Raw genomic sequence first — 122122 nt, 5'->3', positions numbered from 1 at the left:
TTTTAGATGCCCGCTATTTGAACGTCGGTCCTATAAGTATTAGTTATCTCTCTCTAATGCTTATTGTTAGTGATAGGAGCCCCTGTAGCCTCTCTCTAAGAAACAGAAGTATGTTCAACTACGAAATGCCATCAAAATAAATCGGACTTAAAAAAATATTTTTGTACAAAAATCTTTTTTTTTCAATATCTTCTGTTATTTCAATCCCAATCATGCTTATTGGAATCAACGGCGGCTATTTTCCAGCAATCTGCCGGGTATGTTTTAATTCGCTTTACTTTTTGATCACGTTTTTTCGTTTTACATAAGTCGCGATTTTCACGTTGGACTCCTTACCTCACTCACTGTTCAACTGAATGGATTCTAAATTCTTTCATGCATTGAATTACGCAATGTAGTGAATATGGTCAACGTCAAAAGAGCAGAATCAAAAGAAACGGGATAAATCGTTAATACCCGGTCATTAAGTCAGTGCATTAGGCTATCAAAGTTAATTAGAGCGATTGCTAGCTGGTATTTGTATAAAGCTTAATACCGTTCAGTTTAAAAGCTGAAGTAAGTATAGGTCTGGAATCTAACTAAAACTGCACACTGAATTAGAACAATTTTTGAATTTTAGTCAATTTCAATCTTTCATTTTTCTGTTTCAATCCCGATGTGCGTCTAGCGCGTCAACGGCAGCTATTTTCCTGCAATCTGCCGGCTATGTTTTTGTTTTTTCCTTAAACATCAAACATTCAGCGCTTTATTGTCTTCAGGTTTCGATTATACTTTTTTACATTCGATGGGGTTAGAAATTTAAGTGGGGGCCCGGAATACCTCCTATGTTCCTCGTCAGCTATAGCAATCATGTAAATGGAACTTTCAGCTATAAATCTGTGGTTTTCATCAGAGAAAATAGTTATGTTTTTTTTCAGTTAAATAGTTTTGGCCTCGGTAATAGTCCTTAACAAATATTTTCCCGAAGTTCTATAGCCCCATTTTGCATGATCTATATGCGGCCCTATCATTGTAGTAATATATGTTCTTTGATCACTTTGATTATAATGATTGCCTTTTTTGTAGCTTGAGAGAAAAGTTGGGTGAACTGTACGCTGACTTCGAAAGTGTGCAAAGCCTGTATGTCCAAAGAATTGCAATTTTAACCACACAATTGACGCAATTCTTCTTTTTGGGCGATGTTGACGAGGCACTGGTTGATCTTGACAGAGCGAAGGATGTGTGCAGGTGCGTAGTAGAGCTCTTCTGACTTGTTTTTCAGCAGCTCGTGCAATTTGTTTTGAAGAGCCTCTGAATATGTATTTAGAGGCTCTTGAAAATGAATTTAGTCTGTTGATGTTCTTAGGAGCATTTCGAAATCTATTGGAACTTTATTAATAAGGTACCTGAAATTTATCTATTTATTTATTGTATTGAACGAGTGTTCAAGTCACCGTGAACGAATTTAATATACACAATGGATATATTTTTGGAATTTTCAGAAATAAGATTTAATTACAAGATTACTCTCCGCACTTTTGTTGTATGTAAATATGCTATGTTACAGGAATGACGACTATGGACATGATGTGGAGAGTGTTGAGATTCTTGTGAGTGAATTCAGAGGAAGGGAGAAGGAGATGAAGGGCCTGGAAGAGAAATGCGAGGAACTACTTGAAACTGTAAGTCATAAAAATTTCAGGTGTATTTTAGGTTGCTTGTCTTGCTAGGAGGTGCTGTTATTCTTGAACTAATTTTGCTGAATTTTTTGGCGAGCATAAACAATCTCGGCATATTTCTCCTACGCGAGTTTTGAGTTTCTACATGCATGGCAAATAATTTTAGGGTGCCTCTCTGGCGTCCGAGCCTGGCACGTTGCCTGAATTAAACGCAAAGAGCAACGACCTCAGAGTGTCAGTTTACGAACTGAAGACTCTTCGGGAAGCCAGAGTCGCGGCACTGGATGGAGCACGGCTAGTCCACAAATTAGATCGAGATATTGATGACTGTAAAGATATCATTCAAGACAAACAAGTTGAGTTGTCCAGTGAACATGATATTGACGATTTTGAGTCTCTGCAACTGATGTACGACAAACAGGAAGATCTTGAAAAGGAGATCCAGAATTTGGATTCCCGTGTGAACAGTCTTGCAGAGGAAGGGAATAAGCTGGTGGAAAAATTTGGGAATGGTGATCATGTTGATGGAAAAATTGTGGACTTGAAGAATGAGTGGACACGATTGCAAGCTATGTCCGGAATGCAGAATGACAAGCTGAAGAGATTGGAGAGCGTGAAGGAGTTCTATGACATGTTTGCAGACGTCATGTAAGTGGGAACTTTTCGACCAGTTATCAACTGTTGTTGGCTTTCTTACGTTCTGGTCACGTTATCCTTAAACTTTCAATCTTCTAACTTTTTAAAAAATTTTGAATGAAGATATGACTTCGCTTTTTAAGTTTTTACAATGAAAATGTTTAGTAATAAGTTTGGAAGAATTTGAAAATTTTATTTTTGTTGAAAAAAATTTAACAATTTATGAATGGTCTTCTTTTTATGCATATCTTGACGTTTTTCCTTGCAAACAAACCAAAAAATTAACTTTTAATTTAAATGTTTTGTTACGCTTTCCTTCAAATACTTGTCTATTGTAATTTAACGCTGTAGAAACGTTTCATTTGTGATCATTTCAGGCAGTGGATAAATGAGACAATTACAACCATGAACAGCGATGACCTACCAAGAGATGTTCCTGGAGCAACTTTGAAAGTCAAACAGCACGATCTCTTGAAACACAATATCCGCTCCAAAGACTCGGAGGTTCGCTTTCTTCGAAATCTTATTCTCGAAGTAATAACTTTGCATTAAATGTTAACTAAAGGGAACCAACTGTCATTGGAATGTAATCCGAACAACGGTAGCGTCGTTTTCAATCCAGAAGTGATGTGATTTAGCAACTTTCGCTGAAACTTTGTGATTTGTGAAAGCTGGTTTAGTGGATTTAGAGAAACATCTTATTGCTGTGACTGAAGTTCTTCATCTTAAATGACGATATGTCAGAGACCACAGTCTATCTATAAGCTGTGATTTTGCTCTTAGGTTAAAGCGCTATGGGCCAAAGGCCAGCAACTGATCGAAACTGGAGTAAGCGTCCAAGAGGACATACACGAGAAACGATGCAGGGTCCAAGATGGTTACAAGGTAGTGGAGAGTACCTGGGCACAGAGAAGTGATCTCTACAAGATCAATCTAGACCTCCAGGAGTTCCTGGCGGATGTGGAGAATCTGGACGCCTGGATTCAGCAGAAGACTCCCGAAGTGACCAGCAAGAACTGCGGGGTATGTTGGACTGATTCAGTTCTGATTTAGATGTACAACAAGGTACTCTTCTGAATCCGGTCGAGTCCTGACAACTACAGTTGTCAGGACTCGACCGGATTCAGAAGAGTACCTTGAAACGGAATCACTGGAGCTCCTAGAAAGATTTTTGACCCCCATCAATAATTTATTGCTTTAATACTAGAGAACAATCAATAGTGTCTGTTCGGCACAAAGATATTAAACTTTGAACGTTTTGCGACTGGACGGTTTGGAAAAGAGTAAAAAACTGTCTAAACTGTGCAGCTTATTATTTTAAGCGTTGCTATACCAAAGTTTTATGTAGGTTTCTTTGAACTTCGTTCGGAGGTGGCGTCGTTGAATCAGATTAAGTTAAATTACTTAATTTTGTTCGAATTTAATTAGATATTGAATTAATGCTATTCTCATCTTGTTTCAGAATGATCTAATTGAGGTTGAAGATCTCCTCAAGAAGCAACAGGAATTGGAGGAGCTGATTGATTCCCAGAAGGAGAAAATTGAAGCCATCAACAGGAAAACAAAGGTTGGTTGGTTATATTGGAATAATACAAGCAACCAAATATTGTTTGAGAAAATAGTAAATAACAGATGACGTTTGTTCGGATTTCAAATTTCGAGTCACTGTCCTTAATTGTTCGTCACTGTCCCATTTAATGCCATTTTCGCTTCACAAATCCGATACTCCCCCGTCCACTCTCCTCCAACGTGGGGATTTGGATCACCCATCTCGTCCAGCTCTCCCAGAAACCTAGCCCTAACCCCTGACATTCCCGTCCCTCCTCCTCCTCCAACCTGGCGATTTGATTCCCCTTTCGTCCAGCTCTCCCACAACCCTACCCCCTCCCCCGCAATCGCTTGACCCCCCCCCCCCCCATCGCTCAACCACCCCCACTCCGCTCACACCCCTCCTAATGCGCACATCCCTTAACCCCAGCTGGCCACTACTGACCTCTGAACGGTCATTTGAGAGCAATTCACCCGACGTTATTCGGTTATGTTGAAATATTTCGCAGTGGTACTAAAGTGCAAAGTTTAATCTACCGTATAAAAAAAATTCGTAACGTTTGTGGAATTGCGTAATGACTAATAGCCGCTTCATCCTGGCTATTTTTTTTTTCATTTGCCGTTTCAGTTGACTATTTTTGCACTCCTATTTATATTTTATACGTCACACAAAAATTCGTTTCGCTTTTTCTAATTGTGCCGGTTTTTCAACATAAACGGTAAAAAGAGATAAAGCGCGGTGAATTGTATTAAGCGACTGAGCAGTTCTTTTAGAGCCTTGCGCCGTTCTAGTCTCGAAGTATGCTATTCATCGATACTGTTTTGAGTAAATATAAATTCACGGTATGACGGGCAGTTCTATACTCTAAAAGTATGACCCCTCAGTCATCCCACCACTCACGCACTCTTATCCCTCGTTCACCCTCCTCCATCTGGTGGTTTGGTTCCCAATGGATTTCTTAGTTCGTCCTCAAAGTTTTTGGTACGTATTATATGACGTCAAAATTACTTCAAATCTGCTTTTTGTTCATTCCTTCATCAAATTTGACTGAATTGTGTGTTTGTGGTCATTCTGTCCCCTTGCTGGAGCGAGTTTTTTGTTCGTTCGGTCGATTAACGTTTGGTAACGAATTACTTACCTCGCTCTCAAAAAATGATTTTCCTCTTTTTCAAAATAAGTGTTTTCCTTAATTACATTGTCACTGAGATAAAGCCAAAAAGATAAAGACAACAGCAATAGCTCTTAACAGATTCTTAATGGCAGCTGTGAGTTTTTGCCAAATATTGTAACCAGATCTATTGAGGTAATGATTAAAGGTTGAATGAATGAACGAAAGCGCTTCGACTTGCTTCCGGAGTTTTTCCAGCTGTTTTTTTTCTATTTGGTTATCAAGATATTTCGATTTGTTTTTTTTTGTTGATTTGGTTGTATTTTCCTATCTGGTTGTCAACATCTATTTGGTTGTTACGATTATTTGAACACGGTCACTTCAATTCTGCTTTTGGTTCATTGGTTCCTGCAATTTTGACAGAATTGCGTGCATGACCTCATTTTCCCCTGTCATTCGAGAGAGTTGTTCATTTGCGTTTTTAAGTTTTTGTCAAACATGATTTACCTCACTTTCAAGATGACTTTTCCTACTTCAATGCAAGGCTATAATTTTCAATTAGAGAAATAGTTTTGTGTCTGTTTTTTAAATTATCTTTTGAGACTGCAGAGCTGCAAAACAATTGCAGCTACCTTTTGACAATTTGTCTGTTATATCATAAATTGTCTTTCTTTGCTGGATTCAATCGCTAAGGGGATCTTGAGAATCGGTCGCAGTTTTTTTTCTTTATCTCCTTTTTCTATATGAAAATGAGCGAAATTTCTCAATTTCAGTCGGCAGAAGGTTGTTTTTGTTAAAATATGTGACCAGTTGCTGGAAAAGCTGAGGTCTGTCAGATTTTTTATTGCAAAAATTCTTTAGAATATGATAAATTTTTTTTCGAGGAGGGCTGTTTACTTCAGAAAAAATCGGAAATTTTTGCTTAAGATTCTTCGCTACCCAAAACAGTGCTCGGATGTCGCTAAGTAGGCCTAGAGGATTTATGAGCTGAAATTTTGAACAAAAAAGTTATGTAATTTTTGTACTGATTTTTAACGAAATTATACCTCAATTTTGTTCAAAAAGTAAGGCACCTAATTAACGCTGAACTTAATTTACCAGTTATGATATCATCAGTGTTGCAGAATGTTTTGCTAGTGCAAACCTTAAGAATCAATTGCAGGTGTTTTTCGGCAATCTTTGGGGTATGTTATAAGTCTCCTATTTCCTAATTGTTATTTATATGAGCTAATTTTCAAAAGAGGTTGTGTAATTTTTTTGTGAAGACAATGAAAATTGCCTTCTTCAAAGCGAAAACGACAAGTTTGCACAAGAATATAGAAAACGGAGAAAATATTAGCTTTCATTTCGTATTTTGTTATTGACTCGAGCCAGAAAAAATGAAGTTAAAAATATTTAAGAAATGAGTCTCTGCTCGATTTTTGCCATTGTTACGATTATTTTCTCTTTTAATTTTCTAAATTTATTAGTGGTAGCAGAGCCTTTTTGAATAACAAATTGTTTTTTTCGTTCGTTTTCCCCTGTTTTTTGACACTTCTATTTTTGAAAAAAATGGTGCTAGGAGCGATTTCATCGGCTCCTCCTATTTGTGCTTGCCTGAGACATCTTTACCTGCAGGACATCTTCATCTGGCTATCTTTTCTACTTTTTGAGGAGGATTCAATTGGGTTCAATGTTTTACTGTATTCAATGCTCTCACGGCTCATTACAGTTTTTTGAAAAATACGTTGATTTTCTGCTTCTTTTTGCACCCACGAAAATGCAAAGGTTTAAAGTTACATATTTATAAGTGTATTTCTTTTTTCACAGATTCTCTTAATATGGATTGGTTTCAATGTTGTGAAGTTTTCCTGCATTTCGTATTGCTTTGCAGTTAATTGCATCACCAGATGAGAATTCACCTTTTTAAAGTCGAGATGAAAATTAAAGTCCAGGGTTCATGAACATGAAGCATCTTCCCACTGTATTGTTGAAACTTAAAAACGCACTGTTACAAATACTTAGCCACAACATTTAACCTATGTTTGGTACGCGGCGTGGAGCATTTCTAATTGTGCGAGTTGCTCGCAAATCTTTTTATTAGAGCTTTTGAAAAACCTGATGAAACTTCAGTTATTTGATTTTGGGGGAAGAGAAAATATTTCGTCGAATCAAAGAAAATTTAGGATTTTTTTTAAAAAACTCATTTTAAATCTTTATCAGCTTTCGCTGCGATTGTTGGTACCGACATTTCGTCTGATTGTGTTTTTTCGTTTGGCCGTTTGAGTTTGATTCTCAGGAATGAGATAGAGATAAAGCCCGTAGAGCTGAGTAGTGTATTTAGAGCCCTAAGGTTTTTTGTCTCTAAAATGCGATTCACGGAAACTGTTGAGTCGACATAAATTCGTAATGTAAATGGCGGTTCTAAGAGTTCATTAGTAATTGCGCAGTGGTATATTTCAGCTGGAAAGTGGCTTGGCCGATTGGAAAGAGCGGGAAGAGGAAAGGGCAAGAGACGAACAACAACGAAAGCTTCAAGCATCGCTACGTAAGCGAGAGACAACTCGACTTACAGACGAACGTCATCGGCGTAATCGAGAACAACGTCGCCGAACTCAAGAAATTACTTTTTCGCCTGAAAAGTTGGCACCGAAACCTCTGAATGCGGAGATAGATACGGTAAATGGCGTAACTAAGTTTTTGTCTTTTTTCTTGTTGAATCTACATTTTCAATTTTTTTTAACTCAAGATTGACATCATTCATGCGATTGAGATCATACATCTGCATGTCAAACAATATTTTGTAATTATAGTAGATATAAACTCTGTTACCCTTATAAAAAAGTGTTTCAGAAGTTGACTTTATTTTAAGTAATAAAATCACCTTTAACTGAACAAAACAAAAATATTACAGGATCTGAAGCAGCCTGCAGTAACATCAGCACTTGCACCGAAGCCAGCATCATTCAACGCAAACTATGACAAAAAGACCATAAGCCCATTTTTGACCGACTATACATTGAGCGTAGATGTCGCTCAGCCTCTGCAAAGTAGTCTCGGAGTAGGATTAGAATCGGGTACATCTGGCAAAGAGGACGCTGATAACAAGGAATCAACTGAGGTCACCTCGACTGTGATTCAAGTTCCGAAGGCGCCTATAATTCGACAAGGTTATTTAAGTCAAATTTGATGTTCTAGTTGCTCTCAAATGATTAACCAACCACACGTATCCTCTATTTGTACCAATTTTTGCCTTAAGTGAATTTAAAAAGGGTGTTGTTTTTTTTTGCTATAACGGGTTTATTTTTGCAGTGCCTGGTAACAGCTGTATTTTTTGGAGTGGCATCTGTTGGCTGTTCTCAAATTTTCTTGGATAAATTTAGTTCGCTAAAATGCAGAAATTATTTTCTTGCTGTAACTAATCCTTGTTGCTGATTTTTTGGAGAAAAATTGAGTTGCCGTCCTTTTTCATAAGGCTTTTCATTTAAGGGCTGCGATTAAGGGTTACGTCTTCTGTTAACCGTCCAAGATCTGTAAGCAGAAATGGTAAGGATATCTCCAAATTTATGTTGTTGCGACATTTTCATCGAGTCAACCCCAAACTCAGTATCATCGTAGTCCTTCTCAATATCCATCCTCAATTCTCAATCAACCTCTTGTTATCGTTTTTACCAACTGCTGTCGTGCCGGGACTAAACCTGGGTCAGTTTTGAACGCGATAGAAAACTTGTCTTTAAATGTCTTTGAAACTGTTTAAACAGTTACTCTGACGGTATACAACCATATATAATTCAGATTCTTCAACTTGTAGAGGTTTGTATTAATTTTAATTGCTATACATCTTTTTATCAATTTGATTGAGACAATCCAAATGTTAAGATACATTATTTTGTTCATTCACGCTTATGAAATTGAAACGCTGTTTACGAGGAAAATAAAACGGAAACTTGTTAATTTTAGCATCGTCGCTTAGTCGTCAAAATAACCGGCTAGCGAACAATTCTGGTGGTTCCAGCGGGACTACTAGCCCACGACCTTCGGCATCGACTGGCGATTCCGGAACTGCAGGATTGTCCAATCCAGCTGCTAGTGTATCTCCAGGTGCTGGTAAAGCATCGGTTGCATTTTCACCAACTCTTTCGCCTCAACGAAGATCTCAAACCTCTGGATTTCCTTCTCAGCAATTGGAGGTAAGCTGGGAGCTGACGTTTTTGGTGCTGCTAAATGGTTTGAGAAATTAGGGATCTTTTATTGTTGAGCGGCTCGTTATGGACCGCGTGCTATTACATAGTAAATCATAGTAAAATTGTGGTAATTCAGCTGGTGCGCTTCAGTGTAAATAATAGAAAACCACAGCTGAGGAGTGGTATTAATGGCAAGCATCCGAAATTTGGACTTGTTTTGAGAAAGTGAAAGTTTTTATGAGCAAGCTGTTGGACGTGCACTTATCGGATTCTCTAAACCTGAAGTATTGAACGTGTTCTTGAAGAGTCATACTATTGGTTGAAATGTTTACAAAAATGGTTCTATCTTTTAAATGATGAAATTTTTGCAAACATCTAGAATGACGTTGCAATGTATTCAGGATGAGCTTACTCTCAGTGAGAGTATAAACCATGAGCTGAAATTACGCTCAAGTTATCACGAGATGTCTCCATTTCGTGTGTCTTACTATGACAACAACGATTCTAACGGACCAAACAGCGAGGTAAAGGCGATTAGTTAGATTAATCATGTGTTGTCCTTCATGAAGTGCTCGCTTGTTAGTGCGTTTAAGATTTGTAACATCTGTCATTGGGGCTATAGTAGAAACATGTTTGGTCAATTGGTGAAAGTGGGAAATTTTCTGTTTGCTATGATATTAGAACACAGTTTATGAAACGTTGTTGAATTAATTCAATTATTTAATTTCAGTTAATTTCTTTCAATACTTTCCGGAAAATTCTAAGCAATTAAATTACTCGAATTAAGAGGTGGTTTAAAAGCAGTTCAAGCTTTGAGGGAAATGACCAATAATTTTTTTGTTCCAATAGAGCTGAATTTATAGCTATGCCTGTTTATAAAGTGATAGAAATTATCGTCATCAATTTGGCGCTTCCCTTCACTTGACGGAAGTTAGACATTATTAGGTTGGAGTAACTACCATGTGTTTGATGCAATTGTTTCCTCTCATATGTCGGGTTTCTTATTTATATTGAAAATTTGATCATTCAGTTCTAACTATTAGTTTGAAATGACATTTGATCACTAATCAAAGTTAGTTGAAAACATCCGATTCTGTTGTACGAAATCATGTTTGGCGTTCTTTTCTTCTCTAGAAAATTTATACAGGGTAAAAAAGAAACAGAGAAACAAATTCTAACATCTTAATGGTTTTTGATAGCTGCAATAGGAATAGCTGATTGGAGCTATTATTTTCTTTCCCTTGGTAGCGCCCAGCGGGCATTAAGTGCTCTTAGAGCCTTTCAGTTCACTAGTCTCCAAGTACGCTATTCACAGAAACTGTTTTGGAGACTTATACTTATGGCGTGATGGGCGGTTCATAGCGTTCTTAGAAGTTAAATACACCCCCCCCACTTTTGCCGCCCGGTGCACACCCCTTCCCTCGCCCCCGTGTCTAGCTACTGACGAAGCCAACCGCTCGCCGGTCTTTTGAGAGGAATTCGCTCGACGGTAGTCGGTTATGTTTACTTATTTTTAATAGCCGCCCTCATCTTCTCAGCCGGCTATTATAGCGCTCCTATTTTTTTTTTTACTTCGTCGAATAAAAAAATGTTTCGCTTTACCTCATTTTGCCGCCTTTTCAACATTTTGCGTGAAATCTTTTTGACTTCTGTAGGCTAGTTTCTCTCTTCTCTCATTCTGCTAAAATTGAATTTGAACATCAGTTGCTAAGCAAAGCAATTCAAAATGAACAGAGTCGGTATAAAAAATTGAAGTCAGAAATAGAAACGGGATAAACCCATAAAGCCCAATTTTAGATGCCCGCTATTTGAACGTCGTTCCTATAAGTCTTAGTTACCACCTCTAATGCTTATTGGTGTTGATAATAGCCCCTGTAGCCTCTCTCTAAGAAACAGAAGTATGTTCAACTACGAAATGCCATCAAAATAAATCGGACTTAAAAAATATTTTTGTACAAAAATCTTTTTTTTTCAATATATTCTGTTATTTCAATCCCAATCATGCTTATTGGAATCAACGGCGGCTATTTTCCGGCAATCTGCCGGGTATGTTTTTCTGAATATTTTTTAATAGCCGCGATGCGATAGCGGCTATTATTGGTTTTTTTGGCATCGTGGTTTTTTTTACAATTCAAGGAATTTGAATTGTATTGATGCGCTGTCTTTTTTTAAAGATCTGTTCATACTTTTTTCGGTTTTTTTCACGTCAGCTAGTGTTTTTCATTACTTTTTCTCAAAAATGTTGACTGAATTTTGCAAGTGTTTATTATACTTTTTGATGTCTTATCATTTAATCTCATTGGGGACAGGTCTCTGATGCTGCTAATAGAGGTTAAGTTTATCGATTTAATCGTTTTTGTTGAAAGCTAATGCTTTCTATGACTTTAACACTAATTGTGTTCAATAATGATTATCGAATTTTGTTTTTGTGTTCTCTTTTCAACTTTGTCGTCCTAACTCTTCGTCGCATTATTGACAAGTCTTATTGGTTGCTAACAAGCCTTCAATTAACGCAAGTCATTTCGGTTTGTAGATATTGTTTTTTGAGACGTATACGCTTGTTCGTTTTTAAAAGAAATCTTAGTGATTTTTTTAAATTTCGCTAGTATTTGTTTTTATTGCTGTCTTATTACTTAATATCATTGATGACAGGTCTGAACGGTGGTCATTGAGGACTCAATTAGTTGATGTAGTTTTATCTTTCAGTGGTTTTTGCGTTTTGTGACTTTTATACTATGTGTTTTCAAAAAGTTTCAGCAAGTTTTTTACCAATGTTTCGTTATTTTTGTTTTATCATTTAATATTATTAGTGAGAGGAATCATCGAAATTTAATGACAGGTTGCTATTTAGAAGTAGAGGATTATAGTTGGTAATTTGAGTTCATAGCAGTTGCTATTTGATGTTGATCCTGTGTTTTCAAGAAATAAAAGTTGAATTTTTAGTCTTGCTTGTTTTTGTTCGTGTTGATTATTGCTTAGTCGCATTACTTACAGCTCTCATTTGCCTTTTAAAGTGGATTAATTGATTGTCCGGTCATGAATATTTTGCAATTCTTTGAATTGTATTTCAGGACTTGTCCTGCTATATTTTAAATTTGTCTTCTCCATCGATTATTCTTTCTGCCTGTCTTGGAATTGACTTTTTGAATTTCTTCAGTGACTTCTGGTGCTTTGCAGTTAAAATTTGAGCGCGTGACGTCATTTCTGCTTTTAGGTCAATTGCGTTATTTACCTCACTCGAAAAAAATTACTCCTGAACTCACTTATGGAACTTTAAATTTTATGAACATTTACTAGTTAAAGATCAATAGTGTGCATCGAAGTAGTGTTAAATTTATATGCCCTAATTCGTGAGTGTTAGTCTTGAGTTTTTAATTTGAATTGTCAACTTCAAAAATGCTCGTTTAGGGTTTTTTCTTTATAGAGCGTATGTGTCTCATAAAAATGACAGTCCAAGTTTAACCCAAAAAGTCTTGTGGTCTATTAAAGGACTGGTTGTCGATCTGTCCATCTTATTTCTTTAGTTGTTTCATTTCTTTGAAGGCCACAAGCTTCTATCGCGGCTATTTTCCGGCAATCTGCCGGCTATGTTTTTGACAGTGGTACATATAGCTAGCCGTTTTCAACTTTTTCCCCTCCATTTGGCCCATTTTTCTCTTTGTAAACAATTTTTTGTAGTAATATTTGACCTAAGCTTTATTATTAGGGAACCCTTCCGATTTGTTTTCAGTTTCTGCGTTTACAGAGTTTTTGAGAGCCCAACAGTTTTTGTCAATTTCAACTTAGTTTTCCCGTTTTCATTAATCGCTGTAATTTAAAATTGGTATCGAATTTGTTGAATCTTGAATTGCTTTATTCAGTTATTGACTTGAGGTGGAGGTGTTCTTTTATTATAAATTCGTGCATATACTATCAATTTTGTTTATTTTATTTCTCAGGAATATAAATGCTCTATGCATTTGGTGAACCGCAAAAGCTAACTAAAGACCTTAGCTTAATTTTGTCGATGCATTTTTTGGTCATTTTTACAATGTGAATGTCACATCGATATTTTAGTTTCTGGCACATTGTTTCTACCAAATATCTTCGATAAACTTTAGCCTGATTCATCAGTTTTGAAATTATATCCGCCTGGATTGTTTAAAAACTCTCTGTTCATTTCATTAGATATTATGCAGTTTAAGAATCTACTGGACTTTTTGGTACAACTGTTTTACCTTTTTTTGAAGTGTCTCGGGCTTGTTTTGACGTTGCATAGCTTTTGTGTTTCAATCTGTTTCTTTTGTCTTTTCCTGATGAATTTGAAATTATTGATTGATTGAATTCAGTCCGTCTTAGATTTTTCAACTCGAGAACTGTCTGTAAAGTTTTTAAGATGTCATGATTTTTTTAAAAAATTAAAGTCATGTTCATCTCAGCTGATTTTCTGTTTTTTAATCTGCGCTATGCTTTCTCGAAGGATCTTTTGAGTCTCGGAGTGAATATTATTGATTTCCTTTGCTGGAACCTAACAATTAGCCCGGTGAGTTTTTGTGAAATGTTTTAGTTTTTGTCCCTGTTAATTTTTTCAACTTTACTAAATATGTACATTCAAAATTTCAAATTTTTGTTGTAAGTTTTCTCTTTGAATTCACGAGGAATATTTTGTTTCCTGAAAATTTGGTTTGCAAACAATTTTTGCGTGTATTCTGAATTACAGCTTTTCTTTCATTTTTTGCCTGCTTTGATTATGTCAAAATAATTTTGGTTTCATTAAGGTTTATATTGGTTTTCAAATTCAGTTTTTTCTTGACTCTTTTTGTTTGACTCGTTTCATGTGCCTGACTTATTTGTTTAATAGCCGCCCTCATCTATTCAGCCGGCTATTATAGCGCTCCTATTTTTTTTTTTTTTTACTTCGTCGAATAAAAAAATGTTTCGCTTTACCTCATTTTGCCGCCTTTTCAACATTTTGCGTGAAATCTTTTTGACTTCTCTAGGCTAGTTTCTCTCTTCTCTCATTCTGCTAAAAGTGATTTTGAACATCAGTTGCGCAGCAAAGCAATTCAAAATGAACAGGGTCAGTATAAAAAATTGAAGTCAGAAGTAGAAACGGGATAAACCCATAAAGCCCAATTTTAGATGCCCGCTATTTGAACGTCGTTCCTATAAGTCTTATTTACCATCTCTAATGCTTATTGTTATTGATAGGAGCCCCTGTAGCCTCTCTCTAAGAAACAGAAGTATGTTCAACTACGAAATGCCTTCAAAATAAATCGGACTTAAAAAAATGTTTTTGTACAAAAATCTTTCTTTTTCAATATCTTCTGTTATTTCAATCCCAATCATGCTTATTGGAATCAACGGCGGCTATTTTCCGGCAATCTGCCGGGTATGTTTTTGAATTTCCGCCCTGCTTATCTCTTTTAGTCTAAGATATTAGTCTCGGGGCTCAGAAGTATATCGGATGTCAAGTCTTTCGTTTTGGTAGCTTAATTTGTGTTTGCTTAATTTGCATCTAATATTGTCAAGTTTTGGCTGTTTTGGTTAATTGTATTTTTAAACCTTCATTATGGATAATAGAATTTTTTAAGTGAGCTCATAGCCGGATTGACTGATTAGTTTTCTGATTATACACCATCTACTTAATTCTCTAATTGACCTCTAGCACTTTAGATTACTCGAGAGCCTTTCAAGATCAACAAAGAAAGGGTTGCTATAATGATAAGGCATCGCGACCGAAATAAATTTGGCAAACTTTTTCAGATTTTTTCTAAATGGGTTTTTAATTGCCGCCGTCAGCCTCTCAACGGCTATTATTTAGGCGGTCTCCCTTTTTAAAAAATTCGCATTACTTTTTGATCACGTTTTTCGTTTTACATAAGTCACGATTTTCACGTTTGACTTCTGACTTGCTTCACTCACTGTTTCAACTCAATGGATTTTAAATTCTTTCACGCATTCAATTATACAATGTAGTGTTTACGTTCAAAGTCAAAAGATCAAAATTAAAAGAGACGGGATTAACCGATAAAGCCCGGTCATTAAGTCATTGATAATTAGGTTATTAATAGCCGCCCTCATGTTCTCAGCCGGCTATTATAGCGCTCCTATTTTTTACAATTCAAAGAATTTGAATTGTATTGGGGCGCTGTCTTTTTTTTTAAGATCTGTTCACACATTTTCATGATTTTTGAAGTCAAATTGGAGTAGTGATTTTGGTCGCGCTGAAACAGGAAATGGAGCGAAAAAGCGAGTGGTTTTACGGCGTGAAATTTTTTCGCTCTAATTTTAAAGTAGAGTGAGAAAATGGTGTTTGAACAAAAATTCGCTTTCTCGCTAGTGGTTTTTTGTTCACATGCGGCAATTTCACTTTGATTTTTATTGTTTTTTCGATTTTTTTGGATCGGGCTTTTTCTAAATGGTTTTCCCTATCTATTAATAGCTCATTCTAGGCCTAGTTTTTTGTGTGAACCAAATTTTCATTTCTCGCTAGTTGTGTTTTGTTCACATGCGGCATTTTGACACCGATTTTTTGTTTTTTTTTTTAATTTTTTATCTGATTTGTTTTAGAAATGGTTTTCACAATTCACTCATAGTCCGTTATAAGTCTTTTTTTGTTAAGTCAATGAAAATTCTTTGAATTGTACATCAGGACTTGTCCTGCTATGTTTTTTTTACTTCGTCGAATAAAAAAATGTTTCGCTTTACCTCATTTTGCCGCTTTTTCAACATTTTGCGTGAAGTCTTTTTGTCTTCTCTAGGCTAGTTTCTCTCTTCTCTCATTCTGCTTAAAATGATTTTGAACATCAGTTGCTCAGCAAAGCAATTCCAGAATGAACAGAGTCAGTATAAAAAATTGAAGTCAGAAATAGAAACGGGATAAAGCCCAATTTTAGATGGCCGCTATTTGAACGTCGTTCCTATAAGTCTTAGTTACCATCTCTAATGCTTATTGGTATTGATAGTAGCCCCTGTAGCCTCTCTCTAAGAAACAGAAGTACGTTATGTTCAACTACGAAATGCCATCAAAATAAATCGGACTTAAAAAATGTTTTTGTACAAAAATCTTTTTTTTTTCAATATCTTCTATTCTTTCAATCCCAATCATCCTTATTGGAATCAACGGCGGCTATTTTCCGGCAATCTGCCGGGTATGTTTTTAATTGCTCTCGAACGATTGAAGCAATTATTGCTGACAATTTGGTCTTTTTATGCAAAATTTTTGCTTGCCGGTTTTAAGTTTTTGCTCTGACTTCTCAAGTAACTTTTGCACGTTTTTCAATCCTTCATTTTTAAGTGATCGTAATTGCTCTCATTGTTTGTCGCTAATATAAAGCGATTGTGAGATGTTGAGGATCAAAGCCGTTGTTGCTGAGTGGTTAAGATGGGAGACTGCTATCTTGCAGGTTGAGGGTTCGAATCCCTATCAGTTTGTAGTTTTGCACCCTTAAAATATTGTTAAATAAGTTAAATTCGCTAGTTCATTTTCTCCCCTCCGCCAGCTGTTCAAGAACAATATATCCTGCGTTTGTCGGTTTGTGTTTGTTCCACTAAAATATGAATAACGAGATCAATGCTCAGTTCATTTGGGTTTTATTCATCATTTTTGATAATTTGTTAATTTTGAGTGTGAAGTTCCGATGCTTCCAGTGAGTTCCAGATTTCTTCCTGCTAAGTTTTCGTTTTTTGTCGTGAAGGTTTTTTGTACGACCATATGACGTCAAGCTCATTTCAGATGCAGGGTAGTTTCAGAAATGACGCTGTTTTGCAAGTAATTTTAAAACATCACAGCAAAGTTAATACATGGAAAACCTTTTTCTTCCTTAGGTTCTGAGGTCTTTTTTCGGTGTTTTGAGGCTGTGTTCTGCAAAGCTACCGCATCTATTTTCCGGCAATCTGTGGGTTTTTATCATTGCTGCAAAGATATGAGCTGAGCTTAGCTTTATTAGAGAAGGAAATTGATTTTCAATAGGTTTTCCCATTTTTTTAGCTGCGAAGCGATTAGCTGAGCGTAGCTTTTAGTTTGCTTTCAAATGAAGTTTGTAGGGATTATATTAGTCATGTGGTCTTTTGTATGCAATTTTTCACTTGACCGATTTTTCTTCTGACCCATTTGACTTTTCGTCCGCAAAAAGAGAGATAAACATGTAACACCCGGAGGGCATTAACTTCAAATCGCCAAAACTGTTTTAAGGAGAGAATATCATAGTGTGAAGGGCGGTTCTTATTGTTGAAAGTTTCAGCCCCTTCCTTGGTCCACCTTCCTCTAAAACCAAGGCGATCATAAAATAGTCTCTGACAAGTTCATGAGAGCCGAGTTGATAATGCTGCAGCGATTACGCTGGAGGTCAGGAGTTCGAACCCCTTCTTGGAGGGAATATTTTGTGCACACATAAAATATTATCCTGGTTACAGCCCCTTCTGATTTTGAGTTTCCCCGCTTGTCATTTGAGTTAAATTTGTCCGACGCTAGTCGGTTTGTTTGTTTGTTGAAGAAAGTTTTGTACCATTAAGTCGGAACCCCTCCTTGGTGAGACATTTTTTGCACCCATGAAAAATCATCTAGGTTAATTTATCTGAATTAAATTCCCCCGTGAATGCAATGTGTTAACTTTGATGAAATTGTTGTCTGCAGGATTTTTTGTTTCTCAATTCGGACTTCAGGCAGATTTGAATGCCTGGCTTCAGGCAGATTTCAATAATCTAAATGTCTAAAATTGCTGTTACGGAATCACAAATTGTATTTTAAGTTTGTCAAATTTTTTCGATGCATCTGGCATAGGGCTCTGTTGTCCTCTTTTCTCTAGAAATTCTGTTTGCGATCTAAATTGCAGCTGCTTCATCGTATGTTGTTTGCAGCTTCTCTTCTTTCCGCGAATATCACAAGTAAGTACTCACTGGACAATTCGACACGTTCAAAAGTTTAGAAAAACATAAAGTAAAACTTGAAAAATAGTAGAGATAAATTTGCATACTAGGATCACGTTTTTAGCTTGAAACTTGATTTCGTCTCAACTAAAGAAGGGTTGTCTGTTTAATTGCCCATCAAAGTGAAGTGCAGGAGTAAAGCATTGGAACATTGCAATTAGAAATGAACGCTTGAATTTTTAGAATGTAGATCACTGGACCAATTGGAGCTGATATACAATATATACTATTCCGCTTTTTTGTATTGTTTGGAAGAAACTATTTCACCGCAAGCTAGTTCTAAGAAGTTATTTGCTGGTCAATTTATATAGGGAATGGTGTTCTTTCCACGTGTGTCGTCTCACTGCAATCACGGAAAACTAGAAGTAGCCACGGAACTTGTAAGATAGTCACTTGTTCAATATGACACAATGCACAACATGGAACACTGATTAACGTCAATTTAATGTAAACTAAAAACCTAAAAAAAAATTGGTGATTCAACTCCTAATCTATCAAAAGCATCTGAGACGCTTTGAAATCTTTCGTTAATGTTGTGTGTTCTCGATATTGAGATTTTCTTTTGTTACATAGTTGGCCCCGCTAAATTGCGCTTGCAACTGATAATTTTTGCCTCATAAGTTATTAGGAGTTGATGAACTTATGGATCGAATTAGTAGAAAATTGTTTTAAAAGTTAGATGTCCAAAATTGCGTGGAAATTGTTCAGTTGTAATGGCTAAGCTGAGGCTCCGGTTTAGATTTTTTCATTATTGACTAACAAGAAATGTTCAGTTCCGTGATTTTAATGGGCACCACGGATGTCCAAAACAAAAACAAATAATAACATTTGGTTATTTACGATAATGCATTCTTTTTTTCATATAGTTTTCGTTCAAAACAGGTTGGCTCCAACTTTGGCTTTGTGTCAGCGGGCTTCACTTGGTTTGATTAAGGCTTGATAAAGATACGCGTTGTTGATACTGCTTCGAAATCTATTGCCAGCAGCTGCGTCTTTCTTATTATAGCCCCCAGCTTCATGGGGGCTATAATTTTGTGGGTGCTATAATTGGAAAGACACCAGCAACTTTGGTTCTATCATATATCGAACTCGAACATTCGTTTGGTTTAGGGGCAAGCGAAACTTGAACAAACTCAGCAATCGGTGAAACAGACGTTTGCAACACACAGGATGAAGAATATAGAGGCTTCGTCAGCCCCTACAGCTTCCGTCATTTCGGACATCAATGAACCTGAAACTTATGGAACTTTGAATGGGAGTGATGCTACATTGAGAAATAGAGATTTGGATACGATGCAGGTCAACAGAACTCCATCCGTCAATTCGGTTCGTTTTCAATCTTTTTGAACTTCAAATTGCGAAATTTAGTAAAAATACGCATATTGACGAGTTTAGAAGGCGAAGTACGAAATCCAGACTAATTTTTTCAACTAAAAGTCTGTAGTTATGCGGTGTTTTAAGTGGTCCGATGAAAAAAATAAATGATAATAAAGGAGTTCAATTCTGATTCTTCATTTCAATTGGTCGTTTCACACGAGAGTAGAAATATTCACAGGAGACTTAATTTGCATTTAGTTAATGCTATTTCGTCATAGCTGTTTGGCTGGCTTTGAGCTCTATTGGCGTGTTTCCTAAATGCGAACACCAGGAAATTCTAAAAAAATAAAGAACAACAGGTGGTCATTTTCATGCGTGGAAATTGTTCAGTTGTAATGGCTAAGCTGAGGCTCCGGTTTAGATTTTTTCATTATTGACTAACAAGAAATGTTCAGTTCCGTGATTTTAATGGGCACCGTAAACATTGGTTTATTCCAGGGCAACAGCTACGCCAGCATCAACTCTTCAGCGTGGGCGGCAGCACAGCACCCACCTTCAGCTGTCAACACTACTAATCAACCCTCATTCACAGGAGTGATAGAGAGAAAGGCTGTCATGCAAACGAGTGGAAGAAAAGCCACTATGCGAAACTGGAAAACATTCTACACTGTCGTCATATCACACTCGGTCAAATTTTACAAAGACGAGCAAGCTTTTAGAAACGTACGAGTTCGTTCCCTTTTTAGCTGCGTTGGTTTGCCGAACTATCAAGTTGATATCGCTATTGACTAGCACGTTGTTCTTTCAAGTTGTTGACGTCTATGCAGAGGTTCTATTTAATAATAGCTGGGACTACTTTAAAAATAGCGAGGTCTGTAGTGGCCTCAAAATTGTTTTTGCTCTCGGATCTTTTCGATTTTGCGTTCTGTTAGAATCTGATAAAACTGAACCTCCGCCGATGTTTTGAGTCACTCCTTTTTAACATTTTACTTTTTATTAAACATAGCTTAACGAGCATAGAAACTTAGGTTTATAATTGCTGTCTAGCAGTTACAAATTTTTTGTTTTCAGAGGATCTGTTATAAGCGAAGTTTGCAGTAACTGCATGATTTTTGTATCCCAATGGTAAAACTCTACAACATTTTGCCTCCCAAATCTTGGGATGTTTGTTTTAGGGTGAAACATGTAGCAGCTTATTGCCTCTCGAAAATGCAATATGCGAAGAAGCATTTGACTACCACAAGAAGAAGCACACTCTTCGATTAATCACCAAAGATGGCGGCGAGTACCTTTTTGACTGCAAAAACGAGTCGAACGCCCGCAGCCTGATGCAAGCTATGAATGAAGAAGCAGATAAAATTTCGGCTATGAGGTCGAACTATAACAATCCGCCTTCAACTTCGGGAGTGACGTCATCCTATGGATCAGCTGGTCGAACGGGCGTTACTCCGCCTAGGCCCCCACCTGATAATTTGGGTCCGATTTCGCCGTCGGGGCCTACTTCTGGGAACTTGAGTGTTCCTTTGCCTGAATCACCTACGCCTTCTCAAAGTAAGCTAATGTATGATTACTATTGTGATGATTTTCGCGCGGATTTTCATTTTTAAGAATTTCATAGGAAGTTTTGAGCTAACTATGTCATCATAATTTCTGATTTTTATGAATATCGACAAAAAGTAATTTTAAAATTCAATTTCTGATCCACTGCTAAATTTTGCAAATGATCAAAATAATGAATTAAAAATTCGACAAATAGTTGTTTTCCAATTGTACCAGGCCAGTTTTGGAAAATCATCCTTGTCAAACTCAGTTTCATTAATTTGTCTTCATTTGCACATTAACCATAACTGTTTGCTTGATCACCAGAAGTCACTATGAAGGCATGGCTAAAACGGCGATAGTTTCACCAACTCACTCAATAGGTTTCACGCCTGTTGTGAGCAACAGTGACCTATCCATCGTTACTTACTAACAAGTGTGTTAACAACGTCAAACTGGTGGGCGGGTATTATGCAATCATATCTAGCAGGTTTGTATTTTATTTGCACAAGAAAGCTGACTGATTTGATTGAAAAATTATTAACAGGCTGTTGAAAATGGTTTGAGTTTGCAATCATTGTAGAATTTTACTAATCAATATAGGTTGCAATTTTTGTAGAATAGATCGCCGTGCACTTTCTGAAGTCGAACTGTTTTCATCGTTATCATATCTTTTCAGCATGATTTCTGTTTTGATAGTTTTCCATGCTCTACAGTTGTAAACAGTACAAAGCTAACGAATTCAAATACTACGAATAATTTATTAATAGCTGTCGTCAGCCTCCAAGCGGCTATTATTTGGGTGCTCTCTTTCTCGCAATCCAAACTACTCGAAGAGGAGTAGCGGTGGATCGTTTTCTAATATTTTTACGACTCGAAGAGGAGTAGCGGTGGATCGTTTTCATAAATGCTCTCGGACAAAGTTTGAAAGAGAGGGTTCTTTTCATTCTTGTCATATTATTGAGAAAGCAAGAAAAGTAGGTGTGAGGAATTTTCGCTAAGCGAGCAAATTTTTATCCCCTGCGGCTTTTTCCAATGAGCTTATGTTGTCTCCAAGGTGTTGTCTCATTTTTTATAGCTGTAAGCTGAGCGGAGCTATATTGCGGTGCTCTTGGTTTTTTGTTTCGTCGTCTGACGCTCTTTTTCGTTTTAATTTTGTTCACACAGCAAAGCTGAAAAAGTCAAATTATCTGAGTCGCTTTTTCCTCTCATTTGTAATAGTACATTTGAAAATATATTTGACCATCTAAAGCAAATAATACTTTGAAGATTCAGTTTTGAGAATTTTTGACATGTTTGACGCTTTTGTGCTGTTTTTTTCATCAATTTTTTATTGGCTTTGGCGAATTCTTTGGTTCAAATTAGTTTCCTTAGATGTTTTGGCTGCCCTTCGATTTAATTGACATTAATTTTGAGTTCAAGATTTTGTAATAATTTTCAGCAAATTTTGGCCAATTTTATCTGCTTTCAACTTTTTTGTACTCCGCTATTTTTTCTTATTCTTCGCTATTTTTTATTGTTAATTTTTTTTTAATTTAAGAGCTATTCTATAGAGATTGCTTCTTAATTTTTTCTTTATTCTTTTAACCCACAATTTCGTCGTGATAACTTTTGTCTTCGGGATATTCAACCTTTTAGCTATACTGTTTTTAATCCCAATCATGGTTATGGAAATCAAGTGCGGATTTTGCCAGGTATAGGGTTGGCACTTTTATTTTGGCTTGATTAGTTTTGGAATGTGCTGCTGTTTTAATTTGCATGCTACAGTAGAGTTAGTGGTCTAAGTGAGCTTAACACTACTTTTCACACCGGTTTTACTATGCAATATATTAGTAATTGTTGAGATGTTTTTACTGATGTTTTTGATTGCTCTAAAACGAAGTATTATCTAGCCTTTATATTAGTCATGTTGGTCTTTTTTTGATGCGATTTCTCGCTTAACCGATTTTTCATCTGACCCATTGGACTTTTCGTCCTCAAAAACGGGACAAACAGGTAGCGCCCCGCGTGCATTAAATTCTCCTAGAGTTTTTCAGCTCAATAGTCTCCAATTACGCAATTCAAAGAAACTGTTGTTGCTCTTTTTTCCTAAAATTTCTTTGAAGTAGTCATTATGGCCCTCAGTTTAAACTTTGATGATCTCAATAAGAGGGCGTAGCGACTGGCGAAGTTAAGCTAATTTAAGAAAGAATCTGCTAATGCAATCTGCACAAAGTTCAAAACCTTTTCAGTGTGTTTGACGTGGCAAGTGGAGATCCGCAGATCCAAGTTGCGAAATTGCTGACAAATTACCTTAAGAAAAAAGAGATTGGGGACTATTGTTGTCTAACCTTTCGATATTATCGAAAACAGTGTTTTTCTCAGCTTTCGGCTAGTTTTTTTTCCATAGAAGTGTTTAACAGATTTTCCATTCAATTGTTTAATTGTTCTCAAACAAAGTTTTAAGCAATTATTTTAGTCCTGTTGGTCTGTTTTATGCGATTTTCCGCTTGACCGATTCTTTGTCTGACCCATTTGACTTTTCGTCCTTGAAAACGGGATAAATAGGTAGCGCAAGTAGGCATTAAATTTCATTAGAGGCCCTTAGTGCGTTTAGTAGTCCAAGTGCTTAGTGTGATGAAGCTACCGGGAAGGCCATAGTTTAAGGTTACAAGGTCATAGAGGTTTTTGAGACCAAAATGTTTCTATTTTTCATCGTTTTTCGAATTTTTTGTTGGGCAGTGTAAAATTGAGGCTCGTTAAAGTTGGCAAAGGTCCTTTGCAAGACATAAGTGCTTTTTATGACCATTTTAAGAACTATATGTTTTGGTACTCCAAACACAAACACGCAAATTTTTACTAATTTTCAAGTTTTTTTTATTTTTTTTTTCAATTTTTGAGTTTTTTCAGCCCTAGGTGTCATGGAACCTCCTATGATTTGATAATATGTTACTGCATTGTTTTTAGTGGTGAAGGAAAGGTTTTCAACATTTAAATATTACGAACTTTGGCTTTTTTTCGACAAAATTTGGAATTTTTCATTTTTTTTACGTTGTCATTATTCAGGTTTTCCAGCCTCAGGGGCCAGAAAAGCTCCTTTAGGGTTTGATAATAAGTTACTGAAATTTTTTTGGCCATGACATTGTTTTATTATCGCATTTTTTTAAAAAGATTGTAATTTTACTGTACAAATTTTTTGTCATTTTTTTTTTGGTTTCCTGAGCCTCAAGAGCCAAGAAACCCTGACGATAGGTTTTTGTATAGTTTCTAGATGTAATGGAATGTTTTTCAAGAGTTTATCATTACGAATTTTGGATTTTTGGATAAAACTTCAAGATTTCAATGTTTTTCAAGATTATATTATCTCTAACTTAAGCAATTTATAAAAAATAAATATTTGCACTTTTTTTAGTTTTTGGAATATTTTTGAGTTTTTTTATTGTTTCGCACCAGGGACCTCCTCCAAGGTTTTTTGATAAGCTGATGCAAAGTTTCTAGGTTGAATGTAATGTCATGCCATCAGTATTTTAAAACGTGAGTTTTAGAATTTGTGTTTGATAAAGTTTAAGTTTTAAATTTCCAAAAAATTATTATCGTGTTTCAATTTATGGATGATTATGAGCCAGTGGAAATTTTTAAGGCCTAAAATAAGGATACTGGATAGTCCCTTGAGACGATGAATTGGTTCTGATGATATTAAAATCACAAATTTTGTTAAAGCATGCAATTGTTTTAAAAGTTTTTTGACAAAAATCATTGTCATTTTCTGAGTTTAACGATCATTACTTGCCAACGAAACTTTGCCAAGTCTCACAGATGGGTTACATGACTGAAGTCCAGAGACAAAAAAATGTTTTGAAACAGTTTCTCACTTCGAAATCTGGAAACTTTTTAATTTTTTTGCTTTTTTCAGTTTTCTATGTGGTTTAATTACATGGCTAGAAAACTAGAAGTTGCAGAGTGGAATCTCATCATGGGGAATACCTCTCTCTCTCTCTCTCTCTCTCTCTCTCTCTCTCCCTCTCTTTGTCGGTTGGGGTTTCTTTCTTTCCCGTTCTTGTTTTCTCCCTCATACTCTATCTCTCTCTCTCTCTCTCTCCTTAACTATTTTGATGATGCCGCACTTCAGCTACTGTTATATGGCGTGATGTCATCATCTTTACCCTCATTGACGCTGAATTATAGTAGAAATGAATGAACATTGCTCTCAAACGAAGTTGGTAACAAATATATTAATCCTGTTGGTCTTTTTAATGCAATTTTTCGCTTGACCAATTTTTCGTCTAACCCGTTTCTTTTTTCGTCCTCAGAAACGGGGTAAAGAGGTAGCGCCCAGTGGGCATTAAGTTCTCTTAGAGCCTTTCGGCTTCCTAGTCTCCAAGCGTGCGGTTCACAGAAACTCTTTTGGAGACTTATACTTATGGTGTGAAGGGCGGTTCTTAGAAATTGATCCCAACTCCACCGCCCCCCACGTCAGCCTACCAATCCCCAACCCTCCTCATCGTTCAGGCAATAAGGGCCCTGTGCAGCCAAAGATTCCCCATGCCACCGTCCCCTCCTCACTGTTGCCCCTCCCCGGGTGCACACCCCGATGCGCTCATCCCGGTCGTTTGGGTGCTAGATACGAAGCCAACCGGTCGTTTGGGAAGAATTCGCCCGACGTTAGTCGGTTATGTTTCTAAGAATTCATACTCTTGCTTGTTCTTCAGATGAGTAACATCGTTGATAGCCGGCGTGCCGGATATTTTTAGACGCTGTCCCTTTTTATAGCTGTGAAGTTATAAGCTGAGCGTAGCTATATTGCAGTGCTCTTGGTTTTTTTTTGTTTCGTCGTCTGACGCTCTTTTTTCGTTTTACATTTGTTCACCCAGCAAAGCTGAAAAAGTCAAATTTTCTGAATGACTTTTTCCTCTCACTAACGGCATTTGCGCGCGTGACGTCATTTCTCACTCGCTTTTGCGAAAGATTTTAGGTTATTTGCGTGATTAGATTTTGATCATACATGACTTACCTCACTCAATAAAATGACTTTTGCACTTTAAAACTTAAGTTTAATTTGAATTTGTTTAAGGTCAAAGGAACTCTTATGTGCAGTAAAGGTCCCTAATAAGAGGCTTCTGTGGAATGAATTTTAACAAGCTTTATTAATTTATTGCTGAATGTTTTTTAGCCTAGTTTTTTGAGCGGCGCCAATTTTTTTTTCAATTTAGATCTGTTTCTGTTTCTATCTCTATTATATGGCACGCAGGTCTATTCTTTCGCAGCTATTCCGGCAATCTGCCGGCTATGTTCTTCTAATTTAGATTCATCATTTTGCACAAATCCGATTTAGAGGCTTGACTTTTGAAATGCCCCACTCAGTTTCACTTGAATGAGTTTGAAATGATTAATTTTATGCATTGTGGTGAATTTATTCGAAATCAAAATAAGCTCCTCTGTGTCCAAAGACTCAATGCTAATGAGTATTATTGTAAAGTTTGAAAGACTTCAGTTTAGAAGGTAAATTTGGTAGTTTTTCTCATTTAATTAAAATTACTTACCAATTTAATTCTTATCGACATTTTAATTGTTCTTGGCAATATTCCGGCAATATATGTTTGCCAATAATGACAAATCAATCTTTTCTTGATACATTTGTAGATTGATTAGGTTTGCCATCATTTCCGGTTAGTTTTCTTTCAGTAATCAAGGCTATGTATGAGAGGCACTATTTTTTCCATCGTTTCGAACAATTTGAAGTTTTGATATTTTGTTTAATTATATTGTTTAATTATATAGTTTATAATTACTGGTTTATTTTATTAATAGCCGCCGCCAGCCTGTCAACGGCTATTATTTAGGCGCTCTCCTTTTTACAATTCAAAGAATTTGAATTGTATTGGGGCGCTGTCTTTTTTTTACGACTCGAAGAGGAGTAGTGGAGAAGTCCTTTTTTTAACCAATTTTATTGGAGTGATTTTTGAAGCGAGAAATGAAACGCGTAAAAAAATTTTGAGTGATTTGGTTGCTGAACAAAAGTGAAAAGCGGAGCGAAAAGAGAGTGGTTTTTTGTTCATACCGCTGTTTTTGAGAGAGCGAGAAATTGATGTGTGAAAAAATTTTCTCTAAGCGAGCGAAATTTTTTTGTTCACGTGCGGCATTTTAAAGAAGTTTTTTTCATTTATTTTGGTTAAGAGGTTTGGTTATGATTTTGTTTTAATTTTAGGCTGGTTTCGGTAGTGCTTTGAAGGTTTCTGGAAATTAATATGAATTTTATGATAATTCGGATAATTCGGAGGTTTTTAATGTATTTTGCTGATTTTCGGGCTAATTTTTGCGTTTTTTTGACGATCATTTTGTTTTACTGGCTCAAATGGGTAATTAAGAAACGCCTTCTACTTGAGCAAGTTTATGATAACAGTATTGGTTACAGTTTTGTGGTTAAGAATCCTTTTTTGTTGTAAAATATGACAAAAAAATGGCGAAAATTGGAACTATTTTTCCCAATTTTTTTTTGCAGTTTTTTTCTTTTTTTTTCTGTATTTAGCTAAGTTTCTTTGCCTTTTTTTGATTTGCCGGTATTTAGAGCTATTTTATTGTCCGCTGACATAGCCCGTTAATGCAAAATTCAGCTCTCTAATTGGGAAAATCACTTTAAAGTTTTTTCAATCTTTAACGACGTTGTCACTGATTTTAATTTTTTGTAATTTTTCTAGCTTTGACCGTGTTTGCAAGTTTTTGCTGTCCGCTACTTAATCTTAGTATTGACAGATGTCAAAGACTTTCTGAATAACAATAAAAAACACACAGAACTTTACGTGAGATGTTGAGATCGAGTTAATAGTTTTACTTCCCTTGAGATCATTTGTTTTTAATAGCCGCGTCCTCAATTCTAGGCGGCTATTATAGCGCTCCTAAATTTTTTTTACTTCGTCTAACAGATTTTTGTTTCGTCTTTTCGTGACTTTTTGGAATTGACTTTTTCAATGACTTACCTCACTCAAAAAGACTTCTGAGTTCACTTATAAAACTTTAAATTTTATGAACATTTACTTATTAAAGGTCAATAGTGTGCATCTAAGTAGTGCCAAATATATGCCCTAATTCTTGAATATTAGAGTCTTGAGTTTTTGATTTCGAATATTAATTTTGGGATCTTTTCCGTTTGTGCCCCCCCCCCCCCCCCCCTCCAAATATTGCACGTGCATCTGGGGGGTGCAAATAATATGAGCTGAGGGGGCACAAACTGAAAAGATCCTAATTTTGAAAAGCCATATTAGGGCTTTCTCCTTATAGAGCTTATGTGTCCCATACAAATCACAGTCTGAAGCTAACCCAAAAAGTCTAGTGGTCTATTAATGGACTGGTGGTCGATCTGTCTATTTTATTTCTATAGTTGTTTCAAATCATGTAACGCCACAAGCGTCGATAGCGGCTATTTTCCGGCAATCTGCCGGCTATGTTATAAAATTATTTACTTTTTGTTTTTTGACCGTGCTTGTTAATCTGTTTGGTTTCTAGTATCTTACTCTCATTGTTATCATGCCTCATGTCTTGTGTCCTATGCATGAGACAAGATTGGATCAGTTTGATTTTTCCAGTTTACAGCTAATGTTTTGACTTTTAAACCATTAAATTTAATAGAATAAGGTTTCTTTGATTTATTGTCGCCTGAATTTGTTTTTATATTTTTTATCCCTGGATTGTACATATGAATTTTGGGATCTTTTCCGTTTGCGCTCCCCCAGTACGTTATGAACCCCCAGTTATCAAACACCTGTCATTACATTGTAAATCATTATGAAAAAATATGGCACATGCGTCTGAGAGAACAAATAATATGCACCCACTAAGCTGGGGGCACAAAAGGAAACGATCCGAAAGTTCTATATGCTGTTTAATAAGCTGGTTTATGTTTCAAAGATTGGATGTTTTAGTTGCATATTTTAATGAAGTTTATGGCATTTATTTTCGAAGAGCTGGGTGCAATTTGGATATCTCCAAATGTGCTATCGGTTGCCCCTTTTGCTTTGTCTCTGTATTGTTTCCTACAAATGTAATTTCTGATGCCCAATTTTTATCGTGTGAGGAATTACTTAATGTCTTGTTATTTTTTTTCTGCGATTTGAACAACAATTTGGTTTTATGTTTTGTTTAATTACGTGTTTGCATTAGTATATGCTATGTTGACTCTTAAAAATTTTCCTCGTAGGATGACAAGCTAGACTTTTGATTTTTTTTTTGTTTTTTAGATTGTAATTCAGGACTTGTCCCCGGTATGTTTTTGATTCGATGTACATCAGCAACCGCTTTCACGTTTGAATTCGGAATTTCCTCGCTCACTTTTCCAAATAAATGGATTTTATAATTGATTCAGCAACTTTGCGCAGATACTCTCAAGGTCGGAAAGAGAAATTGAAAGAAACGGGATAAACCAAGAAAGCCCGAGCACTAAGACCTAATTTTTAAAAAGACTTATTACATCGAGTTTTCCAATTCTCTATAGTGTACTGCGAATTGGTGCTATCACAAAATTTAATAACCTCCAATGTAGAGGTCGGCTATTTGACGAATCTAAGGAAATTGCAGTCCAAATAAGGACACTTTTCAAAACTTAGAAAAAATTAAACCATCGTCTTTTTAATTTTTGTTCTAACCGTTCAATCGCCAAGTCATCAGTGGTCAGGGCTGCTGTTTTTGGGTAATTTACGATTTTTAGTCTGCTTAAGTTACTCATCAATTGCTCTCTAACAAAGTTTGTTGCAATTTTATTAATCGTTTGATCTTTTGTATGCGATTTTGTTCTTGGCCGATTTGTCGTCTGACCCTTTTCAACTTTTTCTAAAAACGGGATAAACTGGTAGATCGCTGTGTGCATAAAGTTCTCCTAGGGTCTTTGAGCTTTCTAGACTCTAATTTTGCGATTCAACGATACTCCTTTTGGAAACGTATAAAATTCATGGTGCGACGAGCGGTTCCTGAGCTTGAACATCCCCCTGCACTTCAGCCACTCCCAAGCCCCCGCTGCGCTCAGCCCACGCCCTTTCAACCAATCGTTCACCTTTCGATAGATCAATTGGCTGACTTTAGACAGTTATATTTCAGGATTTTGTTTTCAGTTTAAGTGAAACGAATTCTGAATGTGGATACGAATTCTGAAAGTCGATAATGTGTTCCGAACTTAAGCGATTGAAATTTTTCTTGTAATGTGCACGTTATCTTCTGTGTGCATTGTGTGTATCATATTATCTCAAAATTACTTGAGTGCGCTTGTATTCAGTCTTATCATTTGACTTGTTAATAGCCGCTCTCAGCCTCTAAATAGCTATTATTTAGGCGCTCTCCTTTTTCACAATCCAAAGAGTTAGGGTTTATTTGTGCCGTTTTCACACCTTTTTCCATGACTTTGAGCTTTTGAAACGGGATAAAAAGTTGAAATTGGGCGGCCATGAAGATGTAATAGAGGACCTCGTTTGGCTTGTAGCCTATTAGGTGCTTAATGCTCTGGAGGCAGGCGGGAAGGCCTAAATTCAAGTTGAAAAGGTCAGATTTTCGCTGTTTTAGCCATGAGTGAAGCAATTAATTATTGTTCTCAATTTTCACTTTTTCTAATTTGGATTTTTAATGCTCGGTCATAGTTTATATGGCTATTATGCTCTGCGAAATGTCTTCTTATGCTAATTTTTTTTTATTTTGTTAATGCCAACTTTAACACTAGAATCAAAGCATTTTTTGCTTATTTTTTGTCCTTGAAATTTTTTGTTATGTTTCAGCCGTTTTAATTTTGTAGCGCACATAACCTTTTTCCGGTTTGAAAATTGGTTCATGGTATGTTTTTAACAACAAAAGATTTTGACGATCTGGATATTAATTTTGCCAACTTTCATTTTTTGCCTTTTTTTCTAATTTGAAGTTTTTTAAACTTTTATTTTTAGTGAGCAACTAAACAGTTTTCAGGCCTAAATTTGGGGTAATGGCTAACTTTTAATGACGAAGATAATTTTGTGAGAATATAAACATCACAACTTTTTAAAATTATTTCAGTCTTTTTTCAAGTTTTGTTAAAATTGGTTTTCCGGCCTCAGGAGCCAGGGAACATCTTCTAGGTTTTCATAATAGTCACTTTATAGTTTTCAGTGCCAATGAAGTATTTTTCGATTTTTAAATATTACGAATTTTTGCAGTTTTTTATTAAAATTTGCAATTTTCATTTTGCTTGAAATTTTTATTTTTTGATCTTTATGAGCGAGAGCAAACTTTTTTATATTCGTAATCACAACTATATTACTCGTAGTTATTAATATTACGAATTTTAGCAGTTTTAAAGAAATTTGTAATTGTGTTCGTCATTTTCGGAGTTTATCGATCTTGAAGGGTCAGTAATTTTTTTTAGGTCTTGCAGATGTGTAACTGGACAGATTCTAGAAAGAGAACAAATCTGATTTGAACGTAGTGATAATCCTGAATTTGGAAACTTTTGAATTTTGCAATTTTCTTTTTAAATGTTTTTCATATTTCAAGTTTAGCGACCAATAAACCCTTTTCAAGGCATGTGCGTGGGTTAATGGCTAAATTTGAATGCATCAATATTTGCCTTCCGGTGAAATCTTGAAGAGTTTTCGCAATGTTTATATTCTTTAGTTTTATTGTGAAACTGTTTTTCTGTGTGGCTGGCAGTGTTCAATTGGTTTGCTGGTCAGGTACTGTAGTTCAACATATATTTCCTTGGATTGTGTTTCCCGACATGTCCTACCAAGTGGTTTGATTTCACTTCACCTTTTGAATCCTTTTTTTGTTTTATTAAGTCATGATTTTCACGTTTGAGTTGTGACGTACCGCACTCCCTTTCAACTGAATTGATTTTGAATTCTTTCACGCTTTGATTCACGCAATGTAGTGAATACGGTCAATTTCAAAAGAGCAAAATATGAAAACGGGATAAACCGATACATCCCGATCATTCAGTCATAGTGCATTAGTTTAATAAAGTCCATTAGACTGATTTTTAGCTGACATTATTAAATAGCTTAATAGCTTTCAATTTAGAAGCTAAATTAAATTACGGATAGTTTTAGAATTTTACTCCCGATATGCGTCAACGGCGGCTATTTTTCCGCAATTTTCCGGCTGTGTTTCATTTTCTTCTCTTTTTCGAACTATCTGTAAGGCCTCCTTAGCTTATATTTTGAGTGGGCCAAACTGATATTACTCAAAAAAGATTGATTATTAATTTTGAACAAATGGAAGTTATCAATCATCTACTATCATCATGCCTTTGATCATTGAGACACCATAGATCTTTTATAGATCATTTTAGATAACTTTAAACTTCTTGTGATGCTTTTCTTTCTTCTTTATTTATATATTTGCTATTCTACTAACATACTGTTGTTTTCTGTTTAAGAATCTGCTCTATCTATTTCTTCACCATCTGAACACCAATCGCAGCCTTCGCCAAAAAGTTTTTCAATTATTTCTCGCAATACGTTAACGAACGGTTCATTCAAGCGACAGAACCAATCGCAACTTACTACGAATAACTCGACCCGGTCTTCCTTTAATTCAAAAGGTAGCTTAGCGCCTCCATTGCCTCCCAAGAAGTTTCAAAAAAATTCAACGTCATCAATTAATCTGGAAAATGAAGATCAAGAATCTTTTCATGTTACCGTTACTGCGTTCAATGCTAAACATACGCCAGCAATTATAACTGCGAGTAATAAACTAGCTTCAATAACTCATGGTGTTGCAAATGCACCCGTTTCACCGAATATTTCAAGGAAATCCGCAAATTATTCTTCGCAATCGCAAAGTTCAACTGACTCAAGGAGCTCTTTCTTGCCAAAAACTGCAAACTTTGTCGGCTTTTCAAGCTCCATGCGAAAATCAAACAGTAATTACGAGACGTATGGAAAAGATAGCGATGAACCCAACTATGAAGTTCCGTCAAATTTAAGTGGTTTCGGACATAGGGGAACTTACAGTAGCCACCGATCTGATCATGAATCATCGACCAGTTACGAATCATTGAGCCGAGCCGGAGCATATCCATTTTACGAGGTTCCGCAACCGAGATCTAACATTGCTGTTGAAACCAACATCGATTTTCCATCTATACCTACTAGTTCGTTTGACCTAGAAAGTAAATTGTATAGTTCCTCCTCGCCTTTGCTTGATATTAACACTGCTGAACCTAGCTACCGCACTAATTACGTTTCCTCTTTAAGCCCAAAACCTTTCGATAATGATAGTTATTTAAATCCTTCAGTTGAACGACCCACTCAAAACCGAAGTCATCATGAGTTGTACGTAAGCACAACCTCCGAACCTTCAAATTTGCCTCGCGACGATAATCGACGATCGTTTGCGAATACTTCAACTTCGGGCACCGGCACTACTCCGTCGATTCCCAGACGATACGACTCGGTGGGCCGGCGACAAAGTCCAAACCCGTACAACCCTACTTCGAGACCCAACATAGCGCCCCCTCCCACCCCTAACTTTTCTGCTAATCAGACTGTACAACATGGTATATCATCTTCTCAACTGGGCCTTGGTGGTCAGGAAGACAAACGTGCAGGCTCTTCTGTTAATAACAGTGCTAATGCTAACCAACGCAAACAACAACAACCTCAACGGCCTTCTTTTGAGACGCAAGTTTAAATGAACGAATTTCAAAGGTTAACTATTTTTCATTCGTTGACTAACATGAAAACATCCATGTATCATGGACAAACGAAATGTCAAAATTTCAAAGTTTGTTAATTGGTGGCGGAAAATTCCGATAACAGAGTTGAATTGCCATAGTAGAATTTTGAATGAGTTGTTAGGTATTAACCCAAATGTTTGAAGCTTAATTACAACATTAATAGCGCGTTCTGCAAATTCTGCATACGATGTTTTTGTTTTGACGAGTTAAGAAGAAAAATTTTTAAATTTCTGCTCTATATCAGTGTGAAAAAATTTGTTTCAGCAACGTTGGACAGTACAGATTTGGGATCTATCAAAGAATCGACCTCGGCTGAAAATAGAGATCCTAACACCAGCAATGATTCGGAATCGATAGCTAGTACAAGTTTCAGTGAAACCGGATTTGTACCTGGATCCCCATCGTCTAAGCGCAACCGATCCGCCACTTCGGATCTCCACCATTCTAGTTCGAGTGTGTCTTCACGCCAACCTCATTCGAAACAGCCTCAACACAAGTCTAGTTTGAACAGATTCTTCAGTCTGAACAAAAAGAAGTGATTTTTTGATTAAATTTGCAAATGTAGAGATGAAAATTGTGCTGAAATCTCACTTCGTTTACGGAAGAAAGATGATGTGCTCGGAAATTGTGACAAATCTGTTGTGACAAATTTTGACAAAATATTGACGTGCGATCAGACCAATACTTTGAGGTTTCAAATTTTGGTGATTTAAAAGGTGCTTTTTGTAAATCTGCTTCTTTAAATGCGTCTTCGCTGTTAAGTCTAGCTATTATCACCTTGAAATGATTGTCTGAAATTTATTTACCTAATTTTAATTTCGTAATTTGAATGATTTCCCGAAATTTGTCCCATCCCATATTGTGATGTAAAACTTTAATTTGCAACTTTTTAGTGATGGATCACTTTCCGGGTGTTTGTGTTGTATCGTTGAGATATAATTTTAACCCAATTGAAGCAAAATATCCAGGTTTCTGTTTCTCCATTTATGTCCATATACCCATTTTAGAAATATTCCAGAAAAAATTGCTAACATTCCTTCTATAAAAGACCATCTATCAAAGCTTTAATAGCCTATTCTATCTTACAATTCATACTTACAAAAATATCACAATACTTGCAAACTTTGTACATATATTTGTCTTTCGTCTTTCTGAAGCTGGTTTAACCATGCGGTCGTCTACGTCCGATAAAACCATATCGTCTTTGATCACGTTTGATGATAACTAGTAGTGTTCAAATATCTTCTCGGCTCTAAAATTGTTCATTAGTATTATAGCGATATACAAAATGACACAGATTATTTGATTACGATTATTGGGGATATTTTAGATCAAAATTTTCAGCCGAGAGAGATACACGTTCTCATGTATATTGTAATGAAAAATAAATCCTTACTGCTTAGCTAATAATTAGAGCTAGCTTGTATAAAAATAGTTTATTGTATTGCCTATTTCCCACAATGAACCGGAAACGTACTTTGAATTAAAAGCTAAACTCTGGTTATGACGGCAATTTTTTTTACGATGTGAAAAAACTTTCCAACAAGCAACTAACAAAAGCAATAGCACAAAAGGCGTTGGCTATATTGGAGTAAAAATTGAATCCATCGTTTGCAGGTAAAATTTACAGATGATCTGAGTTTCCGGTTACTTAAAATCACATTCGTACAACATTTCACACACAAAGGTGTCTTCTATTTGTAATCATATCACTTATTTTAGCCAACTTCGTCCATTCCATTTCAAATTGTCATTATTCCATTCGTAAGGAACGATTGCGCTTTTTGCTACAAGTGTTAAGTTAAATTGAATAACTGTGCCACTAAGCTTTGAACTTTATTCAATTAGAAATTTCTAACCGACCAGTTTTTTTTTTCAACCTGTTTCTGACATCGCAATTGCTACAGGATGGATGCACCCTTTTGAATGTTCGGTGAAGTGACAGCTGAGATCAAAGCTGTGTTGAACTATGTTGTTTAATTGCTCTCGTACAAAGTTTTACGGAATTAGTTGATGTGTGCGTGTCTCTGTTATTTTGCAAAATTTGTGCTTGACCGTTTTGACTTTTATAACTTGGAACATTCTTCGTAAAACACAATTCGTAAATCCCGAGAGCATTGACTCGAGCGTCGCTGAGAGTTTTACTAGGCTCGAAGTGTTCAGTTCAACGAAGCTGCTCAGGGACGCTAATTTATTCATGGTTTAAAGGGCCATCTTGGACCGCCACGCTCCCACCCCCCCCCCCTTATCTTCGACCTTTGAGACTAGCTTCCCTGTGCCTAAGTTAGCTACAACAAAACCCAACCCCTTTGAGAGCGGTCCGACCGACGGTAGTCGGTTATGTTCTGTGTCACTAAACCTGTTATATTGTTTTTTAAATTAGATTATTATGTTCAATCTTCGCATAGAAATGCTGCGTCTAAAAATTCGCATGCCCTTCATTTTTTTATTGAAGCATCGGCAGGACCTCCAAACAATTGACATATAATTGCAGAGAAAATGAAGATTGGATTATATCAGTAACAATTTTTAGCGCAACATTTTCCCCTGAGGGTTGAAAAATCTTTTTGGAAAAATCATTTTCCCCTGAGGGATGAAAAATCATTTTGAAAAACAAAACCCCGCATGTCGTTTGAGAGCAATTTGACCAACCTTAGTTTGTTGTTTAAATCGAGTGTCCACTATCCAAACAATTCTTTCTTGGCTTTTTTTTTACTTCCAGTGTTGTTGTGCCCGGTTATTCTTTGACCATTCTACTCATAAGCTAGCCGAAGAGTAGAATAATAGTTCAAGTAAATGCAGGTTAATAATAGTTTTTCGTAAGAAATTTCTGTTGTTTAAAGAGTGTATGTTAGTATTTGTAGAGCAATTTGCATTTAATGGTTAGGCTTCAGTTCATGTTAAAGAAAAATTTTCGTCAAAAATTATTTTTGATGAAAACATATGATCTCAATATTGAATTTAAAGAAAATATTTTCTTCAAAAAAATTGTTTCTTCAAAAAAATCCCTCATCTTCTCAGCTGGCTATTACAGCGCTCCTATTTTTTTACAATTCAAAGAAATTGAATTGTATTGGGGCGCTGTCTTTTTTTTACAATTAAAAGAATTTGAATTGTATTGGTGCGCTGTGTTTTTACGACTCGAAGAGGAGTATTGGAGAAGTCCTTTTTTTAATCAATTTTATTGGAGTGATTTTTGAAGCGGGAAATGAAACGCGTGAAAAAATTTGGGGTGATGTTGGTGCTGAACAAAAGTGAAGAGCGGAGAGGGAGTGGTTTTTGTTCATATCGCTGCTTTTGAGAGAGCGAGAAATTGATGTGTGAAAAAGTTTTCTCTAAGCGAGCGAATTTTTTTTGTTCATGTGCGGCATTTTGAAGCAGTTTTTTTTTTCGTTTATTTAGGTTAAGAGGTTTGGTTATGATTTTGTTTTAATTTTAGGCGGGTTTTGGTAGTGCTTTGAAGGGTTTTGGAAATTCTTGTGAATTTTGTGATAATTTGGAGGTTTTTCATATATTTTGCTGATTTTCGGGCTAATTTTTGCGCTTTTTTGACTATTATTTTGTGCTACTGGCTCAATTGGGTATTGAAGAAATCCCTTCTACGTGAGCAAATTTATGATAACATTTGGTTACAGTTTTGTTGGTAAGAATCGTTTTTTGTTGAGAAATATGACAAAAAAATGGCGAAAATTGGAACTATTTTTCTTAATTTTTTGCAGCTTTTCGTTTTTTTTCTGTTTTAGCTAAGTTTCTTAGCCTATTATGACTTGTCTATTGTTTTGCGAGCATCTGGATACCCTATTTGCTGATGGGATTTTTTTTGGATTTATATGATTTTGAAAAATTTGATAACTTTTTCCAGTTTTTCAGTGAAAGCTGTTTTTAACAGCTTTCTTTTCATAATTTAGCCTGAAGTATTTTCTCAAAATTCACATGAGTGGTTTTAGTAGGTACTAGTTGTTTTGATGAAGTTATTTTGGCAGAGATAGTTTTTTCGGGATCTCAATTTATAAAATTTGCTCCGATTTTTTATCATATTTTAACAGATTTGATTTTATTGTCTTTACTTTTTTGTTTCATGGTTTTGTTTCAAGATAATCATAACATAGTTAAGGCACGTTTTGTTTGATGAGTAGTTGGATGGCGTTTAAATGGATTTTCACTCCGAGTCGTTTCCGGAATTTCTTCCGGCTATGTTTTTTTAAGATGTGTTCACACATTTTTCAATGACTTTGATCTTTCAAAACGGGATAAACAGGTAAAGCCCAGCGGGCTTTAAGTCTCATTAGAAGCCCAATGTGATATTTAGTAGTCATTCAAGTGCTTATAGTGGTGCAGCTGCTGGGATGGCCTTTATTTAAGGTTAAAAGGTTATTTTTAGGAGTTTTTGGCCTCAAAATGGTGCAATTTTTTATGTTTTTTTCTGATTTTTTTTTAGTTTTTTTATTAGTCTTAGGTTGAGGTTCTTAAAAGTTGATGAAGTCATTTTGCGAGACAAAAGTGCTTGTTATGGCCATTTTTTGATCTATGTGTTTTGGTACTACAAACACGCAATTTTGCAAATGATACTAATTTGCAATGTTGTTGAAAACTTGTCATTTTTTATCCCTAGGTGTCAAGAAACCTCCTTTTGGGTTTGGTAAAGGGTTTGATGATAGATTACTGCTTAGTTTCTAGTGGTAATAGAATGGTTTTCAACTTTTTGCCATCATGAATTTTAGCATTTTTTGACAGAACTTTTTTTCATATTTTTTTGACATTTATGGTCATTATTCAAGTTGTCTGAGTCCCAGGGGCCAGAAAACCTCATCAGGGGTTGGATAATAACTTACTGAAAAATTTTTAGTTGCCATCGAATAGGTTTCAACTTTTGAATATCACAAATTTTAGCTTTTTTTTTTTACAAAATTAGCATTTTTTTCAGGTTTTTGAAAATTTTTGTCGTCCTTTCAGTTTTTCCAGGTTCAGGGACCAACCAATCTCCTATGAGGTTTGTTAATAGCGCACTGCATAGTTTCTAGTAACAATTGAACGGCTTTTTAACATTTAAATGTCTCGAACTTTAGCATTTTTTCGATAAAATCTGCAATTTTTTTAAGGTTTCCTAAAGTTTTTGTCAGTTTATGATATTCGTCCATTCTCAAGTGCGAGAAAACATATTCAACGTTCTGAATAATATAATAGGTTACTGCATGGTTTTAAATTTCAATTGATTCGTTTTCGACGAACTAATCTTTCGACTTTATGAAGTTTTTTGATAAAATTTGCTATTTTTCAAGTTTTTTCGAAATCTTTTTATTTTTTTTCTGGCCTCACTAGCCAGGTAACCTCATCCAGGGTTTGATAGTATGTTATTAAATAGTTGCTATGGGGCAATTGAATGGTTTTCAATTTTTAATAACAAATTTCTATTTTTTGAAGTTTGAATTTTTTCTAAAAATCATTGCTTATCGATCTATGAGCCAATGAGCTTTTTAAAGCATGGAATTGGGTGAATGGATAGCCTCTAGAGACACAGAAATGATTCTAAAGATATTTATATCGCGATTTTCAGCAACATTTCCTTATAATTTGCAATTGATTTCTTTTTTTTCTCAAATTTTTTGGGTCATTTTCTAGTTAATTATTCTTCAAAGGCCAATGAATAGTTTTCAGGTCTTGCAGATATAATACTGGACCGATTTCGGAAACAAAAATTGGTTTTGCACATATTTTTGCAGGGAAAAAAATTGCCTTAGGTTTAAAAGCTTAAGAGTTTTAGCAATGAGTATATTTTTGTTTAGTTTTGATTCTTTTAGTTTCTCAATTTTTTCAGATGATTTTGTATGTAATCTGGCTGGCATTGTTCAATTGATATGCTGGTCAGGTTGAGTACGTCTGAATTTTTTATTCAATTCTTTGAATTGTTTTTCAGGACTTGTCCCGCTATGTTTTTTTAAGATCTGTTCACACATTTTCATGATTTTTGAAGTCAAATTGCTGTAGTGATTTTGGTCACGCTGAAACAGGAAATGGAGCAAAGCGAGTGGTTTTTCGGCGTGAATTTTTTTCGCTCTAAATTTAAAGTAGAGTGAGAAAACGGTGTTTGAACAAAAATTCGCTAGTGGTTTTTTGTTCACATGCGGCAATTTCACTTTGATTTTAACTGTTTTTCGATTTTTTGGATCGAATTTTTTTAAATGGTTTTTCCCAATCCATCCGTAGTCTGTTTTAGATCTAGTTTTCTGTTTAGTGAATGAAAATTCTTTGAATTGTACGTCAGGACTTGTCCTGCTATGTTTTTTTACTTCGTCGAACTTTTTTTTCGCTTTACCCATTTTGACGCTTTTTGCTGATTGGGAGGAATATTTTTGAAGACAACGAGCACTTATTAGATGTACTTTTTAATTGCTCTCAAACGTTTGTAGCAATTATATTAGTCCTGTTGGTCTTTTTTTTATAGCTGCGAAGCTGTAAGCTGAACGGAGCTATATTGCGGTGCTCTTGGTTTTTTTGTTCCGTCGTCTGACGCTCTTTTTTCGTTTTACATTTGTTCACACAGCAAAGCTGAAAAGGTCAAATTTTCTGAATGACTTCTTCCTCTCACTAAGGGCATTTGCGCGCGTGACGTCATTTCTAACTCGCTTTAGCAAAAGTTTTTAATAGCCGCCCTCATCTCAGCCGGCTTTTATAGCGCTCCTATTTTTTTACTTCGTCCAACAAAAAAATGTTTCTTTTTACCTCATTTTGCCGCTTTTTCAACATTTTGCGTGAAATCTTTTTGACTTCCTTAGGCTAGTTTCACTCTTCTGTCATTCTGCTCAAAGTCCTTTTAAACAGCAGCTGCTCAGCAAAGCAATTCAAAATCAGTATGAAAAAATCAAAGTCAGAAATAGAAACTGGATAAACCCATAAAGCCCATTTTCAGATGCCCGGTACTTGAACTTTGTTCTCATAAGTTTTAGTTACTATCTATAATGCTTATTGGTATTGATACTAAACCCTGTAGGCTCTCACTGAGAGTCAGGACTATGTTCAACGAAAGACAATTCGCTTGACAAACTTTGACTTTTCGGGTGACTTTTACGCCCTTGACTTTTTGCGTTTCGCGTGATCTAAAATTCTCTCTCAATCAAAATTTCAAGCAGCTGAACTCAATTGGCGGCAATTTAATACTAAAAGTCAAATGAAAAGTGCGCTGAAACCGGTGCTATTTTTCACTTTAAATCTTAATAGTGGTATATGCTAGCCTCTAATTTGGTTATTTGAAGACCACTATTAAACTTCTTAGTTCCATTTAGTCCCCCCCCACTGAAGCAGGCTGCAATTCCTTAGATCTCCCACTAGTCGTTTGAGAGCAATTCTTTCGATGTTTAGTGGGATATGTTTGTCGTTTAAAAGCCTGCAAGTTAAGTTAAATTAACAATTTCTCCAGCATTGCGATCGGCAATGCAGAAGAGGATGCCAAACGAGCACCTTTGCACTCTTTAAATGGCGCCCCGGCTCCAATACATCAGCCTTGAGATACTAAATAAGTGAATGTGGCTTAGCATAAGCCTTGACGTGTAATGGGAGCCATAAGTTACAATCAGTTTTAAAATTTTTCTTATGATGATACTCCGTTTATCTTCTGGTTGGATTTTCCATTGTCATTTCTTGGTAATATTTATAGAGTTTTTGAGTTTTTTAAATCGAATTCTTGTTAATTTAACCTTGCTTAAAGTGGAAGGGGCATTACTCGTTTGCAAAGTGTTGAAAGATTCTGATAAAGACAGAAAAATGATTTGTGAAAGGGATCAAATGGTTCATCGTTTATCTATCTTTATTTCAGATCTTCTCCGTTCAATTCTTTTTAAAGTTTGCTTTTTTGTGCAAGATTAACATGCACTTAGATTTGTTTGATTTGAGGTTTCATCATTCGTCACAGTGGTTTCTTACAAATAGAAGATTTTTTAATTCTGCAGGGGCTCTTCTTTTGTAGATCTGTCCCTATATTTTTCTATTCGAGGTAAAATTGGACGCTGCCTAGGAGTGAAATTATTTCACTTTGTTTTTTAATTGAAGTGAGGGAACAATGTTTAAGCTAATTTTCTGTTTGTGAGAGAGAATTAGTCATGTGAGGCGATTTGACTTCACGGTTACTGTTATTTCGAAATTTAGAACCAATTTTTCTTGCACATTGTTTTTCGCTCAGTCGATTCCTAGGGTGGTGAATGGCTCCAAATAGCGTCTCAAATGGCGCGGAAGTCTTACAGACTCCTATGTTTTGCAGTTTTTACAGACGCCAAGTTTACATAATGGCTGTAATTAATCTCTTTGTTCTTTTTAAATTTGATTTCTTATGATTGTCACCTATTTGTCGCCTGAAAATTTAATTATTTGGCCGAAAATTGCTTTGAAAAATCAATAATTGGAATAAAATCAATTATGCAGAAAAAATTGTTCTTAGAATAGTTTTAACCACCAGAAAACAGAAAAATTTTTATCCGTCTGGCTTCTGTTGGTTAAAAACTAATGTAAGAACCGTTTTTTTCTGTATCGAAAAGATTGTTTGGAGAGTCAAAGACTTCAAACAATTTAGAGCTCTAAAATAGCGGAAATCAATTTTGGAATTGTAAAACTAAAAGCTGAAAAATGTATCTAAGTTTTACAGTTGTCGATTCTTTTTGCATCAGAGGTAACCATTTAAGTGCTTTCAAAGTCTTGGAGACGTAAAATAACCGGTTTCATGGGATGAACATCAAATCAACCAAATTCTTTATTGGAAAGTAAACATGCAAATCTTTTCGTGTCTTTTTCGTATGCTTTATTTTGTGAGAGCAGATCGCCCGAACTAATAGCCTCTAATGTGATGAAATTCAGAAACAATTGAGAGTTAAGGAAGTTATGGATCGCTATGACGATATTTTTAATATAAACTTTCATATTTTTGAAATATAGAAAATTAGTTTTCTCTCTATTTTGAAATTACGAATTTTTCGAAAAGAGGTTTCCCAGTCGTTGGTTGTTTCTAGAAATTGAAAAAAGAAATACTTTTTTGATTGCGAATTTCCTCACATGAAAAGTGATGACTTTCTTTAAAAGATACTCTTGCTGAAAAGAATGAAAGGTCGAAAACATAAAATTTTCTGAGAATCAATTGTCCACAAAGCTACTACATAAGAGTCTTCGGCATTTTTAACGGTTTCCGTACATGTTATACACAATTAGGGTCAGAGTGTAAGAACAGTCATAAATATTGAAAATTTTACAGAAATATTGAAACTTCGAGATTTAAGTAATATTTGCTACAATTTGAGGTTTTACTTATATTCAAAACCGCAAATATGTTTGTTAAATCAGCTGCTAACACATCTGCGAGATTTTAAAAAAACGAATAGATTTTGATGCTCATGAAACATAAAAAATGACAAAATATTTCGAAAAACTTCAAAAAGATAATTTCAAATTACCGACACAATTGCCTCACTCGATTACCGACACGATGACCGACACAATTACCACAAGAAGTCCACGCCATTTTTCCGGAAAAAGACAAGACTTAAATGAATGGCGATGAACCTCGAGTAAAGATCAGAGGCTAAAAAGAAAGTTTTTCTAACTGTTTATTTTGGTTTTTGAATTTGTGTGTGTGTGTGTGTGTGTGTGTGTGTGTGTGTGCGAGCTTGTGAGAGCGTATGTATGGGTGTGTGTATGTGCAATTTGTGCTGTTTGTTTGTAGGAGAGGGGGAGGAAGAGTGAGTTTGTCTGAGAGAGTTAGTTTCTTTAATTATTAGAGACAAATAGAGGCAGAGTGAAAAAAGTCAGGAAACAATACGTAGTACTTGCTACAAATTGCGGTTTTCAATTGCTCTCGAACGATGTTCGTAGCAATTATTGTGAACGTGTTCTTTTCGAGCAAATTTTTCGCTTGACCGTTTTTCCGTTTTTCTTCTAGAGTTTTCTTTGACTTCTCAAGCGACTTTTCAATGCTTTTTTTCTGCATTTTTGAGTGATCACTATTGTTCACACTCCGAAGTAAAGCTTGTTGCTAAAATAAAACCGATTGCAGCATAGCAAAAAGAATGGCCTGATAGACAAGTGGGCAGTACTTCCAGTGAGGGACCGGGAGGTTAATGGTTCGAATCCCGGCGTTGTGAACCATTTTTCGCCAATGAAGAGAAATTTATCTAGGCTACAGCCCCTGAATTAAATAGCCTCGCCTGTCGTTCGAGAGCAATTCTTCTGATATTAGTCAGTTTATGCTATGTATTTTAAAAAGCTCAAGTGTGTTAACTGAATCTTACTGTTAACTTATCTGCTAGATTTTAAAGAATGAGTAGGCCTATTGGGCTCTTGAAACATTCAAAATGAGAACATTTTCGAAAAACTTCAAAAAAACTTCTTTTGAAATTTTTAAGTCATTTTAAGGATTACCGATACAATTGCCTCAAGAAGTGCAAAACTTAAATGAACGGCGATGAACCTCTGGTAACGATTGGATGCGTAAAAGAAAATTTATAATTCCTTTTTCGATGTCGTGAGTGGTGTGTATGTGTGTGTTTGTGTGTAATGTTTTTAATATTTGTGCTTTGTGTGTGTAATAGAAAGAGAGAAGAAGGAGAGAGTTAGTTAGGGAAAGTTAGTTCTTTTAATTGTTCTTCTAAATGTTCTTTTAAATGTCTTCAAACAGTGCAAAAACTGTCAGAAATTATGTCAAAATTGGAAACATTGTTTTATTTTTTCGACAAATTGCTGCTTGAGTTGAGTCTAAAACGGTGTGTTTTTAAATCGCGTTTAACACACACGTCTGCATGATTCTAAAAATGTTGTCCCATTATGCTCATGAAAGAGCGAAATTGACGAAAAATTTTCGAAAAAACATTTGCTTAAATGTTTAGTGTCAAATTTATATTTACTGATGCGAATGCCTAAAAATGTCCAAACCAATTTTTTAAAGAAAAGATGACCTAAATGAACAGTGAGTGACCTTGAGTTTTGACAAATTGCCAGAAAGAAAGTTTTCGTTTTTTAAAAATGTTTTTTTTTAATGTTTGGTTTTGCATTTTTATGTTGGTGTTTGTTTGTTTAATATGTGTTTGTATGGTTTTTCTGTGTCCGTGTCTTTCATTTGTACTAAACTTTCGTTTTTGTCGGTCGATGGAAGATGTATTTTTTGGTTCAAACAGGACAAATAATTTTCTCCATTGCATAAAAGTTGCTTTCGGATTCTCGCAATATTTTCCCTGACAGAATTTAAAAGATGTTTTCGCAACCTTGAGATGTATGTTGGAAAGTTCTGTGTTACGCTCAGACTCGTACGAGCCGTCTTGTTGCTATTATAGGATATTCTTTTCCGAGACCTTAAAGTTATTTAGCGTGGCTGTCGGGCATTGAAGCGCATAAAAGCAAATGATTATCAACTAGCACTCAAACCAAGTTTGTAGGAATTGTTTGGTTCAATATTTCATTATGAAGTCTGAAGCACAAGTTTGTCTTGTTTTCTTTGTGGATTATTATCACGTAGTTTTTCAATAAAATAACATTCTTTTTCAGATGGCCATGAACGTCGACGACGCACGATACCTCAAAAAGTGAGCAACGTTCCATTGTCGAGTGGTGCGGAAACCTTACGCAGTGCTTAAATCTTGAAAGTCGTTAATTTCGGGTGGATAGTTTTATTATCAGAACTCTTTACGAACAAACTATTTTGCGTTTTTTTGCGTATAATGGTTGTATGGTTCATTAATACGTGGTGAGGAAAATTGTTTCTATATTTGTCGTCCGTGTTCTAGAATTATTAAATTTGTGTATTCGCATTGTGGCTGATATTTGTAGGAAAGTAAAGTCGTGCGGCGTAGACGCGCATCCGACTGAGAAGGCCCTAGTTGTGCAATATGAAGTGGAAGCAACAATTCTAGGGGAGATGGGAGACCCAATGCTTGGAGAGAGAAAGAACTGCTCCAAAATGTTATTATGAACCAACTTGCTATTTCAGCCCAATTATATATTTTGGGTAACTTTTGAATAATTTAGCTATGGGAAGTTGAAACAAATGAGAAAAAGGTCAGTTGAGAGCATACCACTCTTGTTTCAGTGATGTTTCGCTGCAATAACGCAGAAAGCTCTCATTCATTTTATATTAAAATAAATGGGCGTGTGGTTCGTGGCGCTAAAGTGTTTGAAACATCCTTCGGCTAATTGCCAAGAACGCATGTTTTTTTGATCTCATCATTATTTAGAGCTGGTTATTTACAGAGCTGAAGGCTCATAACGTCGAATTTTATTAATTGCCGCAAAGCGATAGCTGGGGATATTATTGGCCTTCTCTTGGTTTTTAACAATCTAAAGTATTTGGATTGTATTGGTGCGCTTTCTCATTTTTGAGATCTGTTCACACTTTTTTCGGACTTTTCAAGTCTATGAGAGGTCAAATTAGAGTGGTGATTTTAGACACACTGAAGTAGTAAAGCAAGCGAAAATGCGATTAGGTTTGATGCATGATTTTTGTGAGGGAACTTTTTACGTGTTCCAGTTTTTTTTACATCTGTTTTATGTCCTCTCTTGAGTGCTATTAATATGATACATATGTGTTCTAATTTCAATGTTTTGCAATTGATGTATTTCAGCAACGGGTAGCTAATGCGTTTTATGACTTTGGCATTAATTGTTGTCTTGAAACATTAGTGAATGTCTTAATTTTCTCCTTTTTCAAACTTTTTTGTTTTCATATCACTTAGTATCCTTAGTGATGGGTCTCATTGTTTGCTAATCAGGCATAAATGAACCTAATGATTAGTTCGATTCCATAGCTACTGGTTTTATGTCTTTGACACTATTTCTTTTTTTATTTTTTGAGTTTGGCGATTATTTGTTGTACTTTGGTGTCTCATGTAATCTTGTTAGGGAAAGGTCTCACTGTTTGGGTAAGATAATAGATTCAATTCAAACCTAATTTTTTAATGACATTAAATAGTTTTTTTATATGAGGTAATAGTTTTAGGTCAAAGCTATAGATTTTTATAACCTTGACACTAACTCTTTCCGAGAAGTTTTCACTTGGTTTTCTTATCTCTTATTCTCATTTTGAATGGTCCTATCGGTTACAAAGAATACTAAAAGATTGTAGAAAATTGAGAAAATCGCTTCATTTCATAACTATTGGTTTCTTTGAAATATCGAGTTCTCATGGGTTGGTGATGAAAATTTTGTTAATTGAATTAAATTTTTCAGTCCTTAGCTAATGCTTTCTGTGACTTTTACACAATTTGTGTTCTAATTGGTTTTGAGAATCGGCTGTAATTTTGGTTGTCTTATCATTTAGTCTCATTTATGAGTTATCATTTTTGATATCTAGGTTTCATTTTTCATTGGTTGCTAAGCAAAAATTAAGTACAACTTGCTTGAGTTCATAGGAATTGCTTTTATGATTTTTACACATTTCTTTTATTTCTCCTGCGGTCCTTTCACTTAGTGACAAGAAAATTTTGGCTTTTAATTTCGGCGTAATTTTGGTCAATTTTTTGTCTCCAACTTCTAGCTAACGTTTTCCTTGATTAAGTTACCGTTTCGAAGTGTTCAAGTGAATTTGTGAATCTTGCTTTCATTTGTAGTGCTCTTGTCCCTTTTTCAGCCATTATAACTGCTGAAAATGTTCTTTCATCTGACAATGTCTCACTTATGCTTTATGCTGTGTTTCCTGATTTCTGCCATACTTTCTGCCATTTTTTCCCTCTTTACTTTGTCCGTGAGTAATTCCCTCACTCGAGAAAACTCTCATAAGTTTAATATTATTAAAGATTGATATTGTTTCCTAAATCCGTAAATCTGGTAAAGAAGTCGATTTTGTTCGTCTTTGCGCATATAGGTTTTTGACCTAAATTTTCCTTTTTGATATCGGAGAATTTGTTAATTTTCAGATGATTAGGTAATTCGATTTTTTTATTTCGTCAATATTTTTGTTTTGACCATATAAAGTCACAATCACTTCAAATCTGCTTTTTTGCATTCGTTCATGCAATTTCAACTTAATTTTGTGCTTTTTCCGTTCTTTTCACTTGTGGAGTGAGTTGTTCTTTCATACGCCTGATTAAGTTTTTGATCACACGTGACTTACTTCACTCTCGAAAACTACTTTCTCACTCTCAAATTTACTTTGCTTTACTTCAATTCAAGGAGATGAGGACAAGTGAGTGTATGTCACTCTAAATGAAAATTTTTTTTAGAGCAGCAAATAGAAGCAGAAAAAAGAGACAGATTCTTAGTCAAAATCTAACATATCATTAAATAAAGAATTTTTTTATTCTGTTTTTTTACTATCTTTTTGAGACCTTAGCTCTTCGAAGCTATTGTGGAAAAAAATGAAAAAGGTCAGTTGAGAGCAGACCACTCTTGTTTCAGTGATGTTTCGCTGCAATAACGCAGAAAGCTCACATTCATTTTATGTTAAAATGGGCGTGTGGTTCGTAGCGCTAAAGTGTAACATCCTTCGGCTAATTGCCAAGAACGCATGTTTTTTTGATCTCATCATTATTTAGAGCTGGTTATTTACAGAGCTGAAGGCTCATAACGTCGAATTTATTTAATTGCCGCAAAGCGATAGCTGGGGATATTATTGGCCTTCTCTTGGTTTTTAACAATCTAAAGTATTTGGATTGTATTGGTGCGCTTTCTCATTTTTGAGATCTGTTCACACTTTTTTCGGACTTTTCAAGTCTATGAGAGGTCAAATTAGAGTGGTGATTTTAGACACACTGAAGTAGTAAAGCAAGCGAAAATGCGATTAGGTTTGATGCATGATTTTTGTGAGGGAACTTTTTACGTGTTCCAGTTTTTTTTACATCTGTTTTTTGTCCTCTCTTGAGTGCTATTAATATGATACATATGTGTTCTAATTTCAATGTTTTGCAATTGATGTATTTCAGCAACGGGTAGCTAATGCGTTTTATGACTTTGGCATTAATTGTTGTCTTGAAACATTAGTGAATGTCTTAATTTTCTCCTTTTTCAAACTTTTTTGTTTTCATATCACTTAGTATCCTTAGTGATGGGTCTCATTGGTTGCTAATCAGGCATAAATGAACCTAATGGTTAGTTCGATTCCATAGCTACTGGTTTTATGTCTTTGACACTATTTCTTTTTTTATTTTTTGAGTTTGGCGATTATAGGTTTTTTTGACTTAAATTTTCCTTTTTGATATCGGAGAATTTGTTAATTTTCAGATGATTAGGTAATTCGATTTTTTTTATTTCGTCAATATTTTTGTTTTGACCATATAAAGTCACATTCACTTCAAATCTGCTTTTTTTGCATTCGTTCATGCAATTTCAACTTAATTTTGTGCGTAACTTCCGTTCTTTTCACTCGTGGAGCGAGTTGTTCTTGCGTTCGCCTGATTAAGTTTTTGATCACACGTGACTTACTTCACTCTCGAAAACTACTTTCTCACTCTCAAATTTACTTTTCTTTTCTTCAATTCAAGGAGATGAGGTCAAGTGAGTGTATGTCACTCTAAATGAAAATTTTTTAAGAGCTTCGAATAGAAGCAGAAAAAAGAGACAGATTCTTAATCAAAATCTAACATCTCATTAAATAAGAATTTTTTATTCTGTTTTTTTTTATCTTCTTGAGACCTTAGCTCTGCGAAGCTATTGTGGCTATTTTCGGGTAATCTGCCAGCTATGTTGTCTTCAATTGGGAAATATTATAAGTGTATAAGTGATTTCAATCCCTGCGTCTTAGTAATGAGGTGAACGTATCTGATTGGTGACTGTTACGAAAAAGGTCCAAAGTTTGCCATTTATGGTACTATCAGTAATTTATCACGACTGTTGCCTTCTCCGTGTTTCAATTTTCCTGTGTTTAAGTATTCGTGTGAAGAATCTAACAGAGACAACAGATGTGCGTGCGTTGAGTGAGGAGATTGTGAACATGTGCAAACTGATCCCAGCTAATAAACAGCCAGAAGTGGAACAACTTCTCTACTATTTGCAGAACAGAAAAGACGCACCCGGTAAGTCTGTCTTAATTAAGTTAATTAATAGCTACCGCCAACCTCTCAATTGTTGTTATTGACATGAGTAGTATCGTATATATACAGGAAGAGGAAGATGGGGGGGGGGATCCTCGATCCCGTAGGGTAGATCTTTCATGAAGGATCTGCCCTCTCTCGCACTCGCAAAATATATATACCAACAATAAGCCACCAGACAAATACATGTAGCGCAATTACCACTTTCTTAACATAAAAGATCTCCCCTACGGGATCAAGGATCCCCCTCTGCCAAAGGGATCTCGAAGCATCTCCCCCCCCGATCTTCCTGTGTATATACGATACTACTGACATAGTAATGGTGTACTCAGTGTACATTCAGAATCGTATATAAAAAAGTCGGATTGAACTTATGTAATATTTTTAATAAAAAATGCGGGCAACAATAGTTTGAACTCAAATTTCCCCGCTAAAATAACACTTCATGAAAAATTTGCGGCCTCTTTCTTTTTCAACGGGCAGTGTAATTGTATGTCAATTTTTTTTTCATTTTTTTAAAAAATCTTTGTCTTTATGGATTGAATTATAACTTTACCACACAACCTCTCCTCAGTGCAGCAAAACTTAAGAATGATGCAGACTTTTCTGTTAAGCTGCCGCAGCCAAAGACCGCAACCAGCTAGAGGCGCCGTCACTTGAAGGAACAGAGGTGAATGAGGTAGCGAATCTAAATGATTTGGATGAGTACTGTGACTTGATGTACGAGGACATTCCGGAGAAAGTCAGAGGAGCAGCTCTCATTTTACAGCTGGCCAGGAATCCCGATAACCTCGAGGAACTGCTCCAAAATGGTACGATTGAGTACAGAGTATGAAAACTTGAAGCTGAAAAAAGATTACGTACTAAACAGTTATTGAGGTGGGTATGCTTACTTGCAATTGTCACGGTTTTCCGTGATTAAATTCATGAACAATTTTACGGTAGAAATTAAAGAAAACCTAATTGGTAAATAATTTCATAAAAGTCCCTCGGAGAACTGTTTGCGGTTTTAAAAGATTCTATAGCTGATTAGCTTTGGCTTTTATCTCTGCTTGTGAGAGGTTCTACTATTTCAAACATATCTTAAGTCTTTAATAGAGAATTTCGTCAAATGAACTTAATTTTGCGCAAAATGTTGATCTAATTTTAAGTTAAAATTGCCGTTTTGTCAGTAATGTGACTTGTGTGTCAATGGGCTTCTTTGAACATAGAGAACAAAGTTTAACATCTAGAATAAGTAGCGCAATTTAACAAAAGCCAAACTGATAAAAGCAAGGAAAAATAAATAAAGAAAATTGAGTGATACCGAAAAAATCTTTACAGTAAAGTAAGATCAAAGGTTGAATTTTTGCGTTTTTTCATACATAAGATCAGCATAATTAAGCTATTTTGGAAGATTAATTTTCCTAAATGCTCTTGAATGAAGACTGAAGCAATTTTGAATTCTTGGGTGTTTTTTGGTTGATGATTATGTGTTGTAGAATGTTCGTTCGCTTGAGGAAAAAGCTTTTTGTTTTACCAATTTTGTTTTTCAAGTTTTTTTATTCGTGACTTCTTCATTTAGTGTGATCTAAAAATCTCTCACTCTTAATTGTAAGCAACTTTAGTTTTGCCTGTTTCTTTTTTTTCTGTTTTTTGTATGCGTGTGGAATTAGCACTAGGTATTAATAATGAAAGGACCGTTGGGCTTTCTAGACAGCCATCATTGAACTTTTTTCAGCTCAATAGTTTATGCGTTTGACTTTGTAATGGTTTGTTTTGGAAAATATAAATTTATTTCCGATTTTTGCCTCTTTATTAGCGTTTTTGTTCTAGACTTGTATATTAGTCTCCCTAATGACAACTATCAGCTACTTTCAAGTGAAAACAAGTGCATTTGTATACTAGTTTTAGTTTTCATTAAAGTTATTTGATTTCGATACTGGCTTTTCAAAAAAATATCCTCTTGACATCCTGAGTTTCGTATGTATTTGTTTTTGTTGTCTTGTCTGTTATTCCCAATAATAATAATAAGTGTCATTAGATTTCTGGTTAAATTTTTGTAAAAGAAAAATTCATTTTTGTTGTTCATTCTGGTGAAAAGAAAAAATAAGCAGACTACTTTTAACTCATTGGTATCTATGTTATGTCTTTATTTGAGAATAAATGAAGTTGCAAAGCATCATGTACTTTTTCATTTTAACTTCTTCCTATATCTGCTTTGGTTTGATAGATATTTGAGCCAAGAATGTGGATGAGGGCAGTCGGAGCACTAAATTCGAACGCACAATACCTCCTTGTTGGTTATGATTTCTGGTTTCTGTTTTTTGGTGTCTACGTCAGAATTGATCTGCTTCCCTCTGTAACTTTCTAACCTGCTCAAAATACGCACAATTCAAAATATCCTCTTGCATTGAAGAAGATAGTGAAAATAACTTATTCGCGGTGTGTTTTCAGTTGACAAAATGTGGCCTGAAAAAATTATCTTCTATTTAAACTTATTCAACAATTTCTGGGTAATGCCGGAAACACTGGCGAAATTGTTAAAAGAAAAGTGAGCATAATATTGCACATTCTCCATCTCACGAGCGAAATGATGAGAAGATTCTAATCTCCACCAAAATTGACATTATTTGATCCGAAACAATAATGCGCATTTTATAAATCCCTGATCGAGTAAAAAGTGCTAGTAATAGAAAAATGCTTTATGAAATAAGGAAAAAGCTGCTATAAAACTGATTTTTTTTTTGTGATATAAATTGGTATCTTAAATTATTATATATTGTTTTGCTCATTTCATCATTGTTTCAGAACACAGCAGAGTATCTTTTTAAGCATCTAATTAAATAAAAGCTATTTTTTTATTGAACGTGGTTGAGAGCGGTTGTGAAATTGTAGACATAAAAATGTTTTTACCAACTGAATAAATAAAAGGCTGCTTTTTAATCGATGCTGCAGGGCTTAGTTTTTTGATACGAAAAATGTGTTAGGGACACTTAACTACATTACAGCGTTGCGTGGATACCGTTTTGAGCGTTTTTTTTATTAGTATTCGCCTAATTTCCAAACTTTTAAATCGTCTTATTGATGCAAAAATTCATATTGCTTAACCGAGTTTCCGCCTTACATCCAATCCATCAAACTAGTCTTTGATCATGTAGTTCCTATTGTTTGGGTTGGCAAATTTAAAGCTATTGCTAGGTGATTTGTTGCTTGTTTGGTCGGAGTCTAGAAGGATGCTCGTTGATCATTCTTCTGTGGACTTTTTTGATGCTTGATATTTTCTCTGTTATTTTTATTGATAAATTGCTAGTAAATTGCGAGATGTTTAACCTAATTAAAGCTATATTGCCGTACTCTTTGTTTTTGTTTTGTCATCTGAAGAATTTTTTCGGCGTACATTTTTTCACGCTGCGACCTTTCAAACGTCAATTTTGCTCAGATTTTTATGCCTCTTTACTGCTTTATGTGAGTGAGGTCAGTCATTTGATACTCATTAGCTCTGAGTAATTTTTAACTGCATTTGTTTTTGATCATAATTGACGCACCCTTCTCTCTAAGTGAATTTTAACACAAAAATGTAGTTATATTTTTACTCAAAACCCTTTCAAGTTTATGAAAATATCCTTATTGAATGAGGGCTGTTGAGTACAATTCAGAGTAACGAAAATGAAGCAAGCAATTTCTATATTTTCGATGAAATCAATGTTCTGAATGGATTTTACGGGCGTGATCGCCATCCATATCATTCGTCAACTCAGATCGGTATCTGTTTCGGTAATCATCTACTACAGTCATGTACATTTCGAAGCTATAATTGGCAGTCTGCCGGCTACGTTTTTATTTTGTTAATTTTAATGTGTTATGTATGAAGAGACGGTGATCACAGCAGTTGCGAGGGTTCTGAGGGAGGACTGGAAGAAGGAAGTGGATCTGGCCATCAATATCATCTACATCTTCTTCTGTTTCTCCTCATTCTCCAATTTCCACACACTCATTCATCATTTCAAAATTGGAGCTTTATGTGTAGAGGTGAGCATTTGAAAGTTTGCAAAACTTTAGAGAAATACTTTAAGTCCTTCAGTGGATTCAGGGCATTTTTTCCTCGTGCATAGGGCGTTTAATCCGTTGCAGGCGTTAACGCTGATAGATTGAATTATCATTCCCGGAAATGCAGGAGTATGGTGATGATTGCGGGCGAAGGATATACAGGCGTCCTATCGATATCGGCCTCCCATTAGATAAATTCTCCTTCTTAGTGTTATAAACACTTAACAATTTCCTTGAACAAGCCGAACAGGTTGTATTAGGAGCGAACCTTTAACCAGATAGCGAACTATGATATCTTACATCTTTTGCTTGTTTTTTCTATCTTGTATAAAGTTCTATGCCGGTGCCGGGGCTCTGAGCTGAGCTATTAGAAGACAGAGTTATCGGTGCAAATAAATTTCTGCTAAAAGTTTTTCAACGCTATCTGCTAAGAGCTACTCTGAGCGCGAGTCCGGTAAAAAGTTCTGTTTTCTGTGTATAAATTTTTATTCAAGTCTTATTGAAGCAGAATTTTTGAAAAAAAATTTCAATAGATCGAAATTTGGCGTCTTCATGCTCACTAGATCACAATAAAATTTCAGATAGTTGAGGCGGAGATAGAGAAGTTTGAGCAGTGGCAGCTGGAGTACACGAAGAAGAAGAACAGTGCTAAGCAGAAGGACACTGACAAACTCACTGCCAAGTTTGACATGCTTAAGAAGAAACAGGAACAGCTTTTGAGAGGTTAGACAGTTAACTGCAAAATCAAATTGACTCCATTTATATTCTCTGAAATTGTCTGAAATCTGTCTAGGTTTGAGGGCCGCAAAAAGTTAGAGTTATTAGCAATCATATTAATACGACTAACAAAAAACAGTAGGATTACATGTATCGATATTTGTTGTGCAAAATCTTATTACTAAATCAGCTAATATTGAACCTGAAATCAATCCAAGACACACTAGAGTACATGGTGACTGTGGGATCATTTTTGAAAGTGATTAAAAAAATTTATAATTTTCTTTCCTTTGAGGTGATGTTTCATTGCTAAAAATTTTCTTTGTCTCGAAAATCTGACCTTTTGATTAGATTATGTTTAAGTAATGAAGTTTTATAGTTAAAGTTGCAAAAGTAGGTTTTGTTCTTCTGATTGAACTGTAGTTTCATAGTGGGATAGCTGTTGTCTATATATATGCGGGTAACCTTTTAATTAAAAGTTTCTAAAAAAATAAGTTTGATTGCAAGGAAGTTATACTGAATCTTTGGATCCGAGGAATGATCATATTTTTGCCTGCAGAATCTGGCCTTAACTTCTCAGCTGAGATGCTTTCCGAGAGTTATAATTAGTTCTTTTGGAAAATCCCTTAAGAAGAACTGGAGGATTGTGAAGATGGCTGATTACTAGAGCATTGAGTCAAAGCATTTTTTATCGGGAAGAGTTCTAATTGAATACAGAGTTTTCATACCTCAGGCCAATTTTCTCAAAATATTTTTGATCGCATCTTAAGATAAAGTTTAGTCCATATAAACTCCAAGGTACTTCACTGAACCCTTTTTGCACAGATTGCATGGAACCCTATTTGTAAAATCGCCTCTTTAATTTCTTATGTTTTTTGCAGAAAGTTATTTTCTCTGTTCTGGCTTCATTAAGCGTGAGTGGGTGTTGTTCATAATGATGAGTTACATCCGTTAAAGAAATATGAAGTAATTCTTTTGTCTCTGCTAGGCTGGTACTAGCGCAAAACAAAGTGTCATCTGCTTACTGCACTGTGCATTTTTCGGAGATTGTTATTTTTAATCATTGACATAGATGTTAAAATGTCGAGGACCTAAAATTGTACCCTATGGCACTCCCTCGTAGTTTGAGCCAAACAGATTCCATGTTTTTTCTTATTGTTTTCTGTAGGCGATCAGCGTGAATTTATAATGTAAGTTTGCGGGAGCATTCGCTGAATACTTCCAATTTAGCTTTTCGATTCAAATTTTATAACTTTTCGTGTCGAAAGCCTCGGAGAGATCTACAATGCTTGCGAAAAGCTTTTTGACCATCAGGTATCAAAAATATTCTGTGTAGTATGCTAGGGCGTCAATTGTGGTACCGAAGTGCGTACTTGAAATCAATTTGTTTATGTGAAGGTAGTCAATTATTTGATCCATCAGCAGCCTCTCAAAAATTGTTGATAAGGCTGCTGTGATAGAAATAGGCCGTTGGTTTTCTGGTAAACGAGGGTCACATTTTTTGTAAATGGGAGTGAGTAACATGTGCGTTCTTTAGTTTAGATGGGAACTCATTCGAGCTTATAAATTGATATGTTTGTCAAGTCATCCGCTATTTCATAGCAATTATCTTTGATTTCCCAGGTTGGAAGTGATGGTGGTCCGCATGGCTTTCTAGATTTTAGCTGTATAATTGCGCATGTATTTTCTTTCTTGGTAACAATCAAAAATAGAATCGGTTCCTCTGCAATTTCTGTCTAATCGGGCTGTAGCTTTTCTTAGTTCCAAAGTCTCCTAATTTCGAGAAACTTAATTTAAGAAGTCCAGCGATAGCTTTGCTGCTTTTAATTAGCTTGTCAAAGCTGTTTTTCATTGAGGAACTGTTATTACTACACTGCGAACTATTTCGCGTGTCAGTAATTAGCTTACATTTTTCTCTGTCTGTTTTTGTTACGCTGAATAGTTTAGAAACGAAGGAGTTGCTTTCTAAGTCTGTCCTAATTCTTTTTTCCGACTTAAAAATATTTTAGGAGGCAGATTGTTGTGAAGGACAAAATGCAATCAGCGAAAGCGGTCGAAACAAGTGTTTGCATCTTGTTCTAGGAGGCAGTCCTCCCATACTATGCTGCGAATATCATCCACTTTTCCTGGGAAATTCTTATCTCTTGTTTTCCGACTGTATGCATGGTTTTCTGCTGTTAGTTGCTTTGCTAGATAAGTTCGGGGTAAAATGTTCTGAATTGTTAGGAGAATTGAAAATATATGTGCGACAGTGACTTTGGTTCTCATCTTTGGTTCCCATCATTCCTGCCGATTGTGATTGGTTCTAAGCTGTTTGTTATTGTTAAATTGTATGGTGTTAGAATTGTATCAATTTTTGCTTTTTCTACTGGATGTAGATAGTTTTTGTTGTAGTCTCCCATCTTTATGATGCCAGTCCTTTTTGCTGTTACCGTATCTAAACGGCTAATTCTTTCAGGAAAGAATTGGTATTGCTTTTGTTAGGATTATAACAAATATATAGATTTTTCCACGTGAAATCGTTTGATTTGTGCAGACTTATTTCGACCCACGCATTGTCAATACCTTTTTCATTTTTGGAAAATCACACTTTCGTATCGGTTTTAGCTTTTTGTGAACTAACAATAAAACAACCCGTTCCTTTTACTTTCATTGTTTACCCTGTCGCATCTAAAAGCCTGAAATTTATCACTGTAAAATGACCATAGATTAGGATCGATGTCGCATCCTACCCAGGTTTCTGTGATTCCGACAATTGTGTTCTCAGTGCAGCATTTGAGAAATTCTTTGAAGGCTTTTCGTTTATTAAGCAAGCTATGCTCATTTAAATGGACGAATTTCAAATTATTGATATGCTTCATTATCGAGAAGTGTTTAGATAGTTCAGGAATGATACGGTTGGGCCAGGATTCGTTTCAGTGTCGCCACTATTTATTATCTTCCAAAAACTAATTAATAAATTGAACAAAGCGTTAAAAATAAATTTTATCAAAGGAAAGGATCGCAGAGTCCAAATAGTTTGTCAATGACAAGAATGAAGCTTCAGTTCTGTGAACAACTGTTTTATGTTTAATGCTGTGCTTTTCGCGGATACTGGACGAATAATGGCCCACGACAAGAGATGTTCTCGAAAATTGTTCTTCCAAGTCGCAAGAAACTGTTTGTCCTATCTTGCAGAATTATATTTTATTTTCTTCTGTTGGTATTTTTCAATACTTTGATATTTTCCAGGGTGGTAGAGCGCTGTAGGCGTGCACAGCAATATCCGAAGGCAGCGTTTTGTCCATTTCTAATTTTTGCGATTATAATACTTACCAAATTCAAGTTATTGCATTCCTCAAATAATAAATTGGGATCAAACTCTCTTACCGTTTCGGCTTCTACCTGATTGATTAGGGGAGGTTTTTACTTTTTCAAACCCAGGTACACAAGCATCAGTGGAATGTAACTGGTCATGTGCCGTAACAATATTTAAAATAATTTTGTCTTTTTGTTCGATAATTTTCTATTTTGTTGAAGTTTGTCGGAAATTTTTTTTATTGTTCCCACATTTGTGGCTTTGAAAGGCTCATAAAGGAGCTTTGTTCAAGCAGTTGGGTGTTAACAGAGTAAATATGGGGGGAACTATCGAATAATTTTCTGGATAATGTTTCGAGAGGTTGAAGAAATTTTTTGAACAGATAAGCTAGCCTTTGTATTTCAAGCGTTAATGTTCATCAATTTGAAGGTCAACAAAATAAAAGTGACATGTTTTCTAATCTATTTTTCGAAGTTATCTTTGTCATTTTTTGTCCCAATTGGTCTTTTTCAGAGGTACGAGAGCCGATTTTCAAGGGAGTGACTATGTCATAGGGTTGTGAATAAGAAACAAAACAACAGCTGTCAGTGTCGTCCAACTGTAAGCGTTTTTGTAATTTCCCACCAAATGGCTCACCAGTCCGCTTATTGTACAGATATCTTAAGAACCAACAGTCGGGGACCAAAAGTTTTTCTATGGAAGGATATTTTGAATAGACCTTTATTTGGCTTATAAAATAAGAGTCAACTTAGGTATCAGAACTTTATCATTTTCCCTCCCGGTCGCAATGGCCAGTTTTTGTAGTTGCGAAGCTGTATGCCGAGTGAAGCTATATTGTGGTGCTGTTGGTTTTTTCACGACTCGAAAAGGAGGTATTGGTTTTCTTTGGGTTTATACGACTCGAAGAGGAGTTTTGGTTTTCATAAGGTTTATACGACTCGAAGAAGAGTATTGATTTTCTTCAGGTTTATACGACTCGAAGAAGAGTATTGGTTTTCTATCTGTCTTTTTTTGTTTTTTTTTACAGGAAGTAGTTTTGTTCGTGCGACATTTTGACCTAAAAGCGGAAATGAGAAAAGCTGTCATGGTGAACAGATTTTTGCTAAGCGATTGAAGTTTTTTGATCTTGCATTGCGTTCTGCGAATGACTTTTCGACTTCGAGAAGTGGTTTTTTTTTGTCAGAATAGAGCATATAGATAAACGTTTTTAGCCTTTTTTTTCCGTCCAATTTGCCCATTTTTGGTTTGTTTTTTCTCGCAAATTTGTAACCCGCTGAAATTGATACCACTGCATTTCAAATGTAAAATGGCCACGTTCTCAAGTTTTAGTTGATCTTTGGCTTTTTTCTCAAGTTTTAGTTGATCTTTGACTTTTTTCGTGGAATTATTCATTTTTGAATCTTTAAGAGGTTTTTTTTAAAAAAAAATCAGTGCATTTGGCAATTTACCTTTGAGGTTTCAAGCACTGAAAGTCTCTATAAATTTTCTCTTAATTGATGTGACTCCAAAGTAAAAGTCTGATTCCTAAATTTTAGCACCCTTTCTCTTGAAAGATTGTTTCTTAGATTATTGTTTGCCTTGTTTTTCCAATGTCTTCTAGCGTGCAGGTTTGTTAGTGGAGTTTTTTTAAATACTGGTGTCTTGATTTCTTTCATGACAATATTTATCCCTGTCAGTTTTGTAGCATATCAGTTTTGGCCGTTTTTCAACGTTTCCAAATAATTCACAATATGAAACAAGATTTCAGTGCAATGCTTTAGGCCAACTTATGTCTTATGTTTTGAATCTACGCGGAGTTTTTATACTGCTACTGAGTTATGTCGAAATTGAATCTCTGTGGAGTTTTTATACTGTTACTGAAATTTTTCTTTCAAGTTGTTCCAATGATGTCAATGCTCAAATATTTCTCGTTATGAGTTTTACAAATTTTTTGATCAAATCTGTTGAGTCGAAATGTTTCTGTTTTAGTTAATGGTTTTGACTGCAAATACGGTTTTTTGTGAGTTTCTGACGCTTCGAGTTAGTTCGGGAATTCTTCCGGCTATGTTTTTTTAACCGAAAGTACTATTCATTCAGACGGCGTTTAGACCTTATTTTTTCTGAGCGAGATAAGTTTGATCATCTTAAGTTTTCTGGCCCTTTCTCGAGGTTACTGAATGTTTTAAATAATATTAAGTTTGACGATATCAAGGTTTCAGTTGTTGAGTTAATGATTGAGATGAGTTAATGTTTGAAGACAGGTAGTAGTTCGTTGAAACGGTTTTCCTCGTGAAGCTCTGACGCCGCCTTGAGTCGCTTCCGGTATTCTTCGGGTTATGTTTTATCTACCTTCTTTGACGCTCTTTTTTGCATTTGTTCAAACATCAAAGCTGAAACGTTAAATTTTCTGATTGACTTCTTCCTCTCATTAATGGCGTTTCCGCGCGTGACGTCTTTTCTCACACTCTTTAGCAAAGTTTTGAGGGCATTTGCGTTATTAGGCTTGATTATACGTGACTTACTTCACTCGGTAAGTCAAATAAATTGACTTTTGCAGTTCAAAACTTAAGTTTAATTTGAATTAGTTTAAGGTCAAAGGAACTTTTTTTCTATTTTCGTTTTCTTCTCACATTAAAACTATGAATTTTGTTGAGCTTACTGCGAAAGAAACATATGCTCGAAATTGAAGGTGTGATGTTTACAATGCAACGCAGTTGGCTATCAAGATATCAATTGTTTGCGTTCTCATGCGTTTCATACAATTTTTGTTGCGCTTTTTTTCATTGGCATTTTTCATATTGTTGAGCCCAATGTTCAACAATTGGTTGGTGCCGATGTCGAGTTAAAAATTGCAAAAAAAATCATTTTTAAAAAATTTGATAAATCATTTTAAAATTTGTTTAAAAAAATTATAAAGGGATCCATCTTAAACAGAGACGCAGGCAGCTTAGTATCTTTCTGTGCTTTTCAGGGCTAAAATGTCTCAAAATATATTTGCTGGGAATTAAATGGCAAAAGTTTTAGCTGTTTCTGACTTTTTGGACTCACCGTTTCGTGAAAATGTATTTTTAATTGCTCTCAAACGAAGTCCTGTCGGTCTTTTTTATGCGATTTTTCGCTTGATTGATTTTTCGTCTGACGCTTTTGAGTTTTCGTCGTCAAAAACGGGATAAACAGGTAGCGCCCAAAGGGCATTAATGCTCTTAGAGCCTTTCAGCTCTGTTTCAGCTCAAACTGTTTTGGAGACTTATACTTATACTTATGGTGTGAAGGGCGGTTCTTAGAGTTTGAGACACCTCCCCCCTGTTGACCCCCCACCCCCACTATTGCCTCACCCCCCCCCCCACCGCGCTGTTGCTCCCCCGCAAACCCAGTGTTGCCCCCCATCAGACGCCGGTGCACCCCCCCCCCCCCCCCCGTGGCTAGCTACTGACGAAGCCAACCGCTCGCCGGTCGCGTTTGAGAGCAATTCGCCCGACGTTTGTCGGTTATGTTCTGATTTTGTAATGGAATCTACGGTTGTAATAAATACTGTCGAATGTAATAAATGTGCAAACGAGCAGGATCACCGGATTCAGCGTGATCTTCAGATTATTTTACATCAGTTTATCAGACCTCATTTGAGCGATTGCTAATTGGGACTGCTGATGAAATAAAAGTGGTAATGGGTATGTTAACCAAATAAAAAAGGTGATGACAATCAGCCCAGAGAAGCCATTTCTTTTTTAGTGACTCTGTACCTTCTACTCAACATATCCGAGGAAGAGAAAGTGGAAGTGAAGATCCACAACAAAGGAATGGTCAAGTTGCTGGTGGCTCTGCTGGACCGGAGACACAATCCTGATTTGCTCATGCTGGTCGTCTCGTTCCTCAAGAAACTCTCAGTGTACAAAGAAAACAAAGAGCAAATGGTAAAAATTTGATTAATGCCCGTACACTTCTTGTATACCTGCGATCTTAGTTGCCATAATTAAGAACTTGTAAAAATATAGGATCTGTTGTGTTTCCCCAAGCGTCCCGTGCAGATTATTGGGCTATTCCGCCCCCAGAGGCTCGTGATTCTTTCTTAGACAGCAGCGTGCTCTATAACAACAGCTAATTTGTATGTGGGTGCCGCTAAAACCACTGGCATGTGTGTGTGTGTGTGTGTGGGGGGGGGGCAGTATATCCAAAATATATATGTATACAGCTTATCGTATCGACTGATCAAGTTCGAGATCCACCTGGCATTAGAGGAACATTTCATACCAACTAAATTTGATGGGACTAAATCGAATATTGCCGAAATATGGAACAGGTAGATGCAAGGTTCATTAGTAAAGTTTTGTTAGCTTTGTTGGAATTGTTTCAGAAGCAACTGAACATTGTGGAGAAACTATCAAAACTCGTCACAGAATCACAGCATCAGGTAAAAAAAATCATTTCTAACTACTAGAAAGGATTTTCCCGTTTTTAATAGTTCTTTGATGACTTTCGTTCCTCTATGATTGGACGAATTAATGTTAGAAGAATAGTTTTGATGCTGAAATACTATTAGTTAAGCTTTTTAATATACCTTTTACTCCGACTAAAAGTCATTGAAATGAGTGGACAGTGTAAAAATCAGTCCTTGGGATCAAAAAATTTCAATGATATTTAAATGCAAGTACTGCTTTATCGTAAGTTCTAAAGGCGTAAATAACTTGTCGCTTTTTCTCGAATCTCTGTTCTGTTGAAGTTATACAATTGATCTTCATAGAAATTTATTTTCATTTTATCTGTTATGATCTTAAGTTTCGATAACTGAAGTCCATTTTCGCGTGTGATTTAGTAATTCTATCAAGCATTTCAAATACAGCAGAGGTAGTTGCGTGTTTCGGGAAATATTGTCGACTGTGAATCGTTAAATTTTGTGGTCTAAGAAATGAAATCTGACGCATGACGGCATTGTCGCAATTAAAGCGTGAAATAATTCTCGAGTTGAAGAACTGACTAACGTCAGAACAAATGAATTGACAATTGACACGTCGTTTTGTGGTTTCGTATCGACATAGGCTAGCGTCGTCATTGAAGTGTTACATGAAAGCACGTGAACAAATTTGTCTCGTATTAAACTTGACTCCCCGAATACTTATTTAATTCCGTGTATTGTAATTAAAGAATTGATATCATCGTTAAGATATATGATACTTGTGTTAAATTGATGCTCATACACTTACTCCCTTCCATCGTCTAATAGATTATCAGAAAATTACTTGACTTCATTTCTGACTGGGAGTCCAACTTGGATAAAACATTCATTTAGTAAGTAATTTGAGTAATTTGTTTGAAGAATAAATTAATGGTTCTTAACCGTTTGAATGATTTTAAAGTAAGTCAAAAAATTTTCAGATGAAGTATCCAAAGCTTTGGTTTTGGTAACTCAATATGTGCACGGGTATGACGTAACTTTTGATTCCTCTTTTCCGTTAGATTCTTATCTTTTTGTGGTTGCAAGTAACTTGAATCCTTAATTACTGGACTATTTACTTCAACTGTGTGCACTTGTCTGAGGCAACTTTAATGGCTCCGACGAAAGTCGTTCCAAAAAGTAGTCACAAAAATGTTTTCAGCTGTTCAGTATAAGCTGTTCTAAAGGGAGCTACTTCAATCGATCTGCTTAATGGATTTCTGCCATCTTTGTCTGAACTTTTTCTTACCCGCTATATTTTACATTTTGAGTTTTAATTGCCTTGTTAATAGCCGCCCTCATCTTCTCAGCCGGCTATTATTGCGCTCGTATTTTTTTACAATTCAAAGAATTTGAATTGTATTGGGGCGCTGTCTTTTTTTTTTAAGATCTGTTCACACATTTCCATGATTTCTGAAGTCAAATTGGAGTAGTGATTTTGGTCACGCCGAAACAGGAAGTGGAGCGAAAAAGCGAGTGGTTCTGCGGCGTGAAATTTTTTCGCTCTAAATTTAAAGTAGAGTGAGAAAACGGTGTTTGAACAAAAATTCGCTTTCTCGCTATTGGTTTTTTGTTCACATGCGGCAATTTCACTTTGATTTTTACAGTTTTTTCGATTTTTTGGATCGGATTTTTTTCTAAATGGTTTTCTCAATCCATTCATAGTCCGTTCTTGGTCTAGTTTTCTGTTTAGTCAATGAAAATGCTTTGAATTGTACGTCAGGACTTGTCCTGCTATGTTTTTTACTTCGTCAAACTTTTTTTCGCTTTACCATTTTGCCGCTTTTTCGACATTTTGCGTGAAATCTTTTTGACTTCTCTAGGCTAGTTTCTCTCTTCTCTCATTCTGCTAAAAGTGAATTTGAACATCAGTTGCTAAGCAAAGCAATTCAAAATGAACAGAGTCGGTATAAAAAATTGAAGTCAGAAATAGAAACGGGATAAACCCATAAAGCCCAATTTTAGATGCCCGCTATTTGAACGTCGTTCCTATAAGTCTTAGTTACCACCTCTAATGCTTATTGGTGTTGATAGTAGCCCCTGTAGCCTCTCTCTAAGAAACAGAAGTACCTTATGTTCAACTACGAAATGCCATCAAAATAAATCGGACTTAAAAAATATTTTTGTACAAAAATCTTTTTTTTTTCAATATATTCTTTTCGTTCAATCCCAATCATGCTTATTGGAATCAACGGCGGCTATTTTCGGCAATCTGCCGGGTATGTTGTTATTGGTTGTCGTTAAGCTCAATCTCGCATCGACAGCAGTTAATTGAGAATAGTTGCGTTTTCTTTCTTTTTGTCGAAAATAATGTTGTGTATGGGTTTTCGCAAGGGAGCTCTATTTAATTTATATCAGATAAACAATCAAACAAGTTTTTGACTTGAGCTCTAGCCGTTAGCTGACTTCATTACAGCCTACTTCTCTTAATTAGAACATTTAGTTTTTCGAAATTTGCTTCACTTGTTGTCAGGTTTTTGCTTGTACCTAAGTCACTTCTATAATTACTAATAGTCGCCGTCAGCCTCTCAAACGGCTATTATTTAGGCGCTCTCCTTTTTACAATTCAAAAAATTTGAATTGTATTGGGGCGCTGTCTTTTTTTTAAGAACTGTTCACACATTTTCACGATTTTTGAAGTCAAATTGGAGTAGTGATTTTGGTCACGCCGAAACAGGAAGTGGAGCGAAGCGAGTGGTTTTGCGGCGTGAAATTTTTGCGCTCTAATTTTAAAGTAGTGATTTTTTGTTCACATGCGGCAATTTCACTTTGATTTTTACTGTTTTTTCAATTTTTCGGATAGGATTTTTTTCTAATTGGTGTAAAATCGTAACCAATGGCCTAAAACCAGAACTATCAGAATTTTAGGTGTGAAATATTTCTTTAAGTCGAACGAACAGTTAAGTAATGCAACTAGAGACAATAGAACAGCTGCGAAGACCAGACAACCCTTAAGAGAACATTCAGCTCTGTCTTGGGAACAAGCTATCAAGTAGATTAGGTTCAGTAATGACTTTAACGAGAAACGAAAAGTGAAGTAATTTTGTTAGAGCGGTTACCTTGAACTCTCAGAAATTTCGGGTATTCTATTAAAGATTTGGGATCTGTGGTGCACTGATTGAGAGTTGGCAGAACTTTGGCGCTTGCTGCTATCATATGTACTGTTATCACAAAGTGTGGAATCATAATAAATGTCATCATTGAACTGTTACCATGAAAGTCTCTGTAAAGAGGTTAATCCATCTCTTTCAATCTCTTGCGTAATTTATATGTAGGTATTCTAGCTCTCATGAGGTCCAATAAGAGCATATAAGAAGCCACTGCTACGTAGCTGAAGTTCATAAACCGATTATAGCGTATTACTGACCTCAATGCATTTAACGGGGATTAATATGAAATTGCGTTCTATACTGAATACTAGCTTGCTGTAGTCCGCGAGTAGCTTGTTGCAACGAAAAAACCGTTAGTAGTCACTGACATCCGTTATAACTGAAAGAAAATAGAGTTTTACAAAATTCGTAATTTTGGCCAAATCTGAAAATTTTTACAAGTTGGGACCGAAAATTTATCCACCCCCCCGATTTTTTGAAGCCGATATGGCTGAACCAAGCTGGGGTCACCATCACCCTAGGGCACCCCTGAAATATTCACAAACCAGGATTGGTGATGCCAGCTCTACCCAGTCCGGAGCTATTAACACTTATGAGGGGAAAAAGTGATAATTTTGGGGTAAAATCCGAAATTCGCAGTTCTTGAGTTTTATGAACGTTAGTCATACTAGGGTGCAAGAAGGCCCTGAGCCTACGCCTGATTAGGCGGAATACGAACCATACCCCCCAAACCGCTTCATGTAAACAAAAGACCCGGAAACACATATTTAATAGGTAACTAAGTATAAGTTGACTTGTCGGCCATTTTGAACTTGTTTGTTACGACGTACGGCGCAACTGGACCGTAACCCTACAGCACATAAGCGGACGTGCGGACGGTACCCTAGGAATTCCCCTATGTAAACAAATTGCACGTGAGAACAGAAAAATCCGGAGTTCGCATATATGTGAATTTGGCGGCCATCTTGACTGACATTTAATAAGTATGTGTTGGTATTTAACACGTCACCATATTACGGCATTGGTATTACGGACTTTCAATGAAGTAGCCAATAGCAGTATAGAAGGCTGAAAACCTTGTGCAATAATGACGGTTTGTTTGGTTTTTGTAAACAAACTGTTTGCTCGGCTCAGTATAAAAGCGGCTTACACTATAAGCGCAGCGCAGAAGTTGCTAACCGTGAACGAGTTAATTATCGATTGTTTAGCATAGTTTGCCGGTATTATTGAGCGAGAGGCTCTTGTTAATCGTTATTAAGCGTCGTTGCGTTAACTTTGCCGGAGAGATTGAGCGCGACGCTCTGAATAGTCGCTTTTATAGAATTAGATTTATTTGGTTAAGTTTGCCTGATTTGATTGACAGAGAAGCTCTGAGTAGTCTTTGCAATTCGGTTACATTATTGAGCACCGATTGTTGTTGCAAGTGAGCGAGAGGCTCTGGAACTTGCGGTATTTGATTGAGCAAGCGGCTCGGATTAGTTACAGTTATTTGGCAGAGTTTGCCTATTGAGCGAGAAGCTCGGACTTATTGTTGTTGTTAGACTGTGGTTCATCAGTCTGTTAATAGCTGAGGGATAATTCCAGCTGTTTTGATTGCGTTTGAGTATAAGCGGCAATCGGTATTACTGTAGAGTTGGATTGAGAAATAACTTAGTTAGTTATTGTTCCAAGCTTGTGGTTGCTTGCGTTAAAATTAGTTATATTATAGTTATTTTGATTGTCGTAGTGCATGTTATCTGATGCTTATTGAGTTATTGTAATTAGCTATTAGCGTTACTTAATTTGAGTGTTTTACCATCGACACTTTTGAACAGCCAAGAGCATAGTACGGGAAATCTATTGTTGTTAAGAAGAAGACGAACCACCAAACTAAAAACCTTTCGAATTGTGAGATCTGGGCGCTATTGTTTTCCCGTGTGATAGGCTGCCTAATAAAGTTCAGAATCTTACAGTGGCGCTCCTGGGTGGGCTCCTTCTTCAGCGAGACACAATAGGGCGAACATCTACGAGTGGTAACCATGTATCGGAACAACGACAGATGCGTGGGGGATGGCAACGATTGGTGTGACTTTGGCTCGAACCCAGGGCAAGTGGCGAGCGAGTACGGCGAGGAGAACGAAATACACAATCGACAGAGGAATGAAGAGATGGAACTGTTGGAGATGGGTAGACAGCTCTACAAAATGTTTCGATCATGTTCTAATGGACGTGTTGTGGATTTGGAGCAAGTAGATCGCTGGATTGCGGATAATGGACTTAACTCAACAAACGTGTTAGAAATGATGCGAGGACAAGGGGAGGCAAACCCATACACTGGTTCCCACACGCAGCCGTGGAATATAGAGGGACGTGGAGCCTATAGAGCACCGACAGTGAGCTACGCCGAACAGGATGCTGAGACGAAGACCAAACTGGACGAGATAAGTCCCAGACTGCAAGTCATTCAACAAGGCATTCACGCATTTGAAAGACAGGGACCCTATGAGATGGTGGAAGACTTCGCACAACGTGTTCATCTGTGGAGTTTAGAAATGAGTTGCTTGGATGAAGGGGAACGAGATGACATAGCAATCGACGTGATGTGCACAAAGGCTCGCGAGGAATTCAGGGCAGGACTCGGAGCGAGCCACCACTATAGCTATTTCGAAGAAGTTGTCTGGGAGCTCCAGAGATTAGAAATAGAAACCGGAATCCTCGTCCCAGAATCAAAGACCTTAAGTGATGGCAGCGTGGTGGCGGTGTACCAAACATCGAACGAGTGGTTAACCCGTAGCAAAGAAAATGAGACCCAGCAAGGGAGAGTACTTGAAACTGAAAAACCTGTAGAGGAAGCCGTCTCCTCCAAAGAGAGTGGCAATTCCACAGCACAATCAATTCCGAGCACTGAGAGGGAAGTGGAAAACGAGACTGATGTGACTCTCAACAATCTCGAACTGGAGGACACAGTAGAGGCAGGTGCCGAACCTGGAGTACTAGACATCGACTGGTCCAAGAGTATGGAGCTAGAAGGAACCGAGCATGAGTTGGACTCGCTGATAGAAGACGAGTTAGAAAACTTAACTTTTCAAACACCAGAGGAACTGGTAGCCGATTTTGCGGAGCGGGTAATTGCTTGGAGCACCAATCTTGATCTCAATGAGGCGGACATAGAGTACGCCAAGATTCAAGCACTTTGGTTCAGAACGACAGATCAGATCTACCTTCAATTGCCTAGAGACAGAAACTGGAGCCACTGATAGTGCATTTTGATCTGATGTTAAATTTATCCAGGAGGATAAAAGGTATAGAAGGGAGGTGTGTAAAATCGTAACCAATGGCCTAAAACCAGAACTATCTGAATTTTAGGTGTGAAATATTTCTTTAAGTCGAACGAACAATTAAGTAATGCAACTAGAGACAATAGAACAGCTGCGAACACCAGAGAACCCTTAAGAGAACATTCAGCTCTGTCTTGGGAACAAGCTATCAAGTAGATTATGTTCAGTAATGACTTTAACGAGAAACAAAAAGTGAAGTAATTTTGTTAGAGCGGTTACCTTGAACTCTCAGAAATTTCGGGTATTCTATTAAAGATTTGGGATCTGTGGTGCACTGATTGAGAGTTGGCAGAACTTTGGCGCTTGCTGCTATCATATGTACTGTTATCACAAAGTGTGGAATCATAATAAATGTCATCATTGAACTGTTACCATGAAAGTCTCTGTAAAGAGGGAGGAGCTCCAGAGATTAGAAATAGAAACCGGAATCCTCGTCCCAGAATCAAAGACCTTAAGTGATGGCAGCGTGGTGGCGGTGTACCAAACATCGAACGAGTGGTTAACCCGTAGCAAAGAAAATGAGACCCAGCAAGGGAGAGTACTTGAAACTGAAAAACCTGTAGAGGAAGCCGTCTCCTCCAAAGAGAGTGGCAATTCCACAGCACAATCAATTCCGAGCACTGAGAGGGAAGTGGAAAACGAGACTGATGTGACTCTCAACAATCTCGAACTGGAGGACACAGTAGAGGCAGGTGCCGAACCTGGAGTACTAGACATCGACTGGTCCAAGAGTATGGAGCTAGAAGGAACCGAGCATGAGTTGGACTCGCTGATAGAAGACGAGTTAGAAAACTTAACTTTTCAAACACCAGAGGAACTGGTAGCCGATTTTGCGGAGCGGGTAATTGCTTGGAGCACCAATCTTGATCTCAATGAGGCGGACATAGAGTACGCCAAGATTCAAGCACTTTGGTTCAGAACGACAGATCAGATCTACCTTCAATTGCCTAGAGACAGAAACTGGAGCCACATGCCAGGTCTAGTGGAAGACATGGAGGTGGTGGAGCGGCAGATCAATGAGAGACTGCAAGAGTCGGTTGCATGCAACGAATTAGTGGGAACTGAATCAGCAGCAGCTAGTGCAGTCCTGGAGACTGAGGAGCCCAAAAACATTGATCAGTGGGACGAATGAAATCAAAGAAGGTCTACTGAAAACATTCTGGGTGACAGTAAAGAATCTGAAATGAATTATTTAGCTTTACCCACCAGTGGGAGGACAATAAAGTTAGACCCCTTTCCTCACAGCAATGAGCGAGTGGACGAAGTAATCACGTTGTGCGCTCAAAAATGTCCATTACTGAAAGTAGTAGCAGTAACAGACGGAGATGAACTGAATTGCGAAATTCTTGCCTCACAAATTGGCACGCAAGAAGACAACCCAGACAATCACAAGACAGCTGGTCCGTCAAAGGAGAAGGGAACAAATGTGAAAGAAAGAAAAGCAAGTAGATGATGCAGAAAACGATTTAGAGTTTGTCACCAAAAGAAAAGGAGGTCGAGCGCAAGGCAATGCTACCGGAGCCTACCGCAGAACAAAAAGAGAAACGCTGATTCCACAATAGGGAACTGCCAATTGCTGAGGTTTTCAGTTTCTGCAATTCTACAAAAGACTTTGCTCATTCTGACAAAACTGATGGTGATTGTATTTACTACGGCTGCATGGAATGAGGAACGGCAAAGCTCTGCGAATTTTATGTCAGACGCTGAACAGGACAAGGCCCGGGAAGTTCCAGACGAACTGAACGCAGACAACAAAGAAAGCTTATCTGAGGAAGCCTTGCACTCTGACTTAAGCGACAACACTGCTTCAGCAGAAGGAGAATTAGATAAAGGAAAGACAACTCAGCTGGTCCAAAGCAATTTGCAGCTATCCCCAAGACTCCGGACGAACAAGGGGCCTGATGAAGGGCCGGAACACATCCAAGAACACGCTGACCTCGGCCCTCCGGCCCCGGATTGCGAGGAGAGCTACTCAACAGATTGGGAGCGTCCACCCTCTTCCCCCGCTTTGATAGATGAGAGGCAAGGCAGTCGGAATCTGGAGGATGCACAACCACAGGGATCAAATTTTACGGTCAGAGAATAAATTGATGTGAACACGTCGAACGAGCAGCTAGCCGTCGTACATTTGAGTGCACATCTTGGCTCAGGCACAGACTATAAAATTGAGTTCAAATCTCAGTTGCATGCGGCTGACCATTGGCGGGAAGTGATTGGTCTGGAGGTACCAGTGGTAGCTAGCAGTCAGAAATTGTTCTCGAGTCGTACCACGGAACTTGGTCCGCCAAGTAGCGAGAGAAGCGGCTGCCAAAAGGAAACCCCTTACCAGGAGGAGGTGACGACAGAACAGAACCCCACAGGACCTAACCAAAGCAGACGAGCGAACCTGGCTGCGCAAGAAGCAGGAGCGACGGACAATCAAACCTTTCTTCCAGCGGGCGGATGGGAACAAAACCACAGATGGAGTCAACCCCTACATGCAAGTCAGCCAAATTCTGGTCAACCTCCGGACGGGAGAAACATGTCTCTCAGCCGATGGGCAACAATGAAGGGAACCCAGTCAGAGTGTAGAAGGGAGGAGCAGCAGGAACAAAAAGGAGGAATCACGTGGGACATTTCAATGGAAACTCAGATCCTTGGTGAGGCTTGTGAAATCCCGTTTGATCCAGGTCCTTCACGAAGTTCGTAAGACTTTTCAAAGTTCCTGCTCATTGACCTTTTGTTCATCCATTCATGGTGCTATAGATCATCCACTGGTGCTATAAGTATTAATAGAGCAGTAATTTGTTGCCCTCAGGGCGAGTTGACAGTAAGCAATCACAAGCTAGAACTCAAATAGGACTAGGTATACAAATAGGTAAGGTGATATAGGAACGTGTCTTGGTTTAGCAGATGTCAAACAGCATAATATGCACTCGGTAGTTGAACGTAAACACACGAGGCATCATTGTTAAGAATCAACAGTCTCAAGCCGGTTATCACTCAGTTGGCAACGCGAAACCGCTTAATTAGGCTACTTAGAGAAAGTACGGAGAAAACGAAAACTATAAATGGATCCGCAGTTTAGCGTGAGGCAAGCACTGCAGGACGATGGAATCTTCTCACCAGAAGAAGTCGAAGCCGCTGCCAGGAACGTAGCACGAAGCCTGGGAAGGGACCTTAAAAATGATGTTGACCCGGCGATGCTCGAACTGAAAGTACGGCATCTCAACACGTGCTTCTTTGCCCATTGGGATTATTCTATCCACCAAGTGCTTCTCTATATGGATCAATCGTATATTGGACAACCAGCATTGATGGCCAATGAGATACACAGGCTCGATGTTTTCCAAAGGAATGGGGGTACTCCAACTAAAGATGGGAATATTGGAGGAGTCTCTAAAGAAACACTAAAAATACTGCGATTTTTTGAGAAGGGTGCAAAGTTGAAGAAATATAGAGAAATATCAAAGGTGTGGTGGAGCCCAACCGAGGGAGAGCTTTTTCGCAGTATGTACAACACTCTTAGAGAAGGGAATGTTAGTGGGGTCAATTTGGAGATACGCTCAGGAGCTTGATTCTGAGACAAGTGATAGAGCGAGCCGATAAAGAGGCGGAAGCGTAAATTGGACATTTAAATAGGATGAAGAATATTGGCCTAATCGAAAACTTTTTGTGTGTTCGAAAATTCTTGGTTTAAAAGTTACAATTTTACTGATAGTGCATTTTGATCTGATGTTAAATTTATCCAGGAGGATAAAAGGTATAGAAGGGAGGTGTGTAAAATCGTAACCAATGGCCTAAAACCAGAACTATCTGAATTTTAGGTGTGAAATATTTCTTTAAGTCGAACGAACAATTAAGTAATGCAACTAGAGACAATAGAACAGCTGCGAACACCAGAGAACCCTTAAGAGAACATTCAGCTCTGTCTTGGGAACAAGCTATCAAGTAGATTATGTTCAGTAATGACTTTAACGAGAAACGAAAAGTGAAGTAATTTTGTTAGAGCGGTTACCTTGAACTCTCAGAAATTTCGGGTATTCTATTAAAGATTTGGGATCTGTGGTGCACTGATTGAGAGTTGGCAGAACTTTGGCGCTTGCTGCTATCATATGTACTGTTATCACAAAGTGTGGAATCATAATAAATGTCATCATTGAACTGTTACCATGAAAGTCTCTGTAAAGAGGTTAATCCATCTTTCAATCTCTTGCGTAATTTATATGTAGGTATCCTAGCCCTCATGAGGTCCAATAAGAGCATATAAAAAGCCACTGCTACGTAGCTGAAGTTCATAAACCGATTATAGCGTATTACTGACCTCAATGCATTTAACGGGGATTTATGAAATTGCGTTCTATACTGAATACTAGCTTGCTGTAGTCCGCGAGTAGCTTGTTGCAACGAAAAAACCGTTAGTAGTCACTGACATCCGTTATAACTGAAAGAAAATAGAGTTTTACAAAATTCGTAATTTTGGCCAAATCTGAAAATTTTTACAAGTTGGGACCGAAAATTTGTCCACCCCCCCCCCCGATTTTTTGAAGCCGATATCGCTGAACCAAGCTGGGGTCACCATCACCCTAGGGCACCCCTGAAATATTCAGAAACCAGGATTGGTGGTGCCAGCTCTAGCCAGTCCGGAGCTATTAACACTTATGAGGGGAAAAAGTGATAATTTTGGTAAAATCCGAAATTCGCAGTTCTTGAGTTTAATGAACGTTAGTCATACTAGGGTGCAAGAAGGCCCTGAGCCTACGCCTGATTAGGTGGAATACGAACCATACCCCCCAATCCGCTTTATGTAAACAAAAGACCCGGAAACACATATTTAATAGGTAACTAAGTATAAGTTGACTTGTCGGCCATTTTGAACTTTTTGTTTGTTACGGACGTACGGCGCAACCGGACCGTAACCCTACAGCACATAAGCGGACGTGCGGACGGTACCCTAGGAATTCCCCTATGTAAACAAATTGCACGTGAGAACAGAAAAATCCGGAGTTCGCATATATGTGAATTTGGCGGCCATCTTGACTGACATTTAATAAGTATGTGTTGGTATTTAACACGTCACCATATTACGGCATTGGTATTACGGACTTTCACTGAAATAGCCGATAGCAGTATAGAAGGCTGAAAACCTTGTGCAATAATGACGGTTTGTTTGGTTTGAGTAAACAAACTGTTTGCTCGGCTCAGTATAAAAGCGGCTTACACTATAAGCGCAGCGCGGAAGTTGCTAACCGTGAACGAGTTAATTATCGATTGTTTGGCATAGTTTGCCGCATTATTGAGCGAGAGGCTTTTGTTAATCGTTATTAAGCGTCGTTGCGTTAACTTTGTCGTAGATTGTCGTAGTGCATGTTATCTGATGCTTATTGAGTTATTGTAATTAGCTATTAGCGTTACTTAATTTAAGTGTTTTATCATCGACACTTTTGAACAGCCAAGAGCATAGTACGGGAAATCTATTGTTGTTAAGAAGAAGACGAACCACCAAACTAAAAACCTTTCGAATTGTTAGATCTGGGCGCTATTGTTTTCCCGTGATAGGCTGCCTAATAAAGTTCAGAATCTTACAATTGGTTTTCCCAATCCAATCATAGTCCGTTCTATGTCTACTTTTCTGTTTAGTCATTGAAAATTCGTTGAATTGTACGTCAGGGCTTGTCCTGCTATGTTTTTTATTTCATCGTCGCGATTTTTGTTACGACCATACGACGTCACAACCACTTCAGATCTGCTTTTTGTTCATTCGTTCATGCAATATCAACTGAAGTGCGTGCGTGTCGTCTTTTTTCGCTCTTTTTGGAGCGAGTTTTTTGTTCTTTCGCACGATTAAATTTTTGGTCACACTTGACTTACCTCGCTCTCAAAAATGACTTCCTAACTTTGAAATTGACTTTTATTTACTTTAATTCAAACAAAAAAGGTCAAACGGGTGTGCGTCACTCTAAATGAAGGTTATTTGAGAGCAGCTAATAGAGGTAGCAAAAACTTGTACAGATTTTTAATCAAAATATAACATATCAGCCTTCAATGAAAAGACGAATTTTTTGGTCTGTCTTTTTTACTGTTTTTTTAGGCTGTAGATCTACGAAGCTATTGCGGCTATTTTCTGGCAATCTGCCAGCTATGTTTTGTTATTTCATGTGCAGTTAGTTTTTATTATTCGCAAAGCGATAGCTGGGGCTATTATTGGCCTTCTCTTGGATTTTTTCGTTGTCAAGATTTTTGTTACGACAATATGACGTCACAATCATTTCAAATCTGCTGGTTCATTTGTTCACGCAGTTTCACTTGATTCGCGTGTGTGACGTTATTTTACTTTTTTTGGAAAATGTTTTTCGGTCATTCCCGTGATTAAGTTTTTGGTCGCACGACTTAACTTACTCTAAAAATATCTTCCTGACTCTGAAATTGACTTTTCTTCACTGCAATTGAAGAGATGAGGTCAAGTGAGTTTGTGTCACTCTAATTGAAGGTTATTTGATAGCAGCTTTTAGAAGCAGCAATAAGTTAGGCAGATTCTTATCGAAATCTACCACAAATCGAAATATAACATTCCACCAGCTTTTAATGAAAAGTTTCTTCTCTTTTAGTATCTTTTTGAGACTGCAGATCTACAAAGATATTCCGGCTACATGCTGTCAATCTGTCAGCTATTGGCAGTTAGTATTTTTGAATAGCCCTCCTCATCTTCTCAGCCGGTTATTATAGCGCTCCTTTTTTTACAATCCAAGAATTGGATTGTATTGGTGCTGTCTTTTTTGTAAGATGTTTTAACACCGTTTTCAATGACTTCGAGCTTTCAAAACGAGATTGACAGGTAAAACTCTGTGGGCATCAAGTTTCATAAGAGGCCGTTAGCTGGTTTTAGTAATCTTTTTAGTGCTGAGAGTGGTAGAGCTGCTGAGAAGGCCTTAATTCAATGTTGAATGGACATTTATAGGAGTTTCTGAGCCCAAATGTTTCAATTTTTTAAGTTTTTTGCTGTTTTCGAGTTTTTTTGTTTGATCAGTCATAAATTGAAGTTTGTCAAAGTTCAAACAAACACGCTAAATGATACTAATTGTTTGCAAATTTTAAATTTTTTCAATTTTTGCCATTTTTTGTCTTTTTTCAGACCCAGGGGCATGGAAACTCCTCTAGGGATTAATAATAGTTTACTGCATACTTTCTAGTTGCAGTCGAGATGTTTTCAACATTTTAAAATTGCGAATTTTTTTTTTGTGATAAAGCTTGCTATTTGTTTCAATCTTTTCGAAAGTTTTTGCCATTTGACTTTTTGTAGCCCCAGGGGTCAGAAAACCTCCTCCTTGGGTTGATAATAGGTTTCTGTATAGTTTCTAGTTGTAGTAGAGTGGTTTTCAAATTTTTAAAATCACAAATTTTTGAATTTTCTTGATAAAACCTGCAATTGTTTTTTACTATTGTCATTTTTGAGGCCCCAGGGGCCAGCGAATCCCCTCTAGGCCAGTTTCACTTATCTCCCATTTTGCTCAAAGTGCTTTTAAACAGCAGTTGCTCAATAAAGTATTTCAAACTGAACATAGTCAGTATAAAAAATGAAGTCAGAAATAGAAACGCGATAAACCCCATAAAGCCGAATTTTAGATGCCCGGTACTTGAATTTTGTTATTATAAGTCATAGTTACCATCTCTAGTGCTTATTGGTATTGATACTAGGCCCTGTGTCCTCTCACTATGAAACAGGAGTGTGTTGAGCTACAAAATGACATCACAATAATTCGCACTTCAAAAATGTTTTTGTGCAAAAATCTATTTTTCCTTATTCTCTTCTTTTCTTTCAATCCGAATCGTGGTTATGGCAATCAATGGCGGCAATTTTCCGACAATCTTCTGAGTATGTTTTTACTTCGAAACTTTTTAGTATCGAATGATATCTGTGATCTTTTCGTTTTGTGGGTGTTGTTATTTTTTTTACTATTTGCTTAGTCTCAGTAATTAGGTCTCATGGGCTTTGTAATCAGGCAACCTGGTTTTGCTGAGTTTTTTATTGTTTCCTGTCTTTTTGATGCTTTTTTCATGTGTTTACTTGTTTGTATTTATAGTAGTTGGTATATGCGTCCTAATAATGGAGTTGTTTGTTGTTGCTAAGGATTTTGATATTAGTCACCAGCATTCATTCATTTGGCGTCACGTATTTTCAAAGACATTCGTGAAATTGGAATTGTTCAAGTTTTTTTGTCCCTTTACTTTTTTGCATTGGTTTCAGCTACAAAGGTGAATGTTGATCTTGGATTTGATTATTTCGGTGCCACTAATTTTCAGTAAAAAGCATTTTTTTTATACTCATTTCTTTTTGTTTATGTTTAGTTGTTTATGGTTATATGCTTAGCTGACTATTGAAATCTGCTCTTCTAGTGAGGTTCATAGTAAGCTCTTTGTTTTCGGCAGTTCTTTGAATGGTAATTCTGCACTGATCCTGATAGGTGTTTCTAGTTCGTCTCATTCCTGTATATTTGTTGAAACCATTTGAATTTCAAATAAAAATCTCATTTTTCCGAATCACTCTATTTTTTCTTTGGTCTTGATGGTAATTTTCGACTAGGTGTCAACAGTTTATTTCCTGGCTATTGTCCGGCAATCTGCGGGATACGTTTTAAACTGCTCAAAAATGGACTGTTCAAATTTTGTTTTTATTTGTCTCGTTCTACCAACGGAATCAATCTCTAATGGCTGTATTTTAAGAGTTGGGTCTATTCAATGGTCTCTATTATATATTGTCTATAGTATTCACATGTTTCTGGTATAGTTTAATGGATTAGGTGATGTGAGGAAAGCAGCTGTTGTTTGAGTCAGAGTTGTTGCCGTTTATTGAGATTGGATTAAACCAATTATCAATTTAAAAGGAGTCATTTTAGTGCGCGTAATCAGTTGAAAGTAATTACTTCGTTTACGTAACAAACGGGAATCAAAGTTTGTTTAGGATCTGTTAAACTTGACGCTGCGACTTCTACTTAACCTATCTTTCGACACTGACTTGAGACAGGGAATTGCCAAGTGTGGAATGCTGCCCTCTCTAGTGCAACTAATAGGTCACGAATACCACCATGCTACAGTTCTGCTGTTACTCTACCAGATCAGCATTGAGGATCGCTTCAAAGCTCTCTTCACATACACCGACTGTATTCCAATTGTAAGTCAAAAGTGCCTACCGAATATTTTAGAACTATGATGCGTCAATTGATCAGATGCGCAATTCGCATATAACGTGAAAGACAAAATTGAATAAGTCAATAGTTTTTTGCTTCAAAATTTAGAGTTTGAGATCGGGGCATTAATTTTTGAGATCGCATATATTTGCTAGGGAGTACGGAGCGCGAGAGTAATTTGGCTTTAAAAGAGACTACAGTTCTGAGTGTTATAACTGTCATTGTTAAGCGCTGTCAAGCTGCTAATCATTAAATGAGGAACGATTAAACTTCCGCTAATATCGATGCCCTCGCTGGAATGCATTTGAGGCTATATTGCATAAAGTGAAGCCATTAACTGTGAATAAGTTAATATTGTGCCCTTTCAACCATTATACTTCACATCAATTTAGTGGGAGTAGAACCATATAACTTAACTGCATTGTCAGATTTGTATTGAGATAACTGTATTTCGGGAGTGGGGTGGCTATAATAATCGCAATACTGAGGTTCACTATTTTTCAATGACAGCCTTCCCTTTTTAGGTAATGCGTCTATTGCTGGAAAACCCACATGAAAAACCAGAGTTGGAATTGATATCACTGTGCGTCAATTTGGCTTGCAATGTTCGCAATGCGAAGTTGATCTGTGAGAATAAAGGGCTCAAGTTGTTGATGAAAAGAGCATTCAAGTTCAAAGACAGTTTTATTCTCAAGATGATCAGAAACATATCAGAGCATGCGACGTTAAAATCATTGTTTGTGGTATGTATCCTGAAAACAGTCGAAACTTTAACCGTACAATACTACTGTTATCGTTAAAAAACGAATAAAATATTGGTTCTTTTGTGAAATTATTGTCTTTCTGGCAATGTTTTGATCCTTCGTTTGAGCTAAATTGAGCTAAAATTTAGGACTACGTTGGAGATTTGGCGAAAGCAATAAAAAACAACAACAACGAAGATGATTTTGTCATTGAGTGTCTTGGAATCCTGGGAAACTTGTCAGGCCTTGAGATTGATTGGGCTCTCGTCATCCAGAAGTGTGACCTAATGCCTTTCATTGACTCCAAATTGACTTCATCTGGTGAGAAGATTTTTGTCCACAAATTTTTGTTCCAGATGTGGAAAAATTTGAGCAAAATACTTCCAAAAGATTTTAAAAATTCTATTCATCGCAATATACATTTTTTCGGGCATTTTGTTTATGCTCGAGAGAAGACATACATCCATTTTCCAGGATACTAGTTTCAAAATTTCTGGCTTACACATTTGTCAAATTTTTTTTGCAATTTAATTGTTCACCAATTTTCGCTTTTTTTGTGAAATTGGCCAAATGTGGGCCAATCAACATTTTCCGAGAGATATATAGATAAGTGATGCCACTGAAAAGCTCTTTGATAACTAAAGAAATCCTTAAAGTCCCGAGACTCCCTCAAACCTTCATTGAGCGATGCTTCGAAGACAATTTGAAGCTCTTAGTTCTCAGAATTTGTTGTAATGTGTGAGTGTATGAAATCAATTTGCTTAGAATAGATATTGATTCTTATGTTTAATTCTTATGTTTAATTCCAACTGCTGCGCAATTGTGGACAATTTTGAGTTTTAAATAATTTTTTCTGGGAATATTTCTAGTTATTTTCCCTCGAAGAAACTTTGAACTTTTTGCTTTAAATTATAAACCAAACGTCTCGTCGACAACTGTGTTGAATTTATTGAATGCAGGAAAAAATTTAAGGGTAAAGATTAACCCAGCCGTCCTCGGGATCTCGGCTAGTTTACAAAATATCTATTTTGGTCAATTACAAACAATTGTTCACCATTTTACCTGGAGCAGAGCGATTAAATGAGTGACAGTCCCCACAACCCAATTGCGCCAGGTTCTTGAGAATAAACCCTTTTTTAACTAAATTTTGAAAATGTTTTTCAATAAAATCGAAACTTTTTATAAAATCTCTTCTCTTCGTTGAATATTCTTTAGTAATGTAATATATATTTAGTTATATATATATATATATATATATATATATATATATATATATCATAGTAATGTAATATATATTTAGTAATATATATAATAGTAATGTAATAGAATATATTTTTGACAGCTATATAAAGCATTGTATAATTAGCGACCAACCAGCCTATATGGGGGCTTTATTATGGTAATCTGTTTAGACCAGAATAGTAGTGACGATAATTCTTACGTTTATAGTTTTTGATAGCCGCAAAGCGATAGCTGGGGTTGTTATTGGCTTTCTATTGGTTTGTTTTTGTTTCGTGGTCAAGATTGTTACCATCATTTAACATCACGATCACTTCACGACTGCTTTTTGTTCGCTCATTCATACAATTTCTACCGAATTTCGTCACACGTACCTCACTCTCAAAGATGACATTCCTGACTTCCAAAATGAGTTTAATTCAAGGCGATGAATATAACAGTCTGTGTCACTCTAATACAAGGTTTTCTTAGAGCAGCTAATAGCAGCAGCATTAAGTTGTAGGTATTTTCCCCAGTAATTAATAATTAGAGCGGAAGTTCTTCTTTTTCGATCTGTTTTTTTTAATAATTGCTCTCAAACGAAGTTTGTAGCAATTATATTAGTCCTGTGGTCTTTTTAATGCGATTTTTCGCTTGCCCATTTTTCGAGTGAACCATTTGAGTTTTCGTCCTCAAAAATGGGATAAAGAGAGCGCTTGGGGGACACTAAGTTCTCTTAGAGCCCTAAGCCTTACTCGAATAATGCGATTCACCGAAACTTTTGAGGAGACAATTTCATGGTGTGAAGGGCGGTTCTTTATCTTAATTTTGATCCCCCTCAGTCCCCCCGCCGCCATCAACCCCCGTCATCAGTCCCCCTTCAACACTCCCATTGTCCACCTTCCTCCATGTGTCGATTTGAATCACCCTCTCATCTAGACTTCGCAACCTCACCCCGTCGCTTGCCAACTCCCCCCCTCTCTCTCTCTCTCTCTCTCTCTCTCTCTCTCTCTCTCTCTCTCTCTCTCACACACACACACACACACACCAGTCAACCCCTGCGATTGCTAGCATCCTTAAGCCGCAGCTGGCTACTACCGAAATCAACCGCTCACCGGTCGTTAGAGAGCAATTCGCCCATTAGTCGGTTATGTTTATCTTTTTGAGACTGCAGAACCTCAAAGTTATCGCGGCTATTTTCTTTCACTCTGACAGCTATGTTTATACTTTTTGGCGTTCTTAACATAATGTGCGAACGCACATTGCGGACCTTTCTTGTCGAGCTCGTAGTTGTAGATAACTCTTCTAATTGGTAGATGTGTATATACTCTTATAAAGTCGTAAAAAATATCTATTATGGATGGCCATATTCTGCCGGATAAAAGAAACAGACCCATGTTCGAATAAGGGAGTCCCCTTTACCTGAACAGCTGAAGTTTTTATATTCTTTTGTGGACAGTGTGAAACATATTGGCAAATAGTTGAATTAAGATTATTCTTGCAAAAATTTCGAACAGGGGCAGGTGAATTACTTGTTTCTTTTTGACAGGTGGAGCGGAGGATGATATGCTCCTCGAAATTGTGATTCTGATCGGCACTATGGCCACTGATGAGGACTGTGCCAAATTGATGGCAGATTCTGGCATCATACACAAACTCATCGAACTCCTCAACTGTGAGTTTTTTGTTCAAGAGGAAACAGAAATAGAAAAAACTGTAGTCACGAATAGTAGATTGAACGTTTCCAGATTTGATGAAGTTCATAGCTGGCATCAAAATAGATCTCACAATGTGACGGCGAATTTCTGTTGGTGGCTTCGGTTTAGATAGTTTGGCTGAGATATTCTAGAAGCTATGAATCTAAGATGACAGTTTTTGTGCCACGTGTAAATTATCATATAAAATTATCGTTCCTTCAAATTGATATTCGTTGCTAATTACGGAAAATGCTGATAGATACATTATAGGAATCTGGACGCAAAAAATTTTAATTGAAATTTTAAAGTTTTATTGGATTTCATATTTCAGTGAAACAAGAGGATGACGAAATAGTGTGTCAGACGATCTACGTGTTCTACCAGTTGACTTTCCACCAGTCAACGAGGGAGCTTGTTCTTCAGAAGACTCAGGCACCTGCATACATAATTGACCTGATGCATGACAAGAACGCAGAGATCAGAAAAGTGTGTGACATGACACTGGATATCATCTCCGTTAGTCCGAGTCACGTGTTATGACAATGACGAGCTTTGATGATGATTAACACTGTCTGAACAGAACAACACATACCAGCCTTGGGAAGTTTGCCGTATTTACAAAAGTTTGACTTATTGAAGTTCGGGTTTAAATAAAATTATGAACCCCATGTATTGTCTTGATTTAATTTGGTGAATCTGCTTTCATTTGGCGCTGTTATTGTGCATATTCTGCATCATGTGATAATTTATGAGGAAGATAATTTTCAGGCGAGGAGACCATTTTAACAATCATTATCAAGTTATAACGTATTCTATCATAGTTTGAAATCAAACGTGAATTCGTCATTATTACAGTTCGTTAACGGCTTTTTCAATTCTAGGAGTTGGATAAAGACTGGGGTGAGAAAATCCAGCGTGTCAAGTTTGACTGGCATAACTCCCAGTGGCTAGAGCTAATCGAGTCAGCTGACTTGGCCAATGCGGTTGTGTCTAACGGGGGAGTGGGAGGCATCAACTCGGCAGATATCAGCGGAGACTCAGAGTTTGGAAATTTGTTGCAGAATTCGGATATTTTGGATCACTCGGATCTTTACTATCGTTAGTCTGAGATTGATCTATAATTCATAAATTTAATTTGTTCTGGTCGTTCAGACTTAGTTCGAGGTAGTTTCTCCAATTGCATTGATTTTCTGAACTATTATCAAACTTTTTTCCTCGGAATTGGGCCTCGAGCATCTTCGGATCTGTTTACTTGTACCTCCAAAAAGATAACAATTTGCATTAAACTCAGAGAACGACGTGTGTTCAGAGAATCAATGCTGTATAGCCTTGATACGAGACAAGAATATTCTATACGATTGGTACAAACTAAAATAAATTTAATAGAATTTCTTAAAAATGGATGCTTTCTTATACTGCACTGTAAAGGAATGCATCTAATAGCTTCTGACGTTGGCTTCAATCCCTTTTCAGATTCATTTCAGCCATTTCAATGATAAAAAACAAATTGTTTGTTTAGAAGCAGAAGGTGGGATGGGAGGTGTAGGTGGTGTTGGAGGTGGTAATATGCACAGTCCCAACTACATTGAGGAGATAGCCAGGTACAATGCCATGGGATTCATGGGAGACAGAGATGAATTAATGGACGGGTTAGCACATTGTGTACCCCTGTTTCAGTTTTCAAGTCAATTTGATCGAAATCATAGGCTTGTTTTGATTACTTTGACACCATTTGTGTTCAAAAACTAATAATGGAGTTTGCCGCTATTTGGTGTTTTCATTGCACTTTCAATGAATCATTAATAGCCGTGTCCTCAACTCCACAGGCGGTTATTATAGCGCTCCTAAATTTTTTTTTTACAATTCAAAGAATTTAAATTGTATTGGGGCGCTGTTTTTTTTAAGATGTGTTCACACATTTTTCAATGACTTTGATCTTTCAAAACGGGATAAACAGGTAAAGCCCAGCGGGCATTAAGTTTCATTAGAGGCCCAAAGTGGAAGTTAGTTGTTTTTCAAGTGATTAGAGAGGTTCAGCTGCTGGGATGGCCCCAACTCAAGGTTAAAAGATCATTTTTAGGAGTTTTTTGGCTCAAAATGGTGCAATTTTTCATGTTTTTTTGTGATTTTTTTTAGGTTTTTGTTTGATTCGTCTTTGGTTGAAGTTTTTAAAAGTTGATCAAGGCCGTTTGCGATTCCTTTGCGAGACAAAATTACTCGTTATGACCATTTTATGTGCTAAATGTTTTGGTACTACAAACACAAACACGCAAAATGATACTAATTTTTGCAATTTTTTCAAGTTTTTTTTAAAAATGTTTGTCATTTTTTGAGGTTTTTTCTGCTTCAGGGGCCAGAGAATCTCCTTTAAGGTTTGATAATAGTGCACTGTATAGTTTCTAGTAATAATGGATTGGTTTTCAACATTTAAATGTCTCGAATTTCAACAATTTTTTGATAAAATCGGCAGTTTTTTCAATGTTTCCTAAAATTTCCATCAATTTTTGATATTTGTCCATTCTCAAGTGCAAGGAAACCTATTCAACGGTTTGACAAAAGTTACTGCTTTGTTTTGTTGTTCCAATGGATTTGTGTTCAACAATTTAACTTTTCGAATTTAAAAATTTTTCTGATAAAATTTGCTATTTTTAAAGTTTTTTCAAAACATTTGGCTTTGATACAGCTTTTCTTGCCTAAATAGCCAGATAACCTCATACAAGGTTTGATAGTATGTTATTGAATAGTTGGTAGGGGGCAATTGAATTGTTTTTAACATTTTAATAGAATGAATTTCTTTTTGAAATTTGAAATTTTTTCTAAAAATTATTCCCTATCGATCTTTGAACCAAGTAATTTTTTAAGCCTTGGAATTGGTTTACTGAATAGCCTCTAGAGACACAGAAATGATTCGTACGATATTAATATCACAATTTTTAGCAACGTTCCAATAAAATTTGCAATTGATTTCCTTTTTTTAAAATTTTTGGGTCATTTTCGAGTTAATCGATCTTCAAGGGCCAATGCATTTTTTCAGGCCTTGCAGATACAAAACTGCAGCAATTTGAGAATTAAAAGTCGGTTCTGAACATACTTTTGAAAAAGTATATATAAAGGGATCAAATTTTGCCTTATGGGTAAACGCTTCAAATTTTTAGCAATGATAATATTTTTGTTTAGATTGTTTGATTGTTTGTTTCTCAATTTTTTGTTATAATTTTGTTTGTGTTTTGGGTGGCATTATTCAATTGATCTGCTGGTCAGGTAGAGTAGTTCTAAGGTTTTCATTCAATACTTGAATTGTATTTCAGGACTTGTCCTGCTATGTTTTTTTTACTTCGTCTAACAGATTTTTGTTTCGTCTTACCCTGACTTCTTGGAATTGACATTTTTAATGACTTACCTCACTCAAAAAAATGACTTCTGAACTCACTTATGGAACTTTAACTTAAATTTTATGAACATTTAATTTACTTGTTTAAGGTCAATAGTGTGCATCTAAGTAGTGCCAAACATATATGCTTGATATATGCTTGGCCCCAAGTTACAGAGCACGTGCCATTACATAGTAAGTCATTTTGTAAAAAAATATTGCACGTGCATCTGAGGGGTGCAAATAATATGCGCCCACTAAGCTGAGGGGTCACAAACGGAACAGATCATAAATTTGAAGCCCTATTAGGGCTTTCTCCTTAGAGCTTATGTGTCTCATAAAAATGACAGTCCAAAGCTAACCCAAAAAGTCTAGTGCTAGTGGTCTATTAAAGGACTGGTGGTCGATCTAACTATGTAATCTCTGAAAAACTTTGTTTCAATTCATGGAAGGCCCCAAGCGTCTATCGCGGCTACGTTTAATTACAGCGATAACGTATTTGACCAATGAGGTATAAATTATTAATTTCAAAGTTTTCTCAACCGAAGCTAAGGTTTTTATGCCTTATAACAACTTTAGTTTTCCGCATTTGTCGTTGTTTTGGTTACTTTGCGCGTTAATTGCATTGCTGATAGGGCTCAAAGGTTTTCCGCGTGTTACCAAAATTGTTGCGACTTGACGTTTGTTTTAATAAATATTAATTTATCAATTGTGTCTCACGTGTGTCTTTTTACGACTCGAAGAGGACTATTGAGATTCTTCAGGTTTTTTTAAGCTGAAGTCATGACTTGAAATTTGGCTTTGTTTTCGAACATTGACTTCCGGTTTAGAACCTTGACTTCTATTTTTGAACAATGGACTTTATAAGTCCCTTCAACCTATCCAACGTTTCAACCTATCCAATTTCACACTAAAAATTGAGTTTTTTCTCACTGTATATTCTTTTTTGTTAATAGCCGCCCTCATCTTCTCAGCCGGCTATTATTGCGCTCGTATTTTTTTTTTACTTCGTCAAACTTTTTTTCGCTTTACCATTTTGCCGCTTTTTCGACATTTTGCGTGAAATCTTTTTGACTTCTCTAGGCTAGTTTCTCTCTTCTCTCATTCTGCTAAAAGTGATTTTGAACATCAGTTGCTAAGCAAAGCAATTCAAAATGAACAGAGTCGGTATAAAAAATTGAAGTCAGAAATAGAAACGGGATAAACCCATAAAGCCCAATTTTAGATGCCCGCTATTTGAACGTCGTTCCTATAAGTCTTAGTTACCACCTCTAATGCTTATTGGTGTTGATAGTAGCCCCTGTAGCCTCTCTCTAAGAAACAGAAGTATGTTCAACTACGAAATGCCATCAAAATAAATCGGACTTAAAAAATTTTTTTGTACAAAATTTTTTTTTTCAATATATTCTATTCGTTCAATCCCAATCATGCTTATTGGAATCAACGGCGGCTATTTTCCGGCAATCTGCCGGGTATTTTTTCTTCTTTCATATTTCCGAAATAGGTATAGTTCGATAAGAGTTTTATTGCACGACTCTTCGATTCGTTTCCGGTTTTTACCAGCTATGCTTTTTTCAGCTGAATTCCTGACTTGAAATTTGACTTTTGTTTTCAAACATTGACTTCTGTTTCAGAACGTTGACTTTGATTTTCGAACATTGGATTTCGAACATTGGTTTAGTAGTAGCAAGAAGTTTGTATATCTGAAATATGTAGGGTTAGATAAGATAGATAGGCGTTTTCATTGCACGACTCTTCGAGTCGTTTCCTGTATTCTACCGCTGTTTTATGCAAATTTTTCGCCTGACCGTGTTGCGTTTTTCTTCTAGAATAATCTTTGAATTATTTGGTGACTTTTCACGCACTTCTTATTGATTTTTGAGTAATTTCAATGGCTCTCACTCCGAAACGAAGTTTGTTGTTCAAACAAAACCGCTTGTTAAAGACTACAAACGAGGTCCTGATAGCTCAGTGTTCAATACCTCAGTCGAGGTGAAGAAATTGGTCTCCGGTGGCCGGGGTTCTAGAGTCCTATCGTGAGCTGAATTTTTTGCACCCATAAAGAAAAATTTATAGGCTGAAGTCCCTGAATTAATTTGCGCTGCCTATCATTCGAGAGCAACTTTTCCGACGTTAGTCGGTTTATGTTCATTATTAGTTTGTTTAATTTGAGTCGTCCCGCGCTTGCTGATGAGGCCTAAACAACCACTTTCAAAGGTTTTAGTATCAAGCTATATTTTGTAGAAAATCGCTTTAGTATTAAGTATCAAGCTATATTTTGTGAACATCTCTTTCAAAACTTAGTAGTTTGCGTAATTTGGACGGATTTTCTGTTGTTGTTCTTTGAAGACATCACTGGCTTAAGCTTTTAGCCGTTATTTTTAAGATCTTCCCGCTATTGGTTTTCCTAACATTTGAGAAAATTTTGCTCGCATTTGTGCTTCATCACTAATATTGCATTATTGCAATGTCTGAATAGTTTTTCGATAATACCTCGTTTAGTCTGTTCAGTCATGGATGCTACCCTTTGGTTTCCGATAATTGTTATTTTCGTGTAACAATTTAATGTATATAATTATATAGTGTACTAAATTCATTTGAGTTTTGCTTGCTCTTCATGTTTTTGTTGTCACTTTGTTCTTATTTATTCTAATTCACAATCTTGGCCGTATGTAGTATATTTTAAAAAGCTTTTGATATGTAGTTATTTGTGCTGACGTTGATGTTTTTCTTTGAAACTCTTAATTGAATTTCAGGTGGGCCCTAATTTCCTTTTAACGACTTTGACACAGCTGTTTCCCAGAGATGGTACAGTTTTTTATGCTCGTTTTCATTTTTTTTTCGTTCAGGAGTGGTCATGTTAGTTGCTGATTTTGGGAAGGCATTTTTATCGCTTGTATTAATGGTTGTATAAATAGTACTAGGTGAATGTTTTAGACCCAAAAAAGCGGCCATAGTCACTAAATGCAGAAGCGACAGGTTTTGTTTATTACTATTAGCCGTCGTGAGCCACTCAAAGGCTATTGTTTAGGCGCTCTCTTTTTTAAAGTCATTTTGCCTTTCCGTCACTTCTTCCGTCTTGCATAAATCACGACTTGCACGTTTGATTTCTGACTTACCTCACTCAGTGTTTCAACTGAATGGAATTAATTTAGTACGTGTACTCAAATACGGTCAAAAATCTAAGTCGTAAGAATTGGGATAACCAGTGGATCCCGGGTACTAAGACTTAGTGTTTCAGACTTGACTTAGTGCATTAAGTTGTGCATTAAGAGCTCATTAGAGTGTGTCGTTAACTTGTATTGGTATTAAGCTTGTTTGCTTCCTATTTAGAGGCTGAATTCACAATTCTTATTGAATGCAAAGAAACTGCAAGCCAAATTACAGTTTTCTTTTTTCTCCAACTGTTTCAATTCTAACGTCATTTAGTGGGTTCAACGGCAGTTTGTTTCAAGACATTTATTGGCTACTGTTATATTAGACCAGAGTTCTTTGGAATTTTTGATTTTTTTTATTTGGTCGTCAAGAATTTGTTACGACCATATGACGTCACAATCACTTCAAATCTGCTTTTTGTTCATTCGTTCATGCAATTTCAATTGAAGTGCGTGTATGACGTCATTTTTCGCTCGTAGTGGAAAGAGTTTTTTGTTCATTCGCGTGATTAAATTGTTGGTCACACTTGACTTACCTCACTCTCACAAATGACTTCCCCTCTTTCAAATTGACTTTTATTTACTTTAATTCAAAGAGATAAGGTCAAATGGGTGTGTGTCACTCTAAATGAAGGATATTTGAGAGCAGCTATTAGAGGCAGCAAAAACTTATACAGATTTTAAATCAAGTTTTTTAATGGCCACAAAGCGATAGCGGGGGTTATTATTAGCCTTCTCTTGGTCCTTTTTTATTTCTGCCTCAGGACTTTCGTTACGACCATATGACGTCAAAATCACTTCAAATCTGCTTTTGTTCATTTGTTCATCCAATATCAACAGAATTGCATGCTTACGTCATTTTTACTGTTAGTTAAGCATTCGCGAAATTAAGTTTTCGATCGCACGTGACTTACCTCACTCTCTCTCTCTCTCAAAAATAGCGTCTTCACTCTGAAATTGACTTTTCTTTCCTTAAATTCGAAGAGATAAAGTTAAGAGCAGCAAGCAGAAGCAGCGATAAGTTATACAGATTCTTAATCAAAATACAACATTTTATGAAGCGAAGAAATTTCTTTTTTGGTCTGTTTTTAAAATCTTTTAAAGTTCTACGAAGCAATCGCGGCTATTTGCTGGCAATCTGTCAGCTATGTTTAATTGCTCTTGAACGCAGTTCATAGCAATTATTGTAAACGTGTGTCTTTTTTTGTGCACATTTTTCGCTTGACAATTTTGGGCTTTTCTTCTAGAACATTTTTTGACTTCTCAAGTGACTTTTTCACGCTTTCGTTCTCCATTTTTGAGTGATCTCTAGTGCTCCGAAGTTGCTAATATAAAAACGGTTGCAGCATAGGAAAATTAAGTGAATTGTAGCGCATTGGTTAGTGCAGTCGGCCATGGATCGAGAGGTCAGTGGTTCGAATGTTTCAAAAGTTTTTTGTTCAAAGTTTTTTGCACCCATAAAGAACTATTGGTCTAGACTAAAGACCATGAATCAAATTGCCTCGCCTGTCGTTCAAGAGCAATTCTTCCGACATTTGTCGGTTTATGTTTGTCTTCGCCCTTTTGCTTTTTGTTTTTTAAAATTATGAACTGCGTATTATTGGTGTGGAAGCGACAGTTTGTGTGCTTTTAATTGGTACTATCTTCCATTGTGGCAGCTTTTCACCTATTTTCAATGGGTCGCTTTTTGAAATTAGTCTACTTTTCCATTATTCGAGTTTTTAATGTTAAATTTGATTGCTAATAGAAAAAAAATACTTTGAATGCTTCTGAAACCCAGATTAAATTATAGACATGGTTCACCTGATGAAATGGCCGACATGTATGGCGATTTGCGTATGAGCAGTAACAACCATCCTCACTTTGGAGTTCACCCTTCTTCGGCCCACCACAGTGATCCCTACGGAGACCCCCGCCTGGACGGAAGAGCGTTGGCAGGAGGAGCTGGAAGACATGACTCCCTAATGTACTCCGGGTAAGAATGTTAACCCTTGTGTAGAAGTTTGTACCGAAAAATGTGTGCTGCTTATTAAATAATGGGATCTGTAAACAATCTTTGGCTACAGTACTTGGTCGTACATTCAAGATTTAATTAAGCTTTAAAGCATGACTTAAGAGTGCATTAGTCAAATGTCTCCCAAGCTGTAAATTTCAACTAGCTGCTATCTATATCAAAACAGCTGGAACATGGAAACTTTGTTCTCTAGTTATTTATTGCTCTTGAACGAAGTTCATAGCAATTATTGTAAACGTGTGTCTTTTTTATGCAAAATTTTCGCCTGACAATTTTGACTTTTCGAGCGACTTTTACGCCCTTGACTTTTTGCGTTTCGCCTGATCTAAAATTCTCTCTCAATCACAATTTCAAACAGCTGAACTCAATTGGCGGTAATTTTATACTAAAAGTCAAATGAAAAGTGCGCCGAAACGGGTGCCATTTTTTACTTTAAATCTTAATAGTGGTATATGTTAACCTCTAATGTGGTTATTTGAAGCCCACTATTGAACTTCTTAGTTCCATTTAGGCTCCCCCTTCCCCCCCCCCCCGACTGAAGCAGGCTGCAATTCATTAGAGCTCCCACTAGTCGTTCGAGAACAATTCTTCCGACGTTTAGTCGGTTATGTTTCTATTTCAGGTCCACAGGGGGAATGAGAAGCATGCATCAATTTGCAGCTGATCAAGACAGTGGAGATGATGATGAAGACGATGAAGATGACGAGAGGAACTTCAGGTCCGAATCTCCTCCAATGATATACCACCAGGCCACTCACGCCGCCGCTGCAATGATAGCAAAACGCCAAGACAGATATTGACGGATGATTTTGAAAACTTCTTCACAATAGAAACAAGACGATTTATGTAATAAGCAATAGTAATAGAAATTGAGCTACGTTCATGTGACTCAATTGAGAGCAAATTAGAGTGTTAAAATGCCAATCTTGGGTAATCATATTTTACCTATGGGTGAGAAACAGTTCCCCAATGCCCTAAGGTATTCGACATCAAAAATAAACCGAGGTCTTCGTGTTAAAAATGACTACAAACAAAAACTAGGCCCGGTTATTGCCTCTATAACGATGATTAATACCTATTGTTGGTGTGCCTGAAGTGCATACAATTAGCTTGACTGTACTCTTGTTAATGGTTCTAACGATGATTGCGATATACTAGTAAACACGAAGTCTATAGATGACAGGAATTTTTTTCCTTACCTCATGACCAGGAACAATGAGTTCAGGAACAATTCTGCTGATTTTCCTAATTTCCATTTGCAATACCATTCTAATGTTTCTGTGCTGTTGATATGATATATCATGTTTATTCTGTAAATGTTTGTAAATAGATCTTCTGTAATGTAAAAATGCACCTAATTTTGTCGATCATTCCACCTAATTAAGAATTAAGAATTGCCATTTTAGCCTTAGTTTATATACGGTTATTAATTGCTCTCAAACGAAGTTTGTAGCAATTATATTAGTCCTGTCGTATTTTTATGCGATTTTTTGTTTGAACGATTTTTTAACTAATCCATTTGACTTTTCGTTCTCAAAAACGGGATAAACATGAAGCGCCCAGTGAGCATCAAGTTCTCTTAGAGCCTTTCAGCTCGCTAATCTCCAAGTATACGATTCACAGAGGCTGTTTTGGAGACGTATACTCATGGTGTGAAGAGTTCCTAAACCTTCCTAAAGAATGGTGTGAAGATTTTCTTAGAGTTCTTTAACTTAAATAGCATGAAAACTCTCACAAATGGAATTTTGAGAGTTTTCATGCTATTTGTTTAGAGATTGTTCAGAGATTGTTTTCTCGCTCCACATTAAAAGCAGTTTGAAAAAAATTCCGAGCTGCCTTGCAACTCGTTTTAACTTCTCCTTCTACATCAGCGTAACAAAAACGACCACTGTTTTTTGGCTTCCCGCTTACAACAAAAAGACGAGAAAACTACGTTTTGTTCTTAAAAGACAGCGCGCTAGTACAATTCTTTAAACGTGAGAGAATCTCGTGTCTAATTGTAAAATTTTGATTTACCTCTTAATACATGTAAAACTAAAATGTAATTCCTGGAACTACAGCTCAGACGGTAATCACAGAAAATTCAGTGTTTGTTTTTACGAATTTTTAAAAGACAAGAGAAGGCTACTAATTGCTGCGATCAGCTATCGCTATCGCAAACATTAATATATCTGTTAATATTTGAAGATTCAGTTATTCAAGAGCTCTTCAATGATACCTCTTTTCAATGTCGACGCTTGAGATGTGGGTCGGCCAAAATTGGCTGAACAAAAATAGTGGGGCTGGTACAAAGTTTCAAACTACGCTTTCATTGGTGGTTGGAAAAATGGAGCTTTAGTAACCGGAACTACATGGACAATCGTTTTTCAGATATTGTGCAAATCTGACTGTGCGACTTGCGCCAACAACACTGCGGATATCTCTCCGTCGTAGTCTCCGCAGTACATACCCTCGTAACCTCCCCTTTCTACCCTCTAAGAGAGGGTCTTTCCCCTTACCTTCCTGCGTTCTGATTGGCCAGTTACTTCTCGCCGTACCTGTGGTTGGGGCTAATAGTTGTTCGAAGGAGGAACAGTTTTATAGCAGCAGCAGTATGGATTCACCAGTTATCAAACCAACGGCCGAACACAAAGGCACGGTATGTACAATTACTGAGCAGTGATCATTCGTAAAAATTACGGGTCTTTCCCATTATGCCCCCCATAAATTATAGCCCCCATTATGGTATACTTACCATGATTTGGAGGCTATAGTTTATCTGACCTCTAGGCCTGAGGGGGGGGGGGGCTATAATGAGAAAGACCCAAAATTATAACCCAAAAATTTCATTATTTCGCCACATCATAGTTTTAAGAAGTTTGTTAGCACTAGGTGTTTTGAACTCATTTCAAAGTATGTGGTGATAACAAGAACTCAAACAAAAAGTTTCAAGATAGCCGAATCTCGGCGCAACAGAGGCTGAATTCGTAAAGCTTTGATTTAATTAATATAGACAATTTTATCTGCCTGATCTGGACTTCAAAAGTTCAGCCAAAATTAATCACATTTTCTGCTTGATGAATTCACTTCCCTTGGCGCTCAGATTGAAGTCACAACACAAATAGAGTAGGTACGAGGATGGAAATAATCCATTGCAAATGTTCTTAATGAAGCAACATTTAACTGTTCACGAAGCTTTTTGCTGGCAGAATTTTTGAAGGCAGAAAGTCGGAAAGACACTGTTACCTGTGATCCCTAGCTTGGTGAGCCTGGAGCCCCCCCCCCTCTCCAGTGCTGTAAATAGCCTGGGAGTGAGGGTGGCTTTAACGCCATGTAAAGTTAGAAATAGGTAACAAGCACTTCTGTTCAATTAAGGAAGTTGATTATTGTTAGTGTCTATTCATGATTTACATGTTTAGGTGATCTTTCTGCATGGCTTAGGTGACACTGGGCATGGGTGGTCTGCAGGATTCGAGACAATTAGAGAACCCAATCTCAAATACATCTTCCCAACTGCGTAAGATAGGCTGCCACTGATTGTGAATCTGTATTAGTTATTAAAGCATCATTGAAGTTCGTCTCCTTTTTAATATGACTGGCAGCAACGAAGTATGAGGCAATAATTGAAGTCGTATGAATCTTTATTCAAAATTTTTTGCTTGGCCGTTTTTATTCTTTCGAGTGAGTTTTTCACGCCTGACTTTTGCGTGACCGAAATCAAGCTCAGAATTATAAGCTTCGGCGAATTTTAACTTAATTAGCGGCTGATAACTAATAACGGTCGAATTAACATTCGCGCATTTCATTCACTTTCGGTTTTATAAATTCTATAAATGAAACCAATTTCGGCGCGCATTTCATTTGACATTCAGTAGTGAACTGCCGCAATTCAAGTTCACGGCTTAAAACTCTGAAGCTAATGATAATGAGCGCAGATGAAGTAGGATAGGATTAAATCGAGCCTCCGTCTGTAATTCGAGAGCAATACGTTCGACTTAAGTTGCTTTATGTTCGTACTTGGTCGGAGCGTTAGTTTTTATTGTTGTCGACGATTCGTTTCAATGAGGTAAAATAAGACAATCTGTAATTGATATTATTTCAGTCCTATGGTTCCAGTCTTGTGGCATCAGTTTAATAGTTGGTTTTTGATCTTAAGCATCCAGAAATTTAGATTTTCACCGCAATATCAAACTTCTGTTTGAAAATAAAGATTGAAAATATTTTCAGTTGCAATTCAACTAGACTTTTTTTAGGGAACAAGAGCTAAAACTTAGAGCTAGTCAGACCATAGCTCTACTTGTTCTCAATAAAAAAATCTTATATTTTCATTCGGATTCTAGTCCCTTTGGAAAAAGTTCCTTTCTTTCATTTATAAATCCTCTTTTATGGCTTTGATGTGTGATGATGTTGCTGATTATACCTCTCGACAACAATAATTTTACTTAAATAGGAAATCAAATTACTTTCAAATGTGCCTATGTTTGTCTTGTATTGTTTCAGAACAGTCAAGCCGGTTTCACTCAATGGAGGGTTTCCTATGCCTAGTTGGTAGGTTGGAAAGCTGTTTTCATCTTTATTTGCTCGGCGAAATTTCACAGCTCAACACACACACACATACACACACACACACACACACACACACACACACACACACACACACACACACTGTTGCCCCCCATCACCCTCCCCACCCCCAGCGCTAACCTCACGCCCCTTCAATTAAGCTAAAGCTAGCCTCACTAAACCGTGGCTAGCTACTGACGAAGCCAACCAATCGCCGGTCGTTTGAGAGTAATTCGCCCGACGTACATTGCTCTCAAACGACCATACATTTTACAAATTTCTTTTGTACAAAGTATCTTTTGTACAAAGTATTTCTTCAAAGTATCTTTTGTTTAGGTTTGATATCATCAGTTTAGACAACTCGGGCAAGGAAGACGAATTGGGAATCAAAAGAGCGGCTGGAGATCGTAAGTGTGACTAGTTGCTGTTGAACAAAATTTGTGGCAATTTTTTGTTTTCTTGGTCTTTTTATTGCACTTACGTTTTTTTTTGGAATTAGCATGGCACAAGGTATATTATATCCCACCAGCGCCATCCAGGTACTAGATCATTATTCATTTGTTTTCATACCTGTCTTTTTTGGTTTTTATTCACAGTACGAGGTGTATTTTTGATTTATTATTAAGCCAAATATGTTTATTGTCCACGCCTTTTTTGCAGAGTAGTGCATGAAGTTAACCGATTTGTTTTGTGTTTTGTACTCTTGAACGATTTTTTGTTGTTTTGTAATCATTCTATAATTGATTTGTTTTTGTTAATTTTTTTTGTATTATTTAGTGTTTAAATGATTGTTTTATATATCTTGCAATTATGCGATTTTTGCCTTGTTTGATCAGTTTTTCTTCGAATTTGCTATTTGTTTTATGAGTTTAATGTTCTTAGGAACCTCTAGAGAAGGCATTGTGTCTGCAAATTCCAAGCAATTTCAGAGCGAAATAGAGCGAAGTTGGGTTTTTGATTTTTTTTTCGGCAGTGTCTCTTACAAAAATTTGCCTGTTGTTTTATTGTCTTATTTGCTATTGGTGTCCTGTAAGAGACTGTTAAACGTATATTTAGTGAAATATAATTAAATGCAGGAAGAGGTCGAATAAAAATGGAATTTTGGTTTGGGAGTCAACTTGTTTGTGTTATTTATTTTTTCTAGATTTTTGTTCATAAGATCATATAATGACTTTAAGTGCACTTCGTTTTTGAAGGTGTTGGAAAGAACAGTTATTAGATGTTCTTTGCTGCCAATTCAAAAACAATGTTTGTGGTTGTATTTTTTCTTCAAATATTTGGCATTTAGAGATTTGTTTAGGATTATTTAGATTACTATTTGTACCATCTTCCTGAATTGTCTATGTAATCTGCGTTTAATACTTTTTAGCGGCTCTGTTTAATTTCTGCTTTTGTTTTTGGCAGTGTTGTTTGCTGCGAATTGTGTTTGAGTTTTCGGCAATTTTTTGACGTAGAACAGTGTATTACGATAATAATGCCTTGCGTAAGATTTAACATTTACTTGTTTTCGATGAATTTTACATTTAGATGTTTTTTGAGCTGTGAGAGACATTAAAACAGCACTGAGTGTTAAATTTTCTATTTAGTCTTAATTTTCTGCCTTGTTTTTTGATATCAATTGCTCTCGAGAAATGTTCTGAGCATTTATAGGACCCTGTTGCACTCTTTTAATTATTTCAGCTGCTTTTGCTGGATTTTTATTTGTTTTCTCATTCTTGGAGATCTTTTTAACCTTCCAGTCTGCCGTTTTAGCTAGCTAGCTACATTTGATACCAGACCCACGCTAGTTGTTCTGAGAGCAAGTCGTCCAAGGATTACAAAACGTGTTTGCCACAAAAATTCCCCTTGGTTGTTCAAAAGCAAGACTGTTAGTTGCTCTCGAACAAAGTTTAAGGCAATTATTGTAAATGTGTGTCTTTTTAACATTCAAAATTGTCGCTTGACCGTTTTTTTCTAGGACTCTTCGATGTTACTTATCCGTGACTTTTTTACGCTGGACTTGATTTTTCTGAGTGAGTTTAATTGAGGATTCAGAAGTTAAGCCTGTTGCCAAAACAAAACTGATTGTGAGAGAAGAGCGTCAATATACAGTGTAGCTTAGTGGTTGCTCTCCAGAACTCTTGCTCTCATTCTGAAATAAAGTTTGTTGCTTATAAAAAAGCTACTCTGAACGAAAGAGGATCAAAGCCATTGTTCCTAAGTGGGTAAGGTCATGCTGACATCCTGGAGGGGTTCGAAAACCCTTGGGGTCGTTTTTGCACGCATAAAATATTTCTAAGCTACGGGCCCTTTAAATTAAATTTCCCCTCGCCTTTCGTTTGAGAGCAATTCATCCGACGCTTGTGGGTTTATGTTTTTTAGAACAGCTTATACTAATACATTGATTGAATCCCTATAAAGTCAATATTTTTAGATCATTGTTTGGCTGTAATTTTATTTCTTCCCAGCATTTCTCCATTTTTTCACGTGCTTTATTGCACTTATGTCAACGTGGCAAATATTAATTGTAATTTTTTCTTAATCTGAGGGTTTTAGGAAGCATAAAAATATTTTTGTGTCATAACTTTGTCCGGTTGTCTACTGGGTATGTATTGGAAACCTAATGAAATATTAACATGAAATATTATACCTATTGATAATATATAACCTATTGAAATATTAACATGTGAATGACTAGAAAGGCTCAGATAGATAAAGTATTTTGATTGAAATCAAGATTTTGTCTTGTATTATTCATTCTGGTGGTCGAAACCTTTCCATTCGACTTATGACCTTTCCTTTCGAGTCTACCGAAAATAATCAAAATTGACTGGAATAAAGAGCAAGGTACGTAATTGGGAGTAAGAAAGTGGCTTTGGTGCTCGTCATGCAAAAGATACCAGTTATACATTTTAGTGTTGGATATGGTGGACAAGGAGGCCGCGTCATCCAACCTGCCCCTGAGCAAGATCATGATTGGTGGCTTTTCACAAGGTGGTGCAACTGCGCTTTACGCTGCAGCAACCTCTCAGAAACAGTTGGGAGGCGTAATAGCTTTGAGCTCCTGGCTACCTCTTCACAAAACTGTCGATGTAAGTTCGTATCTTGTATACAAGACCCAAATTATTTCACGTGCTGAATTGGAACCCTTTTATATTTCGAATGTCACCTTTCGTTGATCAAATATAGGAAACATGCGTATTTTAGTATCTTTGTTAACGTTTGTTAAATGCTGATTCTACTGAATCATCATACTTCTGTTAATGAGACTGTATATTGACCAAGACATTAATGGTCCGATTGAGAGTTTGACGTTTCCTAGTATATGTTTTTATTTTCTCTCGAGCGTAATTTAAAGTGATTACTGAAGTCGTGTGTCTTTTTAAAGGCAAATTTTTGCTCACCGTTTTGACTTTTATCACCACTTTCTCGATTTTTGCGTGCTCTTAATTGCTCTCTTTACTGTTTTAAGCAGTTGAACTCTTTTGTGACAGAAACCAAAATCGACGTAATCTGAATAGTCGGAGTTGTTAAATTCTTGGCATTGCTCGGACTACTCTTTTATGATCTTTGTTACACACAAGTTTACAGAGACCGTATTCATGTGTTGGTGTGCCCTGTCGAAATTATTGACTTCTCTTTCATCTCCATTCAGCGAAAAGTTTGCGCGAAAAAATTTTCGCTAAGCGAGCAAAATTTTTTCGACCATATGCGGCTTTTGGAAGCATTTTATTTTACTTTTTCAGTTTAATTGGTTTTTCTGAACCACATTAACAAGTAGCTTTACGTTTGGGAGCACTTTATCGGTTTTTGTAATTTTCCTTTTTTTGATGGTCCTGCGTATTTTTTTTGTTGGCTGTAGTTTTTCATTAGTTTCTGTGGACTTTTGGTTTCGTAAAAATCACATTAATTTTGTTTTAGTTGAAGAAAAAGGCTAAATTTAAATATTTTTTTTTCATTATATTTTCTGTATTCAAAGCTTTCTGTCTAGTTCATCTTTTTTTCAATCTTTTATTTTTTTTGTAGTGTAGTGAATGGTTTAATTATGTTTGTTTGTAGAGTTTTTGGTTCTCAGCAAAAAAAGAATTGATTACTCATCTCGTAAAATGAATTAATACTGCAGATCGAGTAGTTTTTATTTCTTGCTTATGTTTTAAGTACTTTCCAGAAAGTTTAGGTGTCTTTTGTGTGGTCAATGAATAAGCAGAAAATCAATCTTAAAGTTTCTTGAGAACAGTTGTTCGAAAATCGCATTTTTATAGAATAAAATTCAACATTTTCTACTTTAATTCTTTATGCTCGTTTTTTTCTCCCTGTTTGCTATGCATCGCTGGTTTTGTTTTGCCATCATTTGATATCACTTTTTTGAAGACGATGACATCTTACCTGCCATTCTAGAATAAACAATGCTTCTGGAGTCACATTTTACTTGACCAAAGATACTTCGAGTCGAATCCGGAGTCTTTCGGGTATGTGTTAGGATCTATCTGTTCACACTTTTTATGATTTTTGTAGGAAATTTGGTCACGCCGATACAGAAAATGGACAGACAAGCGAGTGATTTTTTGGCTTGAACTCTCACATGGTTTTCTCGATTGCACTTTTTTGTACACTTGCGTCATCAAATTTCTTGAATATTTACATTTTTTTTGTTTTTCCGAAGGTTTTTTAAATCCAAGCGTGTGGAAATTTTACTTTGACGTCGATTTCCGTGATCGGATTTTTTTTGTCCATCCAAGCGATTTTGTGAATTCTTGGTCTAGTCTTTTGTTCAATCAACGAGTTTTCTTGAAGTTGTGTCAGGACTGGTATGTTTTTTCAATTCGATTTTCCTTTTGATCTTTTTTTTCGCTTTTATTAAATGACAATTATAACGTTTGACTCGTGACTTACCTCAATCACTGTTTGAACTTAATAGATTTTATTTTATTTCACGCATGTCATTGAATTACGCAGTTTAGTGGTTACGGCCATTGTCAAGAGAGCAAAATCAAAGGAAACGGTATAAACCGTTGATGCCCGGTCATTGTCATTGTACATAATAGGTTATCAAAGTTCATTTGAGCGATTGCTAGCTGACATTAGTATTAGGCTTATTAGCTTTCAGTTTAGACGAAGAATTGATTCTAGTTTTAAAAATAAACTGAAACTGCACACTAAATTAAAACTCTCTCTCTCTCTCTCTCTCTCTCTCTCTCTGACACTTGGAATCAATTCTGGCAATCGTCATTTTTTTTGTTTAAATCCCGATTTGTGTCAACGGTGGCTGGTTTTGTTTTGGTATATCCCCGCTTGGATTTTTATGTGAAAAGCAAAATGTATTTTTCTTTGCCTTGATGTATCTGCTTAACCTGCTCCCTTTAACTGAAGTCTTCTTAGCCCTGGCGATGCTAGAAGTTTTCATTTGCATGAGAGCATATGGTTGGACGTCATTCGTTTGTGCCTGAGATTTAGAATCTTTTCGGTTTGTGCCCCCAGCAAAGAGGGTGCCTATTTGCACCCCCGAAAGCACGTGTCATTTTAGTGGGGGGAATTATATACACAAATGGGTTTTTTGTTCAGTCAATTTTGGCCGATCGATATAATCATCGCAGAGAGTTGTGATTGGTATGATTAGAAAGCCCGTCCAGCATGGAATACGGAATTAAGAAAGATTTGATTTTGGGTTTTTATAAGGAGTTATCGAGGTTTAAAGTTTTTTAAATAGTAGACGATATTCCGTTGTTTTTTTATTCTCATTTTCTGTATTTTTGACCAATTTTTCGTCAATTTTGTTAATTTATTTTGAGATTGTTAACGTTAGTTTTTTTTGATTTTATCTTTGAAGATAGAGGGGGTTCGCTGAATTGTTCAATCTGAGTTTTTTGGCCAAATTGTATGCTAAATTTTTCAAAATTCAGACTTTTATCCTCAAAAACGTGACCAAATGTTCTTTTAGCCCACTTTCTCTGATATTGCTGAACGTATACACCTTAAAACTGCGGGCATATTCTTCGTATGCTCAAAAAGAGAGTTAATTGCACTCACGCTGGCTTGAATAGTCTTCTGAAATCATAATTTTGCCAGATTGTCACAAATTTAGTCTCGATAATTGAACGAAATGCATTATTTATTTTTTAAATTCCAAAATTTTTTTTTAAAAAATTGATCTATTTCGAAAAACATTGAACGATTGAGTGTTTTCTTAGCCAGGCAAGAGTATCAGGGTTGATATTTATATCACCATGGATCCTTACGGAAAAAAATTCAGATTTTAATGGGGCGAGGCCTTTTTTTGAAAAAACTTTCCGCATTTAGTTTCTTATGCAAATTACTGACAAGAATTACAAATCAAGGCTCAATTATTGACAGATAATATTTACAAAAAATGGGGACCAACGACCATGTATTATGGTTTCAGAGTAAAGCTCATGGTTTTTATGGCTCTGACCCATTGATTTCGTAAAATTTTGTGGATTTCTTGTTTTGCTTTTTTTTGTAGTTCAGTTTGGTGTAAATAGGCGCGAAGCGATAGCGGATATTATTGGGGACATCGTGGTTTGTTACACTCCAAAGGATACGGGTTGTATTGGTTTGCTGTCTTTTTTAATCTCTGTTCACGCTTTTTTCGGCTTTTTCACGTCAGTGAAAAGTAAAATTAGAGTGGTGATTTTAGTCATGCTGAAGTACACTAAAGGAAGCGAAAATTAGAGTAGGTTTAAGGCGTGACTTTTTTCAAACTACCTTTAAAGTAGAGTCAGAAATTGGCGTTTAAACATATTTTTGGTTTTTGATAGGGAGTTTTTTTCACGTGGGTGAATTTAACTTCGGTTTCTTTTCCTTGAGTGCTTTTAGTATGATCCATATATGTTCTAATTGCGACTAGTTTACATATTGTACTTATACTTGATAATAGTAGATCTCAATTGCTTCCCCAGGTTGTATAACAACCTATTTAAACCTTTCAGTGTTTAGCTAGAAAATCTTTAAGCAAAAGCTTTCCTCAACTGTTTCCTTTTTGCTTTGATTTTTGTCATCCTGTAACTTAATGCGACTAATCAGAAGCGTCAATAACTTTTATAATAAAAACATTATTTTTTTGTTGGTTATATTTTGTTTTGACTTCTGGCTTGGACCATTTAATTTCATAGAAAATTTTCGATATTTCTATTCGGTTCAGTTTTTGGGTTTCTTTGTGTTGGCATTTCTACGCATTGCTTTTTGTAAGGAAGATTCGTTGATGTTCAGATGAAGAGCAAGTGATGATTTGTAGTTCTTGCAGATAACATCTTATAATTAGTTGTCCACAATCTGTTTTGTCGAAATCTTATGTCTAATATGACTTTCGAAATTGTTTTTTTTTTCGAAAACATCTAGATTTTTGAGCTGCTCCATTTTTTAAATTGTTTTGTGGTCGATTTGTAGCTTAGTCTCTGTAAAGACAGGTCACCGTTTCTAGTGAGCTATACTTTAAGAAATGACGTCTTTTGTTTCAACCAATTTGTTACTAAAAATGTTTGAAATTTTTATGTTTGTACAATTCCCTGGCGATGTACAATAGCCCTGGCGATGATAAAAGTTTTCATTTGCATGAGAGCATATGGTTGGACTTCATTCGTTTGTGCCTGAGATTTAGAATCTTTTCAGTTTGTGCCCCCAGCAAAGAGGGTGCCTATTTGCACCCCCAAAAGCACGTGTCATTTTAGTGGGGGGAACTTTATACACAAATGGGTTTTTTGTTCAGTCAATTTTGGCCGATCGATATAATAATCGCAGAGAGTTGTGATTGGTATCATTAGAAAGCCCGTCCAGCATAGAATACGGAATTAAAAAGATTTTTTGAGATTGGGTTTTTATAGGGAGTTATCGAGGTTTATCGTCAAAAATGTGACCAAATATTCTTTTAGCCCACTTTCTCTGATTTTGCTGATAGCAGATACCTTAAAACTGCGGGAATATTCTTCGTATGCTCAATACGAGCTAATTGCTCTCCCGCTGGCTTTAAGAGTCTTCTGAAATTATAATTTTGCCAGATTGTCACAAATTTAATCTCGATAATTAAACGAAATGCATTATTTTTTATATACCAAAACATTTTGTTTAAGAATTGTTCTATTTCGCGAAAATTTGATCGATTGAGTGTTTTCGTAGCCAGGCAAGAGTATCAGGGTTGATATTTATATCACCATGGATCCTTACGGAAAAAATTTCAGATTTTAATGGGGCGAGGCCTTTTTTTGAAAAAACTTTCCGCATTTAGTTTCTTATGCAAATTACTGACAAGAATTACAAATCAAGGCTCAATTATTGACAGATAATATTTACAAAAAATGGGGACCAACGACCATAAATTATGGTTTCAGGGTAAAGCTCATGGTTTTTATGGCTCTGACCCATTGATATCGTAAAATTTTGTGGATTTCTTATGTTTTGCTTTCATTTTTTTTGTAGTTCAGTTTGGTGTAAATAGGCGCAAAGCGATAGATATTATTGGGGACATCTTGGTTTGTTGCAACCGAAAAGATTTGGGTTTTATTGGGGTGCTGTTTTTTTAAGCTCTGTTCACGCTTTTTTCGGCTTTTTCACGTCTGTGAAAAGTCAAAAATTAGAGTGGTGATTTTAGTCACGCTGAAGTACACTAAAGGAAACGAAAATTAGAGTAGGTTTAAGGCGTGATTTTTTTCAAACTACCTTTAAAGTAGAGTCAGAAATTGGTGTTTAACAAATTTTCGAGTTTTGATAGGGAGTTTTTTTCACGTGGGTCAATTTGACTTCGGTTTTCAGAGTTTCTTTTCCTTGAGTGCTTTAAGTATGATACATATGTGTTCTAATTGCGAGTGTTCTAGTTGTTAAGTGTTCTAGTTGACATATTGTACGACCTATACTTGATAATAGTAGATCTCAAATGCTTCCCCAGGTTGTATAACAACTTATTTAATCCTTTCAGTATATAGCTATTTCTTTTAATGACTTTCAAAGAAAATTTTTAAGAAAAAAGGTTTCCTCAACTTTTTCCTTTTTGCTTTGATTTTTGTCATCCTGTATTTTAATGCCACTAATAAGAAGCTTCAATTATTTTTATAATAGAAACATTATTTTATTTATTGGTTATATGTTTTGACTGATGGTTTGGACCATTTAATTTCATAGAAATTTTTCGAGTTTTCTATTCTGTTCAGTTTTTGGGTTTCTTTGTGTTGGCATTTCTACGTATTGCTTTTTATAAGGAAGATTCGTTGATGTTCAGATGAAGAGCAAGTGATGATTTGTAGTTCTTGCAGATAACATCTTATAATTAGTTGTCCACAATCTGTTTTGTCGAAATCTTATGTGTAATATGACTTTCGAAAATGTTTTTTTTTCAAAAACATCTAGATTTTTGAGCTGCTCCATTTCTTAAAGTGTTTTGTGGTCGACTTGTAGCTTCGTCTGTGTAAAGATGGACCACCGTTTCTAGTGAGCTATACTTTAATAAATGACGGCTTTAGTTTCAACCAATTGTTTCTCGGCTTTGTTACTAAAAATGTTTTATACATCTGTACAATTCAAAAGACTTTTGTTTTCTTTTTAAATTTTAAAATTAATGGTACGTCCCATTGGCTTTGAAACATTGCGTAATTGGAAATTTTTTATTGCTCCTGTTGAAAAGTTTTTGGTTTTAACGGCTTCCCTGCCATTTTCGCGCATAGTTTAATTTTGCCGGTGTTTGTCCTTCTTTTTGTAGTCGTATGACACTGATGCACTGGATAATGGCAGCTCTCAATTGGTTCCTATGGAGATATAAATGAAGATTTTAGTGTTTTCAGTTAATATCTAATGATATAAATCACTTTGAAGTTAATTGTTTTCAAAAGTAGAAACGAATTCCTGAACTGCGCACCTTTCTTTTTGGTCTTTTTGTCGACCTGTTACCCAGTCGCATCGAGGACAAGGACAGGTCCCATTTCTTTTCTATTGAAATATGGGTTAATAAGTTTTGTTTAGGTTTTATCTGATGCAAGTTTGGTTTTGTTATGATTTTTAAAACATATAGACATCGAGTTTTGGTCGTAATTAATGTTTGCTATTCGAATTTTATTATGGTCTTTTCCAGTAGTCCTTTTAACAACAAGTTTTATCGGCCCTCTAGCGTGGCGTTATTGTATTCCATTTGCGGTTTATTGAACGATACGCATGTTTTTGAAAGTTTTCTATCTCTTCGTCATTTGGTAGCCAATTATGTCAAGAATGTGGATGAACGGGGTCGGAACATTATGTACGTACGCACATTACCGAGCCTCCTTGTTTTACATATGAGTTTACTACGTTATGGCACGAGCTTTTGAACGGGGGGCAACAACAGAATAATGAGTTTACTATATAATGGCACGTGCTTTTGAATGGGGGTGGGGGGAAGAGGGAAAGATCAATTATTATGATTAATCTATTATTTTTTTATTTTGTTAATCAATTGGTTAATCAATTAATTTATGATTAATTATGAGCGATTGCTAGCTGGCATTAATATTAAATTAAGCTTGTTAATTATATTTTTAGAATCTAATTGAAACTGCACGACAACTGGAAAATAACCGAACCGGGGGACAAACGGAAAAGATCCGAATTTTTTCTTATTAATTTTGAGCGATTGCTAGCTGGTATTAATATTAAGCTTATTAAATATAATTTTAGAATCTAATCGAATCTGCACGCCAAATTAGAACACTTTTTGACACTTGTCAATTTTTATCTCTGTATTTTTCTCTTTTTCTGTTTCAATTCCGATATTCTTCAACGATGGCTAATTTCTGGCGATTTGGCGGCGAAGTTTGGCAATGTGTTACGGTTTGATCTTAAAAATGAGTTATGGCTTTTAAAATAATTTTTCTGTCGAGTAAATTATTAGACTAAAAATGCCCCAAATTTTAATTTTTATTTTGAAGCAATCCAAATTTCCACGACCAATTTCTTTTCAATGGTAGACACAATTTTTGTTGAAAATGCGATCATTGATTGAAAAATACGATAGTCGTCGGATGAATAGTTTTCAAAAAGAAGGAAAACAGTGCTTTTTTTCAAATTTTTGTTGAATTTTGTTAATTAAGCTGAGAATTGGGCTATATTTTATTAGGAAAATTCTATTTATTTGAGCGTTTCTTCACTCTGTAAATGATCAATTTAACCAGAGCGCTGACCTCAGTATCCGTATTCAAGGACTAAATGTTTGTTCAGGCCGGTGACATTCCGCACAGGGGAGTGCCAGTGTTGCAGTGTCATGGGGATTCAGATCCACTCGTCACCTACACCTTCGGAGATATGTCACACAAGCTCTTGGTCAAGAAGGGCATGTCCAACTACACGTTCAAAAGTTACCCCGGCATGACCCACGGCTCTTCCGCTCAGGTGAGAACAAAACGTGAAAATCTTGTAATGATTTGGATCTAATCTGTCCCTATAGCCTTGTTGGTACATAACTGTGGCGTTTTTCATTTGAATGTAGAAATATGTAGATTGTTAGTGCATCGCCACATTGGCTCAATCGTATCCAATAGAGGTTTTTCTTTGTGAGATGCATACAGTTCGAATTTTTATCAGAAGCATTATGAAAAAAAAATGTTTTACCGTGTTGGATTTGAAAACAACACAACAGAATGATTTATGCATATGGTACAGACTAAGAAAATTAATCTTCAGCTATTACATCTAAGAAAAAAATAATTAGCAAATTAAGAACGACAAAAAGCACAACGACATTTAATTGACCACCTACAGGTTACATTCAGATTAAATTTTGTGCACGTATTGTGAGAAAAAAAAATTTCCAGTAAAAGTTTGTAATTTGAGATTGGCCAGTTGGTAGGATATTGAAGTTACAAGTATCGCTAAAATTGGGCACATAAGTATCTAACCGTTTAAAAAAGATTTAGCTGTCAGCTGATTCTTCGTAGGACTCACTACAATATATTCGTTAGAGTTAGTTCGAAGTATTTTATATTTTGTATTGATAGAAAAAATACTCAAATTGAATTCACGAATTACCCAATACAATGGAAATAAAGAAACGAAGATGCTGATCTGTTAGTTGATAGCATATCGGATTTTTATTTTTGACAAAGGAAGATGTGTGTTGTAGTCATTCCTTCAATAGGACCAGCATAAACCTTTCCAATAAACATTTTCTATTAATCTGAGATGGCTAATATCAGCGTACCAAGCTTGAGAACCGTAAAGGAATATTGAATAAACCCAAAAAATACCAATTTTACTTGATGCTGTTCGGTAAGCTGTAAGGCACATTGTGCCGAAGACATTTATTATTTCTGAGCTTCTCTAGATTTTTTCGTACATGATTACTCCACTTTGACATTTCTATGCCCAAGTCACTTGTTTTATCAACTTTTCGTAACTAACGGGACTCACTACTGAAAAATTATCGCACTTCTCAGACACTTGTAGATAAACACATTTTCAGCGTTGAAAGAAAGATCATTTTCGGCTGCCAAAGTAAAAAACTTGTTGAGGTCTTTCTGTCATCTGCTGAACATTACTTTTCCCGCACATGTCAATTTTGTGTCGTCTGTAAAGCAAACAACTTGAGCTTTCCGGTAAGGACATGTCAATATAAACTAGAAAAAGCAAGAGTCTCAAAGCACTGCCTTGAGGCACTCCACTAGTAACCATACTTTCATCAGATAACGTCCCATTTACTTTTAATCGTTGCGATCTATCACTTCAGTAAGTGTTAAAATTTGTTATCGCGTCCATAAAAAGCATCATTGATGGTGTCAAAAACCTTAACAAAGTTCAGGTAGATTAGGGTTTGCTCTAAATTGTCATTATCAGATTTTGAGTACAGCTCGTGCAAGCAAATAATCCTTCAATTTTTTGTCGAATGCGCTTTTTTGAATCCATGTTGACGGCAATTCAACTTGTATCGCAGTTTTGGGTAAAGAAAATCGTGTAAGAGAACCTCTAATGATCGACAGATACAGCTGAATAGTAGTGGGTATCTTTAAACTTGACCGAGCTACGAAGAAATTCTTTCGCTCCAGTTGGCACTTGATTTTGACAAGAAGCAGCCGTCCATTGATATTGCTGGCTTTGCCTATTCCCTCCGATTGCTCTGAATATCAACATCGATGGATCCGGTTATTTGAGTGGCAACTTCATGGTATTTGAGTGACAACTTTTTTATCTTTGATTGAGCTGATGGGAGTAGCTCCCTTGATTACCAAATATAATTTTTTTGCTCTCTGTTTATGCTGTTCTCGGCGGATTTCTCGCTATTCACGTCTGTGCCTTGTTGTCTTTTTGTCTAAGCACATACTTGAATAACTTTCTGGCTCTTTCTGCTGCCTACTGGAGCAGAAACCACAGATGAAAATCTTGCTGCAGTCGAAGAATTTTACTGTATGATAACTTAAGTTAGAAAGTGGCATGCTGCATTACTGCATGCGAATTCTTTCTCCATGGAGATTTCCTTGGAAAGTTATCCTCTCGTTGGCATTCTCAAAATAAAAACGTCCTAGTTTTAGTAAACACACCGTACCACTGTGAGCAGTGAAACTTAATTGGCAGCTGTCTCAAAGCACTTATTATAATCAAGGATCGCTGGGTTAATATTAGTTGATAATTTGAACGAGGCAATGGAAATGGTATCTGCTCTGCTGCCGGAATCTAAAATTCCCTGTAAGTTTGGCTACCCAATCAAAGTCTGACCTATAATATCAAGTAACCACAAAGTGAGCTGAAACAATTAAATATCATTCCGGGTGCAATTGAAGATTATTTAATAAATTCATGACAACAATTAGGCTAGCTTACAAAAATACGGTTTTTATGTCTCCTGAGCTAATAAAGTATTTTTTCAAAAAATTTTTGTGTATTTTTTGCTGTTTCATACTTTTTTCTTTTCCTACTTTTGCGATAGCTGTGTTATTATGTGGCTCGTTAATATGTTAAAGCTTGAACTTTCTCCTGATGGAAGGGGCAGAGTAGATTCAATGGTGCTTAGAAATAATGTGCTGTACGGGGAGCATTGAGACCCTCAAAGAACCCACCCCGATTCTCTGATGGGAAAGTGATAAACTCGAGAAAATTAATTGGACTTTTTGAATTTGGTGACAGACTTTCAATGTTTCTTTTGTTTCAGGAAATGAGGGACGTCAAAGATTTCATCAAGACAATTCTTCTCTGAGCAGAGTCTTGATCCCCAGCAATTCACCGAAGATTGAGCAAGCGAACAGTGTAATTCAAGCGAGATAATATCAAATCAAATTTCGTTCGTTTTCGACTTAGATAATCTGCCAACAACTGAACTGTAATTTTGCTGAACATTGCTCGTTTAGTTCCTGCAGTATTTGTTCTTCCTGTAGTTTGGTAATTCTCTATATCATCAATATTCAGTTAATATAGGAGTTGGTGTTATCGTAATAATGCTATCCCTCCCCAAGAAATGCATTATTTAAACTAGCAGTACTCACCGTAAACGTTTTATGGTGTCTTTTACAATCATACAAATGACGTTATGCTAAAGTATCAAAAATCAAGTTTTTACATGTTTCCGGAGATTTGAATGGATAGGGAAACAGGGCTCAAAGTGACAAAAGTAAGGTTTTTCCCATTTTAGCCCTCTAATAGGGTATATATACGGTTTTTTTTTGGGGGGGGGGACGGGACGGGCCCGGTTTGTAATGGGAAAGACCTCAAAATTCAAAAACAAATTGTTGATTGGTGGAATCTGGTGCGAATCAATGGTGGAACTGGATGGATATATTTGTTTTCATTATTAGTTCGACTGATAATAATAAACTTTTCTGATTCAATCTCTTGCAAGCAATTAAATTGCGAATTCTTGCTTTTATGTTATTACGAATGTTAACGATGTTATTGGATAGTATTTATTTGATCATATTCGACAGAATCAAATTTGAAATAAATTGTTGCTTTCCATTTTCTTTTCAGTGATGTACCGAAACTTCTATTTTATAGTCTCTAGTGTGGATTCGCAGTGTAAATTGAGAACAATCTAAAGCAATATTTTATTCAAATTTTGAGTGAGTGGTATCTTTTCCTATTGTACCCTCACCCTCAAGATTAGTGGGTGCATATTATTAGTTGCAACCCCCAAGCGCCATATTTTGACATAAGTAGTTACTACGTAATGACACGTGCGCTTTAACGGTTGGGGGGGGGGGGCAAATGTCTGGGGACACAAATAGAAGAGGTCGAAAATTTATTTTGTTATTAATAGCCTCGAAGCGGTAGCGGCTATTATTGGGGACATCGTGGTTTTTTACAATTCAAAGAATTTGAATTGTATTGGGGCGCTGTTTTTTTTAAGATCTCTTCACACATTTTTATGATTTTTGAAGTCAAATTGGAGTAGTGATTTTGGTCATGCCGAAACAGGAAGTGGAGCGAAAAAGCGAGTGGTTTTGCGCTAATTTTGAAGTAGAGAGACAACGGTGTTTGAACAAAAATTTGCTTTCTCGCTAGTGGTATTACACGCGGCAATTTCACTTTGATTTTTATTTTTTTTCCAGTTTTTGGATCGGATATTTTTTCCCAATCCATTCATAGTCCATTCTAGGCCTAGTTTTTTTAATTACACCAAATTTTTGCATTTCTCGCTAGTGGTTTTTTGTTCACATGCGGCATTTTGACATTGATTTTGTTTTTTTTTTATTTTTTTTGATCTGATTCTTTAGAAATGGTTTTCCCAATTCACTCATAGTCCGTTCTAGGTCTAGTTTTTTGTTTAGTCAATGAAAATTCTTTGAATTGTATTTCAGGACTTGTCCTGCTATGTTTTTAGTTCGTCGTCTCCATCTTTGATTCTTACGGCCATAAAATTGAGTCCGAATCTATCCCAAAAAGTGTAGTGGTCTATTAAAGGACTGGTGATCGATCTGTATATCTTATTTCTTTAGTTGTTTCGATTCATGGAAGGCCATAAGTGTGTATCGCGGCTATTTTCCGGCAATCTGCCGGCTATGTTGTTGTTCTTGTCCATCATTTAAATACTATGTACCGTCTGAAATATCTGAGTTTCTCCAAGTGGAATTTTTGACGACTGGCTTTTTAATTGCTCTTGAACGAAGTTCATAGCAATTATTGTAAACGTGTGTGTCCTTTTTATGCAAAATTTTCGCTAGACGGTTTTGACTTTTCGAGTTTTGACTTTTACGCCCGTGACTTTTTGCGTTTCGCGTGATCTAAAACTGTCTCTCAATCACAATTTCAAGCAGCTGAACTCAATTGTCGGCAATTTAATACAAAAAGTCAAATGAAAAGTGCGCCGAAACTGGTGCCATTTTTCACTTTAAATCTTAATAGTGGTATATGTTAACCTCTAATGTGATTATTTGAAGCCCACTATTGATTTTCTTAGTCCCATATAGGCTCACCCCCCCCCCCCTGACTGAAGCAGGCTACAATTGATTAGAGCTCCCACTAGTCGCTCGAGAGCAATTCTTCTGACGTTTAGTCGGTTATGTTTGATTTTTACTTTGCCTTAGTCGCCCCCATTAATCGCCCCCAAATCGTTTTCACGCGATTTTAAGAATTCCTAGAGATAAATGAATATCTAGGTGCATAGTGTGGTAGTATCAAATGTCTGTGTGGGTTGGGTTTAGGCCTGAGGTTGAAGTTGCTGCTAACCTTTGGTTCGTTTCCCGAGACTTCCGGTAATATTTTTCGTTTGTCTAACGCAGATTTCGTTTCACTTTTTGCTCACTTCAATGCATCAAAATGCTGTTTCTCTTACGTGTCAATGTAGCTCTTCAGCTGATTGTATTTGCTTGACGCCATTTGTTACACTCATTAGCAGTGAATTTTTAATCGCATTGCCTGATGTTTTTGATAATAAATGACTTATCCCACTCTCTAGATGACCGTTGACACTAAAATTAAGTAATTTTTGAGTAACCCTTTCACGATCAATCAAGGAATGGTATACTGACACGTCGAAAAACAAGTAAGGAACCATTAGTTTTACAAAAAATTATTTTTGACGCCATTCGTTCCAACTTAATCATTTCGAAAAAAAATTTTACGCCTTGAAATAATACGCAAAGGTATCTAACAAGATATTTTTTATGTTAAGTTGATGAACTTCATCCAAGTTTCACTTCAGCCAAGTGAAAAGAAAGTTGTCCCAGGATGCGATGTTTTCACGTTTGTTCAACTATGATTGAGAGAGAAAAGATGAGTGTAAAATGTAGTTTCGTGACACCCTTTTCCCCGAGACTTGGATGGAGTTCATCAAATTTATAGTGGTATCTGGTAAGTTACCGTTACGTATTATATGAATTTCATAAGTAGGCAAGGTCACTACACAAGGGGATCAATGGTGTGAAAAAATTTGATTGCAAGATAGAGTAATATTGCTTTTAAAATTGGATTTCTGCTTCGTAAAGCTAGGCAAGGTCAACTCACTTTCGACGTTCAGTATATAATAAAAGCTGTTAATAAAACACAGCAGCACGATTGAGTTGAAATATTTTTTGAAAAGAGTTAAGACTGAAATAGGTTTTGTATGTATGTCCAATCGGCAACTCTATGATTATTTAAAGCTGTATCTATTTCTGACGGTTCACAAATCTACCGGACATTTTTAGTGGGGAGCCTGCAGTATGTCAACTTAATTTTGTAGCAACTGTTTTTCAGAGGCATCCGCTTTTCAGTGGCACCTATTTACAATTTCTTGCAATTCTCAATTTTTGGCTGATGTCTTTGTGATACTAAGCAATGCTTTGGAAACTATGTAGACTTCGATCGGCTTGAATATTTTTTTAAGTGGAGATTGATTTTGCTGATTGGAGCCAATTAATATTCTCAAAATCTATTGTTTTCTCACAGTGTTAATTGATCTTGAACGAAATTGAAGTTATTATTATTAATGCGATTTTTACGACGGGAAGAGGAGTATGGGTATTCTACAGGATTTATTAAGCTGACGCAAGGTTGTTTCTGCCGTGAATGTTTATTTCATTCTTCCCAAACGTATTTAGAACGTTGATTCCTGTTTCCATATATTAGACTTTAACAGTTGCTATTTTCTATTGTAGTTATTGGGAATTGCGGGTAAAATTCAAGGTCAGCGCCTCCTCCCTATCTAAACTACAAAAACTTATCGACACCTCTACTTAACATTATCTAGCTTTCCCCACTAAAGCTGGTACTCCCCCCGGCACCTACCCCCAACGCTCACGTACCTGCCCCTGCCTTCTCCGAGTCCCCAACCCCACCTTCCTATTCCCCTACCTACCCCCAGAGCACACCCAACTACCTCCCCCACTACATCAAGCCCCCTCCCGCCAGCCACACACAACTCCCCTCCCCACCTACGCATATTGAGAAAAAGGTTTTGTAGGTCCAATCGGCAACTCTATCATTTAAAGCTGTATCTGTTTCTATTGCTTCTCTGCAGTATATTCCGGCTTCTGCGTTGATTTGAGCCAATTAAAGTTCAAAATTTCTGGTTTTCGCACATTGTTAATTGATCTGGAACGAAGTTAGAAGCAAATATCATAAACGTGGTCCTTTTTACGACTCGAAGAGAGTATTGGTATTCTACAGGGTTTCTTTAGCTATGACAGGGCTGTTCTTGCTCCGAGTTTTGATATTATTTTCGAAATTTAGCTTCTTTTAGAACGTTACTTCTGTTTTAGTGCACTGAACTTTTGCAGGTGCTAGTTTTTATTATAGTTATTCGGCACTGTCGGTAAATTTCAACGAGATTTTTTTATGAAGTTGTGATCCTATAATTGTACCTCCTCCCTTCCTAAACTACGAACGCCCCCCGACGATGCTACTGAAACCCTCGCCCAACCGTCCTATCTACCTACAGCTCTCTTCCCCTCCCGAAAAGCTACCTACTCGCCCGCTACTTTCATCCCCAACCCTCACGTGCACCTCTACCTACTACCATTCCCCAACCCCACGTGCGTTCTACATTAAGTACTCCTGGCCCGCACCCCCAGGTACCTACATTCCGCACTACCTGAAGCCCCCCACAGCCCCACACAAACACCGTCCCCCAATTACCTAGACTGTCTGCATTTTCAAAACGCTTTTGATAGATTTATTAGGGAATTAACTTTTGGTTTCTTTTATTATCTTTTGTCGTTGCTTTTCCTTTTGTTTTTTCCATGAATGTTAACGCCCGTGACTTTTTATCCTCATTCACATATCGGTCGCATTTTTTTGTGATGTTTTGATGATTAGGACGCAAAATTTAAGGTTTCTCGGCAAGAATTGTTTTAGTGATGTTATATTTTATTTTTGCCAACCCAGTTTTGCAAAGTACTTAAGAATGTCTACCACTTATTCGTTCATAACTTTTCTCATAGATTGCCTTTGCCAATGTTTTCAGAACGTTTTTTGTTGCTTTACTCCAGTTCCAATGCTTTTAAGCAGGTTGTCGACTTGATCATGCCAAAGCAGATAGATAGGTCAAAGTTCAAAAGGTTTTTGCGTCTATTACATAGAGTAGGACAACTAAATTGATTCCTTGAGGATTTTTATGCTTTCTGGATTTGCCAGTTTTGAATGATATAAAAAAGCGCTTGAATATATCAAATTTGCCTATAATGTAGCTTTAGCTGTCTTTAAGTTATGGATTCAGAATCACTCTGACGATCTGAATAGCCCAAAAATGGGTTCCTGTGCTTGTCAGCAGAAAGGTTGCTTCCTTGAGGGGTTGCCTTTAACAGGTTTTTTTAGGTCTTTAATAGTAGGTCTCACTAGGTCGAGGCGAGATTGAGCGCAACTTTCTTCCGCAACATGGCGTTTGTTTTCTTCAGCAGAGTTTTTCATTTCGATCCAGCTTAATTTGGTCGATTTGAGATCCCCGACGAACGCTCCCCGACGACGCTACTGAAACCCTCGCCCGACCGTCCTATCTACCTACAGCTCTCTTCCCCTCCCAAAGCTACCTACTCGCCCGCTACCTACATCCCCAACCCTCACGTGTACCTCTACCTACTACCATTCCCCAACACCACGTGCGTTTTACCCTATCTACTCCTGGCCGCACCCCCAGGTACCTCCATTCCCCACTACCTCAAGCCCCCCTCCCCACAGCCCCACACAAACACCCTCACTCAATTACCTACACTGTCTGCATTTTCAAAACGCTTTTTGATAGATTTATGGAAATATCTTTTGGTCTTTTATTTTTTGTCGTTGATTTTTCTTTTGTTCTTTATGATTCGGGCAAGGTTAGTTAAGACTTCATGCAGTTTTTCCGGTATGCTACAGTTTTTCTATGGAAATTTTGTTGCTTGATTGTTTTGACTTTTGGAATGACTTTTTGCTCTCTTGCTTTTCCATGCATGTTAACGCCCATGACTTTTTATCCTCAATCACATTTCGGTCGCAGTTTTTTTTCTTGTGATGTTTTGATGATTGGGACGCAAAAATAAATGTTTTTCGACAAGATTTGTTGGATCTTTTCCGTTTGTGCGTCCCCAGTACGTTATGCGCCCCACGTTACATAGTAAATCATTATGCTAAAGCATTGCACGTGCGTCTGGGGGGTGCAAATAATTAGCGCCCACTAAGATGGGGGGCACAAACGGAAAATATCCGAATTGTTATATTTTTTAATTTTGCCAAACCAGTTTTGCAAATTTTGCAAATGTCTACCCCTATTTGTTCATAAATTTTCTCATAGATTGCTTTTGCCAATGCATTCAGAACCTTTTTGTTGCTTTACTCCAGTTCCAATGCTTTTAAGCACGTTATCGACTTGATCATGCAAAAGCAGATAGATAGGTCAAATTTCAAAAGGTTTTTGCGTCTATTACATAAAGTATGACAACTAAATTGATTCCTTGAGGAATTTTATGCTTTCTGGATTTGCCAGTTTTGAATGATATAAAAAAGCGCTTGAATATATCAAATTTGCCTATAATGTAGCTTTAGCTGTCTTTAAGTTATGGAATCAGAATCACTCTGACGATCTGAATAGCCCAAAAATGGGTTCCTGTGCTTGTCAGCAGAAAATTTGCTTCCTTGAAAATTATCAGACTTTTTGTCTGTTCATATTTGGTTTAACCCGTGAACTTTCTCCTGGATACGATTTCTGGATTTTTTTTTGAAAATAGCTTTTTTGAGGCTGATTTTACACTATTTGAGGGCGATTTAATGCTTTCTAGGTGCGATTTTCGGGTTGAGAGCGGTTGCCTTTAACAGGTTTTTTTAGGTCTTTAATAGTAGGTCTCACTAGGTCGAGGCGAGATTGAGCGCAACTTTCTTCCGCAACATGGCGTTTGTTTTCGTCAGCGGAGTTTTCCATTTTGATCCAGCGCCATTTGATCTATTTGGGGTTTCCTTTCCGAACGCATAATCTGGTTAAAAATTGGCGAAAGAGCTTGTCTCCCAAATCCAAATCAAGTGTAGCTTCCTCTGAGGTGTTGGACGTCCGTCTCTGTCGACTTATACATGTATACACATATATAAATATATACACATATACATATATACATATATATACATATACACATATATACATATATACATATATATACATATATACACACACACACACACACATATACATTGTTCTAAATTGGGATCTTTTCCGTTTGTGCACCCTTCTTTCTTCTTCTTTGATCGTCATATCTGTTGACAGACGTGGATTGACTCATTTGTAAAAAGTTTCCAAGATTCCCGACTTTTGGCAGCATGGTTGATTGAGCTGGGACTCCCCGGAAACTGTTGTAGGAAGAGTTGTTTTCCTCTTGCTTTTTTCCCTCTATTTGCATGTGCCAGCTCTTCCAGTTGCTGTTTCCTGATGACGTGCACCAGGAATTGAAGTTGCCTTTCCCTGATGTCTTTAAGGAGCCTCGCTTGTCAACATCCACATTCCTCCGGGCCGTCCATGAAACTATTTGCATTTTGCGCATGCACCACATTTCAAAGCCGACAATCTTATCCTGAAGATGCTTCAATATGGTCCAAGTCTCGGAGCAGTATGTATAAATCGGGTACACAACACCTCAGTACGGGATACCTCCATTCAAAAGACAGTTTTTTGTTACACAGAATAGCTCTCAGCTGCTGGAATGCTGCCTTGGCTTGCGCGCTTCTGATAGTTATTTCCTTGTTGTCTCTACAGTCCCAGGAAATCGTCATTTTAGATTTTTATTGCCCGCTGAGCGAGTGTTTTCAATAGTAAAACCGCATTTCTGGTTCCACAGTCAGATCCAAAACCATACTGACATACTTTTAATTCATCATTGATATTCGCTTTCATGCTCTGGCCAAGCTCTCAGCAGAATTTTGGTGAGGTGCGATATTAGGCTGATTGTTGGGAACTCTTCACATAGCACAGTTCCAGTTTTTTCGGGGGGATTAAGATCGATTGGCTCATTTCCTTCCTGAGCGCGCCCCGTGAAGACATGTTATGGTATTCATCAGCTCGTGAAGATAACAAAACGCAGTACTTTCAATCATGAGGTTTGCTTTGCCATGATTTATGACAGCAAAGTCAATTGCTAATACCAGAGCCTCGTTAGCTCAGTTTTTTCTCGACTGTAAGCACCACTCAGTTCCACTTACGCAGTTGCCACCACAGGGAGGTGGGGCTGGAATTTGACCCTCAATACGTTATGCCCCCCCCCCCCAAATAGCTTTTTTGAGGGTGATTTTACACTATTTGAGGGCAATTTAACGCTTTCTAGGGGCGATTTTCGGGTTGAGAGTGGTTGCCTTTAACCGGTTTCTCTAGGTCTTTAATAGTAGGTCCCACTAGGTGGAGGCAAGATTCAGCGCAACTTTCTTCCGCAATATGGCGTTTGTTTTCGTCAGCTGAGTTTTCCATTTCGATCCAGCTTAATTTGGTCTATTTGAGATTTCCTTTCGGAGCACATAAACTGGTTTAAAACTGGCGAAGGAGTTTGTCTGGGCTAGTTTCTATTTTAGTTATTGCGAACTGCCGGTAAAATTCAACGTGAGATTTTTTATGAAGTTGTGATCCCAAAATTGTACCTCCTCCCTTCCTAAACTACGAACGCTCCCCGACGACGCTACTGAAACCCTCGCCCAACCGTCCTATCTACCTACAGCTCTCTTCCCCTCCCAAAAAGCTACCTACTCGCCCGCTACTTACATCCCCAACCCTCACGTGTACCTCTACCTACTACCATTCCCCAACCCCACGTGCGTTTTACCCTATCTACTCCTGGCCCCACTCCCAGGTACCTCCATTCCCCACTACCTCAAGCCCCCCCCACAGCCCCGCACAAACACCCTCACCCAATTACCTAGACTGTCTGCTTTTTCAAAACGCTTTTTGATAGTTTTATTAGGGAAATATCTTTTGGTTTCTTGTATTTTTTGTCGTTGCTTTTTCGTTTGTTATTTATGATTCAGGCAAGGTTAGTTAAGAGTTCATGCAGGTTTTCCGGTATGCTACAATTTTTCCATGCACATTTTTTGCTTGCTTGTTTTGACTTTTGGAATGGAATGACTTTTTGCTCCCTTGACTCTTTGCTTTTCCATGGATGTTAACGCCCGTGACTTTTATTCCTCAATGACATTTCGGTCGCAGTTTTTTTTCTTGTGATGTTTTGATGATTAGGACGCAAAATTAAATGTTTTTCGGCAAGAATTGTTTTAGTGATTTCATTTTTTTATTTTGCCAACCCCGTTTAGCAAATTACTTAAGAATGTCTACCACTTATTTGTTCATAAATTTTCTCATAGATTGCCTTTGCCAATGCATTCAGAACCTTTTTGTTGCTTTACTCCAGTCCCAATGCTTTTAAGCAGGTTATCGACTTGATCATGCCAAAGCAGATAGATAGGTCAAAGTTAAAAAGGTTTTTGCCTCTATTACATAAAGTAGGACAACTAAATTGATTCCTTGAGGAACTTTATGCTTTCTGGGTTTGCCAGTTTTTAATGATATAAAAAAGCGCTTGAACATATCAAATTTGCCTATAATGTAGCTTTAGCTGTCTTTAAGTTATGGATTCAGAATCACTCTGACTATCTGAAAAGCACAAAAAAGGGGTTCCTGTGCTTGTCAGCCGAATATTTGCTTCCTTGAAATTTATTAGACTGTTTGTCTGTTCATATTTGGTTTAACCCGTGAACTTTCTCCTGGATACAATTTCAACCTGAGGATTGTTTTTTTTGAAAAAAACTTTTTTGAGGGCGATTTAACGCTTTCTAGGGGCGATTTTTGGAATGAGAGTGGTTGACTTTAACAGGTTTTTACAGGTGTTAAATAGTAGGTCCCTCTAGGTGGAGGCGCGATTCAGCGCAATTTTCTTCCTCAACATGGCGTTTGTTTTCGTCAGCAGAGTTTTCCATTTCGATCCAGCTTAATTTGGTCTATTTGAGATTTCCTTTCGGAGCGCATAAACTGGTTTTAAACTGGCGAAAGAGCTTGTCTGGGCTAGCGTCTATTATATTGATTGGGAACTGCCGGTAAAATTCAACGTGAGATTTTTTTATGAAGTTGTGATCCCATAATTGTACCTCCTCCCTCGCTAAACTACGAACGCTCCCCGACGACCCTACTGAAACCCTCGCCCAACCGTCCTATCTACCTACAGCTCTCTTCCCCTCCCAGAAAGCTACCTACTCGCCCGCTACTTACATCCCCAGCCCTCACGTGAACCTCTACCTACTACCATTCCCCAACCCCACGTGCGTTTTACCCTATCTACTCCTGGCCCCACCCCCAGGTACCTCCATTCCCCACTACCTCAAGCCCCCCTCCCCCACAGCCCAAACAAACACCCTCATCCAATTACCTAGACTGTCAGCATTTTCAAAACGCTCTTTGATAGATTTATTAGGGATATATGTTTTGGTTTCTTTTATTTTTTGTCGTTGCTTTTTCTTTTGTTCGTTATGATTCGGGCAAGTTTAGTTAAGAGTTCATGCAGGTTTTCTGTTATGCTACAGTTTTTCTATGCAAATTTTTTGCTTGTTTTGTTTTTGGATTGACTTTTTGCTGCCTTGACTTTTTGATTTTCCATGGATTTTAACGCCCGTGACTTTTTATCCTCAATCACATTTCGGTTGCAGTTTTTTTTCTTGTGATGTTTTGATGATTAGGAAGCAAAATTAAATGTTTTTCGGCAAGAATTGTTTGTGATGTTAATTTTTTTAAATTTTGCCAACCCCGTTTAGCAAATTACTTAGGAATGTCTACCACTTATTTGTTCATAAATTTTCTCATAGATTGCCTTTTCCAATGCATTCAGATCCTTTTTGTTGCTTTACTCCAGTTCCAATGCTTTTAAGCAGGTTGTCGACTTGATCATGCCAAAGCAGATAGATAGGTCAAAGTTCAAAAGGTTTTTGCGTCTATTACATAAAGTAGCACAACTAAATTGATTCCTTGAGGAATTTTATGCTTTCTGGATTTGCCAATTTTGAATGATATAAAAAAGCGATTGCTTATATCAAAATTGTTTTTTTTTTGAAAAAAGCTTTTTTGAGGGCGATTGAACGCTTTCTAGGGGCGATTTTCGGGTTGAAAGTGGTTGACTTTAACAGGTTTTTATAGGTCTTAAATAGTAGGTCCCTCTAGGTGGAGGCGAGATTCAGCGCAACTTTCTTCTGCAACATGGCGTTTGTTTTCGTCAGCAGAGTTTCCCATTTCGATGCAGCTTAATTTGGTCTATTTGAGATTTCCTTTCGGAGCGCATAAACTGGTTTTAAACTGGCGAAAGCTTGTCTGGGCTAGCGTCTATTATATTGATTGGGAACTGCCGGTAAAATTCAACGTGAGATTTTTTTATGAAGTTGTGATCCCATAATTGTACCTCCTCCCGTCCTGAACTACGAACGCTCCCCGACGACCCTACTGAAACCCTCGCCCAACCGTCCTATCTACCTACAGCTCTCTTCCCCTCCCAAAAAGCTACCTACTCGCCCGCTACTTACATCCTCAACCCTCACGTGTACCTCTACCTACTACCATTCCCCAACCCCACGTGCGTTTTACCCTATCTACTCCTGGCCCCACCCCCAGGTACCTCCATTCCCCACTACCTCAAGCCCCCCCCCCCCCACAGCCCCGCACAAACACCCTCACCCAATTACCTAGACTGTCTGCATTTTTAAAACGCTTTTTGATAGATTTATTAGGGAAATATCTTTTGGTTTCTTTTATTTTTGTCGTTGCTTTTTCTTTTGTTATTTATGATTCAGGCAAGTTTAGTTAAGAGTTCATGCAGGTTTTCCGGTATGCTACAGTTTTTCTATGCACATTTTTTGCTTGCTTGTTTTGACTTTTGGAATGACTTTTTGCTCCCTTGACTTTTTGCTTTTCCATGGATGTTAACGCCCGTGACTTTTTATCCTCAATCACATTTTGGTCGCAGTTTTTTTTCTAGTGATGTTTTGATGATTAGGAAGCAAAATTAAATGTTTTTGGACAAGAATTGTTTTAGTGATGTTGATTTTTTTTTAATTTTGCCAACCCCGTTTAGCAAATTACTTAAGAATGTCTACCACTTATTTGTTCATAAATTTTCTCATAGGTTGCCTTTGCCAATGCATTCAGAACCTTTTTGTTGCTTTACTCCTGTTCCAATGCTTTTAAGCAGGTTGTCGACTTGATCATGCCAAAGCAGATAGATAGGTCAAAGTTCAAAAGGTTTTTGCGTCTATTACATGATGTAGCACAACTAAATTGATTCCTTGAAGAATTTTATGCTTTCTGGATTTGCCAATTTTGATTGATATAAAAAGCGATTGCATATATCAAATTTGACTATAATATCGCTTTAGCTGTCTTTAAGTTATGGATTCAGAATCCTTCTGATGATCTGAATAGCACAAAAAAGGAGTTCCTGTGCTTGTCAGCCGAATATTTGCTTACTTGAGTTTTATCAGACTTTGTCTGTTCATATTTGGTTTAACCCGTGAACTTTCTCCTGGATACAATTTCAACCTGAGGATTGTTTTTTTGAGGGCGATTTAACGCTTTCTAGGGGCGATTTTCGGGATGAGAGTGGTTGACTTTAACAGGTTTTTATAGGTCTTAAATCGTAGGTCCCTGTAGGTGGAGGCGAGATTCAGCGCAACTATTTTCTGCAACATGGCGTTTGTTTTCGTCAGCAGAGTTTCCCATTTCGATCCAGCTTAATTTGGTCTATTTGAGATTTCCTTTCGGAGCGCATAAACTGGTTTAAAACTGGGAAGGATCTTGTCTGGGCTAGTTTCTGTTTTAGTTATTGGGAACTGCCGGTAAAATTCAACGTGATTTTTTATGAAGTTGTGATCCCATAATTGTACCTCCTCCCTTCCTAAACTACGAACGCTCCTCGACGACGCTACTGAAAACCTCGCCCAACCGTCCTATCTATCTAGAGCTCTCTTCCCCTCCCAAAAAGCTACCTACTCGCCCGCTACTTACATCCCCAGCCCTCACGTGAACCTCTACCTACTACCATTCCCCAACCCCACGTGCGTTTTACCCTATCTACTCCTGGCCCCACCCCCAGGTACCTCCATTCCCCACTACCTCAAGCCTCCCCCCACAGCCCCACACAAACACCCTCACCCAATTACCTAGATTGTCTGCATTTTTAAAACGTTTTTTGATAGATTTATTAGGGAAATATCTTTTGGTTTCTTTTATTGTCGTTGCTTTTTCTTTTGTTATTTATGATTCAGGCAAGGTTAGTTAAGAGTTCATGCAGGTTTTCCGGTATGCTTCAGTTTTTCTATGGACATTTTTTGCTTGCTTGTTTTGACTTTTGGAATGACTTTTTGCTCCCTTGACTTTTTGCTTTTCCATGGATGTTAACGCCCGTGACTTTTTATCCTCAATCACATTTCGGTCGGAGTTTTTTTTTCATGTGATGTTTTGATGATTAGGAAGCAAAATTAAAT

At 36.7% G+C, this 122122-nt stretch overlaps 3 protein-coding genes across 4 annotated transcripts; all 3 read left to right on the top strand.

The window, feature by feature from the left end:
- Window positions 1–1021: 1021 nt before the first annotated feature.
- On the top strand, window positions 1022–35406 carry LOC142350486 (uncharacterized). Its single transcript, XM_075402337.1, has 15 exons — window positions 1022–1227; window positions 1547–1661; window positions 1825–2306; window positions 2672–2798; window positions 3078–3317; window positions 3757–3861; window positions 7394–7609; window positions 7845–8100; window positions 8420–8476; window positions 8891–9120; window positions 9516–9638; window positions 19135–19350; window positions 19840–20064; window positions 20517–20892; window positions 33809–35406. Exons 1-15 carry the CDS (start codon window positions 1022–1024, stop codon window positions 34081–34083), a joined length of 3249 nt encoding a protein of 1082 aa, XP_075258452.1. The 3' UTR covers window positions 34084–35406.
- A 9616-nt stretch (window positions 35407–45022) lies between these two features.
- On the top strand, window positions 45023–91178 carry LOC142351073 (kinesin-associated protein 3-like). 2 transcript variants are annotated; one of them, XM_075403157.1, is made up of 17 exons: window positions 45023–45096; window positions 45341–45472; window positions 49370–49515; window positions 50148–50345; window positions 53387–53544; window positions 54144–54285; window positions 61286–61467; window positions 61908–61964; window positions 77351–77560; window positions 78101–78319; window positions 78469–78640; window positions 81087–81212; window positions 81566–81750; window positions 82116–82332; window positions 82754–82835; window positions 89552–89734; window positions 90396–91178. In XM_075403157.1, exons 1-17 carry the CDS (start codon window positions 45059–45061, stop codon window positions 90571–90573), a joined length of 2625 nt encoding a protein of 874 aa, XP_075259272.1. In that variant the 5' UTR covers window positions 45023–45058; the 3' UTR covers window positions 90574–91178. The 2 variants fall into 2 exon arrangements, with proteins under 2 accessions (XP_075259272.1, XP_075259271.1); XM_075403156.1 differs by having other exon boundaries at window positions 82754–82883.
- A 961-nt stretch (window positions 91179–92139) lies between these two features.
- On the top strand, window positions 92140–109204 carry LOC142350990 (acyl-protein thioesterase 1-like). Its single transcript, XM_075403021.1, has 7 exons — window positions 92140–92411; window positions 93172–93269; window positions 94253–94300; window positions 94652–94722; window positions 97211–97386; window positions 105485–105655; window positions 108405–109204. Exons 1-7 carry the CDS (start codon window positions 92367–92369, stop codon window positions 108447–108449), a joined length of 654 nt encoding a protein of 217 aa, XP_075259136.1. The 5' UTR covers window positions 92140–92366; the 3' UTR covers window positions 108450–109204.
- Window positions 109205–122122: the final 12918 nt, after the last annotated feature.

Source organism: Convolutriloba macropyga, chromosome 12, assembly GCF_964194025.1.
Source record: "Convolutriloba macropyga chromosome 12, txConMacr16.3, whole genome shotgun sequence".
Taxonomy (NCBI): domain Eukaryota; kingdom Metazoa; phylum Xenacoelomorpha; order Acoela; family Convolutidae; genus Convolutriloba; species Convolutriloba macropyga.
Note: the sequence above shows the minus strand (reverse complement) of the source record. Positions and strands in the feature narration are given on the sequence as shown.

Excerpts from the sequence above, each read along its gene's own strand:
- LOC142350486 (XM_075402337.1), top strand. The coding sequence starts at position 1,022 with ATGTTCTTTGATCACTTTGATTATAATGATTGCCTTTTTTGTAGCTTG. Across the intron at positions 1,228-1,546 it reads AGAGCGAAGGATGTGTGCAG|GAATGACGACTATGGACATG; the intron begins GTGCGTAGTAGA and ends GCTATGTTACAG. Across the intron at positions 8,101-8,419 it reads GGCGCCTATAATTCGACAAG|GGCTGCGATTAAGGGTTACG; the intron begins GTTATTTAAGTC and ends TTTTCATTTAAG.
- LOC142351073 (XM_075403156.1), top strand. The coding sequence starts at position 45,059 with ATGGCCATGAACGTCGACGACGCACGATACCTCAAAAA. Across the intron at positions 49,516-50,147 it reads GAACAGAAAAGACGCACCCG|CTGCCGCAGCCAAAGACCGC; the intron begins GTAAGTCTGTCT and ends TTTTCTGTTAAG. Across the intron at positions 50,346-53,386 it reads CGAGGAACTGCTCCAAAATG|AGACGGTGATCACAGCAGTT; the intron begins GTACGATTGAGT and ends TTATGTATGAAG.
- LOC142350990 (XM_075403021.1), top strand. The coding sequence starts at position 92,367 with ATGGATTCACCAGTTATCAAACCAACGGCCGAACACAAAGGCACG. Across the intron at positions 94,301-94,651 it reads GGGTTTCCTATGCCTAGTTG|GTTTGATATCATCAGTTTAG; the intron begins GTAGGTTGGAAA and ends TCTTTTGTTTAG. Across the intron at positions 97,387-105,484 it reads CTCTTCACAAAACTGTCGAT|GCCGGTGACATTCCGCACAG; the intron begins GTAAGTTCGTAT and ends ATGTTTGTTCAG.